The sequence below is a fragment of the Homo sapiens genome, chromosome 8, assembly GCF_000001405.40.
Source record: "Homo sapiens chromosome 8, GRCh38.p14 Primary Assembly".
NCBI classification, from domain to species: Eukaryota; Metazoa; Chordata; class Mammalia; order Primates; family Hominidae; genus Homo; species Homo sapiens.
Window position 1 is genome coordinate 108853023 of NC_000008.11, and position 144179 is coordinate 108997201.

Genomic DNA, 144179 nt, shown 5'->3' on the forward strand with positions numbered 1-144179 from the left:
TATTTACTTTGCTCCACAGTGAAGTACTAAATTTGGTTTGTTTTGGTCCATATTGACTGTTCATGTAATTACTATGGCCCTGAAAGAAGATGTTAACTCCATTACCTTTCTCACAATGGTTCTCAGGCAAGGTCTCCCTCTGGTAAACCCACCCAGGTGTGTGCCCTCTCTGTTCCAGCTCCTCAGCTCACCACGGATGGGATAAATTGGGTCAGACAAGTTCTTGTGCATCTGGTTTTATGTGGGGTCAGAGATGTATTTATGTATTGGGTGAGACAAGTTCTCGTGGATCTGGTTTTATGGAGGGGTCAGAGATGCACTGTGTTTTCCAATCTAGCTATTTCCAGGGATCCCTGAGTGAAGCATAAACCATGATCTCCATCAGGCTTCCTGTTCTTTGTGTATGTCCAGCACTTCCCAGAATCTTGGGGAGTCAGAGTTAAGTGGTAGGATTACGACATAAACCCCACTCCCAACCCCTAACAATTTCCATTCTCCAACTCCATTTCCTTACATATCTACCCACTGCAATCTGTCTTCACCACCCACAGGACACCCCAACCACTCTGGCAAAATTCATCAGTGTCTTTCTAATTGTCAAATCCAATGACATGTGTCAATATTGTAATTTTTTTACATCTTCAAAATATTTAATTTTAAAAAAGTGAAATGTAACGTTTTTTCATCTGGAAATCTTTAAAAGTTGTTTAGCTCTTATTTTATTCTACATGATTCTGACACTCCAATCATTTTCTCTTGAAAATTCTACACCAAGTCTTTTCTTCCATATAAAACACTCTTTCTGAAGTGTACTCTAACTTACTTCTCTAACCAGTTCTTCCCAGATTCCTTTGCTTAAATGTTAATGTTCTTTTAAGTTCTGATCTTTACCCTCTTCTATTTCTGTTAGTCTTCTCTCATTACTTCTGTCCCTAGGTTGACTTCCAAATCTTCATAACCAGTTTAGGTCTGTTCCTTGACTCTCAGTTCTGTGCATCTTTCTGCCTGTGAGAACTCTTCACCCAGATAAATCCCAACTTGCATATTCAAAATTAAATCACTTACTCTCACATGACAGCATGAGGAGCTCTGCTGACCTGCTCCCTGATGAAAACTGGTGAAAATCATGTTAAAAAAGAAAACACCAAAAGCCTTTAGAAATAACATAGAGCAAAACAGCAAATGAAAACAAATATTCAAGAAAATCTATAAAATTTCAGCAAGAAAAGCGAGAGTCTGTAATATTTGCACCAAAACAGCTCTACTCTTCCCCATCTCCCTGCTTTTTTATTTTGTTTTGCCTTTTTTTTTTTCCTCCTGGGAAGAACAAGGCTTTGGCATTTCTTGTCCTGCCCCTGGCTGCCTGGTGCTGAGGCTAGTCCTGGTGAGTGTGGTTGAAAGGTGAGGCTTTATTTTTCTGCCCAACCCCTACTCAAGATTGGAGGGTCTACCTTGGGTGTGGCATGCTGAGAATCCTGGGGCATTAGTACCCTTTCCCCTGGCTTGTGTTGTAGTCCCTCCATGCCAGAGGGTCAAGCCAAGAAGACATTAGCCTATTGTTCCCTTTTTCACTGAGTGCTCTCCTCAAATGAGGGTTTTACTCAGAAAGAAAATTGCTGTTGTCCCTACTCGCCACTTCAGAGCTCTGGTTAAGAAATTTTTTCCTGGGAGGAGAAGCAGGCAGTAAAATAGTGACTTCATCTGCAACAGAGCAGTGGAGAAATTTAAACCTAAGGACACTCTCAAGATTAGTGTAGATTGTGCTGAAAGGCAATTAGGATGAGCTCTGTGAATCTAATGAAGATACAGCCTAGGCTGTAGGCCAGCTAGTTTGCAGGAAATAATAAGGGAATAGGACAGCTGAGAGGAGCTCTCCTGGGTTCAGAATAAACATCAAACACTGACATTGGAAGCCATTTCTTCAAAGGAGTTATAATTTAATTAGGTTAGTTTGTAAAGAAATGTATGCTCAGGGTATTGTAAATAATAAAGCAATTGCCAGCAGTGGAGCAAGGGGAAGAATTAGAAGAGAGGCCCAACAAATACACTGTTATCCCAGGTTGGCTCAAAGCTGTGTCTAGTTGAGGAACAACATCAGAAGCTTAACACTGTGTGTGGGGGGTGGGAGTGTACTTTGTTAAAATAATCCAACCAGTCACTAAACAAATAACTAAGCAATTAACAATAACAAACCATGGAAGAGAGTACCTAGAACTCCTACAATATGCCCAATATCTAGCAAAAAATATGAAGCTATGAAGAATTTTGAAAATATGATATATACTCTACCATAAAAAATAAAGCAACAGAATAAAAAATAAAAATAAAAAATAAGGTAATAGAAACTGCCCGCGAGAGTAATGAGATGTCAGATGAATCAGAAAAAGATTTTAAAGTAGCCATTATAAATATATTCATAGACCTAAAGGAAAGCATGATTAAAGAAATAAATGAAGGTATGATGACAATGTTGCATCAAATAAAAAATACTAATACAAAGATAGAATCTATATCTATCTACACACCAATATTAACATTTGTGTCTGTGTACACACACACACACACACACACACACACACACACACAAGACAAATGGAAACTCTGGAATTGAAAAGTGCAATAGCTAAAATAAAAAATGTAGTGGAGACCCAATAGATTTGAGCTGTCAGAAGAAAGAATTAGTAAACTCGAAGATAAGTTGATAGAGATTATATAAGCCAAAGAACAGACAGGAAAAAAAAAACCAGCCTCAGAGAAAGGTGGGACACAATTAAGCACACCATATATTTGCAATGGGAGTTCCAAAAGAAGACAAGAAAAAGACAAAATAATTCAAAGAAACAATTGCTGAAAAATCCCCAAATTTGTTGAAAAACAATATCCTATACATAGAGGAAACTCAACAAACTCCAAGTAGAACAAGTGCAAAGAAACCAGCAAACAGACACATCAGTAAAAATACTGAAAATCAAAGACAATGAGGATATCTTGAACGCAGCAAGAGAAAAATACATCATGTACAAGGGAAACCTAATAAGATTAACAGTTGGCCTTTCAGCAAAAACAATGAAGGTCAGAATGTAGTGGGATGACATATACAAAATGCTCAAAGAAAACAAGAAGTCAACCAAGATTCCTGTGCTAGCAAAGCTATCAATCAAAAATAAAATAAAAATAAAGAATTTCCCAGATAAATAAAAACAAGAAAATGGTTGCTACCAGAGCCATCTTACAAGAAATACTACAGGAAATCCTTCAGGCTGAAAGTAAATTACCCTAAACAGTAATTAGAATTCACAGGAACAAACATGAGCACCAGTAAAGGTAATTATACAATTATAACAGACACTGTAAATTCATTTTTCCCTTTCTTAACTGATTTTAAAAAGCAATTTTATAAAATGATATGTGCAAATATATTGTTGGGACTGTAATAAATAGAAATACAATAAATATGTAATGTATTTGCCAACAAGAGCATAAAGGAAGTGGGCGGGAGCAAAGCTGTAATGGATTAAAGAAACAATGACAGATGGTTAAGCAGTAAATATATCAAGGTATTGTTGTATTTGTAACATTAGTACATGTAATATGTATAACAATAGTACCACAAAAGGGGGGAAATGGAGTAGAGCTATATAGAAGCAGCACTTTATATATTATTGAAACTTAGCAAATATAAATCTGAAGCTATCTATGGTAAGCCCTAGAGAGACCACCAGGAAAAACAAACTCAAAATGGTGAAAAAAAAATTGATGAAATTATAATGCTACATTAGAAAATATTCACTCATTGCAAAGGAAAGCAGTAAAGGAGGACTAGAGGAGCAAAAAAGACATGTGACAAAGAAAGCAAGAAATAAAATGGCAGCTATAAAACCAATTATATCAATAATAACAGTAAATGATGATTAAACAATCCAATAAAAACCAGAGATTATCAAACGAGATAAAAAAGCATGATCCAACTATATATTACCTGTAAGAGAAACACATAATATTCAAAGATACAAATTGATTGAAGTAAAAGGATGGAAAAAGATATATCGTGCAAAAAGCAACCACAGGAAGCCTGAAGCAGCTATACTAATTGCAGATTATAACAAACATGTCTCTTGAGATAAAGAGAGGTAATAAAAGGGTCAATTCATCAGGAAGAGATAACAATTATAAAAATATATAAGCCTAATAAAGGAGCACTAAAATACATGAAACAATCTTTGACTTAAGTGAAGACACAATTTAACAATAGAAGATGGAAATGTCCAATATCTAGCAAAAAATATGAAGCTATGAAGAATTTCAGTAATAAATAGAAGAACCAGACAAATAAGCAACAAGGAAACAGAAGGCTTGTGCAATACTGTAGTCCAACTAGACCTAACAGGCATCTATAGAACACTCTACCCAACAGAAATAGAATGTATTATTCTTCTCAAGTACACATGGGCCATTTTCCAGAATAGGCCATATGTGAGGCCATAAAACAAACCTTAATAAATTTTAAAAAGAATAAAAAATACAAAATATTTCCTTCAGCTGTAATGGGATGAAATAAGAAATCAATTACAGGGAAAAAATTAGGAAAGAAACAAATATGTAAAAATTAAACAAGACGCTCTTAAATCATCAACAAGTCAAACAAAATCCAGACAGAAATCAGAAAATATGTTGAGATGAATGAAAATAAAGACATAGCATATCAAAACTAAGGGATGCAGATGAAACCGTGTTTAGAAGGAAGGTTATAGCTGTAAACACCTACATAAAAAATAAAGAAAGATCTCAAATGAATAACCTGACTTCTACCTTAAGACACTGGAAAAAGAAGAGCAAAGTAAAGCTAAAGCAATCAAAAGTAAGGAATGAATAAAGATTAGAATTCAATTTAATAAAATTAAGTTCAACTTAAGAAAATAGGACAATAAGAGAAAATTAATTATGCCAAAACTTGGTTTTTGAAAAGAGCAAAAAAACAGAGAAACTTTTAGCTAGTTTAATAAAAAAAAATAGAGAAGACTCAAATTACTAGAATCAGAAATGAAAGAGGGGACATTATTATCAACCTCACAAAAGCAAAAAGGAGTATAAAGGAATACCATAAATAATTTGTATTCCAACAAGTTACATAACTTAGATGAAATGGTCAAATTCCTAGAAAGACACAAACTACCAAAACTGATTCAAGTAGAAATAGACAATCTGATTAGCCCATAACAAGTGAAAACGTTGTATTAACAAAACAAATCAAAACAAAACAAACCGACAATCCACAAAGAAAATCCCAGACTGCGATGTCTTCATAATTTAATTTTACTACAAATTCAAAGAAGAGCACTTCCCAACTCATTTTATGAGGCCTGTTATACTGAGTATAATACTGATTTTGTTTCAGTATTATCCTGGTACCAAATCATACGAAGATATCATTAGAGAAAAAACGAACTATAGACCAATATATCTTATTAATATGGACACAAAATTCTCAACAGAATGGTAGTAAACAAAATCTAGCAACATATAAAACTAATTATACATCATGACCAAGTGGAATTTATCTTGGAGATACAAGGTTAGTTTAACATCTGAAACTCAATGAAATATATATATTTTTTATATATATATATATATATATATATATATATATATATATATATTCCATTCATATAAAAGCCCAGAATCTATGGAGACAGAGTATATTAGTGGTTGCTTGGGTGTTTGTGGCTGGTAGAGAAAGAAACAGGGATATGGAGTGGGGGAAAGGGTGAGAACTGAAGGATTTGCAGTTTCTTTTCTCTTCTTGACAAAAATATTCTAAAATTAACTATGGTGATAGTTGCACGTATCTTTGAATACACTAAAAATCATTGATTTATAAACCTTCAATGGATGAATTGCACAGTATGTGAATTACATCTCAATAAAGCTATCTGAGAATTAAACAATCATTTCCCCCCGATCTGCGTATTGTCCTGTCTTCCTCATGACATTCTGTTAACCACACAAGGCACTAAGTACCCTGGAAGTTATTCTAAACTGCTCTCTTTACCTTTTCCCCAGCATCCAATTCTTCATCCTATCTAGTCTGCTTCCTAAAAATCTCCCTGACCTACCCCATTCTCTCCGTCCCTCTAGCATTCCCTTACTTTATGGTCTTATAAATAAGATTTCCCTTGATAGGCCTTCCTGTGCTAAAAGTTGAGTATGAAGGGAATGGTATTGAAATTGATGGTGTGTGTGGAGGCAGGATTAATTGAGGGATACGTTTATTTGCAATCCAGTAAAGCTATTTATTTATTCATTTATGCTGTTTTATTTGAAGAGTTTTAGATAATGACAATGATATTGGCAGGGGTCTACTCCCATCTCTACACCACTTCTTAATATCGCTCACTGTTTTTCTACATTTGTGTGATATTCTTTGTTAGACTGATACATTTTAAGCTGAATAGGGAAGCTATGGATATCATCTAGCCCAATTTTGTACTTTTGATCGTGTACTGGGTTCATTTTATTTCCTTCCTCTCATTACTCAGTTCCAAGCAACCAAAAATGTCTATTTTACTTTAATAGTGAAAGAATTAGCAAAATATTTATCTTCCTATATACATATATGCATAATTATTTGGCATGACAATTTATAATAATTACTTGAGGAAATTACAAAGCAAGAAAGGAGAAATCTTGGGAATAAAGTAATTTGGGGAATTTGACTTATAATTAATTTTCTGTAAAGGGGAATATTGTGAGAGTAAAGGATTTTACTAATATAGGATAATATTACCTATGAAAAAGGAGATGGTCAGAACTAACAACAATGATTAATACATTAATCATTAAAAGAAAATTATTTTACAATGAGTATTATTGTGGTCAACTTGTCTGGAAGATGAAATGTACAATGTTTAGTAGGTTGGAAAAGATTATTTGGCAAAACAGATGGCAGCTTTGGAAAGCTTCTATTCATTTAGGTGGTTTTAAGGAGAATACCTAGATTGGATTCACTACATCTGAAAAACAAGGATTCTCAACTTTGCAAATATAGAGACTGGATTTTTTTTTAATATCCAAAGATGATTTGACACTAGAAAAACAGCTCATTGTAAACCAACAGGAATGTTCCTACCCCCAGGTATGTGTACTCTCACAATAAGTAAGCTGTATGGGCAGCCAGCGTAAAATCAGTTTTGCCTGGTCAGTACAGAAACAGAACATAGGGATTTAGGTCATCTTAAGTCTCTCAGAGCTGAGGCAACCTAAAGTACTCACTTTAGGTTCCCCACTCCAGGGAGAGCCTGTCAAGAGCACAGTGCTTGGCTTCACCAACCAAGACTTTCCCTGAAGAGAGAATGTCTTTTGCTTCTTCTCTTCAAGACTTCATCTTCCCTGCATGGCAATATATAGTGTATATTCATATACAAAACAGCACACAACCAAATTGATGTTGCTTCTGTCTGGAAATAACAACTGATTGTGATTAATCTAGTATCAACTGTTTCCTGTGTCTGATTAGACTGCAGTTTGCTTTGGTTATGACATCCAACATGGGTCCAGTACTGAGAGACATGAGTACTGTTCATTTCCTCAGCCACTAAGATGTCAGACCTTTATATATGTGTTTTATTAGCTAAACTTTTAGAGAACACATTTTTCTCTGTTTTGAAGGTATTTCACCTCAGGGTCATCGATATTCTTTTACCATTTTTTTCTCTTTATACAAGAAAATAAACTTCACTATATATTCCAATATATAAAGAATATAACTTGACCTGCACTCACATGAAAATGTTGACACATTATTTACTTTCCGTAAAACAAATAAAACTAATTTGCACATTTAAATAACTACAGTTACATATTTACAAGTAAGACTTACACTTAAATACATAGTGCTTAATTAATAGCCACCTCCATTAAAAAATAAAAACTTTGTTAAAGGCCTAACCCAGCTTCTAATATCTGTATATGATTTTTAATCATTTATTTGTCCTTACCTATAATAGAACGTTCTCAGTCTAAGGAAGCTATCTCACCAATTGTCAGAAAGGATCAATCAGGTACACTCAGAATGAACAATTCACGCAATGAAGGGCAATTGGCCAACTGCTGCATGCCTGAGATGGGTGACTATTCCAGGAGAAATTACTCTAGCCCCTGCCCCCTCAAATTTTTTTCCAGACTAATATTGCAGGAGACAAGAAAGCTAACAAAACAAATCAATGTTTTGTCAAGATGTTACTGAATGTAACAAAAGATAGCAAATGACAGGATTGAAAGCATAAAATACATGCAATTCAGTTAGAATTGATTTATCTTCAAAACAAAACCAGAGGCTAAAAGATGTGTCTTTTCTATATCTATATAGATGTGCTATATGCTATGTGCGGTGTGCTATGGCCTTCTGGCATCTAGGCAGTCTGTACCTTGGGTTCCTGGGAAAAAGGCAGAGTACAAACTGCGTATGTGTGTGTGTGTGTGTGTGTGTGTGTGTGTGTGTGTGTGTGAGACAGGACTTTGGACCTAGATTCCTATGTGGCACTCCTGGTCCTGGCATGGGTCTTGCGACCTCCTGTTGCCCGTCTAGTCTAATACCCAAGTAAGGTTTTTCCAAACTTTATGTCCCAAGCAGCACAATTTACCCAAGAAAGTATAAATCATAATATTCAGTGCTCAAATTTGGAAAACAGTATTAAACAAAGGTAAGGAGGCTTCCTTAAAACTTTTCAAATGCATTTAGTTGCTATTGTATGTTGGGAATATTCACAGCTGAGATATTATATTTTCTGTTTACCTGAATTCTTTCTTTTAGCTCTGTAATTCCCATTAATACCCAAGTAAAATATCCAGTGGAACGTTTTGACCTAGAGTAAACTCTGAGCTCTTAGGGCCCTTTACCCAAGTCTCATCCACTGTCTTAGCACTTGAAGTTGTGCCGGTCAGGAGGAGAGAAGCATAGCACAACCAAATGAAGTTGTCCACCCTGAGGCCTTCCATGTCTACCAGTATGAGGTAGTCCCAAACCTATTTTACTGAATGATATGTGCTGGGAAACCCTCCATAAATGGAGCTGAGATCATAATCCCCAAATGAGGAAATCCAGACATAAAAGGGCATTTCAATAGAGACAAGGGTTCTTAAGTATTGCTTCTCATACTGAATCTCTACCCAGAAGCACTGTGGTGGTTGGCTTACCCCATACCAGCCCTCCTCCTCAGGCACTTCTACCTAGGGGGAATAGGTCTGGTGACATAGGGAGTGTTTAGCCTTCCCTGTTGGTCATAAGACTGTCACTACAAATGTACTCATTCACGGATACTGAATTGCAGCTGTCTGTTCGCTATTATTCTGACCACAGCGAAAGATAAACTTTGATGCAGCCATAAAAAATGATGAGTTCATGTCCTTTGTAGGGACATGGATGAAATTGGAAATCATCATTCTCAGTAAACTATCGCAAGAACAAAAAAGCAAACACCGCATATTCTCACTCATAGGTGGGAATTGAACAATGAGAACACATGGACACAGGAAGGGGAACATCACACTCTGGGGACTGTTGTGGGGTGGGGGGAGGGGGGAGGAATAGCATTGGGAGATATACCTAATGCTAAATGACGAGTTAGTGGGTGCAGCGCACCAGCATGGCACATGTATTCATATGTAACTAACCTGCACATTGTGCACATGTACCCTAAAACTTAAAGTATAATAATAATAAATAAAAAAAGAAAGATAAACTTTGCAATATACAGAGAGCTTTTAATGATATTTTATTTAATTAATATTTTATTTTAAAAAAGGACCAGTAGAGGAACCCTGAAATGAGTATGTTCTAGCTGAAATATTGAAGAATATCCCATAAGGCATCAGGAATCAGCTAATGCTTCACTTACAAAGAGTGCCTCCTGGCATGCAATGCTCAAACTTTCTACAGATTGGCAGAAAAAATAATTATTGTGATTCCACTGTGCAAGATGCGTGGGAAGGAAGGGGTCCTGGTACATAGGACTTCATTTTCAATAAAGTCTCCTAAAGAGATAAAAGAGCAACAACTGAACACTCAATTTTATTCTTTGTTCAGCTTGCTGGATCACAAGCAATGCTTCTTTCTGGAGTATTTTTTCTTAGAAAATAATAAGACATAATGTAAAGTAGGCTGGAAGAGTAGGGATTACACTCATTTCAGAATCAAACAAATCAGGGATTGAATAATCATCTCTTCTGCGTTCTAGCTACATACCTTGGGCAAATTCATTAACTTTTCTTAGCCTCACTTAGCCCACCCCATACATGAAGATAATGATGCCTAATGTGAATGATTAACATGTGCCTATCATCTTGAAATGTTTCTGGATCATAATAGGTATTCTATACATTAGGTCTCTACTAGGCTAAAGTGAGAACAAAGCAAATAAGAAAATACTAAAAGCAGAATAGCATGAACAAGAATGATCAGTCTTGTGTCTATGATTGTTGTTACTCCACAGATAAATTTTACCTAATTTGATCATAGGTCATATCATAATCATCTTTGACAAAATACAGCATTTTACGGTGTGAAATGAGCGATATATCTGGCAGTCAGATCTAGCATTGATAAGGGATAAAACTAATCATTCCATTGGTGGATAGGAAGATGTCTTAGTTTGCCTGACTTTAGGAAGTTTTTGAAAGACAATAGATTCATTATCTGAGAAGCAAAGTTTGGTGTATTTTAGGTTTTACTTTAGAGCCAGTATTTGAAAAAAAAAAAAAAGTTCTATACTATTTGCCAAATATAAGAAACTGATGAGATGATAAAATTGCAAATAATGATTGAAATGTTAGAATCAAATGCCCAGTAGCTAGTTTAAATGACAATGACAGTTGTTTTTTAAACATTTCCACTTACAATTTTAGGATTGAAGAGGCCTTGAAGGTTGTTTTAACCTAGACTGCACTTTTAGTGTGGCCCTGAGGTCATTATCCTGACACATTTGATGCTCAATTTTTATGAAGCATAATAATGAATACCAGCATATTAAAGGTGAAATAAAACCAGACTGCTTGAAAGCAGATGTATTCTCCTGGGGATACTTCAAGAGAATTGGAATGTGGGTTGGGGTACCCTATATCAAATAAGTATTTGCTAGAAAACACATTAGCCAGGAGATATAATGTAAGTGCCAGGGTACTCCACTGCAGGGGTCCCCAACTCTCAAGGCTGGACCAGTACCAGTCAATAGCCTGTTAGGAATCAGGCCACACATCAGGAGGTGAGTGGCGGGCAGCAAGCATTAGTGCCTGAGCTCCACCTCCTGTCAGATGAGCAGCAGCATTAGATTCTCATAGGAGCACAAACCCTAGTGTAAACTGTGCATGTGAGGGATCTAGGCTGTGCACTCCTTATGAGAATCTAACTAATGCCTGATGATCTGAGGTGGAATAGTTTCATCCCAAAACCATCCCCCTACCCCAGCTCCGTGGAAAAATTGTCTTCCACAATTCCTGGTGCCAAAAAGGTTGGGGGCTGCTTCTCCAGCACATCAGTCAATGTTTGATTGGAAAGCCAGAATCACCATAAGTATCAATGGAATAAGAAAATTAACAGAGGGATGAAGGCTTACACAAATGTAGAAGTCACTAGGGAAGTGGATGTTTGGCAGGCTGCAGCTGGAGGATTGGGAAACAGTCCCTGATGACTTTAGCCTGAAGCACTGGAGTGGGCAGAGAAGCTGGAGCTCACCCAGGAGTCTGAGCAGCTGCTGCTCCCTGTCACCATGATCCAAAACCAGGAACCCACAGAGTTGTCCATGGAAAGCTTCTCCACCACACCTTCTGGGAATAGGGTTGCCTCTTCACTTTGGCCCTCTAGTCGCAGTTCCTCTCTTTAGCAGCCTCTAAGCCAGAACCATAGAGGGAATGGGATTTTGGGAAATGTAGTTCTCAGTCTTGGAAGGGCATAGTGCTGCTGGTGCTGAGTTGGTAAGAAACAACCCAGCTCACCTGGTTACGGTATATGCTCAGATGTGCTGACTCTCTCTGGAGAGCAGTAAGAGTGTCACAGAATGTTTGGAAAGATGGATGTCCCATAGTATTTCTTTTAGGATTCTTCCTGTGAGAACTCAGTGGATAAAAGTAGAAGCAAAATAACTTGGTCAAATAACAAAATCAAGACAAAAGAGAAATCAAGAATGTATGGAGTAACATTTGTGTGGCAGGCATTAAGTTATTTATGGATATTATTTCATTTACTTTCACAACATAGATTCTCTTTCTTTCACTTTATGGACAATGCAACTTTATTTTAAAGGTGAAATAAAGATCTCCTGAATCATTAAACCAGTAGATGATAAAGTCAATGGAAACTAAGTTTGGGTTTAAACACACAGCTACTGCTACCACTTCATATCACATCCCATCAAGGGGCTAGAAAGATTGATATTGCTTTTAGTAAGACACAAGTATTTTCGCTACTAATTCAAGTCTATATTGGCATTTATTTAACTTTTAATGTGTATTTCGTGGCCTACCTGCATCAGAATGACTGTCAGAATCAGCCTATTTTTTTTTTTGAGATGGGGTCTCACTCTGTTGCCAGGCTGGAGTGCAGTGGTGCCATCTTGGCTCACTGCAAACTCCACCTCCCAGGTTCAAGCGATTCTCCTGCTTCAGCCTCCTGTTCCTGGGACTACAGGCACACACCACCACATCCAGCTAATTTTTGTATTTTAAGTAGAGACGGTGTTTCACCATGTTGGCCAGGATGGTCTCAATCTCTTGACCTCGTGATCTGCCCACCTCGGCCTTCCAAAGTGCTGTAATTACAGGTGTGAGCCACTGAGCTGGCTGAATATCAGCATTTTAAACTAGCTCTCTGGGTGATTAATGTTTAGCTTTCAGTTTAAGGATTGCTGATTTAGACATTTTCTCAATCATCAGGGTGAACGTAGAATTTTGGTTAGGGGAAGGAGCCAATTTTACTGCAACGAATATATAAGGATATACTAAAATACAGAATTATATAAATTTTCTGCAAAATACAGAATTAGAGGTAGTTCAAATTTTTGCCTTCTTTGTCAATATCAATTGCTTTACGATTGCCTCCTCGAATTAAATAACATGTTGTGATTATTTCCAAATAAACAGGAATCTCAAATAAAAAAGTATTAATGTTTCCTTTTTTCTAGGAAAAAGCAGTAGTCATAAAAGGCTATAATATTTTCAAATGTATATTAAAGTTGTCTGTGGTTCTTTTTGTCCCCAGCTAATTGTTATCCCTTTTGAAAGCAGCTGCATTGTTAAAGTCAATTAACAATGCACTTGAATCCATTTTGGCTTCCTACACAATGACCTAGTACACTCAGCACTCCGGTGACCCTGGCAGACACAACAGTACTTTGAAGTACTTGCAGTCGTTACTCAGAAACTTTTAATACCACCTGTGCCACTGGTCCTAGTTTCCAAGTAGAATATAATAACCTTAATTGGAGAGACATCTCTTTTTGACTGAGACCTTTGCTAGATTGAAGCTGATGTTTGAAATGAATTCAGCTACATAAGGAAAATTATATTTAAGAGAAAAAACATGAAATTTCAAGTGCGTCACCTAGAGGATTTAAGCAGGTAACAGATTTCTCATTATTCTGTTCTCTGTAGAGCTAAATGTTTGTGCTTCTGATTTTCTCGTCTGATAGCCAATATATTAAAACAACAACAGTTCTTAGGCCCAGAATGCCTTCACAAACTGAAAGCACAAAATATTTAGATTTGATAGCCTAAAGAGCATATCAGTTAATTTAAGATAATTATTATAATTGAGAAACATAATGGACATGACTTTTTTCAAGGCTTCTTCAAAAATTATAAATTAAAGGAAGTTATTATAGATATGTCAAATTGGAAAAATGTGGTCTATCAGACAGTTAACTTTCTTCTTCCCAGAAATTCCACCCCTGACTCCGCCACTCTCAGTTGCTTGATTTCTGACTGCAAGATGGGTTTCTACCACCTGGAAATCATGAACAACCAGAACTTTGTTCCAGAACTGCCTTCCCAGTAAAGCCTTCTTATTGGTGATTTTCTGTGTGCTCATTGACACCATGTTCCCTCAATTCCTATAGGATAGGTCTTTTTAATAATTTAATATGGATTTCAGATTATAGATCTGTGGCCTTTTTATCTTCTGGTTTTCTGGGACCCTTCTCATCTGACTTTTAATATCTTTGATTTTTCTTGATGCTCCTATTCATGCCCCAGACACCTGACACTTTGTTCTTCCCTGGAGGTCCTGGTGGTTTCTCTAACCCACTCAATCATCTTTCATTGCAGTGAGAAATATTAGGAAACCAGTCTTTCCCCAGACCTCAATTTTTCTCACGTGTAATGTAGGAGTTTTCATACCTTTCTCCTAACTTAGCTTTGAGAATTAAATGAAATGACACATGAAAGGCACCCAGTGTCTATATCTGTACAGCACCTGTCGCTTGGCAGGTCCTCAAGAACTGAAGCTAATTCTTCCCCATTTTGTTATTCTCATAATGCTTTGATGCACAAAAAAATTTTGTAATTTTTCTGTTTCATGCAATAGTTCATCTACTGTTTCTAAATAAATGCAGCATCCAATAAATTTTTTAAATCTCCGGGGTAAGAATTATATGCTCTAGTTCATTTGAAAGCCCCATTGCCTAGCACCAGGCTGGGCGTGATAGTATGTGTACAATAAATAATTACTGAAATGAATTAAAGTGAATGGGGAGCTGGAAGGGTTTGGATGGCAGTTGCCAGGCTGCCTGTTACACGTTATTCCTGACAGAATGTATCCCATGAATTAATGATTCAGAACACCAGGTGGCCAGCCACAAGCTTCCTAAAAAGGGAAACAAGCAGGAGGAGAGGAGGATTTAGCACGAAAGCCTAAGTTTTACCACAGTGAATTCAAAAACTTTCTTTATCACTTCAAAACTAGGCAGCTGGTGTCACAGCTTCATTCCAACTGTTTGTGATGGTGGCTGTGATGTTCTGGGGCACAAGGCAGGATGTTCCTGAGCCCCATCTCACTCCCACCCTGATTCCAGGTTCTACTGATCTCAATGATTCATTTGCACTTACGTTAACGTTAATAGGTACAATACTTGTAAAACTACATCTCTAGTGTTTTTTAAAGTCAAAGTTAATGAAAAACTGTGAATGATTTTTAAACTCCCTGGGCTTCAAACTTCGCAGGAACACACTAAGTTTGAAGGAAATTGTTACTGGTACCAGGACTCTCCTTTATTTTATAACTGTAGCCTTTGGAGTTCTGAGAGTCCAAGGGGTGGAGAGAACTTTGAAAATTTTTATTGAACTCATGCCTGCCCTGACAGTGAGAATTAAGCCTTGGATCTCTCAATTCAAATACAAAGAATACTTTTTTTTTCTTTTAACTAATGCCTATTTAAGCATTCACAAGTGCACATACACATACATACATAAAACACTTTCCTCATTAAAATATTGAATAATATTCTTGCATATAAGTATCCCTTTTCATAGCCACAGCAAACCATGGCCCAAGAAGATGAGCTTAAAGGGCCTAAAAATGCAACCTCCATCCAGAATTTGACTTTGGAGGTCTTACTTTAGCTTTTGGAGAGGTCTGGGTATCTTATGGTGTATAGCATCTGTCTATAAACATGAACATTTTCAGACAGACGGCACACTACAGCTGAGCTTCTGTCTTCTTTTATTTCTAGCAGAAGTAGACCACACAAATATACAGATTACAGAAATCTACACAATAACTTGACAAATGGAGAAGAAAAATGCTCTAAGACAAGAGATTATCACTAGCTGGTCTTATTAATTAAGAAATTATAGGATGGAGTACAATGGAGAAAAATTCACTGACTTATATTTGAACTCAGACACCTCAAACCTAAGTGAAGGAACAAACAGAGCTCCCTAATTCTAATTAAATCACTTTATTCAGTGGGAATTACTTCTGCAGCTATGTCAGAACTCCTGCAAATTGCTTCATATAACTCTATTCTGTACTGATACTGTAGTGGTGTATCTTGAGGAATGTTCTTATTGAATGTAAGGGAGTAAGGGACTTTGATCCAACACCCTGGTACTTGTATTTCCTAAGCAGTACTGTTACTGCCAGTATGTTTGAAATATTGATATGTAATTTTCAAAAATGAAGACACCAGATAGCAGCATCATACAATCAGTACAAATTTTGGACAAAGACCAACTGTTGGTAAGGATGCAATTGGAACTCTCCAACATTGACAGTAGGAATACAAAATGATACCGCCACATAGGAAATAGTTTGGTATTTTTTTACAGTGAAATATACACTTACCACACAAGAAGAAACTATAATCCCATGTATTTACTCAGGATAAATAAAAACATTCTGTATGTTGATACAAAGGCTTATAGTTCAGTGACCATAGCGACATTATTCATAATAGTAAAAAAGAAAACTGGAAGCAACTCAAATGCCCATTAACTGAAGGATCAATTTAAAAATCGTGGTATATCCATTCAGTGAAATACTACCGATCAATATAAAGACAAACTGCTGATATGTGCAAGTTAGATAAATCTAAAGAGCATTAAGCAAGGGAATAAAGCTAAACACATATGACTGTATTCTGTATGATTTCATTTCTATGAAATTCTAGAAAAGGCACAGGTTTGTAGTGACAGAAGCAGATTACTGACTTCTAGCAGGCAGGACAAAGGAAAGAGATTGACTTTAAGGAGGCACAAGAAAACCTTTCAAGATGATGAATATGTTTTACAGTCATGACTGTAAGTGGTGTGTATATATATATTTTTGTATATAGATATTTGTGAAATATAGTATATATATTTACTATATACACAGTATGTATCTACTATATATACAGTATATATTACTACATATAATATGTATTTACTATATATACATATAATATATACTTTATATATACTGTATATATTTGTGAAAACAATCAAATTTGACACTTGAAATGGGCACATTTTGTTTTTTTGTAAATTATACCTCAATAAAGCTGATTTAAAAAAATATGAAGTAGTTATTTGTAAGAAAATGCATGGATTTCAAAAGTTTGATTACTGTAAGTCTCTAAGAAATACTTCATCTTATTAGGTGATGAGGGAGGATTTCCTCAAATTCTATGTCTCAATTCAGTTTGTTCCAAGTTGCATGGAACTACTGGTGGACAATATATGGGGATAAATATTTATATAATCCTGAGGAGGTGTAAAATAAACATAGAGATAAAGAAAAAGCATACCAAATCCATGTTATTAATACTTTTCAGCTTCTGAGAAAAATTGAAATAATTATTGTGATTTTTTTGTTGTTACTTAAGATATTTGAAATGTTTGAGAATACATCACATTAGAGAATCTGTGAACTATCAAATAAAATTTGATTGTTATTAGACTTGTGATTTATTTTAAAATGAATAAAATAATTAATGTTATTAGATTTTTAAATTTTGATTCAGATTTTAATTTTTAAAAATACAAACTAATTCTAAAATATAACCTAGGTCTTTGGGTACAAAGTCTTCTAAATTTATGGACTAAAAATATTCTCATAATTTGGCAATAGGCACTAATAAGAGTATCAATATCAGTCTGCAAGAGTAGGGTTCAAGATATATATATGTGTGTATATATATGCACATATATGCGTATATATATGCATATATATGCATATATATATGCGTATATATGTGTATATGTATGCGTATATATGCGTATATATACGCATATATATATGTGTGTATATATATATGCGTATATATATATATATATTCAACTTATTTCTATACCAAGTTCTAATTGTAATGAAGTGGTGAAATTCCCCTCCATCTCTTCTCCTTCCCCTTTGCCAAGAATCATTTGTCTCCCTAAGGCTTCAGGCTTTTAACAAAAAAAGCTAGCATTCCTTTTTTTTCTTTGTTTTCAGATACAAACACATTATTTCTTTGGGTGCCATAGCCAAGTAGCTTGAATGAAGTGTGAAGCAGGCAAGGAAGGAAGGCAAATAAGTGGATTTTAAGTAGAAGGATAAATCTATACATCGAAAATATTATCCTGCTACAGTATGAAACCATAAAATTTTGTATGTTCATTTATTTAGCCATTCCACTTCTAGAAAACACTTTTCAAGAATTACTCACTAGTGAGAACCATGTCTTAGCTGAAGACTGTCCATTACAGATTACACTCAATGACAAAAGCTGTTAGCAATCTAAATATCCAATGAAAGACAATTAGTTAAATAACTATGAGACAATTGCCCAATGGAACATTATTCAATCATGAAAATAATGTAAAAGAATATTAAAGAACATGGAAAGCTTCAAGATATACATTTAAGTTGGAAAAATCAAGTTATGTATGATTCTCTACTGCAAAAAACATATAAATATTGAGCAAAGCTCTGAAATATAGCTATTTCTGGCGATGTATCTCCAGTTTAGATCTCCTTCCTAAACCCCAGATCTGTTTTCAGTTTCCTGATAGACATTTCTGCTATGAAATCTCACAGCACCTCAAAATCAACATGTCCAAAACTGAGCATATCTTATATCCCTCCAAACCTGTTCCTTTTGTAGAGTTCTCTCTCTCAGTTAATGGTATTCAAACCAGACATCTGGGCGTCCTTGAATCTTCAATCTGCCGCCCACATTCATGTTCAGCAAATTTATTCAGCACCTGCTGTATGCCAGAAACTAGTCAGACCCTGGGTATTCCATATGGAAAAAAATAAACATGGTACCTGAATTCATGAAGCTTATTGTCTAGCAAGGAAAGCAGACACTAATTATATCATTGCAAATAAATAAAATAGTCACGTTTTGATTCTTTTATGAAGGAATAAAATCAGTACTCTGAGAGAGTGAGGACGGAGACATTTTAAATAGGGTGGTCAGGAAAGTCCTCTCTGAGAAGATGACATGAAGCTGAGAGCTGAAGTTTCCAGCCATGTGAAAGGCAGCGTGGCATGGAGGAGAGAATTATTGATAAAAGAAAGAGAAACAAGAAGCCTCCAGAAGGAATTGTAGAATTAAATTTATTTTACCTTCTAAAAATTTATTGAATATGTCTTTTTCTCTCTATCATTGCAGGCTTGACTCTTTTCTAGATCAAAATTATCTCTTGCCTCAATTATTCAAACATCCATAAAATGGCATTTCTGCTTCTGGATTTGTCTCCATCCCATCCACCCATCACATTGTAGCCAAACTGATTCTTTTGAGGCAAATTGGATCATGTCACCCCAGTGCTTAACACCCTATAAAAGCACACCATCACTCCTGGAACTAAGCCCCAACTCTCCTCTGTGGTTTATAAGGCTCTGCAAGATCTCACACCAGAATACTCACTCAAACTGTTTCCATTAACTGCCCTCCATTCTATACTTCAGACATACTGAACTTCTTTTATTTCTTCACACAGACTATTCTCTTACACCTTAGAGCCTTGCCAAAGCTGTACCCTCTACCTGAAGCACTTCCCCACTTCACTGTTTTATCTGATTAAATCTTTTACGTCCTTCAGGCCTCAGCTAAGATATTATTTCATTGAGATAGGCTTCCTTGAGTACCCAAGTTTGATGCCCTGGTTTTACAGCACACTCTCTTCCCTTCTCTTCCATTATCCTGTATTATAATCGCCCATTTACAGTCTGGTTCTTCAGACTGTAAATTTCACAATTTAGGGCCTTTTCTTTACTTTTTCCTGCTTTATCTTGCAAACCTAGCCAAGGTCTTGAAATACAGTAAGTGCAAAGGGATTACCTTTGCACTCTGGCAAAGGTGGGTCGATCGCTTAAGTCCTGGATTTCAAGACCAGCCTGGGCAAAATGGCAAGACCCTGTCTCTAAAACAATACAAAAAAATCATTTGGGTGTGGTGGCATGCACCTATAGTTCTAACTACTCTGGAGGCCATGATGGGAGAATCACTTGTGCCCCGGAGGTTGAGGCTGCAGTGAGCCGTGATTACACCACTGCAGTCCAGCCTGGGTGACCAACACTCTGTCTCAAAATAGAAGAGTATGGATGGCTTTGTTTCTTTTCAAAATTCTTCGTATTCTAAATATTTTAAAGATTATTTAAGTAGTACTATTCTACTGAAGAAAGAACACAGGCTTCAGATGGCTCATCAAGTACTGATATGGACATAAGTAAGACTTCCCTGATTATCCCAGGATATTAGGCTGAGCTGAATCTAGGAACAGTCTCAAAATTCAAGGTCCTGAGAGTGAGCAGGATCTGGTACAGTGGTGCAACATCACCTGTTTCAGAGCTGAAATAAATAAGGCTGAAATGGGAGAGCCCAAGGGAGAAGAAGCCTGTAGGGAGAGACCTAATGCAAAGCCAGGGCAGCCCATCCAATAGGTCCTCCTTCCGCAGGGACTGGGAAATAGACTGTACCCTATAGCCAGGCAACTGGACAAATTTTCAGATATCCATAGAAAGGAATGAGACATGAAGGGGTAAGTGGGAGAACAAACCTGGAAAACATTCCTGAAGCAGGAAAAAGATCACATCAATTCCGTTTTTGTGGGGAATTTACATCCTCAGCATCGGTGGAGAGGAAACATTTAATGCTACTGACAGCAGAATAATTTTATGGTTCAAAGACCATGGGAATGGGTGTCATGAGACCAGTATTTAGGCTACTAGCTTTTTGTGTGATCCCCAAGAGAGAAACCTACCTCTGTGCCTTGCTTTCCTCCTTTGTAAAATTAATGGATTACACTAGCTGATCTCTTAGGTTTTTTTTTTTTTTTTCAATTAAAACATTCTGTGTTCTGTCATTCTGGGCTGAATGCCCAAGGCATTCAACAAAATACATTTGTTTTAAAGAGATAGAGGAGGGAAGTAATTCACCTGTACTTATTTATGAAGCACAAAGTGAATTTTCTGACTTTCAGATAACACCTTGACACATGCTTGATAGTTGCTGAGTAAACTTGCTTTATATGTGATGAAACATACTAAATTTAAATTGACTCTAGTTTAACCTAAAAGCCATGGGAATCTGACACATTTCCACCCATAGAAAATATTAGAAGGATTTCATTTACTGCTAATGCTTGGTGCTAGAAACACTTGAAAGTCAAACACAAGTCATTTATTTTATGACTCATTTCTAACAACTTGAGAAAAAATACATTTAGTAACTCTGCGTCAGTGCTATGAAAAGAGGCAAAATAATGCTTCTCTAAAACTTAGAGAAAGCCACCTCTAAAGGAATATTTTGGGCATATTCTGCACTGGCTCTTTACTCCCAAAGGCTACTTGTCCCTGAAACAATCCCATTATGAGGTATCTCCCTCTGGTTGCAGGCAGAGGAAAGAAATTAGGTTTTTTGTTCCAAGTTAAGACCATCTTGCTGCAAGCCTTGTTCTGATCTTAGAGACCTAGAGACACCTGCTCCAACACCTGTGTAGTAGTCTGTTCTCACATTGCTTTAAAGAACTCCCCAAGACTGGGTAAAAGAAAAGAGGTTTAATTGACTCACAGTTTCACGTGGCTGGAGAGGACTTGGAAACTTATGATCATGGCAGAAGGCACCTGTTCACAGGGCAGCTGAAGAGAGAATGAGAGCCGAGTGAAGGGGAAAGCACCTTATAAAACCATTAGATCTCATGAGAACTCACTATCATGAGAACAACATGGGGGAAACTGCCCCCATGATTCAATTATCTCCATCTGGGTCTGCCCTTGACAGGTGGGGAGTATTGCAATTCAAGGTGAGATTTGGGTGGGAACACAGAGCCAAACCATATCAATCTGGCATTCTAAAATATGCTCCAGTCTTGGTTTACAATATTCAAGGCTGGAATTTCCCTGACTCATATCCCTTCCCTAGATATGTTTTCCTGATTGGAATTTTCAGGATCCTTAGGGTCGCAAGGAAAAATTACACACAAATTACCTTTAGTAGGTTTATGTTAGGAATTCTCCCCATAGGGTAGCATGTACAGGAATGTTACATTGCACTCAGACCATGCAAGACTGAGATGTACAACAGCCATAATGAGTACCAGAACAATGGCTAAGCATTGTTTGGAAAGACAACTGCTCTTTCTTCTCCTCATCCTACTTTATCTATTAACTTTACCCTAATGAGAAGAAACAATGTGATTGGCCAAGTTGTTACCATTTAACTGGAGTCTCAGGGACACCTGACCTATCTTACCTTCAGACATTATAAACATTCTTTCAGATCATGTACCAAAACCTGGTGAAAATAGCTAGGGACCGAGTAGCAAGATTGATTTCATCTGACCCAGAAGACACTATCATATCATGTGAATCAGAAGAGAATTTAGGACCTCTTATAGAGAATAGGGCAATATAAATGAGCAGGTACTTTGAAGCTTTATAAACTTTCTCAGTGATAAGATTGCAGATAAATAGGAAGTACAGTTACTAAACAAAAAGGTACCATGAAACCACTAATGATCTCTGCATGTCCATCCACCTGATATAAGAGCCACTTCTCCCCTCCTCAGGGGATTTGAAAATCTTGTATGCTGACTCCATTCTTATATATTTAGAGACTCTCTGAAATATTAGGTCAATTATATCTGTTCTGCAAAGAGATTTCACTAAGGAGAAGAAATTGTGAAATTATGCCCATATGTTTTAGGGTGTGATTTAGTCTACAGAAAATTATAAAAAATTGACATAATCCCATTAAAATCTAAACTATAAGCAAAAAATATACATTTCACTTTTTGCCACTGAAGTATGGAAGCCTTTTAACCAGAAGCATATCCAAGGCTTTCTAAATTCACTCTCTGAAAAATGAAATACCAGCTCCACAAAGTTGAGCCAGGCCTCCTGCTCAAACCAGCCATTACAATGATAAATCCATTATGTGGGTTGAGGTTGAAGTGTTGGAGAAATCGTGAGAGCTTTTTAAGTAATCTGTATATAATCTTCTATTTATATTCTTTGTGATTCTTGATTACTTTTTGGTCTCGTATTAAGTTTCCTATTTACACTTTTTTTTTTGCTTTTTTTTGGTCTTATTTTCTACTTTCTTTTGGATTTGCCAAGTTTTGATTTTTTCTTCTCTTTGCCTTAAATTCATTTGGGATATTATCCATGTTATTTCTACTATTTTGTGATAATCCTTACATTTCTAACATACAGACTTCACTTAAATATTGTCTTAGTCCATTTTGTGTTGCTATAATAAAATTTCTGAGAATGAGTAATTTATAAAGAACAGAAATTTATTTCTCACAGTTCTGGAGGCTGGGAAGTCCGAGATTAAGGTGCCAGCAGGTTTTGTCTGGTAAGGGCCTTTTGCTACAGTTTTCTCAATATGGCAGAAGGAAGAAGGACAAGCTAGCCAAAGACTGCTGCCTAAAGCCTCTTTTAAAATGGCCTTAATCCCATTAATGGAGGAGGAGCTCTCATGGCCTAATCACCTCTTAAAGGCCTCACCTCTTAATACTATCACATTGACAACACCTGAATTTTGAAGGGGAGTAATTCAAATCATAACCACTGTCAATATATCTTAATTTTGTCTATAGTTCTGCATTCATCCTTTATAAAAAAGGATCTTAAATTCCACAAATATGACCACCCTTCTCTGTCTTAAAAATATTACTATTGTCTTTAGTTGTACTTTACTTTGTTTTTAAATCCCTGTTAAAGCAAACTAAACATGGCCAGAGAAGGACTCTGTACTTCTATATTTGAGTCCTTGTGGATGAACTGTAACCTAGCTTAATAGTCAAACAAAACCGAAAACCTAACTTTGTAGTAAGTAGCACCTGTAACAATAGCTGAGTGTTGGCCAGTCTCAGCGGCTATACTTCAACCACTTATAGACTGCTGAATGTTCAAACTGCGTTCAAATAAGGCAAATACCGAGCTGTAACCAATCTCACTGTTTCTGTACCTCACTTCCAATTCCTGTATGTCACTTTACCTTTTTTGTCTATAAATTTGTTCTGACCGTGAGGCACCGTTGGGGTCTCTGTGAATCTGCTGTGATTCTGGTGGCTGCCTGTTCATTGCTCAAGTAAACTCCTTTAAATTTAATTCAGCTGAAGTTTTTCTTTTATCATCCATAATACTATGTTTACATTGTTCAGATCTGTTAATATCTTTCTCAGTTTCTTTACTTATCATTGCTTCTTACATTCAGCCCCTTTCTTCTAGCTTAATTCCTTCTTGCTGAAATATACATTCTTTAGTTCTTTCAGTAAGTATATGCAAGTATAAAAACTCTCATAGTATGTTAGAAATGACCTTTAGTTTACATTCACTTTTGAATCATAGTTCCCATAGAATTCAACATTGATCAGTATTTTGATTCAGTAGTTTAAAAATATTCTATTTTCTTCACACATCTACTTTGCTGACAAGAAGTCTGTTGTGAGGTCTTATTATCATTCTTTAAAGACTGTTTTCCTCTAGTTCCTTTGATTATACTGTTTTTGTGTACACTATATGAAGCTTTATTTCTATACCTAGGGAGACAGGAGGAGTGTCTGAATAAAATATAATGTTTGGGATTAATTTTCTTTTCCTTTTTTTTTTGAGGCAGAGTTTCACTCTTGTTGCCGAGGCTGAAGTGCAATGGCATGATCTCGGCTCACTGCAGCCTCCGCCTCCTGGGTTCAAGCAATTCTCCTGCCTCAGACTCCCTAGTAGCTGGGATTACAGGCACCTGCCACCATGCCTAGTTAATTTTTTATATTTTTAGTAGAGATGGGGTTTCACTATGTTGGCCAGGCTGGTCTCGAACTCCTGACTTCAGGCGATCCACCCGCCTCAGCCTCCCAAAGTGCCGGGATTACAGGTGTGAGCCACCGCGCCTGGCCAATTTTCTTTTATTCACAAGGAAATCCATCAATGTTTTTCTTTATGATTTCACTAGGTCTGCATTTGGCCTCTTCCATTCAATGCTTTGTAGTGGGTAGGGTCTATACCACAGCTAGGGTAATCATTTAAAATGTAAATCCAATTATTTCACATTTCTGCTTAAAATGCTGGAGATTTTCTTGTATTCCTAGAATAAAGACCCTAACCCAAGCTAAATGCCGTATATGATCTCTCTAGAATAATCTTGGGCCTTTTTTCCCCTTTGCTTTTTGACATACAGCCACATAGGCCTCCTCTTAGTTCTTTCCCACTTTTGCCCAGTTAATCCCTAGTCACACTTGAGATTTTATTTCAATGTTACACCTAAAATGAAGTCTCCTTTGATCCCTTAGAATACATTGGATCTCTTGGCCCAGTGCGGTGGCTCAGGCCTGTAATCCCAGCACTTTGGGAGGCCGAGGCTGGTGGATCATGTGAGATCAGGAGTTCAAGACCAGCCTGGCCAACATGGCAAAACCCTGTCTCTACTAAAAATACAAAAATTAGCTGGGCGTGGTGGCGGTTGCCTGAAATCCCAGCTACTCTGGAGGCTGAGGCAGGAGAATTGCTTGAACATGGGAGGTGGAGGTTGCAGTGAGCCGAGATCGCACCATTGCACTCCAGCCTGGGCAACAGGAGCGAGACTCCATCTCAAAAAAATGAATAAATAAATAAAATAATAATAATACATTGGATCTGTCTAAGATATGCTCTCACAACTGCCTGCATTTTGTTTCAAAAAGTGATAGAACTATATAAATATATGACTAGGTGATTGTCTATCTTGTTTCTTTGAGGGCAGAAATCACTTCCTGTTTCACCCAACCTTGTAATCTGAGCACCCAGCATAATTCTTGGCAGTTAGTGGTTATTTTAAAAGGCTAAATCTAAAGCAATACTTTTTAAAACTGCCAGTACATTCTTCTTTATTTCTCTTACACACATAGAAAATATCTATTGCCTATTAACATAAGAAAATTGTTTGCTAAAACTTAGAAGTCTTGATACATTATTTCCACCGGCCTTTAAGCCCTGCTACATTTTCAAATTGCATTACATGGAACTATGCTTTTATGTAGTTAATCACCACTTGTCAACCTAAAAAAGGTGAAGGTCAACACCATGATATTTTGCCTTGAAAAATGCTTCCCAAAGGAGATCACTGATGCCTTTTTCTTTATAAATATAATTCCTTGGTGTTTGACTTTATTTTTGTCAATAATTCATGCAATTAAAAATTAATTACACACATATAAGTAAATATGATTTTCAAAAAAAATCTACTGTGGGCCGGGCGCGGTGGCTCACGCCTGTAATCCCAGCACTTTGGGAGGCCGAGGCGGGTGGATCATGAGGTCAGGAGATCGAGACCATCCTGGCTAACAAGGTGAAACCCCGCCTCTACTAAAAATACAAAAAATTAGCCGGGCGCGGTGGCGGGCGCCTGTAGTCCCAGCTACTCGGGAGGCTGAGGCAGGAGAATGGCGTGAACCCGGGAAGCGGAGCTTGCAGTGAGCCGAGATTGCGCCACTGCAGTCCGCAGTCCGGCCTGGGCGACAGAGCGAGACTCCGTCTCAAAAAAAAAAAAAAAAATCTACTGTGGTTATCATGGTCTCAGCTAAGCAGGAAGCTGCCATCTGGAGAAATGATTTTCACATTCTGATGACTGAAGTGGCCTCAAATCACTAAGTGTGACATGCTTCCTTCACTTATTTTCTAATTAAATGCAATTTGCTTTGAAAGAGTTTTAACTAAAAATATAATTCTACTGATATAATCCAAGTAAAATATAGCCTGACAAATGGAGAAAGAATGGAAAGTAATTCTAATATCACCCTTTCAAAATAAAGTGTGACCATCCAAAGATGTGGCAAATTATTATCCCTTGTTTTAAACACTGTTTTTTCCCTTAGGTTCTACTCCTGTGGAAATTATAATTTGAAATCCCTAGTTCACTTATTTTAAAAAGTAAATAAAAATGGCAATCTGCATTTTTCCACTGACCAAATTTAAATGATTTCCTTCCTAAGGCTGAACACATGAAAAATAAAATCATTTTATTTATATGTTTTTAAAATGAGCATTACTAGTGGCATGGCCGAAAAATTGGAATAGCACTTGTCACTTCAGCACAGCAAATATTCCACAGCAATTACAATTGGGTGACTAGGTCAAGTTTGTCCATCCTAACAATTTCAGGGGACATACAAAATAATTTGTATATATGTATATAAATATATATGTGTGTGTGTGAGGAATACCATATATATTATATGGCATGTGTATGTGTGTATCTATGTATATGTGTGTACATTACATTATTACATATTATGTATACATATTATGTGTGTACATTACATTATTGAATGTAATGTGTGTGTTTGTGCATGTATTTATATACAATTTGTGACATCTGCCACAAAATACCTTTTTCTTTATTACATAGCATGTTTGTCTCTGTCAGTTAGGATTTGCATTCAGTTGCTATGTCAGAGACTGGAAATAACAGTGGCATATACATAACAAAAGTTTATTTTTCTCTCTAGTAGTAGAAATCAAGAGTCAGGTGTTCTGAGGCTGACATGGCAGCTCCAAAGTCACCAGGGCCCCATATTCCTTCTATCTTTCTGTGCTGGCAATCTTAGTGTTATGGACTAAATATCTGTGTCCCCCACAAACTTGTATATTGACCCCCCAACCCCCAAAGTGATGGTATTTGGAGATGGCACCTTTGGGAGGCAATTAGAGTTAGATGAGGTTAGAGGGTAAGGACCTCATGATGGACTTAGTGCCCCATAAGAAAAGACAATAGAGAGCTTGCATTCTTTCTCCACATGCAGGAACCCAGCAAAGGCTGTAGAGAGGACCTAAAGAGAGGGCAGCCATCTACAAGCTAGGAAGGGGGCCTTCACCAGGAAACTGAATTGGCTGGTACCTTAATCTTGAACTTCCTGGTCTCCTGTACTGTGAGAAATAAATTCCTGTTGTTTATGCCACTCAGTCTACAGTATTTTGTTTTGGCAGCCCAAGCTGACTAATCCATGTGGTATGTGTTTCCACTGTCACCTTCCCTCATTGACCTAGATTTCTGCTTGAGCTCCAGCTTAGAAGTAGGGTAGTAGAAGAGGACAACGTGACCTTCCTGGAAGCCCCACTCAATGAGGTTTGAATTCATTTAAATTTCAGGTATGCAAGAAGGCTGGGAAATTTAGTTTATCATCAAGGCATTCTCCCTAGGGTTATATAAGGAAGAAAAACATGACTATTGGGCAGGCAGCTGAAAGTATCTGCAACAATGTGTATTTGTCTCTTCTCTAGAATCGATGAGGGTATGTGTTTACATGCCAGCTGAATTAGTCTTTTGAACAAATTTGATTCCAATCTTGAACTCTAGAAGATAAGTTTCTAGGAAACCTTGATCCAGGCCAATTAATTTGTTTTTCTGAACCATAGTAACATCTATTTTACTCATTAAATGTGGTCTCTGTGTCTAAATACATTCTTTTTGGTTAATTAAGTCATATTTAAAATGTACTAGGAAAACTCAAAAATCAGATAAATCTCATGAGAGAATCTTTTGAAAAATACAATTGATACGCTAAATTTCCTTTAAATTTTTTTCCATTTTTTTCTTTGTTTTAGTAAAAGTAAAAAATATTGGTTCAGGTACAGCAAACCAACAGGTTATATCAACTAAATTGTTAATGATACTTAATTTATGGAGTAAAAATGAGGATTTTGAATGCATGTATACATATTCTGGCTGATGCCAGAAACTTTGCAAATAATTATTTCCTATCCTCCCCATACCCCAGTAAATAATACAAAATAAAATAGGAAAATATTAATGTAATATTAAAACACAGATTTGATATTTAGAACTTGCCAACCTGGAAAAAGAAAACTTTCTACATCTTCATCATAATAAAAACATGTTCACATTTCTCTCTTTCCGTTCACCAATGACTATATCTGTAGATAACCAAAGAGAGTAATGACAGACCATTAGCACCAATAAGATAATTCATTTAGATAACTCAATAAGATATAAAATACTACATAAAATATGGAATGTAAGATAAAAATAAAATGTTGAGGTCTGTTCGTCCTGATAGAAAGTAAGATAATTGCTCTGATCAGCTCTGTCTTATGTGTGTCCCATATTTGTTCTTTGAGAAATGCCCATTTCTTGCCCCAGAACAGTCTGTAAATGCTGTGTGGCCCCAAAGTCATCACCTCTCTTTTACACATTGTCAAAGCAGCCAGGCAGCCCTGGCCATTAGATTTTCTTAGTGTGACTCAGACCCCTGTCCACTGCATTACATGAGACACATACTGAGCTTCAAAAAACCCCCTTTTTTCAGTTTCAGAGAACAAGATCCTTCAGCACTCTTTCTTCAGAATCAATATGTAGATTTCTCTAAAGAAACCTTCTCATTCTAACTCTTAATATTTTTATACCATTGTTGAGTAAAGGGATAAGAGTCACTTAACTTGGTGTTAGGTTTCTTGGTGTCTTGCTTACACATTTTGCATGTGGTCCAGCATCTCCTTTGAAATGTGGTACTTTTAGTCTCATGGTATCTCAGCAAAATTTTTATTTCAAACTAAATAAGTATTAGTTGTTATTATTGTCCAAGGAAAAAGGGCATCTGTGTTAGCACTGAAGGTAGTAGCTGAATAAAATTTTAGTTTTATATGTCGCATCTTTTTTATAGAATAATTCATATATTATGTTTAAAATGAGAAAATATTTTTTAAAAATAATCTTTTTCTACATGAATATGTTTTTCCAGTATTATTTATTAGGGCCTTCATTTTCTCAGAGTCTGCCATGTTACCTCTGCATATATCAAAATTCTATAGATGTCGGTCTGTTTCTAAACTCTATTTCATTTTTTGTCAATTTTCTTGTTTTTGTGCCAGTGTTGCACTGTCCTAGTTATTATTGCTTTATATAAACATGATGTCTAATAGAGAAAATCCCCCCACTATAGCCCCTTTCTGCAAGAAGTCCTTGACTTTTCTTGGATGTTTTGTCCTTCATAAATGTTTTAGAATCAGAGTCTCATAATAATAATCAGTGATTTGAAGACCATCCCTTATCCCCAACCCTCAACTCCAGGAGATAAAGAAGAAAACAGTTTTTGATAATCAAACATATGGGTCCGACTTGTTTCTCTCTCTTGAAGTGACTGTATCCCCCTTTATTCCCAGATAATTGATGGTGATGTTAGCCAATCACAAACTTTCTCATGGGAGACACTAAGCAGATTTCCCTCCAGTCTCTGGTAGACGTTAGTATAAAGGAGCATTGCATGTAAGAATGACTCATGACTTCATTCACAACAGAGGTAAAGGCCAGAGAAGTTCCCATGTTTGGTTTCATTACCCTTGTTACATTACATATGAATTACCATGTGGAAATAGAGTGTCCCATATCTTGCTATATATCAAACACTTTCAGTGACTGTCTAGCAAGCTCATATCTTCACAAATGAACAAAAAATTGTAACATAGCAAATGGCTTACAAAGCCCCTAATTTATTTTTAAAAGATCTGCCAATAGTTCCTGGCATACTCTGTCTGTTGCTTTTGTCATTTAAAATCATGGTCATATTTCCAGGTCAACACATAAAGAAAAAGATTCAATTTATATAATTATGTGATATTCACAACCAGGGATATGGCAATTAATAAAATAGAAAGGTCCTCTGAATGCAATTCTGAATACAATTTTAATTACCCTCTTCTTCGAGATGCATCACCAGAGCCTCCCTTACTCCTCCCTCCTCCCAGGTAAAATTGATTGCCACATTCTTTCTTTCTTTCTTTTTTTTTTTTTTTGTGAGACAGTCTTGCTCTGTCACGCAGGCTGGAATTGCAGTGGCCCCATCTTGGCTCACTGCAACCTCCGCCTCCTGGGTTGAAGCGATTCTCCTGCCTCAGCCTCCTGAGTAGCTGGGACTACAGGCATGCACCACCATGAGTGGGTTTCTCCATGTTGGTCAGGCTGGTCTCAAACTCCTGATATCAGGCAATCCTCCTACCTCGGCCTCCCAAAGTGCTGGGATTACAGATGTGAGTCACCATGCCTGTCCGCCACATTCTTTTTGACATTACTTTTTTTTTCTCCGAATTTAGCTCCATGCTGGCACATTTGTCTTTAACACAATTAGTTATTCCATGCTTTGATGCTCACTTCATGAATTACCTCTCTGAGACCTCCTCTCTTCTTTTTCTTCCACTGAGCCTTGAAGATTATTTTCTTCATTGTGCCATAATTTTTTCCAAGTCTTTTTCAGTAGCTAATTGTGTTCATAAGGTCCTCTCTTGAGGGTCCTTCCTCAGGAGAGCGTAAACCTCGTCATTCTTCTTTCTACTCTCAATTTCTCCCCTAATGCAAAGAACATCAGAATCCATAAATAAGGTTTAAATAAATTCTCTCAAGTTTTCACAAATCACCTCCAATAAGAGGACTTAAAAACCACATCTACAATATTTTAAAGTCGTATTTAGGTATTTCCATCTGGATGTCATTTTATCTCCAAAAATCCAATATCTTGAAAACTGAATTCATCATCTTTTCTCACCATTATCCTTCCCCCCTGACAACTCCCTCTATTGAATTTTTATAATATTTAACCATCATTGTTTTGAGTTAGTCCAACTCATTGACTCTGTTTTCTCTTACCTTATATCCTGTCAGTTATCAAGATCTGTTGATGATTTTTTGTCCTAATATTTTCTAAAACCATCCCTTTCTTTCTTCTCTGAAATGAAAAGCCAAATTGTAGTTATGCATGTTCTCAAGCCTGGCCTATTGCTATAGTTGCCTAACATGGTGACTTATAGACACTCGAAAGATGATTTTTAGTGGAGTGACCAGATGTCCACATTTGTACAGTAAATTATGTGGTCCCCATACTTTTGGAAATAATGGAAAGTTGTCACAAAGGTGTACATGAAGAGATCCATGGTCCTCATGTGTCAGCCGTGGCATCTGTCAAAAGCTGAAGAAACAGAGCCAGGTGGATTCCCTAGCGATGTTTTTGCCACCAAGCTGGTCTTAGAGGAAATTATATAAGTTCACTGAAAGGGACATTATTAGTAAATCTGGAGATTGTGGTAGTCCTTTTGACCTCATTTATTTACTTGTTTTGCCTTTTCAGGAGCCTCTCTCACCCTTTCCATGTCTGCAGAGTCTTCCCTCTTCTTACGTGCTCCCCTTAAGTTCTCACTATCCTGGGGTATGGTTCAAAGCTCAGGACTTCCCACGTTTCCACTGAGTTCCATCTTCTTAAGTTTGTGATCTTCGTATAAGACAATAGCTAGTCATATTCATTCATCCATCCATTCTATAAATACTTAATGAGCACCTAATATTACCAGGATTGTTTCAGGCACTGAAAATAAAAAGTAGACTTTGCAAAGATGAAACTAACTACTCTCCCTGACCCCCTCAAAACTTCAAATTCTTAGAAAGGCAGTATATCATAGTTAAGAGCATAATTGGAAGACAGATTGTCTGGGTTCAGATCTTAGCTGTACCCCTCTCAGTATGAGAAGTAGTGCAATTACTTAAACTCTCTGTGTTTCGTTGCATCATCTATAATAATAATAATAGTATTTACCTCACTCAAAAAGCATAGTGTAAGCATTGCACCAGAAAATATCTCAAACTCTTAAAATAATTCTGGTACTTATTAAGCACTCAATAAATATTGACTATTAAGAGTATGCCCTAAATACTCTGGGCATTTCAGGTCTAGAGATCTGAAGACCATGCTGAAAATATGGTAGTCACAGCAATGTGTGCTGTGACAGTTACAACTTTTTCTCTGCCTACGTATCAAGTAAGCTTGATGAACATTGATTGTTTGATTGATCAGTTAATGGCTTTGGGATTTTGAGAGGGTTTCAGTCATTAATTGATACAGAGGTTGAGCACAACTGACCTTTGGTGTCAGACAAAACTGGGTTCAAATCTTTCTTTGCTGCATATGTGCCATATGATCTTGCAAGAAATTGGGTTAATGATTCTCCTGATCATGTATCCATTTAAGTGATGTTTACTTACTCCCTGCTAGACACTATTTTAGTCCCTGGGAATACAGCAGCGAACCAAATAGATGTGATCTCGGCACTGTGTTGCCTACAGTTTAGTGAGGTAAGGGGAAGAAAATATGCAAACAAATAAGTGAAAGAAATAGTTTTAGCCATCTCCTATGGTAATTGTGAGGAGTTGTAAATTCTCCAGGAATGTAATTGCCAGGATAAAAGGAATTCACAGTTTAATGTAAGAACCAATCATACAAATAGTTATTTGTCATTCTATACGGAAAAAACAACAGAAGCATCACTATGGGGACAGAGAGAAAGTGTGATCTAGAAAGTGGAAGATTCTGGACCACAGGCAGGAGTTGTAGAATGGTGATTGGCTTCAGGCAGGAACTGCAGTAAGCTTCTTGAGACCAGTTTTGCTGTCAAAGACCATTCTTTCTTTCCTTTTGGCTTAACATTGCTGCCTGAATTGTTTTCCAAGTGAGTTTGTTTCACCATATTAGACCTCTCCTAAAATATTTCATTTTCGTAGCTCACTCTTTCTCAAATGCCCAAGGAAACATTTTTGTAGGTGCATGCTCTTTTCTTTTTCTTTCTGTGTTTCCTTTTCCTTTTTCTTTTCTTTTCATTTCTTTCTTTTGGAGACAGGGTCTTAATCACCCAGGCTGAAATGCAGTGGCACAATCATAGCTCACCGCAGCCTCAAACTCCTAGGCTCAAGCAATTCTCCCACTTCAGCATCCTGATAAGCTGGGACTACAGGTGTCTGCAACCATGCCAGGCTATTTTTTAAAAATCTCTCATAGAGACAGGGTCTCATTATGTTGCCCAGGCTGGTCTTGAACTTCTGGGTTCAAGTGGCCCTCCTGCCTTGGCCTCCCAAAGTGCTGAGATTACAGGCTAGATGTTCTTTTCAATCTTTCTGAAATGGTTATTGAATTTGAAAGCCCAAGCCAAAGGAGTTAAGAAGTGCTAATCTGCAACAAAATTCCCTTTTAGTTCTGTCCTCTCATCAGGATAAATCTTTTTGAGGGATGCTGCCTTTTCTTTACATCTTTGTATCTCTTGCATTTTCTGATATCAAGTTCACCTTTGGGAAATTCCACCTGGTGAGAAATTACAGCAATTCCCGACCTAACACTTACGGCAAGAGTCCAATCTCCTAGCAATTGACTGATCACTCTGACCTCTAAGCTGGACAGTGCAGAGCCACCTCAAAGAGCTCTTACAGGAACCCCTGGTGGATATAAACAAAATGAGATCATTGAAATGAGTGGAATGCAAACACCAAAACCCGCATCTGGACTTTAAAAACATGCACTATCAAGTTCTGTGCAAAGCCTCCAGGCCCACATAAAAATCTGAAATGATTTATAGGAAAGGCCTAGAAAATCTATGTGGACGAAAACCTGTGACATTAAGCCTCTTCTTTCTTCTTCAGGATGGGTTGAAGCATAAGAGTCTATTTCACGTAGAACTGTAACAATTTGTAATTTTGTAATTAACAAATGGTAAAACTAGCAAGATTTCTTCCAGATATAGATGCCAGGAGCCTTTCTCCCATTTTGACCCTCTCATGTTGATTTCAAGGCCTGCATGAATCTGTGGTTGGTTTTTCACCTTTTAACTCCACCCACAACATCAGATGTCAAATTGAACACTGTAGTCAAAGAGTGAGACAAAATTTAGATTGGAATATCTTCAGCTTGCTGAAAAGTTGGTAGTCTGTATGACTGCTTGCATTTTCCATCAACATTTCGTATTAACATTATGCAAAGTGCTGCTTTAAGGTTGCAATTATTGTAGACACATGGGCTGGAAAAGTGATGTCAACCAATTCCCATTTAGTTGAGTTTCTTGATTGTGTGCTCATGACACTGATGAGAAAAACAAGTAGATTGAAAGGAATACTTCTGTCTTCTGTCTTCCCTATCCCTGGGGGATTCTTACGATTGGCTAATGACTCTCAAATCTATGTCATCTGTATAACTGACAGCTCTCTCCCTTGAACTCCAGTCTACACCTGTAGCTGCCACCAGAGGTCCCTAAAACTCATCACATTCAGAACTGAAATCCATTATTTTTCTTACTAAACCCTGCCCACCCCCCTTCATGTCTTAGATTAATGCTATACTATTCAGACAGTTATACTAAGCTGAAATCTGTTATTGCTTTCCAGGAATTCTGGAATATGTAACAATGTCCATATTCCAGCATTCATGTAAATAGACAATTGTAGAGGAGTAAAAGTGCATACAGTAGAGAAGACCTAAATATCTAACTTTAAAAAGTCCTTTGATTTGAGTAGCATTGCCACAATTCTCTGCAGGGTTTTGATAGTTTACTAAAGGGTGTAAATAATTAAGTACAATTATCACCACAATTGAAAAATCAACCTCAAGCTTGTTGTCCACTCTTATGGGTTCAGAAATGCATTTTTTAAACAATTAAAAATGTTAGCAATTAAATCCAGATTTATTTGAATTTCACTGGCTTTCCCCTTAATAACCTCTTTCTGTTCCAGGAGCCAACCCAGGGACCACACTGCATTTAGTTGTCATGGCATGCTATGTCTTCTGTTCTATGACAGTTTCTCAGCCTTTTCTTATCTTTAATGACCTTGGTAGCTTCGAAAATACTGGTCAGGCACTTGTACACTGTCTCCCAATTTGGGTTTATCTACTATTTTTCTCATGCTTATACTGGGGCTTTTCATTTTTGGAGAGAATGTCATAAGGTGAAATTCCTTCCTCATTATATATTATCAGGGGATACATGATATCACTTGTTATGTAATATCACCTGGTGAGAGTGGTATTTGCCAGCTTTCTCCACTTGAAGTTTACTATTAATATTTTTCCCTTACCTTACTTTATCAGGCATGTACTTTCATGCTTAAAAGATTCAAGTTTTCTAACAATCTTTCATTTACTTACCTTTCTTTTTGTAATTCTCTAACACATAGCACTGTCTTTCAGATAAAAAGGAAAAAACAAACTTAATTTGAATTTCTTTCTGGACTCTAACATAATTCAAAGTAATCTTTGCAGCAAATATTTTTCAAATATAAAAATTTAACTCAACCTAGTGCTGACTGTTTCATATATAGCATTTACATCAATATCATGACTCATGGTTATAGTGCATTTGAGCTACTCTTGTCATTGATTGACTAGGTTTCCTAGAACTTATAAAAGCTCACTTATATGAATAGTCTTTATGACATTAATCAATCAAGAAAGCACTCAGAATAGCCCACTTTTTATAAGAAAAGCATATGTAATACGTTTATGTAAAGTTTTTTAAAGATCTAACAAAAAGATATATATCTGAAATATGAGTGATAAATTCAGATTTAATTCAGATGAAAATGTTAATTTAAAAGTATAATTTTATTTAAAATTATGTATAATCCCCAAAACTTCCTCTTGTCAGTGAAAAGATGCATACACAATAAAACATTTATATCCACCCCCTTCTCCCTAATGGTTGTCTGGCTCAAGGTTTGTCAGCCATGTTCAGCTGAGCTGTATCTGTGCACTTTCTGAACCTCTAAAGCTGAATAAAATATTTGCAGACACGGCTCAGACCTGATAGAAACAAGGTCAAATAACTGGAACATTAAATTTATCCTCATAATATTACACTTGTCACTGACCTAACATTTTGATAAGATCCTCAGGAAATATACGGTCATGTCTTCTTGTATCTGTAGAATATTTGTGTAATTGCTGCAACAACAGAATAAAGTTTGAAACCTAGACTACATGTGAAAAGTGTGGAAGATACACCAGCTTAAGACTAAGTGGTATTTACTGCTGGAATTTAAACATGTTGGTGACTGACTTCCAGGAACCAATTTCCTTTAAAGTTCTGTTAGACACTGGGGAGCAAGGCAGTGCTTTGATGTACATGAGACATTGTTGTATAAAAAAGAACAAGAACATCCTTCCAGCTTTTGTGGGTAATAAAGCATAGCTTCCATCAGATGTGTAGTTCAAGAACAGCGGGTCCACTGGCACAAAGAAGGTTTCAAGGCATTAGCTGTGGTTGAGGAAGCATTGATAATGCCCAGCCTTGGGAACGTCAGCTAGTGGCCAAGATTTTAGCAGTGATGTCCTATATATGCTGCTTTGGGATAAGTGGCTAAAAGAGGCCTCAGCAGTACATAGGAGTTGAAGAAGATGGGGGGAACCAAGTTCATCTGATGCTAAAACTAGTTTTTCTTAATTGCCATACTATAATGTTGGTTAGTTTGCTCAAAAGGGATCATACAAAACACTTGGCTCATTGTCAAGAAATTGAAAATTGATTACATCTTTCTAAAAGTACATGCTGACACCAGTAATAAAACTGGGAATAAAGGCTTAACGTATAGATATGAAGAACTTGATAATCACCCACTGGTAACTTCTATAATAATCTTCAATTTTTAAATAGATAAATGGCAATAAATGATATCTTGCATCTCACAGTATGCATTTATTTTATTGGACTTTTCCTGTGGCAGGACCATTAGTCTTCAAAAATGTTTAAAGTAGTACATAAAGTGACCACATGGTGTCAGGAGCGACATACTGTTCTTACTAAGGAACCAGCTTTTCAATCTGGGAAACACAACGATATTTTAAAAATGATTTGCCTTACTAATTTTCTCCAATTTTGATGCTTCAATTAATCAACATTTTAATACAATTTCCAACAATTTGGCTCAAGATGTTTATAATTAAAGCCGTTCTGATTTTATTAAGATGACCAATAAATTTCTGTTGCAATTTAATTTTAAAGTTGTGTTGATCTTTTATTGGAGTCTAGCTGTACTAAGTAACCACTCTAGAGATACCCGAGCGTATTTTCTCCTCTTCACTATTATAGGGCTAACCTATAAGGAGCAGGGTATAGTAGAAAGAGAACTAGTTTGGAGTTAAGCACCCTGCCTTAATAGTCCAGCTATTTTCTACATCTATAATCTTAATTATGTAACTCGAGTTTCTGTCTTCTCATTTGCAAAAATTTCTGACTACTGTCCTAGTATATAGGTATAGGGGGATTTGCTGTGATTGGAATTTATTTAGTGATTCATGTAACAGCTCATTAGTGATGGATTGAGCCAAGCTTGCCCTTTGATTTCTGACTAGGACAGTCTGCCCAGTTAAATTTGAATTTTGGATAGATCATGAGTTTTTGTTAACATAAGTATGTCCCAATTATTGCATGGGACATACTTATACTAAAAGATTCTTTGCTCTTTATCTGAAATTCAAATTTAATTGGATGTATTGTACCTGGCAACCATACTTAAACATTATATTAATTGTGTTTATATGTTAGTAAGAAATAACTATAGTGGGGTGTATCTGGCTCTTCCTAGAAGCTCCTCTAGCACCTAAGAAGAGGTATATTCATTCACATCAAACAAAGTTACAGGAGATTTTTCCGCCAACAGATTAAGTATCTGGGCAAAGCAAATATGAAATAATAAAAACCTCTTTTATGAGGTTTTACAACAACATTGAGGGAAAACATCATAAGACATAAATGAAAAATCTAGAGAATTTTTCTCTCTTGGCTTATGATCAATAAAGAGAATGTTAAAGCTACCAAAGAAGTATAGCAATAGAATTAATAGGATTGGCTGTTGCCACTAATGTAATGAAGGGTAGGGAAATAGAAGAAAAGTTTGGAATGGTTCTCAAATTTCTGATTTGGCTGGACAAATAGTACCAAGAACAAGAAGAGAAAGGGGCTGATTTTGAAGGAAATATTGAATTCCAGTTTTAAAATGTCAACGTTGAGAGACGTCCTTTGGTGAACATAAGCATATGGAGCCCCGATGAGAATCTACGTTAGAGATATAATTGGCAATTGAAGCTGTAGAAATGGGAATAATCATGGAGGTAGAATGATAGACAATGAATAGCAATGGGCCAGTGACAAAGACCGAGGGAACACATACATTTAAGGGGAAGAAAAAGGAAAAAGAGCACAAAAAGTAGATCAGAAAGAAATCATAGACAGAAAACTAAGAGAAATAGTGTCATGAAAGAAAGAGATAAGAGCTTTACAAAGGTGTTCAATGGTGCCAAATCCTGATGAGGTCAAAAAGATGTAACAAAAAAGAAGGTCATTGAATTTGACAAATGAGATGCCATTGAGGATGTGTGCCAAAGTATTTTTATTGAAGCAGTGGGAGCCAAAGCCAGATTGTGGGGAATTGGTGAGTCACAAAAGTAAAGAAGTAGAATAGTGAATGGAAGTCAATCTGTAAAGCAGGTTGGCTGTGGGTTGGAGGAGGCATGGCAGTACTTAAAAGAGACATAGGAATGAAGGAGGGCTTCCTGTTCTATTTTAAAGGGAACATGGAATTGTGGCCTTTTTTTCTTTAATGGTAGATATTTGATCAATCTTATGTGTTGATAAAGTCGAAGTTGAAAGTGCAGAAGAGAGGATAGACCACCAACAGTGGTCACAGTACTGAAAGTAAAAGAAGGGGTGGGGGACAAAAGCACAGAGTGGGGAGGTTTTAGTCTCAAGATAGAGGTTCCATGTTTCTTGAACTGTGACTAAAAAGAAGCAGATGAAAGTCAGCAAACAGTACAAGTGAAAGGGAGGTCGGAAGAGACAGGAAGAGAGAAGTAACTTGGAGAAACTAATCAGGTCGCCCTTTTCAGACTCAAACATAAATGAAGACATGTTATCAGGAAAAGATAGTCATGTTAGGAAATCTTTACTGAAATCTAAAGACAGGGTAGGTCAACCAGAAAGACTCAAGAGGGTGAGAGATACAGAAACAGGCCATGCCCATTCACAGGCCAAGGGAGAGAGTGCTCAGTTAAGTCTACCTGGCAGATATATCACTAGTGAAGTACAACACATGAGATACTAGAGTCTTTAAACATTCCAATATTTTTATGAATTTCCCTCATTCTTATTTTATTCTAAGAACCGTTTTTGAATACCATTTTCCTGGTATAGATGTTTATTCCATCTTCAATTAACTTTCTCTTTTCGAATGAGTCAATAGGCATTCTGATTTTAGTAGTTTAGTCATTTATAAATTAGTGTGAGTCAAGTTTCTTATGCTAAATTAACAACAACAGCGTGAGCGGATCTGAATTTTTGACATGCATATCTGACAGCTAGATGCTTGATTATGGTGAATACATTCATCTTGTGAGGCTTCCTAACAATCGGTGCAGCTCTGCTGGAGACATTCTAATCCAGGTGCATAACTTTCCTTCTTCCAATTCTGTTTGGAATATGGCTTTTAACTCATATATATATGAATCATATATAACTCTTCCTCTGTGTGGTGTGGCCAGTCTTGCATCAATTAAACTCTTTCTTTACTGTAATGCTATGGTCTGAGTAAAATGATTTTGTCTGCGCAGCAGGTAGGAAGAACCCGATGAGTGATTACGTTAGTGTTAGCTCCACACTTCCCATTATCACAGTGTTATAATATAGTAGAGGGTATATATATCCACATAGATATGTATATTTAGTATATATAGTATAATATATAGTATATACTATATAGAGTATATAATATATAGTATATATAATATATACTATATGTATATAATATATAGTGTATAATATATATATAGTAGAGGATAATGGTTAAGTGCATAAGCTTTGAAACCAGACAAACTGAATTAGAATCCAAGCTCTTCTACTTAAGCTGTATAATCTCAAGCAAGTTAATGCACTTCGTGCCTCAATCTCCTTATCTTAAAAATGGATATAATGCCGATACTATCTATTAATCTTTTGTTTTTGAAATAAATTAATTAATGTGTGTAAAGCTCTTAGTACAATTTATGGCACATGGCATATACTTAGATAGTGTTAACTACTAGTGAAACAGCCCTTGCAAAATTATGATAATAAGAGAAGTCTGACATAGTTGACTCCATCTTGCTTTTAACCTCCAAGCTATCCTTGATCATTCCCACCATACGCCAAACTAACTTTGGGAGAAATTTACTTTGTAGGCTAGACTTAAAGCAAGAATGATAATAGCCCTTCCCAAAACTAAACAACCTTTATAAAATTTATGAAATTCCATAGGTTCGAATTTTGAGAGGGGCCTGGTTTCTGCTAAGATGTAAGTATAGTTCAACAATTATCAGCCTTTGTTCTGGAGGTCATGAGATTTGTAACTTCCTCATTAGCCCTGTAGATAACATCACTATTGTAGAACTTAAGATTAGCCCTTTGAGATTTCTTTTCAGACTTTTGCACTTCTGACCACCACTGACTCCATCTGGACTCTTGACTCATGAATCAACCAGTCCTGTGGTCCCCACCCCCCACCCAGAGGTGGACTCAGTACACAAGGACCATGTTCCACTCTCCTGTGACGGCTTCTCCAACCAATCAGCAGCACCTATTTCCTAGTCCCCTGCTCACCAAACTGTCCTTGAAAACCCCTAACCTCCAAGTTTTTAGGGCAACTGATTTTAGTAATAACTCTCTTCCGTATGGCATGGCCAGTCTTGCATCAATTAAACTCTTTCTTTACTGCAATGCTGTGGTCTCAGTAAAATGATTTTGTCTGTGGGGCAGGTAGGAAGAACCTGATGGATGATTACATTAGTGTTAGTTCCACACTTCCCATTATCACAGCCATGATAAACTGTGTCCTAAATTATATGTATTATCTTTTTTCCATTTTTTAACAAATATTTATTGAGTAGCTTTTTTTGGTGCTTAACCTCATAGTGCTGGATATAAGGGAAACAATGGTGAATAACACAGAAAAAGGCCCTTGCCCCAACACATTTACTACCTGATAGGATAGAAGGTTGTAAGTAAATAATCAAACACAATAATATATGGTGCCTGTGCCTTAATGCCATAACAAGCAGCCCACTCAAATAAGAAAACCACATTTTATGAGTTCCATCCTCTCCCTCATCATCTGTACCCAAATCACTCAATTGTTTTAATTGTGAATGTAGATGAATGTGACTTAGCATTTTGTTTAGATTTGAATCTCTGAGGTATTTTTTATTAACCTGTAGTGTCATCAGGCAGCCAGGATCTTTTCATGTTTTTATCTGCAATCTGCAATGTGTAGACTTTTACCCTTATCCCTATTGCTTCATGGTCACAAGATGGATGCTGCATCTCCAGGTCACATGTCTAGAGTCTGGGAAAAAAGAAAGAAAGAGAAAGGGATGAAAGTTTAAGTGGGCTTTGTTCTTGTGAACAAGAAAGGAAAGTCTTCCACAGCAACTCTATCTGTATTTCTTTGGCCAGTATACTACCACATGATTGCCTGCAGTTAGAAGGAGGCTGAAATATTAACCACGTAACTAACAGTCATGCTGCTGTCTTAAATAAAAAGGGATTCTATTAGGAAGACAGAAGTTTGTGAAAATGTCATGAGGTGACTAGCAATTAATTAGAAAAATTAAAATTGCCTTTTATGTTAATTTTTTGGTAAACACTGAATCTTTAAAAGTAATTAACATCGTTGTGTTAAAACTGAAATTTCCACAAAAAACAAAAATTAGGGAAATGGGATATTTAACTAAAAAGTTTACATTATAACTAAATTAGTTAAAACCTTATAATGCTGTAATTTTCTGAATTCTTATCTTTTTATATAAAGTTTTAAAGTTTTGTTTTTTCGAGTTTCTATTGGAGACCATGTAAATCTCATACCAGTACTTTAACAAATTGGTCTTTATAAAATCCACACAATATTCTGACCACCAAGCTAATGGGACAGACTTGAGTGACTACACATTACAAAATTAGTTTTTAAAGCCACTAAACAGATAACTACAACCCACAACAAGAACCAACAGCAAGCTCCGGGGAAGGGAAATAATCTGTATTTCAGAAGTACTAGATATAATAATCAGAATGCCAGTTTTTAACAAAGAATTATAAGGCATGCAAGAAGAAATGGTAGCATGGCAAACTCAAAGGGAAAAAAATTAATTGACAGGAATCCCAGACATCGGAATTACTAGACAAATAGTTACATCAAGTGTCTTAACTATGCTTAAATAGCTAAAGGATAACATAGACAAAGAAAGAAAATTGAGAGAATGATGCATGAGCAAAAGTACAATAACTGAAAATCAAAAAGTCACTGGAGGGGTTCTATAGCAAATTTGAGCAGGCAGAAGAAAGAATAACAAAACATAAATATAGGTCAGTTGAAATTATGCAGTTTGAGGAACAGAAAAAAGAATGAAGAAAATGAACAGAGCCTAAGAAATCATGGAACAACATTAAACATAACAACATATGCATAGAGAAAGTCACAGAGGCAAAGAGGGAGAAAGAGGCATGTTATAGTTTGGATATTTGTTCCCTGAAACTCCACGTTAAAATTTGGTACCCAATTTTGAAGGCGAGGCTTAATTGGAAGTGCTTGGGTCATGGGGGCAGTTTCCTCATTAATGACTTAGTGCAGTCTTCATGCTCATGAGTAAGTTTTCACTCTATCAGTTCCTGTGAGAGCTGATTGTTAAAAAATAGCCTGGTACCTCCTCTGTCTCTCTCTTGCTTCCTTTCTGACACAGTCTGGATACTTGTCCCCACCCAGTTCTCATACTGAAATGTAATTCACAATGTTGGAGGTGGGCCCTTGTGGGAGGTGATTAGATCATGGGGGTGGTTTATAATGGTTTAGCACCATTCCCTGAGTGGGGTCTCATGATAGAGTTATCACGAGATCTGTTTGTTTGAAGATGTGTGGTACCTCCTCCTCACTCTGTCTCCCTCCTGCTCTGCCATGTGAGGATGGTGCTTGCTTCCCCTTCACTTTCTGCCATGATTGTGTTTCCTGAGTCCTCCCAGAATGACTCCTGTACAGCTTGTGTGGCTGTGAGTCAATTAAACCGCTTTTATTCATAAATTACCCAGTCTCAGGTAGTTGTTTATAGCAGTGTGAGAACAGACTAATTCAAATGGTTTGTCACCATTCCCTTGGTGGTGTCCTTATGATAGTGAGTGAATTCTTGCAAAAAATGGTTGTTTAAAAGTGTATGGCACCTCCCCTCTCTCACTCTCTCTCTCTTGCTCCCATTCTCACCATGTGAGATGCCTGCTCCCCCTTCATGTTCTGCCATGAATGTAAGCTTCCTGGGGCCTCCTGAGAAGCTGAGCAAATGCCAGTACTATACTTCCTGTAAAGCTTGCAGAACAATAAGCCAATTAAATCTCTTTCCTTTGTAAATTATCCAGTCTCAAGTATTTCTTTATAGCAATGTAGAAATGGCCTAATACACTTTCTCACCATGTCATCTCTACACACACCATCTCCACTCCACTTTCCACTATGAGTGGAAGCAGTGTGAGGCCCTCACCAGAAGCAGATGCTGGTAACATGCTTCTTGTACAGCCTGGAGAATTGTGAGCCAAATAAACCTCTTTTCTTCATAAATTACCCTACCTCGGGTATTCTTTTATAGCAAATGGACTAAGATGGGGACAGAAAATATATTTGAAGAAACCAATGGCTAAAAATACCAACATTTAATGAAAGACATGAATCTACATATTCAAGAAGCTCAACAAATTCCAAATAGGATAAACTCAAAGATAACCAAACTTAGTCCATTTAGGCTGCTAACACAATTTACCATAAACTGGATGGTTTATATACAAGAGATACTTATTTGCAGTTCTAGAGATGGGGGAGTTCAACCAAGATTGTCTGATAAGGGCTTGCTCTCTGGTTCATAGATGGTGCCTTCTTGTTGCATCCTCACAAGGTAGAAAAGGACAAATAAAGTCCTTTTGTCCTATTTTATAAGAGCACTAATCCCATTCATGAGGGCTCCACTTTCATATCCTAAGCACCTCCCAAAAGTCCCACCATTTAATACCATCACACTGAGGATCAGGTTTTAACACATAAATTTTGGGGGCAAACAATTAGACCATAGCACACACCAACATACATTATAATTAAACTGTCCAAAGCCAAAAGCAGATAAAATCTTGAAAGCAGAAAGAGAGAATGACTTTTCATGCACAAGGGATCCTCAATAAGATAAATACTAATTTCTCTTCAGAAACCATGGAGATCAAAAGATGATAAGATGACATATTTAAAATGTCAAAAGAAAAATAAAACTGCCAATGAAGAAATCTATATCCAGAAAAACTGTCCCTCAAAATTGAAGGAGAAATAAAGACATTTCCAGGTGAAAAAAAGCTGAGAGATTTCACTGTTAGTAGAACTGCCCTACAATAAATTATAAAGGTTTTGCGTTCTATATACTAACAACAAACTATCTGAAAATAAAATTAATAAAACAATTCTATTTATAAGAGCACCAAACAGAATAAAATATTTAGGAATAAACTTAACCAAGGAGGTGAAAGACTTGTACACTGAAAACTACAATATCTTGATACAAAAATTTTAAAAGACACAAATAAATGCAAAGATATCCTGTGTTCATAGATTAAAAGACTAATATTGTTAAAATGTCTATACTACCTAAAGTGATCTATAGATTCAATGCAATTTTCATAAATATCCCAAATGGCATTTTTTTTTACAGACACAGAAAAAATAATTCTAAAATTCACCTGGGAAAACAAAAGACCCAGAATAGCCAAAGCAATTTTCATAAAATGAAACAAAGCTGGAGGCATCATACTTCCTGGAGTCAAAATATATTACAAAGCATTAACCTCACATGGTAGCATGTGCTTGTAGTCCTAGCTATTTAGGAGGCTCAGGTGGGAGGATTGCTTGAGCCCAGGAGTTTGAGAGATATGATTGCACCACTGCACTTCAGCCTTGGTAACAGAGTAAGACCCCGTCTTAATTTATATATATAACAAATTTATATAATAAATTATATATAACAAAGCTATATAATTTATATTTTATATTATAAATATATAGTATAATATATAATATAAATTATATAATATATATTATATATTATATTTCATATATTATATATAAATCATATATAACAAAGTTATGGTAACTGAAACAGTATAGTGCTGGCATAAAAACAGACATATATACCAATGGAACAAAATAGAGAGCCTAGAAATAAAATCATATCTATACAGTCAACTGATCTGACATAGCCACCAAGAATACACAATGGAGAAAAGATAGTCTCTTCAACAAATGGTTTTGGGAAAATAAATATGTATATGCAGATAAATGAATTTGGACCCCTATCTTATACCATATACAAAATCAGCTCAGAATGAATTAAAGACTTAAATATAAGACCAGAAACTATAAAATTACTAGGGGAAACAAGGAAAAAACTCCATGACATTCGTCTAGGCAACAATTTCATGGATATGAACCCCAAGAGCACAGACAAGAAAAGCAAAAATAGGCAAGTGAGCAGCATCAAACTAAAAAGTGGGACTAGATTCTACACAGCAATGGAAACAGTCAAGAGTGAAAAGACAACCTATGGAATGGGAGAAAATATTTGCAAACCATATATCTGATAAGGAGTTAATATACCAAAATATATATGAAGCTCCTATAACTTAATAGCAAAAACCAAAACAAGCATACCTTGTTTTATTGTGCTTTGCTTTATTTTTATTTTATTTTTTCAGACAGAGACTTGCTCTGTCGCCCAGGCTGGAGTGCAGTGGCACGACCTCGGCTCACTGCAACCTCTGCTGCCCAGGTTCAAGTGATTCTCCTGCCTCAGCCTCCCGAGTAGCAGGGATTACAGGTGTGTGCCACCACGCCTGGCTAATTTTTGTGTTTTTAGTAGAGATGGGGTTTCAGCATCTTGGCCAGGCTGGGCTTGAACTTCTGACCTTGTGATCCACCCGTCTCGGCCTCCCAAAGTGCTGGGATTACAGGCGTGAGCCACCATGCCCGACCTATTGTGCTTTGCTTTATTGTACTTTGAGATATTGCATTTTTTACAATTTGAAAGTTTGTGGCAACATTTTCCCAAGTTTAGTCTTGGTAATGCCATTTTTCCAACAGCATGTGCTCACTTTGTGTCTCTGTCTCACAATAATTCAAACTTTTTCATTATTATGATATCTGTTATTGTGATCTGTAATCATGGATCTTTGATATTACTATTGCCATTGTTTTGGGGTGCTGAGAACCATGTGCATATAAGATGGCAAACTTAATTGATAAACATTGTGTATATTCTAATTGCTTCGCTGGCCATTCTTCCATTTCTTTTTCCCTCCTCAGGCGTCTCTATTCCCTGAGATACAATAATATTGAAATTTAAGCCAATTAATACCAAAGCAATGGCCTCTAAGTGTTGAAGTGAAAGGGAGAATTGCATGTCTCTCACTTTAAATCAAAAGCAAGTAATGAGTGAGCTTAGTGATGAAGGCATGTCACAAGCTGAGATAGGTTGAAAGCTAGGCCTCTTGCACCAAACAGCCAGGTTATGAATGCAAAAGAAAAGTTCTTGAACAAAATTAAAGGTGCTATTCCAGTGAACACGTGGATGACAAGAAAGCAAAACAATCTTGTTGTTGATATGGATAAAGTTTTGGTGTTCTCAATAGAAGATGAAACCAACCATAACATTATCTTAAGCCAAAGACTAATTCAGAGCAAGACCTTACCTCTCTTCAGTTCTATAAAGCCTGAGAGAGGTAAGAAAGGTGTAGAAACATAGTTTGAAGCTAGAAAAGATTGGTTCATGAGGTTTAAGGAAAGAAGCCATCCCCATAAAAATCCTTCTTAAAAATGCAAAGGGAAGCAGCAAGTGCTGATGTAGCAGCTGCATCAAGTTATCCAGAAAATCTAGCTAAGTGATGGCAGAGGCTACACTAAACAACAGATTTTTGAATGTGGACAAAATAGCCTTCTACTGGAAGAAGATGTCATCTAGGACTTTCATAGCTAGATAGGAGAAGTCAATGCCTAGCTTCAAAACTTCAAAGGACATCTAGGCTTTGTTGTTCTATGTAGGAACCCTGGGGATTTTTGGAACGGCAAATGAGCGTTGGCTTCCATTTAAAATTACCAGCTGCATTAGCTTCTAGGAAGGGAATCAGCCTGTCCTTTGAACCCTCAAAATGTATAAAGAAAAATTTGACAGAATGGAAGGCAAAAATAGACAATTCAACAACAAGAGCTGATACCCCAACACTCCACTTTTAATAATGGGTAAAACAACTAGACAGAAGATAAATAAGAAAACAGAGGACCTGAACAACATAGTAAACCAAGTAGATCTAATAGACATATATAGAATAATCCACCCAATAACAGCAGAATACTCATTCTCATCAAGTACACACGGAAGATTCTCCAGGACAGACCATATGTTAGCCCACAAAACAAGTCTCAACAAATTTTAAAATATTGAAATTATACAAAGTATCTTCTCAGAAAAAAACAGAATGAAATGAGAAAACAGTAACAAAAGGAAAACTAGAACATTTACAAATATGTGGAAAATAACACTTTTGGCAACTAATGAGTAAAAGAAGAAATAAGGGAAATTAGAAGACACTTAGAGATTAATGAAAACTAAAACACAACAAACCAAAATTTATAGGATGCAGCAAAAGCTGTGCTCAAAAGAAAATTTATAAACATATGCATTAAAAAATAAAGATCTCAAATCAAAACTTAACTTTCCACTTTAGGGAACTAGAAAAAAAAGGCAAACTAGGTTTAAATCTAGTAGAGGAAGGAAATAATGAAGATTAGAGTGGAGATATAAAACAATGTAAAACCAAAGAGCATTAGAGATTTGAGATTAGGTGAAAAGTAAAACGTATGTGTAATTCAAATCCCAGAAAAAGAGGAGAAAGAGAATGGAGAAAAAAGCAGTATTTAGAAATAATTACAAGAATTTTTGAAAACTCATAGATTCAAGAAGCATAAAAAATTCCAATCAGGAAAAATGCAAAAGGAAGCACACTTCGTGTTACTCAGGAAACTATATACAGAAAAAAAAAGTTAAAAGCATCTACAGGGAAAAAGAACATAAACTTAAAAGGAGTAATAATAATATTGACATTTTATAAGCATGAAATCCAGAAGACATTGAAGATCGTTGAAGTCTTGAAACAAAATTACTACCAACTCAGAAATTCTATACCGAGTAAAATATCCTTCACAATTAAAGGCAAAATAAAAAACCTTTCGAAAGAAACAAAAACTAACAGCATTTATCCCAGAAGACCTATGCTAAAAGAATTATTAAAATGAATTATTCACATGGCAGGTATGTAATTCCACATGGAAGCACAGATATGTAGGAGGAAATGAGAAATGATGTAAAGAGTGGGCACAAGAGTAAATTTAAATGAATATTGACTATAGAAACAATTGTAATATGTTAGTCATTTTAAAATACTTGTTTAGTTAACGCATGAAAACAATTCTAAAATGATGAGAAGATGGTAAATGGAGTTAAGTGTTCCATGGGAACCATGGAACCTCTCATATATATGGGGGTTTAAAAATTCAAGGATGCATATTGTAGTCTCCATGGCAACCATCAAAATAATAGTAAAATATTACATGGCTAACAAGCTTATAGACAAGAAAAACCTAATAAGAATACTAATCAGAAAAACATAACTAACAAGCTAATAAATAGGAAATACAATAATAGAAATATTTAATCATAAAATAGCAAGAAGAGCAAAGGCATGGTAAAATAGATGAGATAGATAATTAATACAGATAACTAACATAGATTTAAAAGCAACTATGTCTATTAATTTAAACAGGCTAAATTTTTCAATTAAAAGACAAAGATTAATTGATTGGGTTAAAATTTTTTAAAAATAGATACACCAGAAATAGAAGAACAAGAAGAAAATATATATACCATATTTTAAATTTTTAATTTGTGTTTATTTATATTGCCCTGCATGCACACACAAGGTTTCTAAAACAGAGATCTCTAGAGTTCTCTCACTATCTAGCCAATCATATAACCTTCCAAACTTGTTTCACTTCAGGTCCCAAGTTTGAGTAAGATTTGCTAAGAAAATCTTAACTACCCAGAATCATAAAAGAAAGTTTCTCTGCAACACTAACCAAAAGAAAGGCAGAGGTCGGGCACAGTGGTTCACACCTATAATCCCAGCACTTTGGGAGGCTGAGGCAGGCGGATCACCCGAGGTCAGGAGTTTGAGATCAGCCTGGCCAACATGGTGAAACCCTGTCTCTACTAAAAATACAAAAATTAGCCAGGTGTAGTGGCGCACACCTGTAACCCCAGCTATTCCAGAGGCTGAGACAGGAGAATTACTTGAACCCAGGAGGCAGAGGTTGCAGTGAGCCGAGATTGTGCCACTGCACTCCAGCCTGGGCAACAGAGCGAGACTCTGTTTCAAAAAAAAGCAGATAGCTGTTCTAAAGCATACAAATAGCATACAAAAAAGCACACTAATGGGCTTTCAGAAAAACAGCATGTTACAGTTAAAGAGGAAATTTTCATAAAGAGAAAGGTATCAAATTCACATGGAAAATATAACGATGAGCCAATAACATAAGTTTAAGATATATAATTCAAAAACTATCAGGACAGGTGTACATCATTTCTCAAATCCTATTGGTAAGAATTTAGTCACACACTCCAAAGGAAAATATGGAGAATTGTCTGGATGTTTGGCAAGCAATATTGTCTCTTCCATGCCTGCCTTCTGAAACTTGCTCCAATTCATCCTTTACATTTCCAGAGTAATTGAAATGTAAATATCATTTTATTACTCTAAAAATATTATCTGGTTTCCCCCAGTGGAATACAATCCAGATTCCTTAGTCTGTCATTTAAGGCCTTTCACATCCTGGACCCAAAGCCTTTTCAGTTTCAACTTCTGCTTCCTCCCCTGGTCACCTAGAAAATGACTTGTTCAGATTTTCTTGTTCATAATGTTTGTTTGTTTGTTTGTTTTTAACCTACAATGTCCTCCTTTGCCTTTCTGCATGTTGAAATCTTGTATTTCTTTGCAAAACTGAAATGTTTTCTGCATAGTCTTTCTAATCCCCTTTATCAAGATTAATTGTTCTCACTCCTGGAAACTCACAAGCACTTTGTTTATATTTCAAATGTAGCATTTATTCTAGTCTGACTTGTATAATCATCTCAGCCACCTCTCCATTATGCTACACTGTTCAAAGAAAGCTTTGTGACATATTTCTACCTTTCACTGGAAAAACATCAGCTAAGAAGAATTTATTGCTCAGGACAACTTATTAAGCCAAGAATCACAGAAGTAAGGGAGAGAAACAATCAAGACTCTAGTAGTCTTGGAGGCATAAGCTAGATAAGTAAGGAAGTATAGTTACGGCGAAAGGAGTCTGATAACACCAAAATTATAAACTACTGGGGGAATGTGTAGATTTAGACTCTATCTAAGACACTATTGGTAACCCATTTGACTTCCTGCAGTGTATAGGGAACAGTATACATAAATTCTCCTTGCATTCACAGTCACATAGATTCTATTATTATATCAAGCCCCAAAATAGAAACCAAATCAAATACTGACTGGTATATCATTAATAAGAAAAGAAACTAGGCTTTGAAATGAGATACAGTTGTAAAACTTGTCTCAAGAAGTGGTAATTCTAGAAGAAAAAAAGAGAATGAGTGCTACTCAGGTAAAGTTTCCTCAAGACATCTATCACCATTAAAAATATTTATTAAGTGCCTACTTGTGAGTTATGAACTGATGGCTCTTATACAGGCATTTAATAAAGAAGATGTGCATTTAATTTGGAATCACAGCATTCATTGAATCTTTATAATTAACAAATTATTTCATAGATTTCAGTAGAATTCCAAAGTTATATAATAAAATTTATTATTTGAAAAAAACCGTATTTTGTTGATTTCGCTATGGCAATCCAGTTCCTGAAATTAAACTGTACTAACCCTGTGAAAATAGCAAAATTTAAATGTAATGACATAAAATTCTTCCTTAGAACTTAGTTTGATTGTTTAGGTGAGGGATATTGCAAAATTGGAGTAAGAGAATCCAAAGGAAATGAAAGCTTTTGAAGGTTAAATTGCAAAGGTTTCATCCTCTTAAATTACCTGGAAATATGTGAGCAAGAAAAACACACATTCCTTTCCTTCTGTGACATTCTTTTAGTTAATTAAATCCCCATATGTTGCTCACTTGAAAGTATAGGTGAGGATCTGATATTAAATTGCCCTTTCAGAAGAATAAAAATTCACCCTAACTCTTGGTTTCTCACATTCAGTGGGGCCATGAAGAATTTAATAACGAGTAGAAGTCAAATTGGGATGAGAAAGGATGTTTTGCTATTCAGTAAGTGATTTTTTATCTACTTTGGGCCTTGATAGAATAATAGAATCTGCCTGTGGGATCTCTGTATAATTTTATGCTCTGTACAATTGAGGAAAATAAACACTAAGGATACTATTGTTCTCTTAAATAGAGTCTAAACTACACAGTTCTAATAATTTATAACCTGGAGGTTATCATACTCAAACTTTTTTTATATCAAACTAGATCTACACTAGAATCTATGGGGTCTGGATAAAAGTAGAAAATATCTCTGGAGATATATTTGGAGGATAAAGCACATGGAAGGTAAAATACACATTATTGTGCAGATTCACTTCCAAAACGTGTATAGAAAACATCAATGGTTTAGGCAGATTCCTTGGCAAGGGGCTGCCTGATATTTCCTCCCAGTGAGCTAAGAACATTTAGATTCTTTAGCATAGGTTTTTAAAATGTACAAATATTTTATAGCCAATTTCAAAATTAGGACCCTGATCTCAGTAGAACTCTTAAAAATTAAATTTAAGCTTTATAGCTTAAATGTATATAAAGCTATTCTGCCCATAGCTTTAAATGACAGAAACAATGATTAAAATCAAATAGATGGCCAATTAAGTACTATTTCTATGGAGAATGAAACGCAAAGACTGCTTTTTAGGTAACAGACCACTTAATCAATCAGCCTCTAAGTGTACTATTATGCTTTACAGTTAATGCCAATATTTTATACAAACTGTCAGGGCATTCTATATGCTAGTACTTCAAAATATCTCCAGAAACCAACCACTTCTTACCACCCTCATTGCTCCCAAGACACCGTCACCTCTTACCTGGATTGCTGCAAGAGCCTCCTAACCAGTCTTTCTGCTTCCACTCTTTTCTCTCTTATAGTCTCTTCTCAACACAGGTGTGGGAAGAGCAATTCTAAATATAAGGCAGAACATGTCACTTCTCAAACCCTATAATGACTTCCGTGTCCCAGAATACAAGCCAAAGTCCTTACAATGACTTCCTTTGGGTTCTCTAAACAGAGCCTGTGACAAGGAGTCTTGTAAAAGTGATACGGTGAAGGTGCGATCCCACATGCAACCTGTAAGGGGGAGAGTAAAGCAGGACAAAGAGGGAGAAAGAGTCAAGAAACAAGGTCATCTCAAGTAACGTTGACATTGGCCTGATCCACACAGGAGGGCTCTGGTACATAAATGGATCATAGAGGTATCTCCTCTTGAGGCAAGGAGACCAGACTTTTAGACCCTCCTATCTGTCAACCATTGGCTGAGGGCAAGAGGTGACTCCTCAGGTTATGTGGCTGCTGTCTGCCCAGCACTCACAGCAGTAGGGAAGCAGTGCATGGACCTGGTGAGAAGATATGGGCAGGCCCTGGAGCAGCTACTGCAGTGACCTATACAGCCTTACACAATGTGGCATCCAGTATCTCTCTGACCTCATCGTCTGTCACTCAAACAAAAAGACTTTCAGTATTTCATTCAATAAATGACACAAATAGCAAGCACCGTTCAAGGTTCCAGAGGTTGCAGTAGAATAAGACAGGTAAGGTCCTTAAAGTCATAGAGATTACATTCTAATTAGAGAGACAAAATATCTCAAACAATTTGCAAACATAAAAAGATCTGCAGTGACCCAGTCTAGAAAGAGAATTAAAATAGCACAAGATGTAATAGTTACTGGGTGTTAGAATTAGATATTACAGAAGGGCTTTTTCCTAAAATATTACCTAACCTTAACTTTTAATAAAAAGAGCCAGCCAGGCTAAAAGCACTCCATGAGAAGGAACAGGTAGTATAAAGAATATAAATTAACAATAACAACAGCAATAACAACAAATAGGTCAGTATTTCTAGAAAATAGAGGTAAAGGGGATGATGGTATTAGGTAGGAACAGAAGTATAGATAGCGACTACAAATAATTCCAAGAATTTTGCTATAAAAAGGAGTCAAGAAAAAAGGTTGATTGTTGGAGTATCATTGGAGTGGGGTAGGTTTTTAGTTGTTTGTTTTGCTTTTTCACAGGATGGATGATATTTTAGCAAGTTTGTATGCTGACAAGAGTGAACAGGTAAAGAGGAAGGCATTGGTGGCGTGTGAGAGTAGCGATAATTTCAGGAATGAAGTCTTCAGAAGTCATTTGTGGTGATGTTAACTTTGATAACAACAAGAATTCCATATTCACAGGAGGACAGGTAGAGAGGTCATTAAATTTAGCTATGGAAATACTCACTCATGAGCTGAGAGTTAGGGCAGGAAGTGGTTGTTTGAGGTTTGAGGAGAGAAAAAAGGTGTAAAATGGCTATGTAGATTGTGCGAAAGTGAGCAATTACAGAAATGTCAAAGAAAACAAGAACCTTCCTGTACTGTTGAAAGTGTAAATAATGTAGCTATTTTGGAAAGCACTTGGTAACATTCAATGAAACAAAGCATGTGTGTATATGCTATTTATCTGCTATTAAATTATTTGCAATATATTCCAGAGAATATTTTAAAGAGACACAGAAAGATGTGTGGGCAAAAATTTGCACCCAGCATTATTTCCATAGTAGAAATGTGTCCATCGGTTGAGAGATGGATAGATAAACTGTCAAAAATGCATGCAGGAGTCAAAAGAATGGGTAACTTATGGACATATTACAAGGCTAGATGTCTAATACATCATGTTCAGTCTAAAAAGGCAGAAGCAGAATGAGAAGCATAATAAAGTATCTTCAAATTAAACACACAAAATGATATTGCATATTATTCTTTTGATACAGATGTTTAAACATTGGTATAGCTGGTGGGAAAAAAAGAACGAGGTCTAGATAAAAGATGATGATAAACATTAAAGTAAAATAAAATGAGGGCTGGCATGAATTAATGATAACAGTTTGCAATAACTCTGATTAGTTTATTGTATATTCAAAGTCCCCCAAACACAACAATAAAAAAATAAGCTGGGAGCAATGGCTCACGCCTGTAATCCTGATGCTTTGGGAGGCCGAGGTGGGAGGATGGCTGGAGCCCAGGAAGTTGAGACTAGTGATATAGCCTAGAGAGAGCTTGTCTCTAAAAAAAAAAAAAAAAATTAAAAAAACACAGAATACTAGATATAGAAAATAAAATAGTGCACATATTGTTTACAAAAAACAAATTTATAAGCATCTGCTAGAAATTTCAGAGGAGGGAGATCCTCTAAGTTTTCCAGTGAGCAAGGAAGGATGAGTAGAAATTACAGGACTTCTATAGTACCCATTATTACTCATTTGAGACTTAGGAGAGATCATTGATAACAAATTTATTTAGTGTGTCAAGTTTATTGTCCTATTTTAGTTAACTTAAATGTTGATGAAGACTTTTCTTAAGCTTCATTCTAACTTTTACTCCTGTCCATATTTTTCACCATAAGATTTGATTACCTCAACAGACATATACAATGGGTGTTTGGAGAAAGCTAAACTCCAAGATTTGGGATGTATACTTATATTACTGTTTTTTTCCCCCCAATTAACTTTGCCTGGTCCCTTCTTGTGTTGAGTGCAGGATCTCCCAAGTGTGTTACTGTTAACCTTTTGAGCTGGATAACTCTTTCCTATTGGGGGAATGTCCTGTGTATTTTAGGATTTTAGCAGCATACCTGATCTCTACTCAACAGGTACCAGTATGACAACCAAAACTGTCTTCAGATATTGCCAGATGTCTTCTGAGAGTTTATCAGAAAGCTAAAGTAAAGGTTAAGTAATTCTTAAGAAGTTGATCAGATTTACTGTATATTCTTCCATAAACTGCCTACTCTCTGCAGAGACTCAGTGCATATCGAATCCCATAAAAAACAATGTATAAGAATATTCAAATAACAGAAATGTATGTCATGAGTTTCTGTAGGGACACTTGAAAAAATACTTTAATATTTAGATAGTTAGGTCAAATCAGATGAAATTTTGATATTGAACCAACATGGCAGTTTCATATTGTTCCACCTAATATTTATCAAAAGCTGCTATTGTGTTGTTTATTTCCCCTGTTAGAACTTAGTTTCCCTGAGCATTCATTGCAATATCTTTTACTTCTAATACAGTGTCTAACACAGTGCGTGCACTCTGTAAACATGGATCATAAATGCTAATTAACACATACGAACACAATTATACATTTAACTAGAATAGTTATAGGAATATATAAGACATTATTTAATGGCAGAAAACATCTTTTGCTGTAGTGACTTGAAAAAATTTTGACCTCCTCAAGATGTTCATTACATAATTTTAGTCATCTCATGCATTTCTTCATCTGATAGTTCTAATATGAGCTTCAGAGTGGGACATTTCAAAGTTTGAATTCCAGCAGCATTGTATGCCAGCTGTCTGGCCTGGTCTGTAAATAAATATGACAATACTTACATCAATGGATTATTGTGATGATTAAATGTCACAACATATACAAAACACCCAGCGCAGTGTTAGCTCAGGTCTGGTATTCAATGAATGTTAGGTAATTTTTGTTTTCGTTTTTGTTTTTTTCCCTAGGTACCCATTCCTATTGATTAAAGTTCTTAGGATTTGCCTCTTTTTGGGTTTCTTTTTGTTTCTGACATTTTTCTTCAACTTGGATAATATTTTTCAGCTGAGGATTTATTCAAGCAAAGTAGGAATTCAGGGGCTGTACTATGCCTATTTCATTTCTCAAGCTAAAAATAAATTTCCATTAACTATACATATAGATGTGTATTTACTTGAATTCTGTACTTGGTTGATGAACAGAATTTTATGATTTGCTTATTATTAGAATTTAACCTAATGACCTCCCACTACAGTCATACTTCTTAAGGTATTTAACGTTGAAATGCAGTTTATTTAATCTTTGCGCATAGGAAGAATAATTATATTGTAATTGCACAATTGTTAAAAGATATCAAGTGCATTTATGCATTTTCCATTTAAGTTAAATTATACACTAAGCATAATAGCTTAAAAAATACTTCTTTTTTACTTAAAATGTTTTTCCTTCTAAGAAAGCTTACAAATTAAATCTCACAAAGATAACCTGATATCTTAAAAAGATCACACACGTTGTACGCAGAGCAAATGTCATCGTTCCAGAATTTTATTTTTTAAAGGGAGCATTTAGTTAATACAAATCAATTTGCAAAAGTGTTTCATTCCCTTTTTGGTTCCAAAATGAATTGAATTCTCCCTTATTATTTGATTCTAATTTATTAGCAGTTTCAATATCTGCTCCTACAAAAATGCCACCCTTTTGCAACCAGAAATACTTTCCAAGAATATAGGACAACTAAATCAGTTTAATAATATATTTCATATAGCAAGCAAAAAACCCTTCAAAAGTTGATTTTAAAACATCATAATACAAAAGAATAAAAAAATAGTTAATACCAAGAGTTTAAAAATCACACCAAAACCTACCTTCTTTGCAAAAAGGTCTCCAGATACCGACTCTACTTGCTTTGTCTTGCTCTGCAACTCTAGGAGATAATCCTGGCTTATTAAATGCACTCAACTCTAATAATGCACACTTCGGGGATAGATGTAAAACAAAAGGAAGAGTACATTTCAATATGTTGACACTTCTCTTGTGTACATTTCATTAGCCAAGATGCACTGTGCATGAGCACACACGCACACACACATACGTTCAGCACTCCAACCATTTCCTTTCCCAGCTTAGAAAAATTGAGTGTGCCATTCTTCCCCTTTCTGACCTTTTTCATGTCCATTGAGATGAAAACCTTCCACACTTTCCCTTATTTCCTTATTTATCATGATAATATTGTCTTCAAGTCACTTTGCCCCTTGATCCCCTTAAGAAGGTGTGGCTCTTACTCCATGAAGACTCAGGGATTCCCCTTGCTTTATTCTATTATTGATTTGGCAGTTGTGGGCACATTCTAAATGGCAGATACTGGAGAAGCAAAGATGAACAAACTTAGATGAGCTTCATCTGGCTGTAGTCAAACTAATTATGTGTCTTCATCTGTCATGTTATATATATGCCCTGTCCCATTTACTTCGCACAAAAACAAAGATATTATTTTCTCCATTTCAGAGGGAAGAAAACCATTTCATGGAAGTTCAACAATTTCCCCAAGGGCACACAGCTAGTAAGCAGAAGAGCTGAATTCATAACTCACGTTTCTGACCCCAAAGCCTACAGTCTTTCTTCTCACTGCTGATTTCCCTGACCATCTGACCTATCCCACTGAGCCCTGACAGCACCGTTGTATCTGCTTGTATGACCGGTCATTAGATCTGTGCCCTAGTACACCCCCACTTTATCCCTAGGCTGTGGGGGTTATTGAAGGTCTTGCTTCCACCAGACATAGAATGGAGCAATAATTTCCTCCATGACCAAATCTAGCTACACCTCTTCTCCCATACTTTCTGCTCCCTCCTCCTGAATGAGTTTTACCCATTTGATTTTCTGTAATCCCCTCCCACCCCACCTGCCACACACAATTATGTGTGTATGAAGTGTTCTTCATGCACTTTGCACAAGGTGAGGAAAGTTCAACAGTAATTCATTATATATGTGCTGCAATCTCAACTGTTGATTTTAGAGTCTCAAAATTTTGTTGTATAACCAGGACAAAAATGTTACTATACAAGTTTGGTCTCCAGAGATTTATTAAGGAAGTGGCATTCTTTGTTGTCATTAAGCCTAGTTTTTTTCTTGTGCTTACTAAGAGTTGTGAGTAGAAATCTAGAGCTTCTTTATGAACCCCCCCACCCCCCACATCTAACATCCCAACAGAAACCCAGAATTTACAAACTCACTCCCAAAACTTCCAGTTATCTTTACTATATGAGTAGATTTCTCCAGGTCCCTAGCAACTGCTGTCAATATGAATTGTTTTGCTATAACTTTTGAGTGACTTTGGAAACCTTAGTTTTCAAGGAAGTTTGGTTTGATTTTAATCAGAAGCAACTACCTATAGTGCTTTCTGACAGCCTGCTAAGTGCTTTGGCTGAAGTCCACTTTTTCTTTTTATTTGCTACCTTGATCTTAAGAGGTATGCACTTGGCATGCAAGCAAAGTTGTAGAAAGGAAAATAAAAGGCAGCTCAGCCAAAATGTCTCAGGATATTTTTTTAACTTCCTATTTATGGTTAGACATATATAAAGGCTTATTGTAAAAGTAAATAAAAAAGAAGCTGAAAATACATAAGCATATAGAGAAAAAATGCCCTTATGTCATATTATTGAGGCAAACTACTTCAAAACTTAATATCCTTTCAGCCTGCTACATATTTCAGTGAAAAAGGGAAAAAAATGAACATAAATGGTAAAAGTCATAAAGTATGTTGGCTAGTGGTATGTATCTGCCTTGGCAAGTTAAGGCTGCATTAGAAATTCTTTTCCTAGAAAGAAATATTTAGACAAAAACCAAAAGATTGATTTAATGAAACTAATGGGTACACTAGGAGAATTCCAAGTTTGCCTAGAGCTGGAGAAGCCAGCAGAAGGAAGAGGAAGACATTTATTTGATGCCTAATAATCCTGGACTCCTACTCCTCACAAAATTCTCAAATATTGTAACTCAAGGTGCTAACTTGGATCACTTTGCCCTCCCAAACCCACATACTAGTGACTTTATCTCCATGGCTTCTCTTGTGTAAAATAACTTTCAAGGAAACTTACAAACTAGTGGATGGGAATTTAAAAATTTACAATAAACATACTACAAGACAAAAGTCGGCTAGTACTATGAGAGGGATACAACAAAGTTAATTGCATGTTCAAAGGAGGGAGAGAACGCATTCGGTATTTTTATTGGTGAATAGAGAAAAAGTGTAGGGATGGTTGATGCAGAAGTACCTTTGCTACTGAGGTGGAGAATTGAACAGGAGAAATAATAAAGGAGGAAAAATTTCAAGAAATGTTCAGGATTTTTTTTCTTTCCCTGAAACACAGGTTACAGAGAAGAAACTACTAAAAACAGAGATATAGGAAAAATATTATAAAGCACCTTGAATGCCAAACTAAAAAGACTCTGGTTGCATTTGTTAAAAAATATTAGAATATTTCTGAGGACTGTGTAACAAGACCAGACCATACTTTAGAAAAAAATATATGGCCATGTCCTCAAGGAATGTGAAATATGAATACAAGGAGGCTTGCATTACAGAAGATGACATTCTTACACAAGTTGCACTAGAAAATAGAACACAAAAACCTGAAACTTTAAGACAGGCAAACCAGAAATTTTGACATAAAAGGACTCTAATATAGAGGACTGAGTAAGGAGCAGCTACTTAGGCTTCTAAACGGAAGCTTGCATAGAGATGCTTCCTCTCTTGCAGGTGGGCTGGAACTCCCTGCACTCCTGGTCACCCCACCTCCTGGGTCCTGCCTTTAATCCTTTTGTGTATAAGTCACTGTGGGTTTCTGAGGTTGCATGTGGGTGTGCAGGCAGGGAATGAGTGATTGCAGGTAAGCGTCCCTTGGGCACTGAACATCCCTGTTCAGCAGGGCTCATCACAATGACAATGAAAGCCAACAATAAGAGCCAGTGCAAGATTCTATCAGGCGTCCTCCCAGGCACAGGACCTCTGAGAACCCTCACTCAGCCTGTTAGTGAAAACCTAAAGCTGATGCCCACCTGAGGGAAGCTGCAGTATGTAGTCAGCCTGGCAGTAGCAATCAATGTTTACCTTGAAGAGACCTCCTTGAGTCTACCATCTCCAGCAACCCACAAAGTCGGCCATGCAGGCCCTTTTCTTATGGTGAAACCTCCTTGCCAGGCTCCTCATTGGTAACCTCCACATCTGGCTGCCAGAGATGGGACTTGTCTTCCCTCCAGCATTACATAGCATGTAGGATAACTATCCATAGCTGGGCAGAATGCAAAAGGAAGAAAAAAAGACAGAAAGGAAAAGAAAGGAAAGAAAGGAAAAAGGAAGGAAAGAAGGAGAAAGAAAGAAATAAAGAGGGAGAGAGAGAACAAAATTTAAAACTACCAATATTAGTTCACTTGGATGGTGAAATGTTGGAGAAGAGGAAACAATTTTATCTAAATAGAAAAGATATATCAGTTTTCAACATTTGTATTGTTCTGAGAGCCATTCTCCCATACAAACACATACAATGCACATATAATTGGGGTTTGATCAATATTTAAGTAGATAAATAAACATCTACTGAATAATTCATATTTCCAGCATAAAATAGATGCCACACTCATATAAAAAATTGAAAGAAAGTTTGATAAAAGAACTACCTCTAAAGATGTGAGCAGAGTTAAAACATTAAAAACAACAACAACAACAACAACAACTAATGGCAACATTAAGGAGCTATTGCCACCCCCAGGCTGAAGAAGCAAGAAGCAGTTACTGAAATTTAGAACTTTGTAGTGGATTCCCTGATGGGAGCTGTGACCTAAGGTGGAGGGATATAGCCAAGATGACTCCAAGGAGGAAAGCTCGTGGAATAATTACCCTGATCGCTCTCTCTTCCAAGCCTATTGATCTACCAGTGCCTCTCTCTGGCCAAAACCAACATGAAACCAAATGGCCAGGGAGCCTCAATGATACAATCATTTCAGGCCGAACCCAGCACAAATTCCTAGACCATTTATTTATTTATTTATTATTTATTTATTTATTTATTTTCAAATCTATCTAGAGATTTTTTTTTCTTCTAAGGTATGCTTGCTATCTTGTTATCATCTTTCAAATGGTAAATATACATATATGTATATTATATGTCTCTTATATAATATATACATAATATGTGTCTATTATATAATATATACATAATATGTATATATTACGAATACCTAGGCAGTTTTCCAAGGCCTGGAATGGAACCATAAGCAAAAAAACTAGGTACCCATCCTGAGTGAGCAGACAGTCTAGTGGGAGACAGGAAACATCCCAGAGCTCCACAGATCCCTCTTTGTAAAGAGAAAATCATAGACTTTAGGATCAAACCAAAATATTGTTTGGTGACTAACCTATTTTTATGGAGCCTCCGTTTTATCTGTTAGAAGGGAATGGTGACACCTATTTCTTAGGGTTAGTGTATGATTTAGAGACTATGTATGCAACACATGTAATATCAGTGCCAGCATACAATGACTAATTTTATCTTTAGAGATGACCCAGAGCCCAGGGCAGCCTGTGGATTGTGGCAGGAGATACCGAGGCATTATAGAGACCTCACTAGTGGACTTCTGCTTTCTTTCATCTCCTCTTCTTAGGCAGCTCCTGCCCATATCCTCTTCACTTCAGTGCTCAGCCTACAAAGGACTTGGAAGCACTAAGCAAAACTACCTCTGGCACTTGTAAAAGATGATGGCTCTCTCTTCCCTTCAAAATAGACAATTTCTTCTCCATTTTATATTTAACATGGGAACAGATGGTTGGTGGTGAGTGTAGCTTCATGTTTCCAAGGAACCCAGGAATGGAGGGGAGATCTCTATTCTAAGGTGTTTCCAGGTAGACCCAAGCCATGCAGTCTGTATGGGGAGAATATGAAATATGTCCATTTGGAGTGTAGTCGTGGAGGCAGCTGACTCTTCCTCTGCTGGCTGGACAGGCCTGCACCTTCTCCTGAACTTGTCTGCTATTGGGTTACTTATTAAGTGGATTGCATGCAGAAAGACAGCCCAAGGCATTCTGAGTAATAAGCGAATAATATTTCTTTTATTAGTGGTGCATGACCTTGTTTACGATACTTCGTATTACAAGTCCCAAGAAAGTTTTAGTTGAAGAATCAGTATAACTGCAATAAAAAATGAAAAATTTCAAATTGCAAGGCAGGAAAAGTAAAAAAAAAAAAAACAAACAAAAAAAACCTCGGCAACAACACAACAATATAGGTTACCTTAATGATCCAAATTCCAGGGTGCTTTTCTTTTTTTCAAACACACTGGAGAATAAACAGAAGTTTTATTTTATTGTAGTAATTATAAAATATAAATTTTTCCATACTGATATTTTCAACAAGAAATTTAATGTTTCTTTATTAACTTTAAAATACTTTCTTAGGTGTCGTAACTACTTATAAGAAAACAGGTCTGCAATCCTCTTGGTTTTTATTGGTCTTCCAGTTAAACACTGAGGATTCCTCCCTACTAAATTTAAACTTAGTGGGATTTCTGACAAATAAAATCAAATTTTCAAAAAATTTTCAGTAATGCCAGTTAGGAATTACATACTGGTTAGCAAATACCCAGCAAACTCAATTTTTACACATCTCTTTTGCACTAAAGAATTCCGTGTGAATTATACTTTTGTTCAAAGTTGGTTATATATTTTTACCTCCTATAAACTTCTATGAAAGATATTATAAAGACAAGTACTGACACTTGTTATGAACAGATGACTAAAAAGACCTGTGCTATGTTTGTTGAATACCTGTATGAATATCCCAGTATACATTTTGAAAAAGTACACCAGGAAAATAAAATTGCGGCTTCAATCATTTGACAACATCCTTCATCCATTTGTTAATTCACCATTTATTCATTCAGCACTAATGTTGTTCATTTACATGTGCAAAGAATTATGCTAGAAACAGTGAAAGGAAGAGTTATATGCCATGGGGCCTGCCTTTTAAGAAGCTCATGTTTCTACTAAGGTAACTATGGATAACAAAACTCAATCACAGTTCAAGAGCTATGAAAGAAGTCCCACTGTTTCTATTTTATTTAAAGATTCATATACGTGGTAATGTCACCTGCAACATGAAACCAACTTCAGAGATTAAGAGAATGAGGCACAAAATTATCAAGTTCAAGTGTCTTTGGATATCCATGTTTCCTTTCCAACAATTTCTAAAATTATTTGCATTACATATGCAGAAATTAATTATCAGGAAACTATCAACAAACACAAATACTTTTTTCATTTGTATGTATTGTGCGGTGTGACTTTGCCTGGCTATTGCATTACATTGTCAATATTTTATTTTACTCCGAGGCTATGGGCATGTGGATGACCTATTCTTTTTCATTTCCTCCATATCTACTATTCAATATTGTTTGTACAAATAACACCAAATAACCTTTTCCTTGCAGGAATATGTGAAAACAGATTGCTTCGTTCTCTTATGCTGTAGTGTTAACAGTTAAACAGCAATTCTGTTTCTACCGAGTACAGCAAACATGAAGGTAATTTAGTGAAGGTGTCTCCCTCCTGGCAATTGCATAGGGGACCAAGCCAGGTCTCTGTCCATACTGCAGCCAGATTGAGCTTTGTAAAATGCAAAGTTGATCTTGTTACCTCACTGTTTGATATCTTTCAATGGTACCCAATTACTGTTAGGATAAAAACCAAATTATTTAACACAGCCACATGTCCTCTTTTCAGGATTGAGAGTAGTCAGGAACAATGTGGCCAGCAGGTAAGTAGTAGGTGCACTACATCATCAAGAAAAGATAAATGAAACAGGTTGGAGAGGCCGGGTGCGGTGGGTCACTCCTGTAATCCTAGCACTTTGGGAGGCCGAGGTGGGCGGATCATGAGGTCAGGAGATCGAGACCATCCTGGCTAACAGGGTGAAACCCCATCTCTACTAAAAATACAAAAAATTAGCCAAGCATGGTGGCTTGGCCTGTAGTCCCAGCTACTCAGGAGGCTGAGGCAGGAGAATCGCTTGAACCTAGGAGGTGGAGGTTGCAGTGAGCTGAGATCGTGCCACTGCACTCCAAGTTGGGTGACAGAACAAGACTGTGTCAAGAAAGAAAGAAAAGAAAAGAAAGGAGAGAAAAGAGAAAAAAAAAAAGAAAGAGGGAGGGAGGAAGGAAGGAAGGAAAAGAAAAGAAGCAAGTTGGAGAGATGGAGAACAATACACTAGAGAACACGTTTGAAGTTTAGGAAGGACACGCACAGCACATTTTTCATGAAGGAATGAATAATTATTCTGACAGCGTCCCTGGAACTGAGCAAGGATTGCCAATCACAAATGGCAGAAGTACAGATGGAAAGTCCTACCAGACCTTTGTCTGGGTCAGAGCAAAACAATAGTCAAGTTGCTAAAGTATTCAAGAACCTCTTTCATAGCTTTCCCACATACGCACATTCTTTATAAGAAAGCCGAAGCACTAGTCTTTCATCAAGAACATTTCTGATCAATCTGTTTCTTCATGCTCTGTTCCTGAACGCTCTCTGCATTTATGTTTTCATCTCCTTCACTTTCTTATTTAAGGCAAAAATCAATTCTGGTGAACTCCACATATTTCTTAGGCTATATAGTCACTCTTTCTAAAAAAATGAATTGGTCTATCTATGAATAGCTTTCTGTTACTTCCACATATGAGGTTACCTTTCTTTTCCTTTTCAATGTTAAAACCAGAGTGATACCATTTATTACCTTTTGCGGAGTTTCAGTCTTTCTGTAATATCCACTGTAGCCAGAAGATGTCAGTCATGCAACTCAAACCGACTCTGCTCCTCTCCCGGAGTAGCTCAAAAGCAAATAGCCTAAAATTAAGTATAAGGATGAAGACCTTTGAAATCCTCTAAAATTCCAAACAATAGGTATACAATTCTACGCACTTAAATATTCTTTATGACACTTAATTTTGTCTATCTGGGATTTAAAGAGATGTAGTCAGTAAGCAGTTGCTGTTCACAGGTCTTTTCTAAATAGCTGGAACCAAATCAGTGTTGAGACAAAGGAATCATAGAACTGTGAAGTTGGAAGGGCCTTGAAGTTCCTGTGGCTTAATCTGCTACCCTCCTACGTAAATTTCTTTTATACTGGAACAGAATAGGGATTTCTTAGTACAACCTAATTTCTGTATTCACACATTCACTTATTCATCAAAATTTTATTGAACATGTTCTGTGAGCTCAGCAATGAGATAATTACTAAAGATACAAAAGTAAAAGTGACGAAGTAGACATAATCCTTGCTGGCTGTTATGGATTGAATTATGGACCCTTCCTCTGCAAAGATATTTATTTATTATTTATTTATTTATTTATTTTTTTGAGACGGAGTCTTGCTCTGTCACCCAGGCTGGAGTGCAGTGGCGCGATCTCAGCTCACTGCAAGCTCCGCCTCTCTGCAAAGATACTGAAGTCCTGGTATCTCAGAACGTGAACTTATTTGGAAATACAATCATTGCAGACATAAAGTTATTTAAGATTATACTGGAGTAGGGTGGGCCCTTATACTGGAGTAGGATGGGCTTATACTGGAGTAGGGTGGGTCCTTAATGCAATATGATTGGCATCTTCATAAGAGAAAGATATACAGGGAGAAGATGGCCAGGTGACGACAGAGGCTGAGACTGAGGTGATGCATCTGTAAACCAACATTAGGAGCTATAATTGGAGAGGCAACAAAACCTTCTCCCCTATAGTTTTCAGAGTGGGGTATAGCCTTGCTGACATCTTGATTTCAGACTTCTAGTCTTCAGAATTGAAGGAGTACATTTCCGTTGTTTTAAGCCAACCAGGGAGTGATACTTTGTTATGACAGCTCTAGGAAACTAACACAGCCCCAAAAGGATTGTACAAGACAAAGAGGCAAATCTAATACAGTGTGATAAGTGCTATTATACATATGGGGTATGATGGGAATATATGATAGAAATGTCCATGAGTGTATATCAGAAGAAAGACGTCTGAAGGAAGCAACCAAAAACAAACAAAATGAGATGGCAAAGAAATGCCAAGTAAATTATTGGGAAGCAGTAGGATTATTTCCAAATGGAGAATATCACCTAATTCTCTCATCTACCTACAGCCTTCATTGCCCAGCTCAAACTTTGGTCAACAATCAAAACATTAGTAGAGATGAATCCCAACCCAGATGTTCTGAGACTTTGATTGTATCAAACTTTATTTGTAATAATTTTTTATTCTTTTTACATTACATCACTAAGAGAAAAAAACAAACCTTTTTTTGAAACCTTTAGTGACTAGAGAAACCAATTTGTACTAGAACCCTTACAATTCCGCTAAGCCTTCATGTTAACCCTCTCTTCTTCCTGCCAAACCCTGCCCTATGCTCCTACCCTGTCAGTGCTCTGGGTTTCCTGTATTCTCTTGGCTTTTGCTCTGCATCTGATTTGGCTGAATCTCTGCCAATCAGCCTCCAGTAATTCCTAATTGAACAGGAGTTTTCTAGAACCTCTCATGTGCTCACCAGAGTTTTATTCACCATTGCCCTTTTCTTGCTCCAAGATCACCGTCTTCTCTCTACAACTCTAAGTCTCTCTGGGGCTTCCCATCACACTTGCTACCCCTGCTGTTCTTATGAAACTCCTCAGAATGCTGAGCTGAGGAAAGTACACAGTGTAGGGCTGCCTTGGGCAGGGCTCTCCAGTGCATCTCTCAGAGCCCTTCCCTTCAGCATCTTTCTTAAGCATTGAGGGAGGGAACATGTCCGCTAGCTCTCCCTTGGAGTGGGCCACTCAATTATTTAGGTCACTAACTTTAATGCTTACTATGGTAGACAGTATTGCCCACAGTTGGAGAAATCTTGGTCAAAATGTGATTTGGGTTGGGGAGTTGACTGAAGGTGCTTAAATCTTCTTTTGCAGAACTTCTCATAGCATGAAGTGACCATCAGAGAAATTGGGAAACTGCAAACCAGACCTGGCTTCCTTGGCCCTGTATAAATGCAGCCACACTAAATTATAGACATCCTGCTGCTTCGTCTCAGCTGACCCAGAAATTGAAAGATGCTGATACAGGATTTGTTATAGGACTTAATTCTAATATTGATAAAACAAGAACAATGGCTAAGTGATCAGTAAACTCAAAGTAATATTAGGCATCCATATGAAAAGTAATCATATGAAGACTTTATAGCAACCTAGAAAATATTTTTGCTATAAAACTAAAGGAAAAAAGTAGAATACAACATTGGCATACAGCTAAGATTAAAAAAAGAGAGTGAAATATTTTGATCATACAAATAGTATAAATCATAGCTTTCACTTTTTTAAAATACCATTGAAAATTATGTATAATCCTTTCCTAAAATTCCTTTTATAATCCTAAAATGAAGCATCAAATATTTTCATTTTTTTCTTGTCATTTTTGGCCCATTATGTACTTGCCAAATTCTCTTTTGCTACTTTGCCTTTAGACAAGCTGTTCCATGTCCTTGGAATACATTTTATTATATTCTCTAAGCAGAACATTAATTCATTTAATCATTTGGCATATATATATGCCAAATGGTGTGTGTATATATATATATATATATATATATACATACACACACACACACACACACATATTATATATAGGTATATATATACACATACACATATTATATATAGGTATATATATTTTTATATATAATAGGTATATATATATATACACACCTATTAGAGGTCCTATAACATATAAAAGAATATAGTTATAAAATATTTAGAGGAGGGTTTACTCCTTCAAGGTCCTCTTATCAAGACAAATTTCAAGGGGAATTCCCTTTGTGATGCCTTCTTAGTCCCCTTTGTATTTAATTTGCCATTTCCTTCTCTGTACACACCACTTTAAAAGCATCTATCAAATTACATTGTTAACAAGTGTTTATTGCATTTCTCCTTAGCTAGACTCAGGATATTGAAAAAAAAAACAAACCACATTGTCTTATTTCTTGTTGTAAGCCTTTAGCCTAAAAATGTACCTAGTTTATGACAGATGTAGGTGACAGAAAATGGAGAGACAGAAAAAAGAAGGGCAGAAAGGAGATAAGAAGGACATAAGAGATTAGTCCTAAAAGGAAATAAATGATTTCAACATATGCAGATACAGTCTGACTACAGCACAGGGAAAAGCAGCTTCAGTCATACAAAAAACAATGCTACTAGGCTTGCAAGGGGGTGACATCCATGCCCTTGGATTCATTAACTTGGTGCTTGTTAAACTGAACAGCCAACCCTATTGACCTACATTGTCAACTGTATTTATTTTATGATTCATCTTTAGCCAAAACAATACAAGTAGTGGAGCATCATTATGAGGATTTAATTACCTCTAATGATTAGTAAGAGAGATGTTTTGAAGATAACTTTCGCCTCTTAGAATAATAAATTGCAGATTTTTTTCCTATTAGTTTGTAGCAGGTAGACAAAATGGTGGTTTTTTACTATGATGTAACAACAAACTCTGATTTTAGTAACTATTGATTTAACAGGATTGCATGCACAGGGAAAAATACATATACATAATGTCTCTTTCTCTCCCTCTTTCCTTCCTTCCCTTTCCGTCCTCTTTCACTCATCCCCCTCTCACATACACACCTTACCTCAGTGACAGAGGAAAAATTACTCTGTCAGGCTTCCCAAGAAGTCCGTAATGAGAATTCAATATCCCTTCCACAGCAAATGTGCACATATACATTTATATATTCATAATTCACTAAAGGGTTTCTCACAAGTTTACACTAGAGGAGGTTTACATTGTCTATCCCTTTGTTGAAAGCAGTATTGCTTTGTCCTTGCCTATGACAATGATTTGATTTTAGCAGTAAAAACAGTGTTTAGAGACTCTTCTTATGGAAATTAGACATGTAAAGGTCTCATGATTTGAGTCTTTGAATTTGTGTGGACGTTCAAGCATTCATTCATCCATCCATTCATTCAGTTATTCATGAAACAAACATTTGTTGAATGTCAATGTACATGGCTGGGACTAGGATAGGGCACACAGATACAAATATTAATGAGATCAGATCACTTGCTCCTAAGAATCTCACAGTTGAGAAGAAAAGACAAATAAGTAAAATCAACACATAATTAGAAAAAGAGAAGCACATATAGGATGGCATAGAAGAGGGAACAATGAAGTGTTTAATTCTGCTTTTGGGGATCAAAGAAGGCATTGGTGAAACTTATCTGTTAAATCCAGATCCCAAACATATAATAAATTCATGGTGAGATTCAGCAGGTGCCTCATGAACTGCCTACTTTGAGAGTTGGAAGGGCAAAGATCTCTTTATGTGTAAGTGTGTTTAGTGTGGTGACAAATGTGAAAATTGGGCCTAGGTTTCCAGGAAATACCCCAGGGATGAAAAAGTTAAGCCAAGATTTTTTTTCATCGAAATGATACAGAAATAATTTGCAATAAGGATCCAAAAAAAGTGGAAAACAGTGAAGAAATATGATCGTAGACCCAATGTCTAGAATAGTTTGTGGATGATGATATATGAGTGAGGGCCAACCAGACTCTGAACTAATTTTCTGCAAGCCCATCCTTATATGTGTAATTGGAGCAGCCCAGGATGCAGCCTGATCTAGAAACACACCAGAGACCACCATTTCAGGGCGTCATGCAGCTAGTCAAGCTTAAGGTAATACCATATAGACTGAATGCCAATGGATCATACAGACCGTTGAGGCTGGAACAGGCTCCTCATCCATCACTCTCAATTCTGTCATGCAATAACAACTTCAGAGAAGTGCATTCATACATTTATTACTATGAAACTAGAATAAGATTAGTTCTCCAGATTTCTGGGAGGATCATGCTAAAAGGTACTTAGACATTCTTAGGGATTATCCTGCAGTGCATTAGGAGGAGTGTGTGTGTGTGTGTGTGTGTGTGTGTGTGTGTGTGTGTGTGTTTTTCCAGGAGTCAAGGGAGGAGCTAGCCAAAGAAACATTATAGAATTAGCTAAAGTAAAAAGTTGGGGAAGGGGGTGCATATTATAGGAGTACAAAGTAATCTAATAGAATGCAAGGGCAAAAATCTTGCTCAGCCTCATGAAAAGACTAGAACCACCAGAAGATCCCATCATCTCTTCTCATTGTGGCTTTCTCCCAATCTTTTTCATTCTTTATTATCAGTACAGAAACTGACTTTCTCTTCTTTCCAATTTATTGTCATCAAATTGCCCTCAGGGCTTATGAATCTCTCAGCAACTTTTACAAATCCCTGGGGAACAGATTAATTCATTCTAAATTCAGAGGTCCAAACCTGGTACATGGAGCCTACTTCACATGGATTAGGTTATGCAGTTTTGAAAAAAAGAGGTTGGATGTAAACATGGTCATGACCTCTTTATCTTTTCCCAGACTCTCCATACTCTTTTAAACACATGGAATAAATATCAAAAAACTCAACAATGACATTTCTATTATTAATCAGAGAGAAATTTTCTGTTTGTTTCAATCAGGTAATGGAAATGATTTGGAAAGCATCCACAGGTCAGACAAATTTAGTATCAGTTTTATTGTGGAACTTGGGAACAAACCAATCTCAAAACTGAAAATTTTAAAATATATGTTTACAACCAAAATATGTGTGAGAAAATGTGATTTAACAAGATGATATTGATTCCTGTGATATTGCATATTGCTACAATAATAGATAACTCTAATAACATATTCATTTATGCATGCATTCATCCCCTTCTTATCTATTGAGTCCATTGTTGCATTTCATACCCTCTGCTAAGTGCTAGATATACAATGAGGAACAAATTAGAAATCTTGGTCTTATGGTGAAGATGAAGGGAAATCTAATTTATCAGATAACTTTTCTCTAGGAGCTTTAAGGTTTTTCTCTTTATTTTGATATTAATTTTAGCCATTTAAATGGCTAGTAGGGGTATTTCATTTTTGTTTTAATTTGCATTTATCTGATGACTAATGATGTTGTATACAAATGCTCACTGGCCATTTGTGCATTTGCGAATTGCCTGCTGTCTTCTTATTAATGGCTTGCAAAGGTTTTAAAAGTATAGTCTGTGATTCATTAATCTTCATGAATGTGTGAGGTTCATTTTTTTCCATATGAATATCCACATGTTCTACCATCATTTGTTGAAGAACCTATACTTTCTCAATTAAAATAGCTAAACAGTTTTATAAAAAATAAATTGACCATATATTTTGGGTCTGTATCTAGACTTTCTATTCTATTTCTTTGATCTGTAAGTGCATTCTTCTACCAACAGCTCTCTGTTTTAATTACTGTTGCTTTGTAGTACGAGTCCTCTCATTTTTTTTCTTTTTCAAAATTATCTTGGCTGTGTAGACTCCTTTGCATTTCCAAATTAACTTTAGAATCAGCTTGCCATTTTTGAACTAAAAAGGGACTCATGGGATTTTGATTAGAATTGCATTTAATATATAGATTAATTTGGGGAAAATGTATGTTATATCTTCTCATTTATGTAGGTATCCTTTAATTTCACTCAGCAATATTTTGTAGTTTGGAATATCCAGGCTATGCATATATTTTGTTAAATTTATCTGAACTTCATAATAACCTCAATAAAACAAAACTCACAATGGACAACAAACTAACCATATCCTTCTCTCTACCTAGTTATGGCTAACTTTAGAACAATCTTTACCCTTGTTCTTACTTCTCTTTCTAGTTCTTAACTGACTGAAGCAAAAATAATTTAAGCTGTATGATTTTTGCTGTTTGACCTTTCACATATGAAAATCTTCAACTGGTCATAGTTAAACAGAACTTGGAGAGTCAGACTTGTGCAGAAATGTATAAATGAGTACTTATACAATTATATCTCAGGTCATTTGGACTCTATTTCACTCTCCCATGTATAATTCTGTGGGAAACAGCATGGAATCTAGGAAGAAATTTTGCACCAAGAAATAAGAGGACCTAATTTCTACCCTTGTATTTTGTTGTTTACTATTCACATAATCTTCAGAAAACTACTTATGCTTTTTAGGCTTTTGTTTCTTCATCTCAAATAAGTAATAATAATATATCTTGTCCACAAAGGCAGGAGACTGTACACAATGACTTCTTCGTGGTATTTTTCAGTTCTGCAACTCAGAAGACGATGTCAGTGACTTACAGCAAGGAAATTTTTCAGTTTTTAAAAATTGAAATAAGTTACTCCTTGATACTTTATTTATGCTTATATTTGCAATGTATTATAATTAGTTTGGCTTGTGTTGAGGACTCATACTAGGTACTTAGTAAATGTTGCTGAATCAGATTGCATTTCTAGGTCATATAAGGTAAGACTTAGTTTAACAGCCTTTAGGACTGATGATTCAGAAATATAGTTCAATTTTGCCCTTCATCCTTGTGTGACAAACACATTTAGTCCTGACCATTGGTCTGGTAGGAAGTAATTTCAGTGAGGCTGTAAAATTTAAGATTTATTCTGGTGTGATTACACATTTTACGCCCCATGACCCACCATTTAATAACAGCGTGCTTGATCAAAAACCAGCCTTCTAGTCTGTTTACCCATGTTGCTGTTACTGAGAGATGATTGTGGGGTTTTTGGTCTACACTATGGAGATATCTATGGAGACATTTTAGTTGTGTCAAAATGAATAAAAATCTGTAAATACCATAAGCATTTGGCTATTTAGTTAATGTGATGGAATTGGGGAAAAGCAGACAGTCTGAGATTTGTGAGCCATTCAGTCTTGAAAGATGCTTCCTTCCAGAGTGTTTAAGGTCATGACCTAAGTTTGTTGGAATTTCAGAAACCCATAATAATAATTCAGTGGTCTTGTCAGTTCAAAATTTCTAGACAAGTCACTGATTGATATATCTCAGATTTTGGTGAGTCAAGGAGTAGCTTTATGCTACATTTATTCTTTGTTACACCAAGACTTAAGAGTAATGTCCCTTCCCTCAAAATGGATTTTAGGTAGCAGTTGACTTTCCAGCTCTAAACTAAAGTTATTTTTCCCCTTCACTTGGTGAATATCTGTCAATAAAGAGAGAATAGTGCTGTTGATTTATGGTCAAGCTCTTCTGGATCGATTTCCTCAACAAATAAAGAAATGAAGCATAGACAGTCTAAAGTAGATACAAGTGCCTCAGCACCCAAGTTCTATGTAATGTTTTCCTTATTGTCATCAGCAACCAGTTCTTGTGCTGCTGCTCTTTCTTCTCAGGCATTCATTCACTTCATTCAACAAACTTACAAGGTGCCAGGAACTGACTAGGCACTGGACATACAGCTTTGAACAAAAGAGGTTTAGTTTGCCCCACGTCCACTTTGGTTTGTTTTAGTCATGACAAGGCTTCATGTTTGATTCCTTACTCTATTTTTCTAAAGTAAAACCATCCTTTCTCATGATGTGTTTGCCCTGACCATTGAATCCTATGGTTATATACTGGAAGGTTTTGTAACCTGAAAATCAGATTCCTGTGTCTTACAGAATCCAGATTCACATTACATTGTTTAACATATTTATTTTAAATTTGTAGATCTTTGGTTTTTGAACATTTGTGTTATTGATTACAATAACTGGCTTTATAGAATATTTTTGAGCTGTTGTGTTTACCTAATCCTGTATGCCAAAATGTCAATTGCAGTAAGTTTTTATGTTTGGTACATACATTTTTAAATAGTACTTAGAGAGTTCTTTCGGTGGGTCTATTCTAATGTTCTCTCTCTCTCTCTCTGTGTATACATATGTGTGTGTGTGTGTGTATACACACATAAACACATACACATATATACATACATAAACACATTATACATATTTAAACACATGTAAATATGTGTATATCTATGTAAATCTATACATGTTTGCATGTCTATCTGATATGAGAGGGTATACTGGCTTTGCAATTTACAAATTCTATGCTTTTGTGCAGGTCATTTCACTTCTTGTTTTTCTCATATGCATAAATAGTGTAGTAGGGTGGTAAAATCTATTTCATAGAGTTAGCTGGATCTTAATATATATTAGCCATTATTTTGTTCATTTTTATTATTATCATCAAGTTTGGCAATCTCTACCTTGGTCAAGTATTTTTAAAATGCATCATTACACTTTAGACCAAAGTTCCCACAAATATTCAGTAGAAATTTGAAAAGAATTAACTCCATCCAGAGTCTTTTCCCATCTTTTCCATGACAATCAAACCCATATCTCAGAATTTTGCCTCTATTATCATTGGCTCATAACCTTCACACAAGTTTAAATATTTTTCTAGAATATGGCTCTCATTTTCACAGTAAAAAGCCTAGTCCTGTGTGAAAAACAGACACTGTGCTAAGATTTACACAATTTTGTCATTCCTCAGAAGAGCCTTCAAGATATGAGATGGGAATATTGTGTCTATGAAAGAATGTAGAATTCATACAGACATTACATATTTAAATAAGGCTGTAACATAGTAAGCAGCAGAGTCAGGAATCTAACCTGTGTTTGTCTGAACTCGAGACCCACTCTCCCTTATATTGTACTACCCATGGAACCTCCATGTAAAGGCACTCCTACTTGCATTAAATCTGTTGACTTTAAGGAAAGGTTGGCAATATCCTTGCTTCCTACTGTCTCATTCAAAGCCATTAGATTTTTACATTGGTTCCACCATGCCTACTTCGAAGACCACATATTAACTTTGTTTGTTTGTTTGTTTTTCAGACAGAGTCTCGCTCTTTTGCCCAGGCTAAAGTGCAGTGGTGATATCTCGGCTCAGATCCTGGGTTCAAGTGATTCTCCTTCCTCAGCCTCCCCAGTAGCTGGGATTATAGGCACCCACTACCAAACCTCGCTAATTTTTGTGTTTTTAGTAGACATGGGGTTTCACCATGTTAGCCAGGCTGGTCTTGAACTCCTGACGTCAAGTGATCTGCCCACCTCGGCGTCCCAAAATGCTAGGATTACAGGTGTGAGCCACCATACTCGGACTTAACTTTTAAAAGTCATAATTCCACCAATTTCCAGGTGCCTACCCAGTATGCATAAATTATTTATGCCAGAACCACAGTTCTCTTTTCTACTTCATAATCTTCTAGATGCTTAAGTAACTTCATTCTTCAAATGGACAACCATTTGTATACTATGGACTCATAAGGCTTTTACCTTCTCTTCATTCCACTTTAGCAATGAATCCACAGTTATGTCCTAAACAATGTCATCACTTTTCATCCATTTTTCACATCTGATATCTTGAAACTTGAAATGTGTCTCTCTGACTATAATTTTCTTCCACATTTTCTTACTTCTAAGCAATAGCATTATACTTCTAATATTTCCATATCTCATTATTCTCTCAAATTATTGAGGCTTTGCTTTCCTCCTTATCCAGGCTGGAATACATGGTTCACTGATTTATCTTTATTTCACAAGCCTCTAGGATTTTGTTACACCTCCATAGTTTATTTTAATCACTTTGTCAATTTCTACACCTAGACAAATCAGCTGCCCATTTTCTCTAGGCCTTTTGTTAAGCTGTGGAATTGTGCCAAATAACATCATATAATTTTCATGATTGGATCCATTACCAATGAATGAAATCCAAATACTGACAAGCCTTTAATATTGCTTTATAAATCCATTTATTCAATCTGACTTAAAGCTTCATTGAGCACTTCTCAAGCTGTCTCCTGCAAGATATTAGTATGTGTTCCTCTATATAGAAGCTCTAAAGTAAAATAATTTGGAAATGCTACATATTATATCTAATTCTTATAGATTCACAATTTTCATTTGCATATTCAAGGCTCTGAGAACTACTACAGCAAACATAAAACTTCACATAACATAAAGCTTCAATAATTTATTTGACTTTGAAATCCTTTATTCATTTATTAATTTGTAGGAATCATAACATCTCAGTCAATACATTTTAGGAAATGCCGTACTATACAAAGGGTGAGGTCCTTGTCTGGTTAGTTCACCACTGTATTCTCAACAGTTAGAAAGATGCCCATCTCAGAGTAGGCTCTCACACAGATACAAATATTGGATGAATAAATAAATGAAATAACTAAAGCAGTTTCTGTGACTTTTTCCTGATCTTTTCAATTTTATTAACCACACTACTGCACCCTCATTATCAAGTGAAGCTGGACATGACTTTGTTTTCCTATCACCTCAACATCTTTTCAAAACTTTGAATATTTTTTCATAATTCCCATCTCAGAAATATGTTTGAGTTTTCATGCTTAGTAATAAATATAGATGCTTAGGAGACATAGCTAGATGTCAATCTCTTTCAGATATTTCATTTAATCTCTTAATCCTGTAAAATAAGTAAAATATTCTCTTTTATGTAGGTGATAAAATTAAAACTCATACACACCACAGTTAGAATTTAAACCCAGAGCTGTTGATCTCCAAGGCATAGCTTCTTTCCCAGCCCCATTGTTAACCCCCACTTTCCAAAGATAATAGTCTCATTTTGTTAGATTCCATACTAGGTACAGCTTATGTAACAACTAGATCTACTAGTCCTTGAGCCCCACATGAGATTATAGCCCCGGCTAATACCTTAATTTCAGCCTGGTGAAACCCTGTGCAGAAAACTCAACTAATATATTCCTAAACTTTTTGCTTCCCAAGACTGTGAGATAATAAAAGGGCATTGTCTTAAGATGCTAAGTTTGGGGGAGGAGCCAAGATGGCCGAATAGGAACAGCTCCGGTCTACAGCTCCCAGCGTGACCGATGCAGAAGATGGGTGATTTCTGCATTTCCATCTGAGGTACCGGGTTCACCTCACTAGGGAGTGCCAGACGGTGGGTGCAGAACAGTGGGTGCAGCACACCGTGGGCCAACCGAAGCAGGGTGAGGCATTGCCTCACTTGGGAAGTGCAAGGGGTCAGGGAGTTCCCTTTCCTGGTCAAGGAAAGGGGTGACAGACGGCACCTGGAAAATCGGGCCACTCCCACCCGCATACTGCGCTTTTCCAACGGGCTTAGGAAACAGCACACCAGGAGATTATATCCCGCACATGGTTTGGAGGGTCCTACACCCACGGAGTCTCGCTGATTGCTAGCACAGCAGTCTCAGATCAAACTGCAAGGCAGCAGCGAGGCTGGGGGAGGGGCGCCCGCCATTGCCCAGGCTCACTTAGGTAAACAAAGGAGCTGGGAAGCTCGAACTGCGTGGAGTTTCTGGGGGCAGGGCACAGACAAACAAAAAGAGAGCAGTAACCTCTGCAGACTTAAATGTCTCTGTCTAACAGCTTTGAGGAGAGCAGTGGTTCTCCCAGCACACAGCTGGAGATCTCAGAACGGGCAGACTGCCTCCTCAAGTGGGTCCCTGACCCCTGACCCCCGAGCAGCCTAACTGGGAGGCACCCCCCAGTAGGGGCAGACTGACACCTCACACGGCCGGGTACTCCTCTGAGACAAATCTTCCAGAGGAACGATCAGACAGCAGCATTCGCGGATCATGAAAATCCGTGGTTCTGCAGCCACTGCTGCTGATACCCAGGCAAACATGGTCTGGAGTGGACCTCTAGCAAACTCCAACAGACCTGCAGCTGAGGGTCCTGTCTGTTAGAAGGAAAACTAACAAACAGAAAGGACATCCACACCAAAAACCCATCTGTACATCACCATCATCAAAGACCAAAAGTAGATAAAACCACAAAGATGGGGAAAAAACAGAGCAGAAAAACTGGAAACTCTAAAAAGCAGAGTGCCTCTCCTCCTCCAAAGGAATGAAGTTCCTCACCAGCAATGGAACAAAGCTGGACAGAGAATGACTTTGACGAGCTGAGAGAAGAAGGCTTCAGATGATCAAACTACTCCAAGCTACAGGAGGACATTCAAACCAAAGGCAAAGAAGTTGAAAACTTTGAAAAAAATTTAGACGAATGTATAACTAGAATAACCAATACAGAGAAGTGCTTAAAGGAGCTGATGGAGCTGAAAGCCAAGGCTTGAGAACTACATGAAGAATGCAGAAGCCTCAGGAGCCGATGGAATCAACTGGAAGAAAGGGTATCAGTGATGGAAGATGAAATGAATGAAGCGAGAAGGGAAGTTTAGAGAAAAAAGAATAAAAAGAAACGAACAAAGCCTCCAAGAAATATGGGACTATGTGAAAAGACCAAATCTATGTCTGATTGGTGTACCTGAAAGTGACAGGGAGAATGGAACCAAGTTGGAAAACACTCTGCAGGATACTATCCAGGAGAACTTCCCCAATCTAGCAAGGCAGGCCAACATTCAGATTCAGGAAATACAGAGAACGCCACAAAGATACTCCTCGAGAAGAGCAACTGCAATACACATAATTGTCAGATTCACCAAAGTTGAAATGAAGGAAAAAATGTTAAGGGCAGCCAGAGAGAAAGGTCGGGTTACCCACAAAGGGAAGCCCATCAGACTAACAGCGGATCTCTCGGCAGAAACTCTACAAGCCAGAAGAGAGTGGGGGCCAATATTCAACATTCTTAAAGAAAAGAATTTTCAACCCAGAATTTCATATCCAGCCAAACTAAGCTTCATAAGTGAAGGAGAAATAAAATACTTTACAGACAAGCAAATGCTGAGAGATTTTGTCACCACCAGGCCTGCCCTAAAAGAGCTCCTGAAGGAAGTACTAAACATGGAAAGGCACAACCGGAACCAGCCGCTGCAAAATCATGCCAAAATGTAAAGACCATCGAGACTAGGAAGAAACTGCATCAACTAACGAGCAAAATAACCAGCTAACATCATAATGACAGGATCAAATTCACACAAAACAATATTAACTTTAAATGTAAATGGACTAAATGCTCCAATTAAAAGACACAGACTGGCAAATTGGATAAAGAGTCAAGACCCATCAGTGTGCTTTATTCAGGAAACCCATCTCACGTGCAGAGACACACATAGGCTCAAAACAAAAGGATGGAGGAAGATCTACCAAGCAAATGGAAAACAAATAAAGGCAGGGGTTGCAATCCTAGTCTCTGAAAAAATAGACTTTAAACCAACAAAGATCAAAAGAGACAAAGAAGGCCATTACATAATGCTGAAGGGATCAATTCAACAAGAAGAGCTAACTATCCTAAATATATATGCACCCAATACAGGAGCACCCAGATTCATAAAGCAAGTCCTGAGTGACCTACAAAGAGACTTAGACTCCCACACAATAATAATGGGAGACTTTAACACCCCACTGTCAACATTAGACAGACCAACGAGACAGAAATTTAACAAGGATACCCAGGAATTGAACTCAGCTCTGCACCAAGTGGACCTAATAGACATCTACAGGACTCTCCACCCCAAATCACCAGAATATACATTTTTTCAGCACCACACCACACCTATTCCAAAATTGACCACATAGTTGGAAGTAAAGCTCTCCTCAGCAAATGTAAAAGAACAGAAATTATAACAAACTGTCTCTCAGACCACAGTGCAATCAAACTAGAACTCAGGATTAAGAAACTCACTCAAAACCACTCAACTACATGGAAACTGAACAACCTGCTCCTGAATGACTACTGGGTACATAACGAAATGAAGGTAGAAATAAAGATGTTCTTTGAAACCAATGAGAACTAAGACACAACATACCAGAATCTCTGGGACATATTCAAAGCAGTGTGTAGAGGGAAATTTACAGCACTAAATGCCCAGAAGAGAAAGCAGGAAAGATCCAAAACTGACACCCTAACATCACAATTAAAAGAACTAGAAAAGCAAGAGCAAACACATTCAAAAGCTAGCAGAAGGCAAGAAATAACTAAAATCAGAGCAGAACTGAAGGAAATAGAGACACAAAAAACCCTTCAAAAAATTAATGAATCCAGGAGCTGGTTTTTTGAAAGGATCAACAAAATTGATAGACCGCTAGCAAGACTAATAAAGAAAAAAAGAGAGAAGAATCAAATAGACACAATAAAAAATGATAAAGGGGATATCACCACCAATCCCACAGAAATACAAACTACCATCAGAGAATACTACAAATACCTCTAAGCAAATAAACTAGAAAATCTAGAAGAAATGGACAAATTCCTCGACACATACACTCTCCCAAGACTAAACCAGGAAGAAGTTGAATCTCTGAATAGACCAATAACAGGCTCTGAAATTGTGGCAATAATCAATAGCTTACCAACCAAAAAGAGTCCAGCGCCAGATGGATTCACAGTCAAATTCTACCAGAGGTACAAGGAGGAACTGGTACCATTCCTTCTGAAACTATTCCAATCAATAGAAAAAGAGGGAATCATCCCTAACTCATTTTATGAGGCCAGCATCATCCTGATACCAAAGCTGGGCAGAGACACAACCAAAAAAGAGAATTTTAGACCAATATCCTTGATGAACATTGATGCAAAAATCCTCAATAAAATACTGGCAAACCGAATCCAGCAGCACATCAAAAAGCTTATCCACAATGATCAAGTGGGCTTCACCCCTTGGACACAACAAGGCTGGTTCAATATATGCAAATCAATAAATGTAATCCAGCATATAAACAGAAGCAAAGACAAAAACCACATGATTATCTCAATAGATGCAGAAAAGGCCTTTGACAAAATTCAACAACCCTTCATGCTAAAAACTCTCAATAAATTAGGTATTGATGGGACATATCTCAAAATAATAAGAGCTATCTGTGACAAACCCACAGCCAATATCATACTGAATGGACAAAAACTGGAAGCATTCCTTTTGAAAACTGGCACAAGACAGGGATGCCCTCTCTCACCACTCCTATTCAACATAGTGTTGGAAGTTCTGGCCAGGGCAATTAGGCAGGAGAAGGAAATAAAGGGCATTCAATTAGGAAAAGAGGAAGTAAAATTGTCCCTGTTTGCAGATGACATGATTGTATATCTAGAAAACCCCACTGTCTCAGCCCAAAATCTCCTTAAGCTGATAAGCAACTTCAGTAAAGTCTCAGGACACAAAATCAATGTACAAAAATCACAAGCATTCTTATACACCAATAACAGACAAACAGAGAGCCAAATCATGAGTGAACTCCCATTCACAATTGCTTCAAAGAGAATAAAATACTTAGGAATCCAACTTACAAGGGACATGAAGGACCTCTTCAAGGAGAACTACAAACCACTGCTCAAGGAAATAAAAGACGATACAAACAAATGGAAGAACATTCCATGCTCATGGGTAGGAAGAATCAATATCATGAAAATGGCCATACTGCCCAAGGTAATTTATAGATTCAATGCCATCCCCATCAAGCTACCAATGACTTCCTTCACAGAATTGGAAAAAACTATTTTAAAGTTCATATGGAACCAAAAAAGAGCCTGCATCGCCAAGTCAATCCTAAGCCAAAAGAACAAAGCTAGAGGCATCACGCTGACTTCAAACTATACTACAAGGCTACAGTAACCAAAACAGCATGGTACTGGTACCAAAATAGAGATATAGGCCAATGGAACAGAACAGAGCCCTCAGAAATAACACCGCATATCTACAACTATCTGATCTTTGACAAACCTGAGAAAAACAAGCAATGGGGAAAGGATTCCCTATTTAATAAATGGTGCTGGGAAAACTGGCTAGCCATATGTAGAAAGCTGAAACTGGATCCCTTCCTTACACCTTATACAAAAATTATTTCAAGATGGATTAAAGACTTAAACATTAGACCTAAAACCATAAAAACCCTAGAAGAAAACCTAGGCATTACCATTCAGGACATAGGCATGGGCAAGGACTTCATGTCTAAAACACCAAAAGCAATGGCAACAAAAGCCAAAATTGACAAATGGGATCTAATTAAACTAAAGAGCTTCTGCACAGCAAAAGAAACTACCATCAGAGTGAACAGGCAACCTACAAAATGGGAGAAAATTTTCGCAGCCTACTCATCGGACAAAGGGCTAATATCCAGAATCTACAATGAACTCCAACAAATTTACAAGAAAAAAACAAACAACCCCATCAAAAAGTGGGCGAAGGATATGAACAGACACTTCTCAAAAGAAGACATTTATGCAGCCACCAGACACATGAAAAAATGCTCATCATCACTGGCCATCAGAGAAATGCAAATCAAAACCACAGTGAGATACCATCTCACACCAGTTAGAATGGCAATCATTAAAAGGTCAGGAAACAACAGGTGCTGGAGAGGATGTGGAGAAATAGGAACACTTTTACACTGTTGGTGGGACTGTAAACTAGTTCAACCATTGTGGAAGTCAGTGTGGCGATTCCTCAGGGATCTAGAACTAGAAATACCATTTGACCCAGCCATCCCATTACTGGGTATATACCCAAAGGACTATAAATCATGCTGCTATAAAGACACATGCACACGTATGTTTATTGCGGCACTATTCACAATAGCAAAGACTTGGAACCAACCCAAATGTCCAACAATAGACTCGATTAAGAAAATGTGGCACATATACACCATGGAATACTATGCAGCCATAAAAAATGATGAGTTCATATCCTTTGTAGGGACATGGATGAAATTGGAAATCATCATTCTCAGTAAACTATCACAAGGACAAAAAACCAAACACCGCATGTTCTCACTCATAGATGGGAATTGAACAATGAGAACACATGGACACAGGAAGGGGAACATCACACTCTGGGGACTGTTGTGGGGTGGGGGGAGGGGGGAGGGATAGCATTAGGAAATATACCTAATGCTAAATGACGAGTTAATGGGTGCAGCACACCAGCATGGCACATGTATACATATGTAACTAACCTGCACATTGTGCATGTGTACCATAAAACTTAAAGTATAATAATAATAAAAAAAATGCTAAGTTTGTGGAAATTTGTTACACAACAATAGAAAACTAATACAGTCAAAAATGACAGATGTGACGAATAGGACACAAATAGCCTGACACATTTAAGCATATCAGTAATTACCTTAAATGTGAAGAGTGTAAGTACTCTGACTAGAAAATAAGATTGTAAAACTAGATTTTAAAAAGAAAAAAATATATATATGATTTATGAGACACAATTTAAAAATAAGATTAAAGAAAAAAAGGAATATAAAAGAACTGAAAAATATATATTATACAAACACTAACCAAAAGAAAGATGGCACATATATATTAACATAAGACAAAGAAGACTTCAAAGAAACAAATTTCAAATACAATGCAGGTTTTTGTCCATAAAGAATTAAATTAGAAGTCAACAACAGATAGAAAAATAGAGATTTTTAAGTGCATGTAAATTAAGACACATACTTCTAAATAACTCATGAGTAACATAGGAAATCACCATGAAAATTATTTGGTATGGAATTATCATTAAAAATATTTTGTACTAAAATTATAACTTACAAACATCTGTAAGATGTAGCAAAAGTAGTGACTGGAGGGATTTTATAGCTTTAAATGCATGTTATTAGGAAAGAAGTAGAGAATCAGTTATGTAAACACCCAACTCAAGAAGGTAGAAAAGAAGAGAAAATTATTCCCAAAGAAAGTAAAGGAAGAAAATCTAAAAAAGTAAAAGAAGAAATGAATGAAGTTGAAAATAAACATAGAATAGAGACAATCAATAAAATAAAAGTTATTTTAACATTTATAAAAATAATTAATACCCCGGGAACATTACTCTTTTCAAATCATGAATATTAGAATAAGAAGGTATTATGAAAAGTTGGTATCTTTGACAACTGAGATGAAATGAACAAGTTTCCTGAGAAATGTCAAATATCCAAACTGACAAAAGAAGAAATAAAAATCTGATAGGCAACTTTGGTTGCTAAAGAAATTAAATCTGTAATTAAAAACCTTCCTACAAGAAAAACTGTCCCTGGTGAAATAATATTAGTTTTATACAAATCCTTTCAAAGAATAAGGAAAGAGAAATACTTCCCAACTTATTTTGTTATTCTTCTCAACTTAGAATAATGCTAATACCAAAATCTTATAAAACATTATAAGAATGAGAAATTATAGGCCACTAATTCTCATGAACGTAAATAAAAACAAAATATTAGCATATAGGGCCAGGCATGCTGGCTCATACTTATAATCCCAGCACTTTGAGAGGCCAAGGCAGAAGGATTGCCTGAGCCCTGGAGTTTGAGACCAGCCTGGGCAACATAGTGAGATACCATACTTATGAAAAATATAAACATTATCCAAGTATGGTGGTGCATGCCAAAGTACCAGTTACTTGGGAGGCTGAAAAGGATGATTGCTTCAGCCTGGGTGTTTAAGGCTGCAGTGAGCCATGATCACACCACAACACTCCAGCCTTGGTAATAGAGCAAGAGACCCTGTCTTTAAAAAAAAAAAAAAAAAAAAAAATATATATATATATATAAAATTTTTGGTCCTCACATTTGGCTCAGAATCTCTTGAAATATTTTACAGATCTTGGCTTTTTTCATCAACACAGTGTTTCACTGATGGTTTTAGTCAAAGCAAGAAAAAGAAATAAATTATCTTAACATTGGAGAAGAAGAAATTGTTTACCAGAATATTCTGTCATTATTTATCAAAAATTACTGGATACAAAGTCAGTATTAAATAATCATTTTTAATATAACAAGTGGAAAATTAAAACTTTAAACTTTCAGTTAAAACAGTATCAAATAATATTAAATATCTAAGAATAAATCTAATAAAGGACCTCTGCGTTAGAAACTATGAAATATTTCTGTGAGAAATATAAAAAAAGACAAAAATAAATGAGGTGGTATCCTATGTTCATGCAATAGAATATTCTACATATTTAAAGGTGTCTATTTGTTCCAAACTGACCTACAGAGTCAATGCTAGTTTGATCGTAATCCAAATTGTTGTGTATGTATAAATTAACATTCTAAAATGTATAAGAAAATGTAAGGAATTAAATTAACCAAAACAATCTCAAAGAAGGAGAAAATCTGATAGATTTACTCTACGTATAAAGTGATTATTTTTAAACCAAAAGTAAGTAATTTAGTGTGGTTGATTGAAGGATGAAGGATGAATTCAGTCTAACCAATACAAGAATAGAGAAAGAGATCAACAGAATGGCATAGAGTCCTGAAACAAATCTTTCATGTGTTTAGTAACTGATTTACAACCAAGTTTCCATTACCAATCAGAGGGGAAAGGTGGTCTTTTCAAAATATGGAGCTGAGTCAACTGAATAGCTAAAATGTGAAATTTGACCCCTCCCAACACCTTAGATTATAGATCAATACAATCAAAACAGATCATGATGTAAAAAGTAGAATCATCAGTCTTTTTGAAATAAAAAGGGGAATATCTTCATGATCTTGGGATAAGCAAATATTTTTTAAATGGGATAAAAAAATCACTATGAAATAAATTTTTTATTGTTTATTGAATTACAGTACTTAATATACTAGAGAGGAAAGCTACTGATTGGGAGCAGAGATTTACAATACATATATTTGTCAAAAAGCTTGTATCCAAGATATATAAATAATGCATACTAAACTATATGAAAAGGAAAAATGTACAGTTTTTTTTAAAAGGCAAGAGACTTAACCAAATACTTCACAAAAGAGGATAATAAAATCAGTGCTATATATATGAAGAGGTGCTCAACATCACTAGTAATCAAAGACAAGTTTAAAGCCACAAAAAGGATACAAAGACATACTCAGCACCAGATAGCTAAAATTAAAAATATAATTTCAAAGTTGCTGAGGTTTTAGACCATCTGACAGTCTTTTATATTGCTATTAAATGTCTGAATATGCATGTCTGCCATTTTGCAGTACCTGCTAAAGCTAATCATATGTGTACCCTTTGACTAAGCAATTATACCCTTGAGTACGTGTCCAACAAAAGCAGGTGCTTATGTCCACTTAAAGTCATGTAAAAATGTCCGCAGCAGGTTTATTTATGATAGCCAAAAGCTGGAAAGAACCCAAAGCCCATTAGCAGGAGAATGAGCAAACAAATTACAAGATATTTATATAATGAATACAATTCTGCAATAAAAAAGAATAAATAACCAAGACAGTAAGAGAAGACCTAAGTAACAAGAATGGAATAAATATTCATGGTTATAATGATGCAAAATTTTAAAGATATCATTTCTCTCCAAATTGATCTATAAATTCAATGCATTTTATTATACACTCCTGAAAGTTTTTCTTTGGATTAAATAGACAAGCTGATCATAAGACTTATATAAAAGAGTATACTGCCAAGAGAAGTAAATGACACTGGCAGGGCCTCAGATTTTAAGTCTAGTAAAGCTAGACTTATAAGTCTTCTATCATATAGTCTTGTATGGGTGAAAGAATAAGCAAATGAAGCAATGGAACAGAATAGGGAACACACAAATGTACCCATAAAAATATGAAAATGTCATGACAGTTGGTGCTACTAATCAAAAAGAAAAAGACACATTAATCATAATGTTAACCACAAATACTATGATGAATGATAGTATTAATCAAAACACTATGGGTGATGTAGCTTTTCTTTATGGATTAGTAATGCCAACTATGGTTATGTGTGGTTATCAATATGAAAAAGAATTAAATTAGACATATCTCACATTACAATTAAACTAAATTCCAGATAGATGAACGACCTAATGCTAGATCTTTTTTTTTTTTTTTTTTTTTTTTGAGACAGAGTCTCACTCTGTCGCCAGGCTGGAGTGCAGTGGCACAATCTTGGCTCACTGCAACTTCTGCCTCCCAAGTTCAAGTGATTCTCCTGCCTCAGCCCCCCGAGTAGCTGGGACTACAGGTGTGTGCCAACACACCCAGCTAATTTTTGTATTTTTAGTAGAGACGGGGTTTCATCATGTTGACCAGGATTGTCTTGATCTCTTGACCTCATGATCCGCCTGCCTCAGCCTCCCAAAGTGCTGGGATTACATGCGCGAGCCACCACGCCCAGCCCTAATGCTTGATCTTTAAAACTTTTTGAAGAACATATTGAAAATATACTTTTGATTTCAGGAAAGAAATGGTGACAAAATAAGACACAAAGAGCAAAATCTATAAGCAAAAAGTTGTTACATTTACAACATTAAACTTTCTGTTCCACAAAAGATCGTAAACAAAGATAAAAGACAAACCACAAACTGAAAAATGATATTTGCAACTCAAATCCATTCAATAGAAATATGGGCAAATATTATGACCAAAGCAATTTACAGTAGAGAAACATCAAACTCCAATCATCATATTCAAAGATGCTTTACCTCATTAGTAATCAAAGAAATGGAAATTAAATAAAAAATAGAATACCAGTTCCCTGCTTCCCACTTGCATGTCCTTAACCCCAGATGGGCAAATAAGTAAAGTCTGTTAATGCAAATAGTATCACAAACATGAAGCAAGATATCTGTGACATCATATAAAAATACTGAGATTTGGAACTGGTATAGACCTTTTGGAGAATGATTTGACAATATCTAGCAAATTTAAATATGTACATAGTTTTCAACCCACAAATTTCACTTCTACATATATATCCTAGAGAAATTCTCATATTTATGCACATGATGATATACACAAGATTAATCACTGCAGCATTGTTCATAATGCTGAAAATTTAGGCAGCAATCTAAATGTTCATTAAAGCATGCATAAACTTTTTTTCTATATTTTATACACTGGAATACCACAAAGAAATTAAAATACATGAACTGTAAGTCTATGTACTATGGATAAATCAAATAAAAATAATGTTGAATGGTGACTATTTTCAGAATGATATATACAGTCTGATAACATATACATAAAATGGCATGAAAAATAATATTTATAGACACATAATTATGTAGGAATGGTATGAAAGCATATGTAAGATTTTTAAACATCAGTTTCCAGAAAATGGTTATTTTGGGGGAGGAGACAGTGATTTAAATATTAAACCCTTCTTTAAGGGAGGTTTTATTTTATCTCTAATATTACCTAAAATACTGATTTAAATCATGTATGATAAAGTATGAAGACCTAATAAGATTTGATGATAGTAATTGTCTTTTCATTACTATAAATGCCTCAATTTTCTAAATAATTTATACTTAAAATATATAAAACTGAGCACTGGCCAGTACCCTGGTAATTTGTAAAGTTTCATTATAATTGAAAAATATCTTAAGAAGAATTTTCACTGAATTTTGCCAGTATTTCTTACTTGAAGAAGATTATTTCTATGTTGCGGGAAGTCAGGGACCCCAAACAGAGGGACCGGCTGAAGCCACGGCAGAAGAACATAAATTGTGAAGATTTCATGGACATTTATTAGTTCCACAAATTAATACTTTTATAATTTCTTACACCTGTCTTTATTGCAATCTCTGAACATAGACTGTGAAGATTTCATGGACATTTATCACTTCCCCAATCAATACTCTTATAATTTCCTATGCCTGTCTTTACTTTAATCTCTTAATCCCATCATCTTCATAACCTGAGGATGTATGTTGCCTCAGGACCCTGTGATGATTGTGTTATCTGTACAAATTGTTTGTAAAACCTGTGTGTTTGAACAATATGATATCTGGGCATCCTAAAAAAACAGGATAACAGTGATTTTCAGGGAACAAGGGAGGTAACCATAAGGTCTGACTGCCTGCAGAGCCGGGCAGAACACAGTCATATTTCTCTTCTTGGAAAAGTGAATAGGAGAAATATCACTGAATTCTGTTTCTCAGCAAGGAACAGCCCTGGGAAAAGAATGCATTCCCAGGGAGAGGTCTCCAAAATGGCCGCTCTAGAAGTGTCTGTCTTATGCAGTTGTAGATAAGGGATGAAATACACCCTGGTCCCCTGCAGTGCCCCCGGGCTTGCTAGGATTGGGAAATTCCAGCCTGGCGAAATTCTAGTCAGACCGGTTGTCTGCTCTCAAAGCCTGTTTCCTGTTAAGATGTTTATCAATGACAATGTGTGCACAGTGGGACATGAAACCTCATCAACAATTCTAATTTTGCCCTGGCCTTGTGATCTTGCTCTGCCCCTATTTGCCTTGTGAATTTTATTGCCTTTTGAAGCATGTGATCTCTGTGATCCACACCCTATTCATACACTCCCTCCCCTTTGAAAATCGCTAATAAAAACTTGCTGGTTTTGCAGCTCAGGGGCATCATGGAACCTGCTGACATGTGATGTCACCCCTGGAGACCCAGCTGTAAAATTTCTCTCTTTTGTGCTCTTTCTCTTTATTTCTGAGACTGGTCGACACTTAGGAAAAATAGAAAAGAACCTACGTTGAAATACTGGGGGCTATTTCCCCGGATATTTCTATGGAATAAACTCATTTATAAGTTTTTAAATAGTGACTTCTTAGTTTCTTTTTGAGAGTTAAGAAATATTCCATTGCTATGAAATACATTCAAATAGAAATGTCACTATTACACAAATGCATAAAATCCATAACAAAATTGAAACTAAATTCTCTGTACTCTCAGGCCAGTTATCTTTCCACTGAATCAAAATTGCCTTTTATTAAAAAAAACTTTTCATATGAAATATGGGAAAAAGAACAAAAATTCATAATAATATTTTCTTTTGTGGTTGGCATTATGAATTATAATAATATGAGACATTTACTGAGCTCTACAATTTGTTCAAAACCCTACCAACACAACATTATCTCGTCTAATCATGAAGCACTGCTAAAGGTTGAAAGTGTAGGTAATTTGGGTCCATTACTTCCCTTTATTTTCTCTCCTGCTGCTTCTTTTTTTACTGATCACTGTATGACAAGAAAGAAAAAATAAAACCAAAATTGGTGAACTAGAAGTTGTATGAAAAACTTGGTTTCACAAGAGATTGTCTAAAAATGAACATTTTAATAATATGTGCCAAATCTTGCTTTTACTACCAAGGTTTATGTGGTTTCCAGTAGAGATTTCAAAATATGAGAGGACATGAAACAATATGAGGAATTTCAATTTCTGTTTTAAATAAAAGGGAAAATATGCTTTGCCAGGCTGTCTGAACATCCTGATTCAGTCACAGGAACATCTCCAGGGATACTGTCTGAAGCTAGCATAGAGAAAAACCTATTTAGTTCCCTTTTTGGTTCTTAACTTGGACATAAAAGTTTTCTACCCTGTGCTAGGATGGAATTGAGCATCCCCACTGATGAAATTGACTCAGAGGTAGTCAAGAAACTGGGCAAATTGATAACAAAGGCTCTCTTTCTCTTTCTCTTCTATTTTTCCCTTTAATATTATTCCCTGAAAGGGATTTATTTTATGTTTCTCTCTTGCAGAAATCCTGGACTCACAGATCATTTACTCTTTGTAACAGCTATAGTTTCCACACCACAGCATAACTCAGGACATTAAAGGTACTACAGACAACTCAATGTATGCAAACCACAATGACTAACCCTGGAACCCTGGAAAGAATGTACACAGTAGCAGGAGCCTACAGAAGACTGCAAGAAGATGGGGAAATGCAAAAATGAAATATAAAATGAAACAAAGTAAAATCTAAATGGATACCTGAGATGAGTAATGAAATTTTCATTGCCATTTTTGGATTTACTCTCCTAACTAATCTCCAAGGTAATGCAAACTAAGTTAGAAGAAAGCTTTTCTGAGTCAATCGGGGTCCCAAGAAGCAAACTGAAGGCCCACTGTGTGTAGGCACTGGTTTTCTGCACCACACCCTGGCTCACTGCCTTCTCCAAGCCCTCCAAAGACTGTTAGTTTAGGCATCTAGGAGAAAACATTTCAGAACTTGTATGTCCCAACATCATGCTATTTGAAATATCACTTTTCTCAGAAAAAGTCTTGGAAGGAGATCTGATTTAACCAGATAGGTACTGGGTTAGTGACACAATATGTAGTGTTACTTCTTCCAATGAAGAAGAAATGTGTCTGGTGTTCAGAATACACACTTAGGCTAATATTCAGGCTCTGCCACATGCTATCTTTGTGGAGATGGTGGTTAGTAATATGTATGTTGTAACCCATACACAGTACAATGACAAGTTCCTTAATCTCTCTCTACGAAATGTTTATATGCTGTCACTGCATAAATTAGTATGAAACAGCCTCCAATAAACATTTCCCATCTGAGGGCTCTCTGATTTTTGGTTGAGGATCATAGGCCATTATTCTATTAATACTTGGATAGTTTCTAGGGCTTCATAACTCAAAAAAAAGAAAAAACAAAATTTCAAACCAAGATAGGATATTTTGCAAATAAGCAGACATCTTACGTCATTCTCTTTGCTTCTGTATTCCTTGACAAATAAGATAATTATTAATTTGTTGGTATATAGCCTTAAGTTACCTGCTTTCTCTACTTAGCAGGAAGATTGCATTTAGTGGAACTTTCCGAAGAATTTCATACTTTCAAATTGTTCATTTTTCTTGATTTTTCTCCACCCTAATATTCTTAACTTTCTTAATATTCTTATGTCTCTGTTTATCTCCTTGCAAATTCTAAGTCTCCATCATGATTTCTTTTTGTTCTCTCACTTCTTTAAAAAAAATTAGCTTCCTTCACTGGTCATCCTCAAGGTTTGTCGTCAACCATTTTCCATTCTCACTCTACCAGATTCCTCTCAATCTTTTTGAGTCATGAGCTTCTTTCAAAAATCTGTTGAAATGATGAACTCTTTCAGAGAAGTGTGAGGACTGGGGGGTAGGGGGCATATTCACAAATTTTACATATCATTTCGAGGGACTTATTGATCTCCCTGCTTTATGACTGCTGATAGACAAACACCTGCTCTCCAACTTCAGTATCTAATCTGTGTTGATTGTCCCAAATCTTCATTTTTAATTCCCAGTCTCTATCCAGTACTCAAGACTCATATGTACAACTAACTAGTAAATGTGTCCATTTGAAAATTCCATAAGCACCTCAAACTCAACATGCCTAAACTAAACATATCTTCTTCCCATCTAAATCTTGTATTCTCTGCCTTGTTGTCTGACAGAGTAAATATCACCATCCACTGAAGTATCTAAGGTTAAAATCTTGGTCACCCTAGACTTTTCCTTCTCCCTCATTTTCTACAATTATTCACTAAGTTCTACAAATCTGAAAATTTTTTTTTGCAATTGTCATTGATCAGATCCCAATAACTTCTTGCCCATATTAGTGACACAGACTAAAATCATGTTTAATTACATAATTAATAAAAAAACTTTCTCCTTGTAAAAAATTCAAATAATATAAAAGTACAAATGGTGAATTTTCTCTTTCCATAGCACATCCTAATTCTCTCCTTGCACATATATATCCACTGTTAAGCATTTGGTGTATATCCCTTTAGTTCTTGTTCCTTTATATTTGCATACATGTATATGTATGGATGATAAGACATAAGTTTTGAGTATTTCTTTACACAAATGGGAACATGCTGTATTAGTTTGTTTTCGCACTGCTGATAAAGACATTCCCAAGACTGGGCAATTTACACAAGAAAGAGATTTATTGGACTTACAGTTCCACTTGGCTGGGGAGGCCTCACAATCATGGTGGAAGGCAAGGAGGAACAAGTCACATCTTTCATGGATGCCAGCAGGCAAAGAGAGAGCTTGTGCAGTTAAACTCCTGTTTTTAAAACCATCATATCTCGTAAGACCCATTCACTATCACAAGTACAGCACAGGAAAGACCTGCCCCCATGATGCAGTCATCTCCCACCTGGTCCCTGCCACAACACATGGGAATTATGGGAGCTATAAGATGAGATTTGGGTGGGGACACAGAGTCAAACCATATTACTTGCTTTACATAATAGTCTCTCACTTAATCTTTTTCACTTAATAAAAGATTTGGAGAGATTTCTATTTAAGTATGTGAATATATGTTACATTTTTAATGGCTACTTAGTATTTCATTATAAAGATGTAGACTATATGATTTAATCATTGCCTTTTGATGAGAATGTAGCTTGTTTCCTGTTTTTATTATGCCCCACTATCATCCTTGTGCACGTGTGAGTATACTTTCAAAGGTGAGATTCCTAGCAGTGGATATTAGAGACTCCTATCTGCCCTCCCTACCTCTAGTCTCAATCCTCTTCAATCCTCCTTCACTTATTCACCAACAATCAACAACTATCTGAGCATCTACTGTTATCAGGCCCCATGCTGGGCATTTGGTAATAAAAAAAACCGGTTGACACAGCTCTTGCTTCCAGGGAGTTCAAAATAAAATGGAGGAGAGACAAACAGATGCAGTATAATAGTGCAGTATTATATACATATATAGGTATATCTATATACCTATATATATAGTATATAATATATGTAATATATACAGTGCAGTATAAAGTGCAGTATAATAAGGTTGAAATAGAAATGTGTACAAGGGGCCGGGCGCGGTGGCTCACGCCTGTAATCCCAGCACTTTGGGAGGCCGAGGCGGGTGGATCATGAGGTCAGGAGATCGAGACCATCCTGGCTAACAAGGTGAAACCCCGTCTCTACTAAAAAATACAAAAAATTAGCCGGGCGCGGTGGCGGGCGCCTGTAGTCCCAGCTACTGGGGAGGCTGAGGCAGGAGAATGGCGTGAACCCGGGAAGCGGAGCTTGCAGTGAGCCGAGATTGTGCCACTGCAGTCCGCAGTCCGGCCTGGGCGACAGAGCGAGACTCCGTCTCAAAAAAAAAAAAAAAAAAAAAAAGAAATGTGTACAAGGTACTCTCTCAGAGAACAGTTTTTAGAAATCACCTCGGTTGGGCGCGGTGGCTCACACCTGTAATCCCCACACTTTGGGAGTCTGAGGTGGGTGGATCACCTGAGGTCGGGAGTTCGAGACCAGCCTGACCAACATGGAGAAATCCTGTCTCTACTAAAAATACAAAATTAGCCAGGTGGGTGGTGCATGCCTGCAATCCCAGCTACTCAGGAGGCTGAGGCAGGAGAACCGCTTGAACCCAAGGGGCGGAGGTTGCAGTGAGCCAAGATTGTGCCATTGCACTCCAGCCTGGGCAATAAGAGTGAAACTCCATCTAAAAATAAATAAATAAATAAATTACCTCATTCTGAGAGCAATCAGGAAGTAAGAGAGATGAATGGAAAGTTTCCTAGACACCTCTTGAAGATTGGAATTGGCTTGGTGCAGAAATGATGGGACTTTCCAACAGAAGGAAAAGCCTATGATTTATTGATTGGGTATCAATGTGTGTCATGCTCTGTTCTAGGCACAGAATTACAGGCGTGAACAACACAGAAAAGGTTCCACTTTCATGCAGCTTTCTTTCTACTGGGGGGAAGGAGATTAATTCAAACATAAACAAGAAAGTGTATGATACAAATTCAAATTATGATAAGTTGTTAGGGGAAAACTATTAAGAGACAGAGTCAGTAAAGGCTTTTTTTCAGAAGGTTACATTTGCCTTGAGACCTGAGTTGTAAGGGCCATCACAACAAAATCTTGGAGAAGAGGGGCTAAGCAGAGGGAACAACATGTGCAAAGATGCTGAAGAAGGAATGGGCCAGACATATTACAGTAATGAGAAGGTCAGTTGTAAAGTTAACAGGGAGATTGGTGGCTATGGACTAAATGTTTATGTCCCTTCAAAATTCATATGTAGAAACCAAATCTCCAGTGTGATGGTGTGTAAAGATGGGATTTTTGCGAGTTAATTAGATCATAAGGGTGGAACCTCCATGATGGGATTAGTGTTCTTATAATAAAAGACACACAAGACAGCATGCTTTCTCTCCCTAGCCCATGTTAGAATACAAGCAACCATCTGTGAACCAACAGGAGGACACTCACTGACAACCTGACCATGCTAGCACCATGACGTCAAAATTCCAGCCTGCAGAATTGTGAGAAATAAATATTTGTTGTTTAAGCCACCCAGTCTATGGTATTTGGTTATCGCAGCCCAGACTAAGATGGTGCTACATTCAGGAACTGCAAGCATTTATGTGTGGCTAGAACCATAGCCTGGCAGAGAGAACCCTTCATGACCCTGTTTCCACCCTGGCTCCACCTCTGCCCACTCTTCACATGATCCTTAAGCTCCAAACACATAGCATATTTTTAGTTAAATAAAACATTACCTTTTCTCTTGCCTTTGCTCATTCTGTTTCCACTGCCTGGAATGACCTTCCTTGCCTTGCTAACTCCAATTTTCCCTTCCTGGCTTAGCTCAGGCAGCTGGAATCCTTCCCCAGTCCTCCCTGGCTGTGTTAGTAAGCAACCCTCTCTACAGCAGAGTACCTTGTGCATAAATAACTCTTGTGGTTAATTGTGTTTCCCTGAAGGCAGGGCTTGTTTAACTTGCACTTGTGTCCATAGAGTTGGCACAGAACCTGACACTCAGTGGATGAGTCTGCTGATTGGGGTTGGCACCTGGCCTATCTCCCAATGGCTTTACTTCCTCTAGTTCATCTGAGTTATGAGTCCTATCTCACAATCTTTCCTGTAGATATCCAAGGAGTCTCTTTATTTTTCCTGTCTCTGATCATAGCAACAATTTAGCAGAAGTTCTTTGAGTGTCTCAACACACATTATGCTTTGAGAATTATATGTATATATTATAGGATTAATGCCTTCTGAATATGCAACTTCTCTAAGCTTGCAAGCCTTAGTTTTTGTATTTCTTTTCTTTTTCTTTCATTTTGCACTTTTAAGAAAGATAATAAAAACAACTTTGTTTTTAAATTTTTTGAATGACAATAATTGCATATATTTATAGGGTACAATGTGTTTTTATACATGTACACATTTTGGGATAATTAAATCAAGCTAAGTGACATAGACATCACCTCACATACTTATCATTTTTTTGTGGTGACTACATTTAAAATGTACTCCCTTGGCAATTTTTCAGCATACAATACATTATTATTAACTCCAGTCACCATGCCATGCAGTAGATCTCAAATACTTACCCTCTTGTCTACGTGACCAACATCCCTCCATTCCCCACTACCCTCCAGCCCAAATAATCTTCCTTGTGTTTTCATGTATTATGTGCCAGCCCACTGGCTAAGTCTTTGCCTGTTACCTTATTGAATCCTCAAAGCACCACTAAGAAGTAGTTGTCTCCAACATATAAATAGGAACCTGAGGTTCAAACAAATAAAAAAGCTTAGTTACAATTGGGACCCAGGTCAGTCTGATTGCCTCCTGCAGTGACAAAACAAGGAGCTATGTCTGAAGTCAGAACGTCTCTTTATTTTTGTTTTAAAAAAATCTTAATTTAGTACTTGTAAAATGAGAACATTAACACAAATAATAAACACAATCTTGAGCAAAATTTTCCAAGATTGAATCATTGAAAAACTAGGGAGATTTGGAAAAGAATAGAATTGACATTATGTAAAAGCAAATTAATTTTCCTATCTCAAAATTTTATCTGTAAATACAAACCAGAGCTAAATGCCAAACTGAGCAACAAACCATTACAGACCAAAATAATATTTTTTTCCTATAACTCACAATAAAATGTAAACATGACTATAAATACTGCTCATCATGAGGGCTTATGGATTCTTTATTACACGTGGGAGGAGCAGTCATCTTGATAAATGTCTAGAGTTGGATTCCACTTGAGAAGTACTTCTTGTTCTAGAAAAAAAAATCATCTTCACATTGTTACTATTTTTTGATCCTAAGTAACACTGTAAAGAGAGTATCTTACAATTTGTTCCATTCAAAATCTCCTCTGAGAGATTTTGAGCAACACATGCCATTGCTCAAGAATTTCAACATTACTTAAAGTATCCATGGAGGATTCTTCATTTTGCAAAATGCATTTCAATTTCACAAATCTTTTTGAAGTACACAAAGCCTGTCTCAAACACAAAGTCAAGCAAACCATGACCTCTGTTCTCCAACTAGACTCTAGAAACTTAGAGTTTTATTAAAGATCACTACCAAAGGAGCTGAATGTGATTTGAATACTCTGTATAAAATTTGGCCACATATTTATTATAAGTTGTTTCTTTTATAGGGCCATTTTTCTGAGGCCCTTAAGGAAAAACATTTGGCACTTACGAAATAAGACCAAGTTGCTATAAAGACAATATCCCAAGACTATTTGGAAGTTTAGTTTCAACTATTTATCACATTATGTTTTTTTTTCTCTCAGGCTAAAGGAATATATTATATGATCTCAATTACTTAAATACATTCAGTTATGTGTCAGAAAAATAATTGAGGAAATACCTCCCAAATACTACCAAAGTTATTTATTTGTACTGATACTATAGACTTTTTTTTTTTTTTTGAGATGGAGTTTCACTCTTGTTGCCCAGGCTGTAGTGCAGTGGTGCAATTTTGGCTCAATGCAATCTCTGCCTCCCAGGTTCAAGTGATTCTCCTGCCTCAGCTTCCCAAGTAGCTGGGATTACAGGCATGTGCCACCATGCCCGGCTAATTTTATATTTTTAGTAGAGACAGGGTTTCTCCATGTTGGTCAGGCTGGTCTTGAACTCCTGACCTCAGGTGATCCACCTGCCTTGGCCTCCCAAAGTGCTGGGATTACAGGCATGAGCCACCGTGCCCCGCCTGATACTACAGACTTTTTAAAAATATATTTTTTGTATTCCAACTTTATAATCAGATAATAACAAACACTAATAATAAGATTAAGAATCTGTCTTCCAAAATATGGCATAATAATTAAAAGCTAAGACTTCAGAGACAGGCAAACCGAAGTTTTAATTCTGTCTTTGCAAATTAATAGTTGTGTGATCTTCAGCAATTTACTTCACTTTTCTAACCTTCATTTTTGTTTTATTTTATTATTTTTATTATTTTGGTTTTTGAAGACAGGGTCTCACTCTGTCGCCCAGTCTGGAGTACAGTGGTGTGATCTCAGCTCACTGCAACCTCTGCCTCCCAGGCTCAAGTGAGTCTCCTGCCTCAGCCTTCCTAGTAGCTGGAATTACGGTCACCCGTGACAATGCCTGGCTAATTTTTGTATTTTCAGTAGAGACAGGGTTTCACCATGTTGTCCAGGCTGGTCTCAAACTCCTCACCTCAAATGATCTACTCACCTTGGCCTCCCAAAGTGCTGACATTACAGGTGTGAGCCACTGGCCTGGCTGTTTTTGTTATATTTTAATAGAGTAAATAACATCTAGAGTAGAGTTATTATGAAAGTTAGATGAGATTATCTGGGTGACAGGCTAAGAGATACTGAATGGAAATTATTAAAATTCTCCCATTCTTTGCCATTCAAAGTGTCTGAGTTCTAAAGAAGATCTTTTGGATTTGTTGATTACTGTCACAAAGACACAAATTATATTCCAAACAGGACAGTTTTGAGAATAAAACAGGACACTAAGATCAATAAAATTATACAATTTTAAATATATATAGACTGGCAAATGGGTTTAAATACAACTATGTTGTAGGCTAGTAAGAATAATAAACCAATTTTCAAAAATAAGTTCTTTCTAAAATAAAATACTATATAAGATAATACAAAATTTAAAAAAACTTGTAGTTGATTATCTGACTAATAGAATACAAGCAGAAAAATTATTTTGCATAGATAAGGCTCATTCACTTTAATCAGTTTCTTAGCTGTATCCATTTTTAATATTGCTTCTGTTATTCTGATTATATTTTTATCCCTATTATAGAATTGTATTATTTTTAATTGCCTTCAATCTTCTTTAAACTTGCATTTTAGGATTAATAAATTTGATATTCTGATGGCTTCAATTGGCTCATCTCTGTAAAACATGAAGTTTTGACTGAGAAAAAAAATAAACTTCCTCTCTTAGTGCTCTGCTACCTACTAAGCTCAGAAAAATTCTGCTTAATAGGGAAAATGATCTGTTCTATATTTTTAATGTGTAATACTTTAGCCAAAATATTTCCATAGATACTACCTTTTTGCCTTTATTTAGAGTATCTTTATTCAATAAATATTCATACAGGATAAAACTTCTCAAGTAATTTGTCACTATTTACAATACTTTTGAACATTTCACAAAACTTATATGATGTAAAATCATAGAGCTTCTCAATTTCACTCTATTTATGCAAAATATACATATATCCAATTAAAATAGAAGCTCTATCAAAAGATTATTTCCATAAGTTGTGATGCTTGAAAGTATAGGCTTTGAATTTCAAAAAATAAATCTCTTACATTGAGCTCAAAAAATTAATTTATTCAGGTCCTCTCTTGCTATGGAAGAATAAATTTCAATGTCTCCCTGCTTGCAAGTTTTGTTTTCAATGATTACAAAATACTAAAAGCTTCAAACACTGGAATTTTTGGCAGTCCATTTGTGAACATATTGATTTAAATTTTCTAATTTTGAACACAATGCAGTTTAGAGGAGTCATTCAAAATAAGTTCAATATCACTGTAGAACACTTAAGTTAATTTGCAAAGTAGCTATTCAGAGATTCAAACACTTTTGAAATGTGATTGACATCGAGTACAAAGGGAGACTACTATAAGTGGGGCTATTATAATACTGCTTGTAGTGGATATGTTTCTTCTTTTTAATTGCAATTTCAACACAGCTCATTTGGATGTTGAAGAATTGGGGCAGGCTTTGGCAAACTATAGTCCTCTGGCTAAATCTGAAATGTTTCCTGTTTCAGTAAATAGTTTTATTGGAACACAGCCATGCTCTTTTGTTTATGAATTGTCTATGGCTGCTGTTGCACCAAACAGTAGTTGCAACAAAGACCATATGCCCAGCAAAGCCTGAAATGTTTTCTATCTGGACCTTTACAAGACACAAATTTGCCAACTTCTGAATTAAGAATACACTACAACAAATTCCAAGTATATTTCTGTGTCATGCATTTTTTATTATAATGGAGTGATAATATCATTTTTGCAATGATACTGTGATCCACCAACATTTATATTCATATTTCTCCATTGAAACAAATAACGTTATCTTTAATGGGGAATTTCTTAACTGAATTTGCACTAGCATTCACAACTTAATGGAATAAACTCTCAAAAGTTTTACTTTGATTCCATGAAATGAATGAAAAAGGATAACCAGTTATTGGAACTAACTGATTTTCCACTTAGTAAAGCAGTTGATAACTGTTCATGGAAGCAGACCCAGGCAATTTCAATGAGTGGAATGTTTACTAAAGAGTATTCTTGAAATCAACTCCTGCGGAAGAGAAAAAGAAGCAGGATTGGACAGATGGAGAAGTCAAGCTGTCCCAAAGACAACCATTCCCAACTCCATCAGACTTATTCTGCCTTGGGCCAACATGGCTGAACCTTTCAACTTCTGCTTGATTAGTCATTCCCGAAGGAGTGTGACCTTGCCAAGGCAGCTCTCTGCAGCTGAGGCAATCCCTGAAGGGACTGACAGGTGTAAGCTGTCTGCCAGCGGCCCTTTTAGTAACTGAATCAACAAGTCCTTCCCTGAAGTGGGACCCAGAAGGTACATCACCATGTCTACTGCAGTCCACCCCTAGCACCATGCTGATTCACTTCTTCATATATGTTTAGGGAGCAACTCCTTCAAGATTCTGGTGGGCCTGTCTTCCTAAGGGAAACTTAGAAGTGGAAGGTTAATGATATGAACTTTTTTTTTTTTTTTTTTTTTTGAGACGGAGTCTCACTCTGTCGCCCAGGCCGGACTGCGGACTGCAGTGGCGCAATCTCGGCTCACTGCAAGCTCCGCCTCCCGGGTTCACGCCATTCTCCTGCCTCAGCCTCCCAAGTAGCTGGGACTACAGGCGCCCGCCACTACGCCCGGCTAATTTTTTGTATTTTTAGTAGAGACGGGGTTTCACCGTTTTAGCCGGGATGGTCTCGATCTCCTGACCTCGTGATCCGCCCGCCTCGGCCTCCCAAAGTGCTGGGATTACAGGCGTGAGCCACCGCGCCCGGCCCAATGATATGAACTTTAATTCTTCCAGCTGAAGCTGATCTAAGTTTCTTTGTCTTCCTTCTCTTATTCATTCCAAATTTCCCTCACCCTCAGATAGCACCTCTGTTGATCCTGGCTGGTCACAATGTTTCTTTACAGGCTGAGATTGCCTGAGAATTGTGAATTTTCTATCAAAATTGGGCAAAGGGGGTCCAAGCAGTGCCCAAACAGGTCATCGAGGTGTTAATAATATTCTGCCATTGTTTAACAGCAGCCCTTCCTCCTGTTGATCAGAATCAATTATCCTCACCAACATGGTGACTTTTCTTCTTGTTTCATGACCCCTGGGTACAAAGGGACCTGAAATTCCCTGAGGTTAATTATAGCTTTTCTTTGTTATCTCGAAGAAGCATTCTCCCTTAAGGAACCAGGACATATAGGCTTAAAGAGCCCAGAGTTCTGGGGGCAGAAGGCACAAATTCTCCAAGATGTTCACTGTAGTAGTAAGTAAGGCTACTCCTGCTTCTACCCCTAGATTCATGGACCAATCTTTTTTTTTTTTTTTTTTTTTTTTTTTTTTTAGGTGAAGACATAGTTCCATGTAAAGGTCTTTGATTCAAGCTATATATAGTGACCTGTAGGATGGTGCTCCATCCTCATAAAATTATCACCTCCGAGCTGGTACTTAAGCTATGCTTCTAAAATACTGTTTCCAAAACTCTTATCAGGTGGCAGTTTCTGGATGCTATGGTGTGTGATATGACCAGTGAATTCTGTGGTCATGGGCCTACTTCCATATATCCTTTTCTCTGAAACGAGTCCCTATTCTGATGAGATCCTGTGCTGGTGAAATCAGACATGCCATACACCTCCAGAGAGTAGTGTCGGCTGAAGTTCTGTGGGTTGAATTGGCAAACCTATACAGACAGAGTATGTCTATCTTTGCTTGAATAAATTACTGGCCCTTCCAAGGTGGAAAGAGCTCAACATAGTCCCCTTGCCACCAAGTGGCCAGTTGGACTACTTGAGGGATAATGCCATATGATATGGTTTATCTCTGTTGCCAGCAGGTTAGAAACACAGCAGTAGTAACCAGATGGGCCTTGATAAGTGAGATTCCGTGTTGTTCGGCTGATGGATAGCCAACATGAATAATCCATTTCTGTAGTCAGTGACAGAGCCTGACTGACATCCACGGACTAGAGTGAGACCAGCAAGGTGCCTAGGGCACAAACTTTAAGGAAGTACTCACTCTAGGGTTGTGCACATGCAGGGTCAGCACCTAAGAGTGAGAGCCTCCTTAAATTTTTACACCCTAAGTGCTTCACTTGTCCTAATGCTAGTTTCAGCCCTGCCTAAGTCATTTTGTTTACTTGGTTGTTAAGTGCATCTTTCATGGTAGTTACTCCCTGTGATAAAAACCATTAATTCATTTTGTGTCCATTCTTGTATGCCTAGCCACATGCCTCTACTCTAGACCTTCTTGTGTTTGGTCCTCTAATCTTTCTCTATTTTCATGATCAACCAACTATGCCATTCTCCACTCTTCATGATTCACTATCTGTAGATCTCCTGTGAGTAAATTCTCTGTCTGACAAAGTGGATAACCTGTGCACTATCCATGAGAAGGATTATCATTTCAACTCTGTCTCTCAAGGCTGCCTTGATTAAGCCTTTAATACTGTCACTGTCTGTTTTATGCCTGCATCCAAATGCCAATCTAATTCATCTGTGAAAGACTCAAACTTTCCCTCCTCCATTAGCTGGTCATATATGACCTTAGGTGTGACCTAAAAGAGGGGTACCAGTACAACCGTGTTGGATAACATGGGAGTCTGGGACTACCTTCTCATGCAGCCTGTTTTTACCCCCTCAGCCTAATCATGTTCAATCCTGATGTAACACTTCCGTTTAACAGTAAATTGTTGCTGGGCCTGCTTGACCTAATGACTTAGGATGATACCCTCTACGTAGTTGATAAGTGATGTTTTGTGGCATGGACCCACGCTCCTCATGGATGGATGGCAGTTTTGAGTGGAGCCCCTAGGAAAGTGTTCAACAGCAGGTTCATGTTGAGGTATAAAAAATCCTGCCACTTGTGCCATGCAAACCTGACTATATTAGAAAATTGTAGAAATGATCACAAGGTACATGTGTGGTCCCAGTGGACTGACGTAAAATCTACCTTAGAAGGATCACATTTATTACATGGCCCTTATGCTTCCACTATAACCAGAGGGTTGGAAGGGAACATGATGATGCTTTGGGTCTTCTGGTATCAATGTGTGTTTAACAGCCCTCAAAATGTTTGGTAGTTTTCCTTTCTCTGGTGTATAGTTACTGAGTAAATGGCCGTTAAGTCCCTCTGGAGGAAGAATTGGGTTGATCTTTATCAAATGTACTTGCTGTAGTTCCTTCTTTTTAGAAACCCAACCTCGTTTCAGTCAAGACATTCTGAAACAAAAAAAAATTGCCCAAGGTCTAGAAACTGGGCAGGAGATGATTACTCTTTTTTGAGACAACTCCCCTTAGATTCCTAATTATCCAGCCTGATTTTCTTCGGATAGTATAAGTTGACTTCCAGCTAAGAAATTTGAAAAGAAAACCATGGACTGGGAGAAAATATGTACAATATTTCTAATCAAAAAAGGAATTTTAAATATCCAGACTGTATAGAGAACTCCTGCAAGTCAATAAGAAAAAGATGAAAAAGAATAAAGATGCTTGAAAAAGCACTTCAATGAAATGATGTATATGTAGCCAATAAGCATATGAAAAGGTGCTAAAGCATAGAGAGACTGCTGCTTTTGCACATACTGGAGTAACTAGTATTAGACTGCCAAGCTGCCACAAACAACTTTAAAACTGGACAAAACATATAAAAAATGGCTTTTGGACATTAGATGACAGATAGAAAAGTGAGGTAATCCCTTAGAGAAGAGAAACTAACAAGGTTACCCTTACAATTGCCCTCACTTTCCTTTTCAAGGCAATTTCTGGACAGAGGCCCAGAAAGGAATCCCCAGTTGAGAACAAGAATCTCTTAGAGCTACGAAGACAGCATTTAAAGTTTTGGGCTGCTGCATAGACTAAGATTTACAAGGCAGGTTATAAGAGATAGAGAGTGGTTTTGAGGAGGTGGTGCAGAGGGGTCCCCTTGAGTCTGGCTGAATACTAAGCTGATCATGAACAGGTTACGTACAACACTGAGAAAAGGAAACAACTACGGAAAGAACTACCACCAAAGAGCTGTAAGCCAAACAACAACTGGAACTCATACAGAGCTGTGAGATAAAAGAGTTACAGTTAGAGGTGGAAACCCTGATTGAATACCATCATTTTTAATAGAAAACCTAGAAAAATCCAGGCCTGGGGAGTGGAGCTTATCTAGTCTTGAATAAAGGCTATTCTAGACTCAATTAACTTAAAGATGGGTCTCAAAAGTATCAATTTAATCTGTAAGCAAATTAATGCCTACAGAGAAAAGTAATATTCTGTTAAATAAAATTTTTAAAAATCCACTCAACAAATTAGAAACTATAATGTCTAACATACAATAAAAATTACTAAAAATGCAAAGAGGCAAGAAAATGTGGATAATAACATAAAAAAATCAGTCAGACAGTTATATCCAGAATGGCTGAGATTATCAAATTAGCAAATGATGACTTTAAAACAGCTATTATAAATATGTTTAAGGCCAGGTGCAGTGGCTTATGCCTGTATTCCCAGCACTTTGGGAGGCTGAGGCAGGTGGATCACAAGTTCAAGAGATGGAGACCGTCCTGGCCAACATTTGGTGAAATCCCGTCTCTACTAAAAATACAAAAATTAGCTGGGCATGGTGGTGTGTACCTGTAGTCCCAGCTACTCGGGAGGCTGAGGCAGGAGAATTGCTTGAACCCAGGAGGTGGAGGTTGCTGTGAGCTGAGATCATGCCACTGCACTCCAACCTGGTGACAGAGCGAGACTCTGTTTCAAAAAAATAAATAAAAATAAAAATAAATAAATAAATAAATATGTTTAAGGCTATAAAGAAAAGCATGAACATAATGAGAAAACAAATGGAAAATTTTGATAGAGATATTATAAAAACAAATAAAATGTGAAGTCTAGAACTGAAAAACACAATAACTAAAATGAAAAATTCATTGGATGGCTTACCAACAGATTAGACACTGAAGAAGAAAAGATCAGTGAATATGAAAACAGTACACAGAATCTATACAGATTGAAACACAGACAGGTGAAAAGTCTTATCAAATAAATTACAATGAGATAGCACTACAAACTTACCGAAATGACTAAAATTAAAAGATTTACCAAGAAGAGTTGCTGAGGATATGGACAATAAAAACATTGCTGGTGTGAGTACAAAATGTTTCCACATGAGGAAAGCGTTTGGACATTTTTTAACTTTTTAATAAAGTTAAACATATGCTTAACACATAACCCAATAATTCCAGTCCTACGTAAATCCCCAACAGAAACAAATGCACGTGTCCACACATGTGCATGCACACACACACACACACACACACATGCACTTGTATAAGCATGTTCAGAGTATTTATTTGTAATAGCCTTCAGTTAGAAACAACCCAAGTGTCCAGCGAGCAAATGGATAGGCGATGTGTGGTATATCTTTTTAACGGTATAAATGGAAAAAAAAAAGAGCTACTGATACACAAGACAACATTAGTAAATTTCAGGGACATTATGCTTAGTGAAAGAAAACAGAGAAAAAGCACTATATATTCTTCAAAAAGCAGTGAAACTGATCTATGATAATAGAAGACAGAGTGCTTTCCTCTTAAGTGAGTCTTCACTGAAAGGCCTGAGGGAACTTTCTGGGGTTTTGAAAAATTTCTCAGTTTCTTTCTAGGTGATGGTGACAAGGATGTGTACATATGTAAAGCTTCATCAAGCCACATTCAAAATTTTTGCATTTTACAAAGACATGAATTCTCCTAGAAGAATCTTAGAGGAAATAAAAAGACCCAGTCGTGAAAAAAGTAGAGAAAGGGTATACGAGCAATTATTATCTGCAGAGGTGCATTTTTCAAAAGAAGAGATAACTGTGAAGGATTTTTTGGAGGTGTTGCTTTGTATGTGCTACATAACACCCTCCTTACAGTCTTTAAGAAAATATTAGTAAGGACTTTTGTGTGTGTGCATATAGGAGGGTAAGAGAGAGTAAGATTTACATTTTTTGGACGTGTATTATGCTGAGAAGCTTTAATATGTTCTTATTAAGTTTCATATGTCAAGTCCTCAGCACCATTTCTGGTACATATATGATGTTCAAAAATTATTTTAAATTATTGTTATTGTAATATTGTTTATTAACCCATTTCTAGGTAAGGGATGGTATCCTGTCCTATTTCCTTATCATCTTTTGCATAAATATTCATATAGCCAGTCAACATACAACTGAAACCTTATATTCAGACCCATAACTTACTTAATTTGAAGAAATGTTCAGACTTCAGTATGACAGACTATTCTAGTAATTGTGCTAAGCCACAAATCTTTACCATATTTTGGATGATGGTTCCTCTAGGCTATGTTTTTGTTGGGGATGGGATGTCTCTTTTCTTTAATTCAAAGAATTTGGGCAGTTTGTAAAAACAAATGTGATAATTTGGCTCCAAATAATCTATGCCAAGCATTTAGTTAGGCATCTGCCTATTTTTTCAACCATATTTCCAATTAAGACTATGAGACTATTTGTGCCAAATTGTCAGCTAACTCTGCCCTTTCCCTGCATAGAGATGAAAATTCTTAATAAGAGTGCGGGTATTTCCATAGAAAGATAATTCTCTCTTTTCTGGAGACATATGTCTTTGGAGGCATATCCTGACTTTCCAATCTTACATAATATTCTAGTCACATTCTACACACCACCCAGTTTTATTTTCACTCTAGCACTTTTTACTAAAATTATCTTCCTTATTTACTTGGGATTTTCTGGCTTATTTATTTGTTTTTTTGTTCAATGGCTGTCTCTCATATCTTCCTTGATTAGGGCTCCCCTCATCTTTCAACTACAGTTACATTTATAGTCCCTACAACCTTAATTCACTGTTTTCTTCTTTTTATATTGAAGTGGTATCATTGTCTGGGGTAAATACCCGAGGTTCATGATCTCACACCAGAGAAATCAAGGACGCAAACACACAGGAAGTGAGTTTAACAGTGGAGGTTTAATAGGCAAAAGAAAGAGAAGAGAGTAGCTCTCTCTCTCTTGCAGATAGAAAGGGGCTCCCAAAGAGGCCTTCTGGTTTCATGGTGAAATACACGGGTTTTTATAGAGCAGCTTGAGGAGGCAGTGTCTGATTTACATAGGGCCCGAAAGATTGCTCAGACCAGGTATGATGTTTGCATAGCCCACAAAGAAGCTGGCCATCCCACTATAATCTTTTATTATGCAGATGGTTCTCTACCTGGCCGCCACCATGTTGTCTGTTCCTTACTATACTTGTGGTTGACAAAGAAAGGGGAGGATGGAGGCACCATGCTGAATGTGTCTGGCCGACAGGTAGTCTTTTCCTATTGGCACAGCTGCCAGCATTTACCTATGCAAGCTTTTAGATAGCTTATCTATGTCTGCAGATCGATTTTACAGGCTGCTCTTTGTTAGAAAAAGAAACTATTTGGGGGCTGCTTTTTATTAAAGGAGAAGCCTTACCGAGGGCTCTTTTTCCTTCACTGTCTAAATAATTTCTTTTTAGCTCCTATATCCATATTATTTGTAGTTTCTCTATGTGTGTTATTTACTGTCATCCTCCCATCTGGACTCTAAGTTCCTTGATACTCTTGTATGCTCCAAAAGACCTATCTAGCACAGTGCTGAATATATAGTACAAAGATTTCACAAGCTCAGATTTCTAAAAGGATTCCTATGATTCCTCAAAGCATATTTACATAAGGCTTTTATTTAAAGGCAAATGCTACATCCAGTAAGAGAAAAGAACATCAGTCAGCACTGGGAATCCAAAAAACATCAAGATGTTAGTTTATTAGGGTTCTTTTTCATGCAGTAATGTGCTTCATCTGTGGATTGAACTGCCAAGTTTTGTATGATGAATCTTAATTCAGGTGAAGTCAAGTTCCCAGCAGGGTCTTTTATGTTCCCCTGGTCACAAAGCGAATCCCAACTGTCTAACTGGTTGAAACAGCTAAAAATGAACAGTAAATAAACCAGTCTTAGCTGTCCTCAGGGGAGTTTTGGACTTTAAATAGCACATTATAAGTCTCATTTCCCTTTTCTTGGTCAAGAGTCAAAGTCAGACATCCAGGTATCCTCAGAATCAGGGCAGTCTCAGTTCTCCATACACAGGTTCTCGGCAAATGCTTCTTGGTTTATTAACAAGTTCACATACCGAAAAATATAATTTGGTCATATGTCTAATCTGTTTCCACCTATATAAAGCTATAAAAAGATATTTTGTGTTTTTTTTTCCATAAACTCTTAAAATACTGTTTCCTCAGGTAGGGAAAAGATAATTGATTTCTCATCCCAAATCTTGAATTATTTCTCTCTTGTCTCTCTTCTTAGAAAAGAATGAATTTTTAATATTGTTACATATATTCCAGTTCACAAGACATGATTGTCTGTGTGTCTGTGAATGCTTCATTTTAATTCAATAGATTCTTTTTAAAGTCTTAGATTATTAAAGACATAATAAGAAATGGCCAGCATGCCAGCGGCAAAGTGCCTTCACTTAGAAGCATGAAATTAATTAAAATTGTCTTTTGTTTGAAGATGGTACTACTACTAAGAACATGCCACAGAATATATATTTAACAGTGACTGTAAATCCAGACACCTCATTGCTATAAATATATCAACCTGGCAAATGCATGGCTATTTGAGAGTTTGGTGGCCAAGCTGATCTAGCGTGATACCTTGGTGTGGAGCAGTATTTTCTGAAACTGGGGAAGTAATTTTAGCTAGTTGGGTCCAGGAAAAGCATGCCCTAGAATCACATGTAGGTCAATAGACTAGAATATCTGTGAGGATGGAAGCCTCTGTCTCCTTTATGGTTGTACCTTTGGTGCTTAACATAGTGATGGCACATAGTAGATAGTCAATGTAGAGAGTCAATGTATACTTGTTGAATGAGTGAAGGATAAACAACAACAACAAAAATGAATAAAGACTCACTTACAATTGTGAACTACATCCTCACTCAAGTTGAGGCCAGAGGTTCTAATTTTTATTTTCTTCGAGAGAACTTTACAAGTTTCAGATGTCTTTTTATGGGGCATTAGAACTGGCTTCAGAGGCACACAGCCAATTCCACCCCACAGATGGAGCTATAATGGCATGACCATTCCCCATTCTTTAGTGGAGCCAGTTTCCAACTTACTCAGGTTTTGGTAAAGGCATGACAAATGTGGAGATTGGAGAGATAATGATTTTGGCAAAGGATAAAGATAATATCCACTTAAAATGCAAATCAGAACACCCCTCTCCCTGTTCTGACCATCCAATGGCTTCCTTTCTATGTATTATAAAGTCCAGAGTTCTTACCCTGATCTACAAGGCCCCATTCTGACCTTATCTCCCAGAGCTCTTCCCTGTGCTCCTGTGCTCAGCTTCATTGGCCTTCTTCCTGCTTTTCAAACACACTGAGCCCACTTATATTCAGAGCCTCTGACATGGGTGTCCTCTGTCTGTATCACTTCCTCCAGGGCTCCCTGGCACTAGTTCCCTAGCTTCCTACAAACTCCTGCCCAAATGATACCCCCTCAGCATGACTTTCTCTGAATGGGCACAGTATTTGTGATTCCTGGGCTTTTTGTTATGGATTTATTTACTTACTAAATGTGTGAATTTCCCTCCGGAACTTCTCAATGGCAGAAAGTTTGTTTTTTGATGATGTTGTTTTCCCTTTTGTTTGTTTCCTTTATGCTGTTTCTCTAGTTCTTAGAGCGATGGCTAGAAGATACCAGACACTCAGTAAACACTTGTTGAATAAATACATGAAAACTGGAAGAAATGGATGAATGAATGGCATGATTTGATGGGTTGGTTCTAAAACAAATTAGAGAAATCAGAGAAAATTCCCCTTATTTCACATAAACACTAATATACTGAACTATGAAATCAAACATAAGAATAATGGGGGAAAATTAAACATTTTTCTTTAATTTCTCTTTCTGCAGATACATCTGACCTTCATTTGTGCTTGAGTGTTGTACCTCTGGGGTAAAAATTGGTGCACAGTTCTTGGTATAGTTCAGGCACCTGAGGCTAATTAACATTTCATCTAATAATGCTGATACAAAGTTGTAGATTTAGTAAAACAGTTTAAGGTGAGACCTACATGCCTTTTCTTGAGTGATAGTATTGAAAAATTAACAAGAAGCCAAATAACTAATTTTCTTAAAAAATAAAAGAAAATGAAAATATACCTTTAGTTGATTTGCTGTTGCTGAATATTTTTTCTTGCAGAAATCACTTAAATTTTACTGAGGAATAGAAGGACATTTGTATGGGGCATTTATCAGAATCACTAAAAAGCAAGAGTAAACAAATTCAGCATTTTTTATAATAAAGGCAAATTACCAAACTATCTCACATTTATAAATTCCTTTTAGATATAACAAATACTTCATCTAGTTAAATCTAAACAACAATTTGATACCTTAATTATTCCCATTTAATAGAAGATAATTGTTTCTGAAGCACATATAAAGAATGAAGAGTGAATTTCAACAAATATGTCCTGCTCCTGCTACCCTTAAGAAAACAGATAACACCTATTGAATCATGGTCTGTGCTGGGCATTATTCTAAATTATTTCATGAACTAATCAGTTTAATCTTTACAACCCTACAAAAACTATTATCCCCATTTTAAAGTTAACTGAGGTATGAGAAAATAATTTTCCCCAAATTACAAAGCCAGAAGGTTGTAGACATGAGATTTGAATCCAGGTGGTCTTAACCAATGTTCCATACTGCCATGACCACAACACTCTATGCCTCTCAATGTGCTACAAGTACTCACTGTACAAGGCTTTATTTATGCAAATCAGAGATGAGCAAATTAAGACACAAGGGAAGGTGTGTTATTTCCCTGGAACAAATTAAGAAACAGATAGGGAAAAGATAAATATCTGTATATATAGCAGAAAAAGCATGACAGAAAACAATGCAGAAGGGCTAGAAACTGATGAATACTGCAGTGGTTTTCAAGTTAGTTCAGTTCATATACATACATATTGAATATGTTATATTTTTAAACATATAATATTTTAAAATATATCATTTCTGAGAAGGAAAAATAAATATAAATAATGTAAGTATACAAATATTATCTCCAAATTAGTATTAAACTAAAATTTAATTTATGGCAGACTACTCAAATGATTTTTTTGTTTGGTATTTAGGGTGCATATAGGATTTTAGATGAAATGATGTTAAATTTTACACTGAAAAAAATTGCCAAAATCGTCAAAAAAGGAATGAAGTAGGGTTGAAGTCCTGCCTCACAAATATCAGAAAACAGTAGAAAACACTCAATATCATATTGGCACAGTAATAGACACTAGATTAATAGGTCAGAAAAGAGGATCTAGAAATAAATCCTAGTCTCTATGATGACTTAGTAGATCTATGTGACTAAGTCGGTAGTTCAACTGGGGTGGGGAGAAAATTAACAAATGATGTCATCTATCATCATTAACCATGTGAAAGAAAACACAATTCTACTTCAAATATGAAAATAAATTACCTATGAGTTTAAAACTTATCTAAAATAATAAGAAAAATAGAATTCCTGCAAGAAAATAGAATGGACTTTATATCAGATCAAATGCTAATGGAGACTTTCTAAATCAATTCTGGAAACCCAGAAGCTAGAAAATATAAGATATAGATATGTGCTTATGAAAAATTAAAAAAAAGTATTTCATAGCAGAAGATACTATAAATAGAAATAAGAAAAAAATATATATATATAGAAAAAAATGCTGCAATACAGAGAAGAGATGGCAGCATGACAATACATGTGTGTACCACACTATTTTTCTCTTCCTAAGCACATAGAAAGGCTACATTCTCAACTTTCCATGTAATTTGGTTTGGGCCATGAAACTGAATTCTGGCCATTGGGATGTAGACAGATATGATATAAAACACTTGCTGGTCTTAAAAATACTCTGCTCTATTCTTTTATTGCTACTTTTTGATATATAACAAACTACCTTAAAATTTAGAGGCATGAAACAACACTTATTATCTCACAGTTTCCGTGGGTTAAGAATCTGGATGAGGCTTCACTGGGTCCTCCGGTCTGGCTTGGGGGGTCTCTCACTGGCTGCGGTCAGGGTTTTAGCTGGGGCTTTTACCTCCTCTGAAGGCTCCACTGGGGAAGAATTCACTTCTAAGTTTTTCCTTAGAGCCTCCAGAAGGGGCATAGTCCTGCTGACACCTTCATTTCAGCCTAGTGATACTTACTTGGTCTTGTGGACTCCAGAAGTGTGAGAGTATAAATTTCTGCTGTTTTAGGTCACCAAGTATGTAGTAATTTGTTACAACAGTCACAGAAAACTAATACACAGGTAAAAGAAGACTCAAAGAGAATGAGAACAGTGATAGACCTTAAGTCCCAGAGAGCACAGAAGTGAGGAGACAGAACTTCAGAGGATATATGAAGTCATATGAAGCAAAGTCAGGAAGGATAAGCCTGGTGTCCTTGAGCTACTGGTGGTTACCAATTAAATAGGGATAAAGAGGTTGATGGGATTAGCTTTGATGACCTAAGAGGCAGGCTTTGAAGGTGAGTGTTGAAGGGAGGAAGTGGGTGTATGGCAATGACCTGAACATGTGTGTCTCCCCAAAACTCATATGCTAAAATCCTAATGCCCAAGATAATGTATTAAGAGATTAGACCTTTGGGAGATGATATGGTTTGGATCTGTGTCCCCACCCAAATCTCATGCTCAATTATAATCCCTAATGTTGGAGGTGGGGTCTGGTGGGAGGCAATTGATTGGACCACGGAAGTTGTTTCTCGTGGTTTAACATCATCCTCTTTGGTGCTGTCATCGTGATAGTGAGTTCTCATGAAGTCTAGTTGTTTAAAAGTATGTAGCACTTCTCCACCTCTCTCTTCCTCCTGTCCTGGCCATGTGAAGTGCCTCACTCCCCTTTTGCCTTCTGCCATGATTGGAAACTTCCAGAGGGCTCCCCAGAAGCAGAAGCTGCTATGCTTCCTGTACAGCCTGCAGATCATAAGCCAATTAAAACTCCCTTCTTTATAAATTACCCAGTCTCAGGTATTTCTTTATAGCAATGCGAGAATGGTCTAATACAGGGGATAATTGGGTCATGGGGGCTGAGAGCTCATGAATGGAATTAATTCCCTCATAAAAGATTCTCCACGGCGTTCCCTCACCCTTTCTGCCATGTGAGGACATGGCTAGAAGACCACTGTCTATGAACCAGAAAGTAGCCCTCACCAATCACCAAATCTTCCAGCACTTGATCTTGGACCTCCAGCTTCCAGAACTGTGAGAAGTAAATTCCAATTGTTTATAAGCCACTCAGTATACAATATTTTAATATAGCAGCTCAAGCTGACTAAGACATATATTATGCCAGGATGTGGAGTTTTGGAGTCCCCCTTTCATTTCTACAAACTGAGGTGTGGAGAGCACAGAAGGAAGAAGTTAACTGATGGTACAAGATATATATTTACATACAAATGTGTATGTATATTTATAGTTGTGAATATATGTGCATATATTTGACTATGTATGCATAATTTGTTTATATTTTATGTGTACATTTATTTTTAGGTTCATATAAATACACCGACATATATGTATATATTTGAATATTATTTTTAAAGCACAAAGTGGAAGGATAAGAGTTTGGCTAGGATAGCAGAAATAATAGGGATGAAGAAGTAAAGAGAGATGCTGGTCCTGAGGAAAAAATAATAAAACAGGAAAAAAATGATAATATATGCAACATATAGGCATTTCTGTAATGCTACAAAGGTCTGTATATGTCTAAGAAATTTTAAAAATAAATTTACAAAATATCATTTGTATAGCATTGGAAGTGCCGAAGGACCTTGTTAGAAGTTAAATCCAGACGTCACATGGTGCTAACACTTATGTAGTAGTTTCCCCTGCATTTGCTCTTTCTTATTTTTATTTTACTGGGTTTATGGTTGTAAGTCATTCAGCATTGCAGACAATTCAACTTACTACAGCTCCAGCTCTCACTGTGAATCACCTCTTGAATCTTCCTTTGTGTCTTTGAAAGAGGGAGACTGCCAGTGCTCAGTGCGCTTTAAGCCCTTGCCTGAGTTGACCTTAAGGAAGGTCTATTTCAAGAACCTGTTATTTTGATACAATTAAAATGTGAATAAAAATGTCTTTAAACATTTTTTTCAGTAAATGGGTGTCGCCTGACCATCCAAATTTTTCTCTTATTATCATTTGCCACCATATGATTTTTAAATCCAGCATCTTTACATGAATGAGTACTAACCAAGCTGTTCTACTCTTAAACTGGGATGCTAAAGGCATTTTTTTATTTTTATTTTTAGCATCTCCCAGCCCCAAAATCTCACTCATGTCACAATTTAATACAAGTCCTGGAACTGTGCATTCTTCCCCTGGATAGTCTTCATTCAGAGAACTGACCAAGGGAAAGAAAAAGCATGGAGGTTTGCTAGAAGTTTCTGTGGGGTTATTATACATCACTTCCATGCATATTGTTTTGAATAATCCATTATTTGTATACTAGTCATGGATTCTGAAACCTGACTACCTGGACTCAAATCCTGGCTTTACCACTAACTGGCTGTGTGTTCTTGAGAAAGTGACTTAACCTTTCTGTGCTTCTTTAAAATGTGGATAATAATCAATAGCAATGACCTCATAGGGTTGTTGTGAAAAGTAAATGAATTATCCATGCACTGCACTCGGTTCCTGGCACATAGTAGATAGTAGGTGATATAGTTTGGCTGTGTGCCCACTCAAATCTAATCTTAAATTGTAGTGCCCATAACCCCCACGTGTCATGAGAGGAACCCAGTGGGAGGTAACTGAATCATGGGGGCAGTTACCCCCATGCTGCTGTTCTTATGACAGTGAGTGAGTTCCCATGAAATCTAATGGTTTTATAAGGGGCTTTTCCCTTTTTTTGCTAGGCACTTATCCTTCCTGCCGCCATGTGAAGAGGATGTGTTTGCTTCCCCTTCCGCCATGATTGTTAAGTTTCCTAAGGACTCCCCAGCCATGCTGAACTGTGAGTCAATTATATCTCTTTTCTTTATGAACTACCCAGTCTCAGATATGTCTTTATTAGCAACGTGAGAACAGACTAATACACTAGGCAACTGTGAACTGTTTATTATTACTGGGAGTGTTGGGGGGTATTTAAGTGAACAATTTCCACCAAAAGTGGAGCATGGAGAAGGAGGAAAGGGTGAGATGAAAAACTAAAAAGAATAAGGGAAAGAAAAGCCTATGACTTTGGTTAGAATGTGAGAGTGCTTTGGAAGCAATGAAGCACCCTAGAAAAACCACATTCAAGGTTAAGAGTAGGGGCCTGGGGACTTGAATGCTATGAATATGCAGAGTCAGTACAGTAAATACTGCAGTCAGGGAACTTAGGTATTGAGTATGTGTGGACAAAGTTGTAGGGTTCAGGAAAAATAAATCTATAAAATTACTTTCATTAAGACTAAAAATGTATCTCAGGGAAAGTTAGAAAACAAAAACTACAATACATACTTAAATTCTGCATAGTAAATATAAAGTCAAATAGGAAAGCAGTTATCTCTTTATACATATTTTTCAATGACTTACTGGGATAACAAAACTTCCACACAAATAGCTAAATACATATTTCCTTCCTTATTCATGCACCCAATAGCTTGACAATAAGAAAACTTGGCTTTTAACCTCAGGTTGCTCAAGGACAACTTTCTCATTCTGAAAAGAGGTTTTAGTCTCAATTCATAAAAGCCTCTGCCTGTTTTTAAAATTTTATTTCAGAGAACACAAATGCATTTCTAACGGGCAGTAGGCTACTAATGAGACATATTGGCTCACAATCTTCTTATCAATCTTTTAAATTATTAATCAAATGAATTTGTCGAAGCACATTGAACACCTCACACAAGAAAATACTTTGTTATAACGGAACTGTTTTATTCAGATTTTTCTATTTCTGGGTTTTTCTAATATAAAGTACAGCCTGATCTGAGGAAATACAGTGGATTTTATATAGACTTCTAAAATAAACCTCTCAGCTTTATGTTTTTGTCTTTTGAAACACTTTCTTATATTTTGTATTGATACATACTATTTGTACATATTTATGAAGTACAAGTGATATTTTGTTACATGAACAAATGTGTAGATCAAGTCAGAGTATTTAGGGTATCCATCACCTGGGGCGTTTATCATTTCTATGTGTTGGGAATGTATCGAATCCTCTCTTCTAGCTGCTTTGAAACACACAATACATTGTTGTTAACTATAGTCACCCTAGTCTGTTATCAAACATTAGAATATATTCCTTCCATTTAACTGTATCCATTAAACAACCTCTCTTCACCCCCTCTGCCTCCCCTACACCCTTCCCAGCTTCTGTTAACTATCATTCTACGCTCTACCTCTAGGAGATCAACTTCTTTTTGTAATCTCCCACATATGGGTGAGAATATGTGATATTTGTCTTTCTGTATCTGGCTTACTTCACTTAACATAATGACCTCCAGTTCTAACCTTATTGCTGCAAAGGACAAGATTCCATTCTTTATTATGACTGAATAGTATTCCATTGTGTACATATGCCACATTTTAAATCTATTTATCTGTTGTTGGACACTTAGGTTGATTCCTTTTCGTTGTTATTGTGAATAGTGCTGCAATAAAAGTTGGGGATGCAGGTACTCCTTTGATATAATGATTTATTTTCCTTTGGATAAATACCCAGTAGTGGAATTGCTGGATTGTATGGTAGTTTTATTTTTAGTTTTTTGAGACATCTCCATACTGTCTTGCGTAATGGCTGTAATAATTTACATTCCTACAAACAGTAAATGAGTTCCCGTTTTATGCATCTTTTCCAGCATCTATTTTATTTTTTTCTTTTTAGCAATAGCCATTCTAACTGGAGTATGATAACATCTTATTGTGGTTTTGATTTGCATTTCTCTAATGATTCGTGATATTGAACATTTTTTAATATACCTGTTGGCAATTTGTGTATCTTTTTTGATAAATATCTATTTATATCCTTTCCTTATTTTTAAACGAAATTATTTGTTATTTTTTTCTGTTGGGTTGTTTGAGTTATTTGTATATTCTGGATATTAGTCCCTTGTGGCATGAATAGTTTGCAAATATTTTCTCCCATTTCACAGGCTGTCTCTTTGCACTGTTGATTAATTATTGTTTCCTTTACTGTGCAGAAGATTTTTGGTTGAATATAGTCCCATTTGTCTATTTGTTGTTTTTGTAGACTATGCTTTTGGGGTCTTAGCCATAGTCTTTTCCTAGATCAATGTTTTAGAGTGTTTTCCCTATTTTTTCTCTTAGTAGTTTTATAGTTTCAGGTCTTATGTTAAAGTCTTTAATTCATCATGAGTTGATTTTGTATATGGTGAGAGATAGCGGTGCAGTTTCATTCTTCTGCATATGGTTATCCAGTTTTCCCAGCATCGTTTCAGTATCCTCTGCTCATTGTATGTTCTTGACAGCTTTGTGGAAGATCAGTTGTCTATAAACGTGGTTTTATTTCTGGATTTTCTATTCTGTTCCATCAGTCTATGTGTCTGTTTTTATAACAATATCATGCTGTGTTGGTTACTATAGCCTTGTAATATATTTTGAAATCAGATAGTATGATACCTCCAGCTTTGTTCTTTTTGCTCATGATTGCTTTGTCTAGTCAGGCTTTTTGTTTGTTACATACAAATTTTTGGTGTGTTTTTTTTCTATTTCTGTGAAAAATGTCACTGGTATTTTGATGGCATTGAATCTGTAGATTGGGTAGTATGGTCATTTTAATAATATTAATTCTTTCAATTTATGGGCATGGGATATCTTTTCATTTGTTTGTGTCTGCTTCAATTTCTTTCATCAGTGTTTCTAGTTTTCCTTGTAGAGTTTTTTCAGCTCTTTGTTAAATTTATTCCTAGGTGGTTTTTTTTTTTTTTGCAATTTTTGTAAGTGGGATTGCTTTCTTGATTTCTTTCTCAGCTAGGTTGCTATTAGTATATAAAAACACTCCTGATTTTTGTATATTAATCTTATATCCTGCAACTTTACTACATTTATTTATCAGATCTAAGAGTTTTTTGATAGTCTGTAGGTTTTTCTATATATAAAATTATGTCATTTTCAAAGAGAGACAAGTTGACTTCCTCTTTTCCATTTTGGATGCATTTTATTTCCTTCCCTTGACTGATTGCTCTGGCTAGGAGTTCCAGTTCTACGTTGCATAAGAGTCATGAAAGTAGGCATTCTTATCTAGTTCCATTTCTTGGAAGAAAGGCTTTTCAGCTTTTCCTCATTTATTATAATGTTAGCTGTGTGTTTGTCACATTTGGCCTTTATTATGTGGAGATACTTTTCTTCTATGCCTAATTCATTGAGAGTTTTTATAACGAAGAGATGCTGATTTTATCAAATACTTTTCTGCATCTATTGAGATGATCACAGGGTTTTTGTCCTTCATTGTACTGATGTGATGTACCATATTTATTGCTCAGGTGGCGGCTGCAGCAAAGAAAGAGAGAACCTTTCCTCAGGGTGCATGCATGTGCAAGGGGGCCCTGCTGCTGGAGGAGTGGGACAGGGGAGGCAGTGGTTTGTGGTGGATGCCCCAGACAGGTGGCTCTCAGGCTCTGAAGAGTGTGCCTTTTGGCCCCTGGTAGCAGTGGTGGTGGTGGTGGTGGTGGTGGTGGTGTCAGGGAGCACGCAGGTGCACTGTCGCCTCCTACTGATAAGGGTGGGGTTGTTGTCAGTGGCAGTCGCCACATGCAGACAGGTAGGTTTCCAGCTCTGGAGAGTGCTCTTTGCCTCCCTTTGTCCTGGAGGCAGCCTCCTCAGTGTGCTGAACTGCCCTTTCCCCTGGGTGCAGGAAATTGTGCAGGGGATCCTGCCACTGCTCTGCGGGGTAGGTCCGACCAGTGTCATGACACACAGCCTTCCTGGTGGACATGGAGGGATGTCAGTGGGGCTCCCAGGATGTGGATTGAGCCCGGGGCCAGGGTGCAGTCTGTTGGAGGCTGCACTCTCAAAATGGTGCCATATTGCTGCTGCTTGGGTCTCCAGGGTGTGTGGGATCCAGTGTGAGCTCCCTTTCTGCAGCAATGCTATTACATGGTACCTACAGGCAGCTCCTTCTATTAGTCTCAGGGCTGCCAGGGTCAAAGGACTATCCCATGGCTAGGATTGCAGGAGTCCACAGTGGGAATGTGAACTGCTGGGGATTTCTCACTTGCCCTTTCCTGGCACAGGGGAGCCTCTCCAGGCTCCTGGCTGATCCTGGCTGGGCTATTTGCCTGCTTCTCACTCCTTCTGTGACTCAGGTGTTGTTTCCTGTCACTTCTTTGCTCAATTCCAGCATTCTGTCTTGGATGCTCTATTTGAATTGTGGATCATCTACTCGCTATTTTGGTTCTTCTTTGTGGAGGAGGGAGTGTCTGATGCCTCTAGTCAGCCATCTTGAAGCCTCCAGAATTCTGAAACACTTTGAAAGAGCTGTTTGAGTGGCATTAGACAGAGTATTTTAAAGGTTGATTTTTGTGTGTGTGAATGCTGGCCTATTAAAAGAGAAATGCAAAAATAGAACAACAAAAATTGTCATCTATATTAAATGGTATTTGTTTCATTAACACTTGCAGTGAAAAATTAATATAACTATGGAAGTTCCATCACAATTAGTGATTTTTTTTAAAAAAAAAGGCGTATACTGATTTGCACCTCAAGATGATGTGTTCTTGTAATGGAGCAAAAGTTAAACTTGTGTAATGAATATCTTTATCTTTCAAAACCATAATCCCTGCTAAGTAACCCCATCCTCCTCCTTCCCCCAAACCTTATCCATATGTCCAACTAATTCTTCAAGCATTGAGTATTCACTTACTACTCTTTTTGGTGCTGAGAGTAAGAAATGAGTAAGATATGCATTGCTCTTGAGAAATGCAAAGTTTTCAGAAAATGGTTGGATTGGAGCTTTGGGAAGTAAAGTTTCCTCTAAGAAGGATGTGGTAGAGACAGCAGCAACACAAATAGAAAGTCAGTGTTAATGAGCTGAATTACACCTGCGAGCAATGTGTATGTTGAATCCTGAACACACCTCCAAATGTGACTGTATTTGGAGACAGGATATTTAAAAGGGTGATTAAGTTAAAAAGAGGTCATTAAGGTGGGCCCTAATCAAATTGGAATCATCTCCTTATACAAAAAGGAAACCTGGACACACAGAGAGACACCAGGCATGCACACAGAGGAAAGACTATGTGAGGATGCAGTGAAAACACAGCCGCCTAAAGGCAAGGAGAGAGGCCTCGGGGAAAAAACAAACATTCCACCATCTTGATCCTGGGCTTTGAGGCTCCAGAACTGTGAGAAAATACATTCTGTTGTTTCAGTCACTCAGTCTGTGGTGTTTTGTTATGGCAACCCTAGTAATTGAATGTCCCCAGTTTGATAAATGACTCTCAAGATCCTTACCATGGTTTTTTGCATTAGGCCTTATCAAAGTAAAATTGCACCAGACAAAGTTAAGCAGACCAGGAAGGTTCTTTTGAAGACTATTGCAATAAAGGTGAAAGGCTGAATTCAATTATGTTGAGACAAATGGTGGGACAATCTTTTAAGCCTTGGGGTGAACTAGTGGAAAAGTGCTGAAGAACAGTAGGGAGAGGCTGATCAGTGGGATGTGTCCAGCATGATGTGTTATTCCTGGGTTTGTGAAAGTTTCTCTCTGTAATTGGACCACCTGTGTTTGCTAATGGGCTCCTATTGAAGTTAGGCCCTTATTCTCCCGTAGAGACAAGGGGTTATGATTGCTATTTCCCTCAGTATTGACATTTCAAAGAGATGGTTCTCAGCTCCTGGAGAAAGACATTCCTGGGTTGTAAAACTTACAAGAGACTGGGAAAAGATTTACATATATTTCAAAGGGGCGGAGAAATAATTTACAATTGCTAGTTTCCTTAAGTAAATGCTCTAAGAACAGGGAGGTCAGAACCTATAGTCAGAAAGAAAACTGTCTATCAAGTGGGGAGATTGTTAAAGCCATATTACTCAATGTCTTTGGGATGGAACAGGCTGGCTTCTAGTCCTGGAAGGACAGCAAGTTCCTAGCCATTGATTTGCCTGTGTACCTGCACAAATTGACGTCACCAGAAGCCATTTTTATGGAATGGAGAAGCATCCCACAATACTGTACTTCGAAAATTCTAATCATTCCACAGAGACCAAGCAGGAGCCATCAGAAAGCATGAAATAACTCTCTGCTATTGCCATTCTGGGCTTCCACAAATGGTGCCCTAGGCTGGATCTCATTAAATCTGCATCCCTTTTTCCACCTCAAATCACTCAGAGCCCAGCAATTACCCAGTAAGTGCTTTCTCAAACAGCAAATGCAAGATTCATTTTCTTTTAAATCCTCCATCTGTTTCTTTGTTTTAAAATGGCTCTGCTTTGAAATTGGTGTCTTCACACAAAACAGGTAGTGGTTTGTTTTCATTCTATTTCTTCTGTCAGGAGTTGTCTAAAGATTGAGAGAAAATTCTCCTCTGCCTTGCAGCCCTAGGAAACTGAGTGCTGGTGTGAAAGCATCCACAGGTAGACACAAAATTATCTGTAACTGCTCTATACAAAACACCAGTGGGACTCAACTGCTAGAGAGGCACATAATCATGATCTGAGTTACAGGCTTGAGGAATAGCCCATGCTAGAAGGTATACCAGCTGTCTTGTGCTGCCTGACAAATTTCCAACCCTTTCCTAAAGCCAAGTCTTCAGTCGTAGGGGAAAGTTTCTTGCTGAACCTTGGGGGACAGTCCGTTCTTTATAATCCAAACTAGCTATACTAGCAATTTTCTCTCTTCTTGGGGTAAGGAAACAAGTGAATTAAATAGAATAACTTATCCTTCCTGAGTGGAATTACAAAGGCACAAAGCTTAATGCTGTGATCCTGGCCTGTGTGTTTGGTGGAGAGAAGAATATGGATTAAAAGGTAGACACATTAGACATTTAGATATACGCATAATCCTTTCTATTTTATAAATATATTCATTCTAATAGCTGACTTCCTGTTAGGATAAATGCATTCATGCTTTGCTTTGAATGGCACAGCTGGCTTTCTGCCTTTTAGGTAGATGCAATTTTGCTATCTCCAAGTATGTTATAAGCAGAGGAGCAAAAGAAAAAAGTGAAAGAGAGATAAGAGTAGAATCGTGGCAACAGTTTATTCCCGTGTTGAGCTCAGACTGAAAACACCATGGAAGTATATACCAGCACCATGGAAGTTTATACTCCCCACCACCCTCAATACCTCCAAAACCTCTTAAATGACTTACACACCTCCCCTCCCCTCCCTCCTCCCTTCCCCTCCCCTCCCTCCCTCCCCTCCCCTCCCCTCCTCTTCTCTTCTCTTTTTTTGAGACAGAGTCTCACTCTGTTGCCCAGGCTGGAGTGCAGTGGCATGATCTTGGCTCACTGTAACCTCTACCTTCCAGGCCCAAGCGATTCTCCTGCCTCAGCCTCCTGAGTAGCTGGGATTACAGGTGTGTACCACCATGGCTGGCTAACACACTTCCCTTTTCCTGCTCAAGGTAACTGCTACTTCCAAGTTACCCTTTATTCGTCTCTTCCTCTTTCACATATTTTTCATATTAGATGATTTTGGAGATACAGGACTTATTGACTGAATTATTTGAGGCATGCACAGCATTCCTTTCACTAATACAACCAAGTCAGAGCATTTCTAATCTTTACAAGGTACACTGCCTCAAATCCAGATGGTGATTTTTTTCCTCCACAGAACTGTAGATCTAAAGGTACAATATGTATGACAAGAATAATCATTCAGCAGACATTCATTGAGCACCTCCAATGTACATGGTGCTGGAAATAAAGCCTTGAGTAGGACAGACAGGGCCTCTCCTGCAAAGAGCTTCCAGTGTTTCAAGGAAAACAAGTAATTACAATAAAAAATAGAAAAGGTCTAAGATTCCTTGCAGGTGGTCTAACCTAGCCTTGGCTGAGTGGAGTTAAAAAATGAAGAGCCTGGAAAGAGTGATATTTAATTCAAGAATTAAAGAGGAATTAGCCATATGCAGTAATATGGGAAAAGGAGCCCAATAAAGAGAATAGCATGCAAAAGTCTAGACTCTAGAGGTAAGAGAAAGCCTGGCTTTTGGGGGAAACTGAAAGCAGCTCACTATGGCTAGAGAAAAGAGGAAGAGAGTGACAGACACAGAGACAGTAAAGAGGAAGACAAACCAGAAGAGATAAATGCAGGGAAATTTCTAAATAGCCATGTAAACCTGTCCAAGGAATTTGGGAAATATCTTTAGGCAACAGCAACCAGCAGAAAATGGATGTTCCATGAGGATGCACCCCAGTCACCAAAAAGAAAAAAAAAAAAACCCAAACGAACAAACAAAAAAACCCCCATGTTCTCAGCATTGATAGACTCTGACCTACAACGGACCCATTTATGATCCTCAACATGTTGCCTCTTACTGCTATTCTTCCAAGAATCCTTTCTAGAAGAGAAAATGAATAGAAACATTTAACAATTTTATAAATCATTAACTAAAGACTGAAATTAGCTGGATAAAGCAAAAATGGCATGCCCAAACTGTGATCTTTTATATAGAGCTGGCCTCTCTGCAGTGTCCTTTACCTGAAATTAGCTCATCTGCCCCAGGGATCATTGCTAGCCATTGCCACATCTTTGTACAAATTAGAAAAAGGAGTCTACCCTCTCATCTGAAGATACTTGGCACTTGGGCTCAAGACTTGACTAGGAGAACAGATAGATTTAATCCCCTACTCATACCTCCTAATCCCATCCCCACAGCCTTGAACCTGAATGACTTAGGGAGCAGCTGTGCACACACAGACACAGCTTGTCTTTTGCTTTAACTTTACCTGTTATATGTCCTGAAATTCCACCTATTGTATGTTAATTTGGGAGGATAATAGTTTTTTGCAGAAGTGAAAAACTGTTAGCTGGTAAAATCATAGATAATTTGCTTCGCTACCAATTAATTCAACCGTCTTGTTTATCCCTAATTGAGAAGAGTGGCACTGAGGAAACAAGAGTTTGACTTGGAGATGAAGGGAAGGTGAGTCATCCTCATGGTAAAGCATGACGGCTTCCCTGGGAGAGACAGGGAGAACAGGGAAACTTAATAGGATGATATGGAGTGTTTTATTAAAAAGCAGTATGTGAGGCCTGGGAAAAGAAAGATTAGTGGTAACTGAGAAGTGCTGAGTGGAAAATGTAAAAGGGCCAAATTTAAACTTGAACTATTTTAACAATTTTTCTTAGCTTTCTGCCCCCAAGGGTCATGGTGCTTTCTCTCCAGAATGCAGACCTCAGAGTAGTACTATTAATCCTACAGTTCAGGGACTTTGTGACTTGTATTGATTTTATGTTTTTTCCCTTTTGGCTGTCCTGGAGACCTAATCAACATGGCTAATATTGCTTCTGTGGGTAGATGTGCTTGGAATTCCAAATGAATGTACAATTCTATGTGTCGACTTGGAGCTACCTTAAATAGAAATCAAGGAATATTCTTTTTAAAAAAGTGACTTCAACCTGGTGTGTCTTACCATTGTATTTCAATAGATTAAACAAAAACAAGGAAGCAAAAACACAAAATGGAACATTTGTCTTGGATTATAGCCTGTGTAAAGCAGGTTGCATGGCAACCACCTAAACTGAATTTAGTAGATTTAAGCATGTGCTGATTAATGTCAGGGGGACACAGGCACAGACACAAGGCTGATTGCTTCCTAAAAATTTCACTATAATAGTGTTATTAGGAGACATATTTGAAATGTAATACATTGAGATTTTTAGAAAAGCCACTTGGGCTCCAGCTTTCCAGTGAAATTCAAATTGATTCAACTTCAATGGGTGTCATACCATCAAGTAGACACTGTGTCAGGTGTTTTATGCATATCATCTTATTTCACCTCCAAGACCACTCTTTATGGTAAGGACTATATTTTCACTAGTCAAATGTGGAAACTGAGGCACAGATGCAAGGTCATGCATCTTGCATCTGAGGCACAGATGCAAGGTCATGCAGCTCATAGGTGATGGATTCAAACCCTGATTTATGTAGCTCCATAACCCTTACTTTTTCTAACATACCATTTTGTTTTCTTTTTTCCCCAGGAATTCCTTAGATGCTTACACACACCACATACATTCACATACTTTGTCCTCACTTCATCTTCACAGCATAATTCTGGTGAACACATAGTTATTTACACTTTATACAATTAGGAAAGTGAAGTTCAGTAATGTTAAGTACATTCCCAAGGTCATACATTGAGTACATGGCAGGTCCTATCAAGAATTTAAAGCTAAGTTTCCAAAATCCAACTTCAATCCTTCTCCTCCCCCACAGCTTCCTGTAAAGATGTTCTGTCCTGACTTCCTCAGCACATCATTATTCCACTTGAAATAAAATTGGCCCTTTCTCATTTTCAAAACATACCTGTCTCTTGACCTCACCTCAAAAATCATGTTCTCTTATTCCTACACCTGTAGAAAAATAATCTTAGCTACTAATCCAAAACAGGGTATTGATGGTTGATTAGGGATTTCATTCACTACAGCTGGTACGAGCATGTTTCCTAGGAGACAGCAGAAGACAGAGAGTCCCAACCCACTGCCATGAACCTCTCTTGTTGGAATATTAGCTACTGAGGCAGTTAGCAAAGGAGATATACAGTTGAGCAAAACAGACTTTACCACACCCCTAAAATCATACGATAAGTAATCAAACCCAGAATATGCATGAATATTTTGGTGGAAGATTCCTGTGGTATATTCAGGTATATATTCACATGCTCACATTAGTAATATATAACCATAGACTGAAACACCAACAGAGCAAGGTCTCATGAACCTCCAACAGATCTGGAACATTCTTTGGTTCTAAATTTTTTCTCTTTTTCTTTAGAGGAACATGACACTGTGGTTACAGTCAGGAACATCTCACATACAAGTAATATCTGAGAAAAAAGATACAGGAGTGCTGTTGAGCAGGGTGATAGTCCTTAATTGTGGCACCTATTTAAAACCCAACACAAAATGCTCTATATAGAAGGTATAGTAATTTCCACATTTAATTAAACAAATATACATAATTGCTAAAAATATTGAAAGGAAAAATGGCATTTCTTTGGCACTAGCAATACTTACTCAATTTCTTAGATTGCTTCTAAAGTAAAGTTAATGATATTTTTGTCTTGTCTGCTGGGTTTAAAAAATTGGCCTACTTTTGTCCTATATACATTTTTAAACCAATCACTCTGGCTAAAAGAAAACTAATGCCCTGATGGACAAAGCCTGGGTCATTTTTAATCCTAAGTGCTGAAGTTGGTATCAACCCAAGTGGAACCACAGGGACTGAGAAAAGGAGATGATAGTTTCTCAAAGAAATGCTGTGCAGATGAAAAAAAAATCAATTAATACAGAGGAAAAATAAGACATAAAATGAATTAGATTAAGGAAACGTCTATCAAAGGCATAGCTGTTGATTGAAATATGATTGAAATAAGATGGCTTTGATCGTGTGCGGAGAATTAGGGGTAGACCAAAGAAAGCAAAGAACACCTTTTTCTTTGAAGCACAGTTAATAAGTGTCAGATTGTATTGATCAGGTTGGCAGGAGAGAGTGTTGATTGAACAAGCTTTGATTAATAATGCAGTGACGGCACAGCCATGAGTAGGAAGGAACTGCCTGAGCAACACTCTCCAGGTTTGTATGACCCCTATGGTTCTTACTTCACAGCCTGTCAGAAGAGAAGCATGTGTCCAGGGATAATTTCATTTATTTTTATTTTATTTTTTATTATACTTTAATTTCTGGGATACATGTGCAGAATGTGCAGGTTTGTTACATACGTATACATGTGCCATGGTGGCTTGCTGCACCCATCAACCTGTCATCTACATTAGGTATTTGTCCTAATGCTATCCCTCCCCTTGTTCCCTACCCCCCAACAGGCCCCGGTGTGTGATGTTCCCCTCTCTGTGCCCATATGTTCTCATTGTTCAACTCCCACTTATGAGTGAGAACATGTGGTGTTTGGTTTTCTGTTCCTGTGTTAGTTTGCTGAGAATGATGGTTTCCAGTTTCACCATGTCCCTGCAAAGGATGTGAACTCATTCTTTTTTATGGCTGCATAGTATTCCATGGTGTATATGTGCTACATTTTCCTTATCCAGTCTAACATTGATGGGCATTTGGATTGGTTCCAAGCCTTTGCTATTGTGAATAGTGCTGCAATAGACATATGTGTGCATGTGTCTTTATGGTAGAATGATTTATAATCCTTTGGGTATATACCCAGTAATGGGATTGCAGGGTCAAATGGTATTTCTGCTTCTACATCCTTGAGGAATCACCACACTCTCTTCCACAATAGTTGAACTAATTTACACTCCCACCAACAATGTAAAAGCATTCCTGTTTCTCCACATCCTCTCCAGCATCTGTTTTTTCCTGACTTTTTAATGATCGCCATTCTAACTGGCATGAAATGGTATCCCATTGTGGTTTTGATTTGCATTTCTCTAATGACCAGTGATGAGCTTTTTTTCATGTTTGTTGGCTGCATAAATGTCTTCTTTTGAAAAGTGTCTGTTCATATCCTTTGCCCATTTTTTGATGGGGTTGTTTTTTTTTCTTGTAAGTAGTTTAAGTTCTTTGTAGATTCTGTATATTAGCCCTTTGTCAGATGGTTAGATTGCAAAAATTTTCTCCCATTATGTAGGCTGCCTGTTCACTCTTTTGATAGATTCTTTAGCTGTGCAGAAGCTCTTTAGTTTAATTAGATCCCATTTGTCAATTTTGGATTTTGTTGCAGTTGCTTTTTGTGTTTCAGTCATGAAGTCTTTGCCTATGCCTATGTCCTGAATGGTATTGCCTAGGTTTTCTCCTAGGGTTCTTATGGTTTTAGGTCTAACATTTAAATCTTTAATCCATCTTGCATTAACTTTTGCATAAGGTCTAAGGAAGGGGTCCAGTTTCAGCTTTTTGCATATGGCTAGCCAGTTTTCCCAACACTATTTATTAAATAGGGAATCCATTCCCCATTGCTTGTTTTTGTCAGGTTTGTTAAAGATCAGATGGTTGTAGTGTGTGATGTTATTTCTGAGGCCTCTGTTTTGTTCCAATGGTCTGTATATTTGTTTTGGTACCAGTATCAAGCTGTTTTGCTTATTGTAGTCTTGTAGTATAGTTTGAAGTCAGGTAGCATGCCTCCAAGCTTTGTTCTTTTTGCTTAGGATTATCTTGGCTATATGGGCTCTTTTTTGGTTCCATATGAAATTTAAAGTAGTTTTTTCTAATTCTGTGAAGAAAGTCAAAGGTAGCTTGATGGGAATAGCATTGAATCTATACATTACTTTGGGCAGTATGGCCATTTTCACATTATTGATTCTTCCTATCCATGAGCATGGAATGATTTTCCATTTGTTTGTGTCTTCTTTTATTTCCTTGAGCAGTGGTTTGTAGTTCTCCTTGAAGAGGTCCTTCACATCCCTTGCAAGTTGTATTCCTAGGTATTTTATTCTCTTTGTAGCAATTGCGAATGGGAGCTTGCTCATGATTTGGCTCTCTGTTTGGTTATTACTGGTGTATAGGAATGCTTGTGATTTTTGCACACTGATTTTGGATCCTGAGACTGCTGAAGTTGCTTGTCAGCTTAAGGAGATTTTGGGCTGAGACAATGGGGTTTTCTAAATATATAATCATGTCTTCTGTAAACAGAGATATTTCGACTTCCTTTCTTCCTATTTGAATACCTTTATTTCTTTCTCTTGCCTGATGGCCCTGGCCAGAACTTCCAATACTATACTGAGTAGGAGTGGTGAGAGAGGGCATCCTTGTCTTGTGCTGGTTTTCAAAGGGAATGCTTCCAGCTTTAGCCCATTCAGTATGATATTGGCTGTGAGTTTGTCATAAATAACTCTTATTATATTGAGATATGTTCCATCAATACCTAGTTTATTGAGTGTTTTTAGCATGAAGAGGTGTTGAATTTTATCGAAGGCCCTTTCTGCATCTATTGAGATAATCATCCGTTTTTTGTCATTGGTTTTGTTTATGTGATGGATTACATTTATTGATTTGTTTATGTTGAACCAGCCTTGCATCCCAGGAATGAAGCCGACTTGATCATGTTGGATAAGCTTTTTAATGTGCTACTGGATTTGGTTTGCCAGTATTTTTTTGAGGATTTTTGCATTGATGTTCACCAGGAATATTGGCCTGAATTTTTCTTTTTTTGTTGTGTCTTTGCCAGGTTTTGGTATCAGGATGATGCTGGCCTCATAAAATGAGTTAGGGAGGAGTCCCTCTTTTCCTATTGATTGGAATAGTTTCAGAAGGAATGGCACCAGCCCCTCTTTGTACCTCTGATAGAATTCGGCTGTGAATCCTTCTAGTCCTGGGCTTTTTTTGGTTGGTAGGCTATTAATTACTGCCTTAATTTCAGAAGTTGTTATTGGTCTATTCAGGGATTGGACTCTTCCTGGTTTAGTCTTGGGAGGGTGTATGTGTCCAGGAATTTATCCATTTCTTCTAGATTTTCTAGTTTATTTGCACAGAGGTGTTATGGCATTCTCTGATGGTGGTTTGTATTTCTGTGGGATCAGTGGTGATCTACAATTTATCATTTTTTATTGTATGTTTGATTCTTCTCTATTTTCTTCTTTATTAGTCTGGCTAGGGGGTATATCTGTTCTGTTAATCTTTTCAGAAAAACGACTCCTGGATTCATTGATTTTTTGAAGGAGTTTTCGTGTCAGATCTCCTTCAGTTCTGCTTTGTTATTAGTTATTTCTTGTCTTCTGCTAGCTTTTGAATTTGTTTGCTCTTGCTTCTCTAGCTCTTTTAACTGTGATGTTAGGGTGTTGATTTTAGATCTTTCCTGCTTTCTCCTGTGGGCATTCAGTGCTGTAAATTTCCCTGTAAACACTGCTTTAGCTGTGTCTCAGAGATCTTGCACATTGTTTGTTTGTTCTCATTGGTTTCAAAGAACATCTTGATTTCTGCCTTCATTTCATTATTTACCCAGTAGTCATTCAGGAGCAGGTTGTTCAGTTTCCATGTAGTTGTGCAGTTTTATGTGAGTTTCTTATTCCTGAGTTTTAGTTTGATTGCACTGTGGTCTGACAGACTGCTTGTTGTGATTTCTGTTCTTTTACATTTGCTGAGGAGTGCTTTACTTCCAATTAGGTGGTCAATTTTAGAATAAGTGCAATGCGGTGCTGAGAAGCATGTGTGTTCTGTTGATTTGGGGTGTAGAGTTCTGTAGATGTCTATTAGGTCCGCTTGGTACAGAGCTGAGTTCAATTCCTGGATATCCTTGTTAACCTTCTCTTTTGTTGATCTGTCTAATATTGACAGCGGGGTGTTAAAGTCTCCCGCTATTATTGTGTGGGAGTCTAAGTCTCTTTGTAGGTCTCTAAGAACTTGCTTTATGAATCTGGGTACTCCTGTATTGGTGCATATATATGTAGGATAATTAGCTCTTCTTGCTGCATTGATCCCTTTACCATTATATAATGCCCTTGTCTTTTTTGACTTTGTTGATTTAAAATCTGTTTTAGCAGAAACTAGGATTGCAATCCCTGCTTTTTTCCCTTTCCACTTGCTTCCTTCCTCCATCCCTTTATTTTGAGCCTATGTGTGTCTTTGCACATGAGATGTGTCTCCTGAATACAGCACATCGATGGGTCTTGACTCTTTATCCAATTTGCCAATCTATGCCTTTTAATTGGGGCATTTAGCCTATTTACATTTAAGGTTGATATTGTTATGTGTGAATTTGATCCAGTCATTATGATGCTAGCTGGTTATTTTGCCCATTAGTTGATGCAGTTTCTTCATAGTGTCAATGATCTTTACATTTTGGTTCATTCTTGTGGTGGCTGATACTGGTTTTTCCTTTCCATATTTAGTGCTTCCTTCAGGAGCTCTTGTAAGGCATTCTTTGTCTGTAAAGAATTTTATTTCTTCTTCACTTATGAAGTTTAGTTTGGCTGGATATGAAATTGTGGGTTGGAAATGATTTAAGAATGTTGAATATTGGCCCCCACTCTCTTCTGGCTTGCAGGGTTTCTGCCAAGAGATCTGCTATTAGTCTGATGGGCTTCCCTTTGTGGGTAAACTGACCTTTCTCTCTGGCTGTCCTTAACATTTTTTCCTTCATTTTAACCTTGGTGAATCTGACAATTATGTCTTGGGGTTGCTGTTTTCGAGGAGCATCTTTGTGGGGTTCTCTGTATTTCCTGAATTTGAATGTTGGCCTGTCTTGCTAGGTTGGGGAAGTTCTCCTGGACAATATCCTGAAGTGTGTTTTCCAGCTTGGTTCCATTCTCCCCGTCACTTTCAGGTACACCAATAAAACATAGGTTTGGTCTTTTCACATAGTCCCATATTTCTTGGAGGCTTTGTTTGTTCCTTCTCATTCTTTTTTCTCTAATCTTGTCTTCACTCTTTATTTCATTAAGTTGATATTCAATCTCTGATACCTTTCTTCCACTTGATCAATTCGGCTATTGATACTTGTGTATGTTTCATGAAGTTCTCGTGCTGTGTTTTTCAGCTCCATCAGGTCATTTATGTTCTTCTCTAAACTGGTTATTCTAGTTAGCAATTCCTCTACCTTTTATTAAGGTTCTTAGCTTCCTTGCATTAGGTTAGAACATGCTCCTTTAGCTCGGAGGAGTTTGTTATTACCCACCTTCTGAAGCCTACTTCTGTCAGTTCATCAAACTCATTCTCCAGATTTGTTCCCTCGCTGGCGAGGAGCTATGATCCTTTGGAGGAGAAGAGACATTCTGGTTTTGAAATTTTCAGCCTTTTTGCGCTGTTTTTTTTCTCATCTTCACGGATTTATCTACCTTTGGTCTTTGCTGTTGGTGACCTTTGGATGGAGTTTTTGCGTGGTGCTCCTTTTTGCTGATGTTGATGCTATTGCTTTCTGTTTGTGAGTTTTCCTTCTAACAGTCAGACCCCTCTTCTGCAGGTCTGCTGGAGTTTGCTGGAGGTCCACTCCAGACCCTGTTTGCCTGGGTATCACCAGTGGAGGATGCAGAACAGCAAAAATTGCTGCCTGCTCCTTCCTCTGGAATCTTTGTCCCAGAGGGGCACCCACCAGATGCCAACTGGAGTTCTCCTGTATGAGGTGTCTGTCAACCCCTGCTGGGAGGTGTCTCCTCATCAGGAGGCACAGGGGTCAAGGACCCACTTGAGGAGGCAGTCTGTCCCTTAGCAGAGCTTGAGCACTGTGCTGGGAGATCTGCTGCTCTCTTCAGAGCCGGCAGGCAGGAATGTTTAAGTCTGCTGTAGCTACTCCCACAGCCACCCCTTCCCCCAGGTGCTCTGTCTCAGGGAGATGGAAGTTTTCTCTATAAGCCACTGATTGGGGCTGCTGCCCTTCTTTCAGAGATCCCTTGGCCAGAGAGGAGAAATCTAGAGAGGCAATCTGGCTACAGTGGCTTTGCAGTGCTGTGGTGGGCTCCGCCCAGTCCAAACTTCCTGGCGGCTTTGTTTACACTGAGGGGAAACCACCTTCTCAAGCCTCTATAATGGTGGCTGTCCCTCCCCCAGCCAAGTTCGAGCATCCCAGGTTGCTTCAGACTACTGTTCTGGCAGTAAGAATTTTGAGCCAGTGAATCTTAGCTTGCTGGGCTCTGTGGGGGTGGGATCCACTGAGCTAGACCACTTGTCTCCCTGGCTTCAGCCTCCTTTCCAGGGGAGTGAACAGTTCTGTCTTGCTGGCATTCCAGGTGCCACTGGGGTATGAAAAAAAAAACTCCTGTAGCTAGCTCAGTGTCTGCCCAAATGGCTGCCCAGTTTTGTGCTTGAAACCCAGGGAACTTGTGGTTTAGGTACCCGAGGGAATCTCCTGGTCTGCGGGTTGTGAAGACTGTGGGAAAAGTGTAGTATCTGAGCCGGGTAGCACTGTCCCTCACAGCACAGTCCCTCAAGGCTTCCCTTGGCTAAGGGAGGGAGTTATCGGACCCCTTGCCCTTCCCAGGGGAGGCAATGCCCCACCCTGATTCTGCTTGCCCTCCATGGGCTGTACCCACTATCTAACCAGTCCCATTGAGATGAACCGGGTATCTCAGTTGGAAATGCAGAAATCACCCGCCTTCTGCGTTGGTCTCGCTGGGAGCTGCAGACTGGAGCTGTTCCTATTTGGCCATCTTGCCCCAATCATCCCCAGAGATAATTTTAAATTGGGAAAAAGCTGATTCAATATATGGGAATCATTTCATAGGGTGAATCATTTCCAAGGCCCAGAATATGCCCCCATTCACTTCTAACTGGCCTGAGGCTTCTTTTTCAGATATAACCTGTGCTAACCACCTACCTTAAGAGAGCAAGAGGCTTAGGGATGGTCTAGCCTGGCTGAGGCACTGGCAGTTAAAATTGACTTTCACTTGTAGAGCAGAGAGAAAACTGGAACTATAGTTGTATTGTGGACAAGAGCAAGCTTACAAAAAAAGAAAACACTATAAAGACTTAAATCTGAATATAAAGCAGTGATCAGATCTGAAGAAGAGCTCACCAATAAAGGGCAGAAAAGAGAGGTAGGGCAGATTTGGGGAGAATATCGTGACTAGATGCCGGGAGCCCATGGAGCCTGGGAAGAGAAACCCTTTTGTTGAGAACCTGTTGCCCTATGCTCATCAGCTTTGAAGAGCACTGAATCAACTGTCTTCTTCAGAAAGCCTTCCCAGCCTGTTAACCACAAGGAGACACAGAAGTCCTTGATTTCAGTGTCACCCACCCTATCATTGATACAGGGAAGAAAGAACCCCAAAGCATTAGTGTTGTATCCACAAGAAAAGAAGAGAATAGATCATGGACATAAATAAATAAATAAATAAATACCACAAAAATGGATGCCCTTTAGATGGTTTTGCTAACCACAGGCAGAAAATGGCTTGTGTTTAAAAAAAAATGAGTGGCATTTCTTATCTTCCAGATATATTTAAATATTTATATAACCCCTATAGAGCGTAGTGGGCTATGTGTAGTGATGGGACTCTGTCATCTTTGATTTACAAGCATTTCCAAAAGATACAGAAGGAGCCAAGTGCCATGAAGAGATATTTTGCCATTGAGTACTTACAGACACAAAGAAGGGAACAATAGACACGTGGCCCACTTGAGGGTAGAGGGAGGGAGGAGGGTGAGGATCAAAAAACTACCTATCAGGTACTATGTTTATTACCTGGGTGATGAAATAATCTATACACCAAGCCTTCATGACATGAAATTTAGCTATATAACAAACATGCACATGTATCTTTGAATCCTAAAACAAAAAAAGAAAAAATAAATAAAGTAAAAAAAATAAGAGATGTTTTGCTTTGTTTCGAAGGGCCCTCTCTCTTCCTAGGGGCACTACCAAAACCTCCAAGTATGACTGCCCAAATGGAAGGAATTTAAATAACTCAGCCCACCAGGAACAGAGTCAGAAAGCAAGCCAAGAAGAAAAAAACAGGCTGGGCACAATAACTCACACCTGTAATTCCAGCACTTTGGGAGGCCGAGGTGGGTGGATCACCTGAGGTCAGGAGTTCAAGACCAGCCTGGACAACATGGTGAAAACCCATCTCTACTAAAAACACAAAATTAGCAGGGTGTGGTGGCGCATGCCTGTAATCCCAGCTACTCAGGAGGCTGAGGCAGGAGAATTGCTTGAGCCCGGGTGGTGGAGGTTGCAGTGAGACAATACTGTACCATTGCACTCCAGCCTGAGCAACAGAGCAAGAAAGAAAAGAAAAGACAAGAAAAGAAGCAAGGAGAGAGAAAGAGAGACAGAAAGAGAGAGAGGAGGAAGGAAGGAAGGAAGGAAGGAAGGAAGGAAGGAAGGAAGGAAGGAAGGAAGGAAGGAAGGAAGGAAGGAGGGAGGGAAGGAAGGAAGGAAGGAAAGAAAAAGAAAAAAGAAAGAAAGAAAGAGAAAGAGAGAGAGGCAGGGAGGGAAAGGGAAGGGAAGGGAAGGGAAGAGAAGGGAAGGGAAGGAAAGAAAGAAAAGAAGTAATGTTTACAAGGGCCTCTTAGGCAAATAAGTGGGCAGGGAATGAGATGGGTAAGAGTTAAGAGAGAGGTTGCAGTGGGAGCGTGATTTTAAAAGAGAAAATTTTGAAAACATTAGGCTTTTAATCTAAGCCCAACCAGCCCTGCTAGTAATAGCAAAAGGTGATTTTTAAGATAGTCAAAGAGAGATTCTACAAACTTTCTCTAAAATATTTATGAGAGATGCTAGAAGAGATGATAACCAGGTATAAGAGCAGCATCAATAGGGGAAAAAAATGGTACACATGGGAAAAGCACAGTAAATTACGCCCAAAAGGCTGAAGATAACATGAGCAAAGAACTTAAGCCTCTAAACCACTGAGCAATAGAACTACCTAGGAAGAAATGACCAGTAGCTAAACTTTAACTCAAAAATATAAATTTATTTTTAAAGGTCTCTGAAATTGAATTATAGTTTTAGTTTAACCATAGGCCTAAATCGTGTAGAGCATTTTATTCATCTTAGTTTTCTTCTGCTATTCTTAAGTGAATTCTTTTCCTTAAAAGTTACCATGAATAACCATGACAATGTATTCTCTGAGGCAGAAATATCTGACTCATGCCAGACCTGTGGCAGAAACACCTGATTCATGCTAGATCTGATGCACTTTCTCTTTACCTGGTTATTATCTGACCCCCAAGTAGGTAGAAATTATAGCTTCCATTTAGCCCATTCACTTTTGCCTGCTATATAGAGGGGGAAAGAGAGTCAATAGAATTATTATAGGATAAGAATGATGATAATAATAAAAATACAGGGTAGGCTAATTTGTGAGCCTATATAGATACAACATTCTATCCAGACTGTTTTCTACTTAGTTGAAAATCCATGCTAAGAAATCTTTAGCAAATGAAACTCTAAAACTCAATACAAATATCTGATACAAATATTAGCCCTGGTATTTATAAAATCTTCCACATAGGTTTCTCTTCCTTGAAAAAGCAAATGGTGTGAGTATAAAGAAAAGAGTAGGTGGATCAGAGAAAAAGGATAGAGGAAAGAGTCACCGTTCTAGAAACTTCTTCCTATGACACAGCAACACAGATCTTAGTATTTGCCAATCAGGAGACTAGGGTCCCTGCTGTTAACTGGTGTGAGCTGCAGGCAGATTAATAAATGTGGAGATGTGTTGCTTTGCATGGTAAATGCATTCAGAAATGAAAGCATCATGCCCTGGAATTCTACTCCTTCTTCTAAAGGAGCTTTGAAAGCTCATGCCCTCTACATTTCTCCATTTGCACAAAAGAAGCATCTACCTCCAAGATGTGTTCTCCGAAATAACCAACAAATCTATTTGCCTTTTACAAGTGAAATGTGATAAAAACACTAGTAAGACTAAGACTCAGGTTTTTCTTCTTTTGAAAAATTTTTTTATGATATTGAAAAACAGGGCTACATATAGTCCTCCTTTAAACTTAATTATCAAAGTATTTATTAAATAGTCAGGAAACAACAGATACTGGCGAGGCTGTGGAGAAATAGGAATACTTTTACACTGTTTGTGGTTGGTGGGAGTATAAATTAGTTAAACCACTATGGAAGACAGAGCAGTGATTCCTCAAGGATCTAGAACCAGAAATACTATTTAACTCAGCAATCCCATTACTGGGTATATACCCAAAGTATTACAAATCATTCTACTATAAAGACACATGCATACGTATGTTTATTGCAGGACTATTTGCAATAGCAAGGACTTGGAACCAACCCAAATGCCCATCAATGATAGACTGGATAAAGAAAATATGGCACATATACACCATGGAATACTATGCAGCCATAGAAAAGAGCGAGTTCATGTCCTTTGCAGGGACATGGATGAAGCTGGAAACCATCATTCTCAGCAAACTAACACAGGAACAGAGAGCCAAACACTGCATGTTCTCACTCGTAAGTGGGAGTTGAACAATGAGAACACATGGACACAGGGAGGGGAACATCATACACCAGGGCCTGTCAGGGGATGGGAGGCAAGGAGAGGGGGCATAGGACAAACACCTAATGTATGCGAGGCTTAAAACCTAGATGATGGGTTGATAGGTGCAGCAAACCACCATGGCACATGTATACCTATGTAACAGACCTACACATTCTGCACGTGTCTCCCAGAATTTAAAGTAAATTTTTAAAAAATAAAATATAAAACAAAGTATAAGCAAGTTCCAACTTCTAAATAAATAAGAGTAAAGTTTAGCCGCTTTAAATATAAAAATCTGACATTTAATTTGCAGTTTTACATGGTGACAGATTTCACAATATCTTTGTGCTTCTTTAGCCTTTTATTAATGTAAGTTATAGAAACAAACTGTACTAACATATTGAAACTTATTTATTGGTTTAGGATAATAGCATTGCACAATCATGCACAACACATTCTCATTCCAGACCTGGTGAAAAGTGAATGATTACTATCAAGATAAATTATGTCCTATCGTTGGCAAAAATTAGATGAGAGGGTTATAAGAAACACACACACACATACAATATGTCTTCAAATACAGTTCACTGTTTTTGTTTTTCTTATTGAAAAACTTATTTGTTTTTCTTCAATGATAGCTATTAAAAATTTAAAATTTAAAATATACACCAGCACCATATAGAGAGCTTATAAAACATCTGCTTTCAGATGACTGGAAAATACTTGCTATTTTTAACTCATGTATTTTCTAAACAAAAATAATCTCATCAATCTTCAGAAAAATAGAATGTGTTAGTCTGCTTTTACTACTCTGAGCAAAGGGAAAATAGTTGCATTTTAACAAAATGTAGATTTCAATGTGCAGCATTAAAATAAAGAGAAACATAAGCATAAATTGTTGATGCTTAGTTTCCCTCAAAGCTTCTCTTTTGTTCCTGTTTACTATTTCTGCAAAAATAATTTATGCAATTAACACTGACAAAATGTGTTCCTATAAAACAAATTGCACCCAGTCCCTATCTGCTGTAGAATTTTAATCCTTAAGATAAGCTTAATAAATCAATATATTTAAATAAAATAATCACTGATATAAATGAGTTTCTCTGCTGAGGAACAGAATGAGACTCAATGAACAGTTAGTAGTGTTATGTCTTAGGTGTAATTCCTAAAAAAGAGAAAGATGCAGCGTATTTGTTGATTTTTAATTTGTTATTTTCTGAGCAAGGACATGTAGACAGAGCTTTTTTTTAATGAGTTGAAATGGTGATATGCATAGACACAGTTTAAATTATGCCATTCTTTTCTTTCAATGAAGACCTTCAAAATTAATGGAATTATCTGCAATAACAATGGGTATTTGTAATTTTTACCATCTAGACTGGAACAAAAATGGCCAGATAACTATTGACACTTTCATTTCATATAGTTTATCATTTGCAATATATTTTGTTGTTGTGTTGTTGAAGAAAGTATAGGTTTGATATATGGAACTCTATTTTATGCTTGAACATTAACTCTGCACAAAGTCAGAATGGATTTGTCACTGATATGAGACATCTCAAACTCTATAGACAATTGGGGCAAAGAAAAATAACTTCAAAACAACTTGTCCATCTATGATATACTCATAAACACCATGGTGAAATTCTGGATAATGCCTAGCACATTGTTTTCTGTACTGATAGAATTTTATTTTTTTTTAAGAGTGGAGTTATATTCAACAATAGTTACAGATATTTAGACACAACTATTATGATCCACAATCCAAGCTCTAGGTGATTATCTCAAATCACAATTATCTACTGTGAACTGAAGTTAAGAAGTTTCAAAATCAGTTCTGAAACATTTGTAACGAGAGAAAAATATACAGTGCATTGATTTATAGCACAAATATTGCTTGAAGAGTTTATATAGGGTCAGTCTCAGTCTATGTTTTGCTCTCTCTTTCTTTCAGACATTGAGTTCAATTAGTATTCTAATGGTAGTCTACAAATTGATGTGCCAAGTCCCAGGCTGCACAAAATGCCGGATTCCACTTCTCCATAATTCCATCAATGTGATAGACAGTAGCTATCAAAGCTGCTACTTAAACTGCCCATATGCAGCAGTAAGCTGAGCATCCAAACTCTCGTGACAAGCCAGGAAAACCCCATGTCATGAGAAAAATAAAGATGTTGTCCTCTTTTTAGGAGTGCCTTACCATCCAACTAAGAGGAGGAGGAGGAGGAGACTAAAAGCAGGAAGCAGCTGAAGTAAAATGCCTAAGGGCCAACATCCTATGCTTTATAGAATGCACTCTACAAAACTTCCTTCCATACCAATCTGAGCTGATGATTGTCCATCATGCTATTTTTCAATTTAAAAACTGGACAGTCAAAAAGTAGAGAAACTCATTACGATTTCTCAATACCGCCTTATGTTGAAGAACACGAATGTAAGAGATCTCTATGTGTTCAAATATTTTGGAGCCCTCAAACAGCCTTGCTCCTTTCGGAAACTACTTGAATCCAGAAGTCCTAGATTCAGTGTAAAACTTTGGGATTTTAGGGGTAAAGAAGTTAGAAGAAGATTGCAATGATACAAAGAGGCTTCTAAAGGTTCAGTTCAACTTCTATTAAAGTATTGAAAAAGAAGAAAGAAGGCCCCAATTTGAATCTATGTTGTATATGTTTCTTGATCTTTAAATTCTGTCTCATTCAAGGCTTTTTGATTGTTTTTGTTTTGTTTTATATCATGGACCTCCTTGGGTAAAGTCTGTGCTCCCATTCTCAGAACAATATTTTTAAATAACATAAAATGCATAGTGTTTATGACAAAAATTACATATATATGTATTAGATAGATGGACAATAGGTAAATATATAAGTAGATGGGCAGATAAATACACAGATGACAAGGTCACATATGCCGTCTACTTTAAATGAAATAAAATTCCCAATTTAGTTATCCAAGAGCCAAAAAGACTGATTAGCAACAACGTGGCCCCTAGAAACAGAAGGGGACACAGCATCTTTCAAATAGCTTCCCTTAGGTGACAATGTCAGTCCAACATCAAGCACTGCTAGAAGTGAGAACCTCATTTCTTGATGTGCCACAATCCTTTCGTACTCTTATTTAGCCTTTGTTAAATTTAGGAAGAATGTAAACAAATACTCTATGCCTTTAATAGAAAACAACTGAATCCCTCCTGATTCTAAAGCTAAACTCCGCCATAATAAGATGACACCTTCTTTCAAAGAAAATAGCACAGTTAGAGACCAGGAGCTCCTAAATAATATCTCTACCTTTAATATCCTTGAAAGCCCCATTCCTCACCAGTCTGGACAATACATGTTGTTCTGGTCTTTGAGGAATGACTAGATTATCAGTGATAGAGACTGAATTGTGGTTTATCTTAAGGTGCTCCAACACAGAGTACAGGGAGAAGCCTGGATGCGATGAAGAAACTGCTAGCAGTCCAGTCCACCAAACTCTAACCTCCTTTCATTCCATAGGAATAGAAGTGTCAGCCTACGGCTGCCCAGACCCATGATGTTTCCCCACTTCACTGGTGATAAGGTAGACTCTCCAGCATAAGAAAAAGTGGTGGTGCAATTTCCTGGCTATTGCCCTTAAACAGTGGATGTACTGCTTACATGTTCTATTTGCCCTTCCCTGTTGTCTGCTACTCAGATGCATTAGTGACTCTGTTGCGACCATGCATACTAGAAGATGTTAGAAAAACAAGATGGAAGGAAACTCTTCCCTGAATGATTGGGTAGTATTTGTTCACCTGTCGATCTCAAGAATTTCCCCCATCCTGCCCCAGCATAACTATATGAGAGAGAGATAAACTCCTAACTTTCTTGAACTATTGGAGCGTTTTCATTACAACAGTTTAGCCAACTCTAATGAATATAAGCCTTGTGTATATAATATCTCATCCCCACACACCATTTTGAGCTATATATCCAAATTGTGTAGTGAACAAAATCAATTCAGTCCTAGTGCTGGAAAAACAAATAGCTTTGGGAAAATCATTTGTCCAGCGCCACTCAAGATAGGCCAAGGCCTTGAAATGTGGTACAATCTTGTACTTATAAAGTGACTATGGCACTGACTGTTCCCAGTATATTAACAATAAGTGAACAGAGAATTTCTCAGTTTGGAATACAAAGTTTTAATTCAAAGTGTTTAATATACTAACTTTGATTTAAAGTTCTAATCAACTAACCAAAGAGGGAGAAATTACTCATTGAATGATTCTTAATATTCACTTACAAAATTAAACTTGTAAATCTTAAAGAATCAATAAATCTAAGTGGTGGAAGTATTCCCAATTTACGTATAATCTGGCTACCTATACTGTGTTTGAATTTTCTCTATAATAATACCACCTCAGATAATTACAATAATAATGATAAATGCAAAAAGGTAACCATTATTATATATTACTACAGCTACTATCATCATCATTATTACAACTTCTACCATTATTTTTAATGGGCACTAACTATGTACTAGATGTACTAGGATACTGTAATGATAATTCTACTTTATGGTTAAAATTCTCTAATGATAGGAAAACTCAGTACCTTGAGAGACAGATGATTCTATCATTGTATAGTTTTACTATTGGAGGCTTTTGATTAAAAATTCAAACAAGCTATAAATAAAATCTAAGATCAATCCCTCAAAAGGTACTCTGAAAGATCTGGGAAAAAATAGAGTTCTATTTGAAAATGAAGGCAATTTCACATTCTTTTATGATCCATAGCTCATTTACCTGGGTTTACTGTCCACTATTTTTCTTGAAGTCACCTGAAAACTAACCCTACATAATGATGCAGCATCCACTGTAAGATAATATGATAGTCAGAGACTCTGAACTTCTTTCCAAGGGAAACTCCAATATTGAAAACACATAAACTCTGACATAGCATGAAATCAATCGTACCACTGAAAAAAAATCACTATTGTAACAAATACCTCAAGATTCAAAGCTCTTGTCTATTTTTATGGTTACCAAGGAAACCTTTCCCTGATTCTCTAGTAAAATACATTTTATGAAAGATAAACGGAATAACTACCCAGGTATGAAATAATGTCTTAAAAATGTGGTTTTAAAAAAAGAATTCATGAAAAGTTTAAATAATTTTTTAATTTTAAACTCTAATATAAAGCATTTCAAAAAGCAAAACAACCTTGAAGTTGAACTTTTGAATCTGATAATGTGCTCCTCTAAGTAAATTTATAAATCCAATGGGATTTTAAAACCTGAAAAATTAAATATGCAACCACAATTATCTACACAGTCAAGCACTGAGAATACAAATGAAATTTGACATAATTGTGCTTTTAACTAATTTAAGATATAAAAGAGCACACAGAAGTATTCAACTGGAAGATCAAGATATTAGAGAAAAGTTCTATCTATTTTTAAAACACAACTTGTGTAGTGAACATTAAGAAATTTTGGTGAGATTTAATTGTAGTGATGCAGTTATGCAGATCCAAACTGGTAAAATAATTGTTCTCAGAGATATTAATTTAAGGGTGGATAAAATACAATAGAGATAACTCCATAAATGCTCAGAAAAGAAGATGTAAATGTGAGCAATTGCATGAAAGATATTTCAGGCTGAAGTTAGCCAGCCTGGGCTTAAACCTCTGAGAGGCTGAACAGGAACCAAATCTTTCTCATTCTTTTCTGCATTTTCAGGTACCAAACACAGGGTCTGAAAAATTAGAGATACCCAATAATTATTGATTAATCAGTCCATCTGAGCTTAACCGTTGAAAAACAGTTGTTGGATAAGTTACTTCAGGCTTCTAATTCTCCTCTATAAATTATTGATGCTGGACTAAATGAGCTTTTCCAGATTTACCAATCTGTCATTATTATTAATCTACGATTATCAGAGCAATCCACTCAGTTACTTAAACCAGAAACCTGAGTTCCCTTATCCCTCAGGCCTCATACCCAGTATCAGACCCAGATAGGCAGATCCTACTAACTCAATCCCACCATTTCTCCAGTGCTACTGTTGCCATGCTACTCTAAGCTTCCATATTCTCATTTGTGAATTTAAAGTACTCTATAACTTCTCTCCTTTCCATTTTGCAAAGGGAGTTAGAGTAATCTGTTAATATAAAAATCAAGTCATGCATCACTCATATTTAAACACCTTACTTGGCTTCTCATTGATCTTATAAGGATTGGAGAACTAAGCATCCCCTAAGAAGTCCATCATAATCTGGCCCATTCCTCTGGCTCTTGTTTCTTTTTTTGCTACTCTTCTCTTCAAATTTTCAGTGCTCTGGCTATACTGGGTATTCTCCATGCATTCATGTTTTCCTCCTCTTCCACAAATCTTTCACAGATACTGTCTTTCTGCCTGAAACCCTCT

The 144179-nt window shown here is 36.9% G+C and overlaps 2 long non-coding RNA genes across 4 annotated transcripts; both read right to left on the reverse strand.

The window, feature by feature from the left end:
* Positions 1-16991: 16991 nt before the first annotated feature.
* Positions 16992-95886, reverse strand: LOC101927413 (uncharacterized). 3 transcript variants are annotated; one of them, NR_188035.1, is made up of 6 exons: positions 95753-95886; positions 65515-65624; positions 63025-63069; positions 41980-42113; positions 21522-21589; positions 16992-18708 (listed from the first exon to the last, which is right to left on the reverse strand). It is a non-coding gene; the product is annotated as an uncharacterized LOC101927413 (long non-coding RNA). The 3 variants fall into 3 exon arrangements; NR_188034.1 differs by lacking the exons at positions 16992-18708; positions 21522-21589 and having other exon boundaries at positions 41951-42113; NR_188033.1 differs by lacking the exons at positions 16992-18708; positions 21522-21589; positions 41980-42113 and adding an exon at positions 62821-62922.
* Positions 95887-110308: 14422 nt separating this feature from the next.
* On the reverse strand, positions 110309-117244 carry LOC107984017 (uncharacterized). Its single transcript, XR_001745734.1, has 3 exons — positions 117168-117244; positions 110936-111036; positions 110309-110459 (listed from the first exon to the last, which is right to left on the reverse strand). It is a non-coding gene; the product is annotated as an uncharacterized LOC107984017 (long non-coding RNA).
* Between the last annotated feature and the right edge of the window lie 26935 nt (positions 117245-144179).